At 36.9% G+C, this 121,896-nt stretch overlaps 14 protein-coding genes and 1 pseudogene across 31 annotated transcripts; 5 read left to right on the top strand and 10 right to left on the bottom strand.

Annotated features, from left to right (window-relative positions):
• Nucleotides 1-386: 386 nt before the first annotated feature.
• LOC113695875 ((S)-8-oxocitronellyl enol synthase CYC2-like) lies at nt 387-1,626 on the top strand. Its single transcript, XM_027215056.2, has one exon. The coding sequence runs from the start codon at nt 387-389 to the stop codon at nt 1,551-1,553; it is 1,167 nt and encodes a 388-aa protein (XP_027070857.2). The 3' UTR covers nt 1,554-1,626.
• A 2,181-nt stretch (nt 1,627-3,807) lies between these two features.
• On the bottom strand, nt 3,808-17,488 carry LOC113711035 (ABC transporter G family member 31). 4 transcript variants are annotated; one of them, XM_027234172.2, is made up of 24 exons: nt 16,879-17,488; nt 16,368-16,488; nt 16,163-16,251; nt 15,515-15,599; nt 14,401-14,563; nt 13,645-13,721; nt 13,407-13,551; nt 11,920-12,221; nt 11,565-11,846; nt 9,440-9,756; nt 9,191-9,351; nt 9,005-9,108; nt 8,749-8,905; nt 8,567-8,629; nt 8,363-8,493; nt 7,949-8,281; nt 7,562-7,852; nt 7,408-7,491; nt 7,083-7,216; nt 6,757-6,984; nt 6,091-6,262; nt 5,797-5,884; nt 4,717-4,883; nt 3,808-4,613 (listed from the first exon to the last, which is right to left on the bottom strand). In XM_027234172.2, exons 1-24 carry the CDS (start codon nt 17,211-17,213, stop codon nt 4,347-4,349), a joined length of 4,296 nt encoding a protein of 1,431 aa, XP_027089973.2. In that variant the 5' UTR covers nt 17,214-17,488; the 3' UTR covers nt 3,808-4,346. The 4 variants fall into 4 exon arrangements, with proteins under 4 accessions (XP_027089973.2, XP_071916946.1, XP_071916940.1 ...); XM_072060845.1 differs by lacking the exons at nt 16,163-16,251; nt 16,368-16,488; nt 16,879-17,488 and adding an exon at nt 15,854-15,926; XM_072060839.1 differs by lacking the exons at nt 16,163-16,251; nt 16,368-16,488; nt 16,879-17,488 and adding an exon at nt 15,735-15,869.
• A 5,504-nt stretch (nt 17,489-22,992) lies between these two features.
• LOC113711070 (protein DAMAGED DNA-BINDING 2-like) lies at nt 22,993-28,424 on the bottom strand. 2 transcript variants are annotated; one of them, XM_072060825.1, is made up of 11 exons: nt 28,046-28,424; nt 27,815-27,905; nt 27,565-27,692; nt 27,012-27,134; nt 26,824-26,912; nt 26,574-26,694; nt 25,964-26,055; nt 24,955-25,084; nt 24,471-24,719; nt 24,172-24,368; nt 22,993-23,595 (listed from the first exon to the last, which is right to left on the bottom strand). In XM_072060825.1, the coding sequence occupies exons 1-11, from the start codon at nt 28,274-28,276 to the stop codon at nt 23,349-23,351; spliced, it is 1,698 nt and encodes a 565-aa protein (XP_071916926.1). In that variant the 5' UTR covers nt 28,277-28,424; the 3' UTR covers nt 22,993-23,348. The 2 variants fall into 2 exon arrangements, with proteins under 2 accessions (XP_071916926.1, XP_071916932.1); XM_072060831.1 differs by lacking the exon at nt 27,012-27,134.
• Nucleotides 28,425-31,094: 2,670 nt separating this feature from the next.
• LOC113711061 (E3 ubiquitin-protein ligase AIRP2-like) lies at nt 31,095-34,137 on the top strand. Its single transcript, XM_027234203.2, has 5 exons — nt 31,095-31,409; nt 32,344-32,494; nt 32,675-32,741; nt 32,841-33,075; nt 33,668-34,137. The coding sequence occupies exons 1-5, from the start codon at nt 31,345-31,347 to the stop codon at nt 33,876-33,878; spliced, it is 729 nt and encodes a 242-aa protein (XP_027090004.1). The 5' UTR covers nt 31,095-31,344; the 3' UTR covers nt 33,879-34,137.
• A 1,347-nt stretch (nt 34,138-35,484) lies between these two features.
• Nucleotides 35,485-37,110, bottom strand: LOC113711053 (ammonium transporter 1 member 3). The gene has a single exon (XM_027234196.2). The coding sequence runs from the start codon at nt 36,983-36,985 to the stop codon at nt 35,612-35,614; it is 1,374 nt and encodes a 457-aa protein (XP_027089997.1). The 5' UTR covers nt 36,986-37,110; the 3' UTR covers nt 35,485-35,611.
• A 918-nt stretch (nt 37,111-38,028) lies between these two features.
• LOC113711045 (non-specific phospholipase C1-like) lies at nt 38,029-41,731 on the bottom strand. Its single transcript, XM_027234184.2, has 3 exons — nt 40,336-41,731; nt 39,082-39,258; nt 38,029-38,454 (listed from the first exon to the last, which is right to left on the bottom strand). Exons 1-3 carry the CDS (start codon nt 41,447-41,449, stop codon nt 38,135-38,137), a joined length of 1,611 nt encoding a protein of 536 aa, XP_027089985.1. The 5' UTR covers nt 41,450-41,731; the 3' UTR covers nt 38,029-38,134.
• A 3,915-nt stretch (nt 41,732-45,646) lies between these two features.
• Nucleotides 45,647-63,539, bottom strand: LOC113711001 (villin-1-like). 12 transcript variants are annotated; one of them, XM_072060753.1, is made up of 24 exons: nt 63,351-63,539; nt 62,995-63,119; nt 62,739-62,866; nt 62,158-62,257; nt 61,839-61,907; nt 61,247-61,483; nt 60,837-61,014; nt 60,626-60,758; nt 60,046-60,211; nt 58,603-58,753; nt 58,420-58,511; nt 58,184-58,339; nt 57,218-57,286; nt 55,596-55,664; nt 55,341-55,478; nt 54,998-55,126; nt 54,751-54,895; nt 54,589-54,599; nt 53,418-53,558; nt 52,934-53,059; nt 48,823-48,885; nt 48,415-48,628; nt 47,261-47,415; nt 45,647-46,548 (listed from the first exon to the last, which is right to left on the bottom strand). In XM_072060753.1, exons 3-24 carry the CDS (start codon nt 62,792-62,794, stop codon nt 46,435-46,437), a joined length of 2,712 nt encoding a protein of 903 aa, XP_071916854.1. In that variant the 5' UTR covers nt 62,795-62,866; nt 62,995-63,119; nt 63,351-63,539; the 3' UTR covers nt 45,647-46,434. The 12 variants fall into 12 exon arrangements, 11 of the variants coding, with proteins under 11 accessions (XP_071916854.1, XP_071916861.1, XP_071916869.1 ...); XM_072060760.1 differs by lacking the exon at nt 63,351-63,539 and adding an exon at nt 63,306-63,322; XM_072060768.1 differs by lacking the exon at nt 62,995-63,119.
• Nucleotides 63,540-69,620: 6,081 nt separating this feature from the next.
• LOC113710990 (putative receptor-like protein kinase At3g47110) lies at nt 69,621-75,838 on the top strand. Of its 2 annotated transcripts, XM_072060725.1 has the most exons (4): nt 69,621-70,777; nt 70,948-71,044; nt 71,135-74,964; nt 75,089-75,838. In XM_072060725.1, exons 3-4 carry the CDS (start codon nt 72,267-72,269, stop codon nt 75,553-75,555), a joined length of 3,165 nt encoding a protein of 1,054 aa, XP_071916826.1. In that variant the 5' UTR covers nt 69,621-70,777; nt 70,948-71,044; nt 71,135-72,266; the 3' UTR covers nt 75,556-75,838. The 2 variants fall into 2 exon arrangements, with proteins under 2 accessions (XP_071916826.1, XP_027089902.2); XM_027234101.2 differs by having other exon boundaries at nt 69,621-71,044.
• A 246-nt stretch (nt 75,839-76,084) lies between these two features.
• On the bottom strand, nt 76,085-80,476 carry LOC113710979 (pentatricopeptide repeat-containing protein At2g29760, chloroplastic-like). The gene has a single exon (XM_027234090.2). The coding sequence runs from the start codon at nt 79,008-79,010 to the stop codon at nt 76,785-76,787; it is 2,226 nt and encodes a 741-aa protein (XP_027089891.2). The 5' UTR covers nt 79,011-80,476; the 3' UTR covers nt 76,085-76,784.
• Nucleotides 80,477-81,117: 641 nt separating this feature from the next.
• LOC113710969 (pleckstrin homology domain-containing protein 1-like) lies at nt 81,118-81,936 on the bottom strand. Its single transcript, XM_027234080.2, has one exon. The coding sequence runs from the start codon at nt 81,802-81,804 to the stop codon at nt 81,364-81,366; it is 441 nt and encodes a 146-aa protein (XP_027089881.1). The 5' UTR covers nt 81,805-81,936; the 3' UTR covers nt 81,118-81,363.
• Nucleotides 81,118-85,229, bottom strand: LOC113710959 (probable NAD(P)H dehydrogenase (quinone) FQR1-like 3). 2 transcript variants are annotated; one of them, XM_027234062.2, is made up of 4 exons: nt 84,767-85,229; nt 84,584-84,677; nt 84,228-84,493; nt 81,118-83,455 (listed from the first exon to the last, which is right to left on the bottom strand). In XM_027234062.2, exons 1-4 carry the CDS (start codon nt 84,790-84,792, stop codon nt 83,215-83,217), a joined length of 627 nt encoding a protein of 208 aa, XP_027089863.1. In that variant the 5' UTR covers nt 84,793-85,229; the 3' UTR covers nt 81,118-83,214. The 2 variants fall into 2 exon arrangements, with proteins under 2 accessions (XP_027089863.1, XP_027089869.1); XM_027234068.2 differs by lacking the exon at nt 84,767-85,229 and having other exon boundaries at nt 84,228-84,499; nt 84,584-84,682.
• A 958-nt stretch (nt 85,230-86,187) lies between these two features.
• On the bottom strand, nt 86,188-91,656 carry LOC113710945 (anthranilate synthase alpha subunit 2, chloroplastic-like). The gene is made up of 11 exons (XM_027234036.2): nt 91,367-91,656; nt 91,063-91,247; nt 90,475-90,664; nt 89,650-89,801; nt 89,137-89,252; nt 88,801-89,047; nt 88,668-88,724; nt 88,325-88,477; nt 87,653-87,733; nt 87,073-87,159; nt 86,188-86,846 (listed from the first exon to the last, which is right to left on the bottom strand). The coding sequence occupies exons 1-11, from the start codon at nt 91,527-91,529 to the stop codon at nt 86,523-86,525; spliced, it is 1,755 nt and encodes a 584-aa protein (XP_027089837.2). The 5' UTR covers nt 91,530-91,656; the 3' UTR covers nt 86,188-86,522.
• A 3,842-nt stretch (nt 91,657-95,498) lies between these two features.
• LOC113695866 (large ribosomal subunit protein uL10z-like) lies at nt 95,499-96,795 on the top strand (annotated as a pseudogene).
• LOC113710954 (cell division control protein 6 homolog B) lies at nt 96,789-103,320 on the bottom strand. The gene is made up of 16 exons (XM_072060717.1): nt 102,923-103,320; nt 102,730-102,835; nt 102,275-102,495; nt 101,619-101,693; nt 101,429-101,538; nt 101,182-101,288; nt 101,021-101,080; nt 100,671-100,744; nt 100,268-100,322; nt 100,074-100,119; nt 99,429-99,540; nt 98,958-99,047; nt 97,849-97,911; nt 97,667-97,762; nt 97,467-97,556; nt 96,789-97,371 (listed from the first exon to the last, which is right to left on the bottom strand). Exons 1-16 carry the CDS (start codon nt 103,136-103,138, stop codon nt 97,333-97,335), a joined length of 1,560 nt encoding a protein of 519 aa, XP_071916818.1. The 5' UTR covers nt 103,139-103,320; the 3' UTR covers nt 96,789-97,332.
• Nucleotides 103,321-116,633: 13,313 nt separating this feature from the next.
• On the top strand, nt 116,634-119,684 carry LOC113710937 (uncharacterized). Its single transcript, XM_027234025.2, has 3 exons — nt 116,634-116,830; nt 117,068-118,631; nt 119,243-119,684. The coding sequence occupies exons 2-3, from the start codon at nt 117,199-117,201 to the stop codon at nt 119,490-119,492; spliced, it is 1,683 nt and encodes a 560-aa protein (XP_027089826.1). The 5' UTR covers nt 116,634-116,830; nt 117,068-117,198; the 3' UTR covers nt 119,493-119,684.
• Nucleotides 119,685-121,896: the final 2,212 nt, after the last annotated feature.

The following is a 121,896-nucleotide window of genomic DNA, read 5'->3' as shown; positions in this document are numbered from 1 at the left end:
CATCTGCCTCCCCGAGAGCCATTCAACAAGGCTTTCTCGCCGCAATGACAACTTTTGTCCTTTACTTAATTCATTTCTGAAGCGACTAGTATTCAAGAACATTAACCCCCAGCCCAGCCAGCTGATAGGCAAATGAGTGACTAAATTATTATGCATGTACACGTAAGGGGTGAGGTTGAAACTTGAAATCTTTCTAGAATGAAACCCTTCCTGCAAGTAAGGAGCGATTAACGAGGGATTTGAATTAGGTGCAGAACCCTCTTAAGTGGTGGTTAAGGGTAAGGAACCAGCATTAATGCCAAATACCCTATATATAATGTGGATCAGATCATTATAGAGTGTACTAGTGTGTAGTGAAGCCAAAGGCCCTCCCGGTTACATGAAGCATGGCTATCAATGACTCCAACAACAAAATAGTAGGCGTCCCTGTTAAATGTGTAGCGGTTATCTTCGGAGTCACGGGGCTTGTGGGGAAAGAGCTTGCGAGGAGGCTTCTTTCTTCATCCAGCAAGCGCCAATGGAAGGTATACGGCATAGCTCGAGCACCCCAGATTAAAGAAACCCTCCACAATCCAAATTACCATTTCGTTTCATGTGACCTCCTGAACCCTTCAGAAACTCGGCAAAAGCTTTCTCCATTAGATGATGTAACACACATCTTTTGGGTCACCTGGGCAAGCCAATTCCCCATAGATAGCCCCGAGTGTTGCGAGGAAAACGAGGCTATGATGTCCAATGCCTTGAACGCTATCCTCCCAAGAGCGAAGGCATTGAAGCACGTTTCTCTCCAGACGGGGACTAAGCATTACATTTCATTGCAAGAACAGCCTAATGCTAAAGAAGTTAGTTACTTTGACGAGCAATGTCCTAGGGTGGGCACCGGACATAACTTTTACTATGTCCTAGAGGACTTGCTCCAGGAGAGACTTGGAGGAAAGATTCCATGGTCGATTCATCGGCCGGGTTTCATCATGGGGTGTTCTCATAGATCCTTGTACAATTTAGTTGGTAGTTTGTGCGTTTATGGTACCATTTGTAAGAAATTAAACCTCCCATTTTTGTTTGGGGGGACAAGGGAGTGTTGGGAAGAAATGTCCATTGATGCCTCGGATGCTAGGCTCGTGGCTGAACAGCACGTCTGGGCAGCCACCAATGAAGCAGTACAATCCCCTCGTGGCCAAGCATTCAATGCGATCAATGGATCAGGTTTCACGTGGAAGGAGATATGGCCAGCTATAGGTACGAAATTTGGGTTGTCCATGGAATCATTAGCAGGCTCTGATGCCATGTTCGATCAAGATTTCATGTTTTCTTCGGCTATGGCTCAAAAGGGAGGACTTTGGAAAGAAATAGTAGTGCAAGAAGGTCTAGTCCAAACGGAGATGGAGGAGTTGGCAAATTGGGGATTCCTGGACGTTTTGTTTCGATTCCCAAGAAAAATGTTAGGAACCCGATACAAAGTTGATGGACTTGGCTTCACGGTGAGGTTCCAAGCTTTGGATTCAATACTCTACTGGATTGACGTCATGAGGCAAGAGAAGCTAATTCCATGACCAGAAGAAGAGGGCCTTTTTACTTCTTAATAAAGATTGCCAAAATGAATTTTAAGTGAGAGGTGCTTGACCACTAAGTGGCTGTTGTAGAGTACAAGTATATGGGAAAATGTTCCCCCCCCCCCCCCCCCCCCATTTTTTTTCTTTTTTTTTTTTTGCGGTGGGTAGAATATTCTGTTGATTTGCTCTATGCTGTTCCTGTCTTTTTTTGTAGTGTAAAAAGAATAGACAGGATTAAATCGAACTTGTTAAAAATTATTGTTGATGTCTGCAGGCTCTCTTAATTAATAATGCCTCCTTGATTTACTGATCTGGTCTCTCACAACAAAAAAAAAAAAGAATAGTCAACTATGACCAGTTTTTAGCCCTCTCCTCGGGAAAACCTCCAGTTCCTGTTTCAAGTGGAGGAACACAGCTATTCTTCGAAGTCCAAACAAATGCCAATTGTAGGCTATTTATAGCCGCGGAAGCGCTTCTTTTTAGTCAAATGTGAATTTTGCTTTTGTATAATCGAAAGCAGAATTTCTCCATTACATTTCAAAAAAAAGATGACAAGTAACGCAACTTGAGGTAATGGCATATTTGAACGAGTAAAATCAGAATGTATCCATTGACTTTCTTTACTAGTGAAATGAGAACCAATCGAAGTTCCCTAATTGCTTACGAATTCTTACCGTTGGTCATTTGGTCCAGTGATCATCACCCTCTTTAGTGATGCTGGAGGTCAGGGGTTCAACCCCTGCCTCCCACAAACTTGCCACTTTACGTGGCTGGTTTTCTGTCCCCACGGAGTAGCTCGAGCGGTCCGTTCCCCTTTTTTAGGATATGTCGACTTTCCTGACTTGTCCAAGGGTTCGAGTCCCACTGTTAACGTGCTCGATGTCGAGTGAGGCCTCCTCCCCGGATCGCAGGGGATTAGTCGGGCCTCGTAAGGATTGACCCGAACACCCTGTGTTGACCAAAAAAAAAAAAAAAAAAAAAGAAGTATCTCAACAATTTTTATGGCAGCCTTATTCTGCACAGGTACTCAAGAGTAAAAGTTCCAACTTGCCAGTACACAAATAAAACAAAACGTAAGGCCATATTCTAAATATAATGAAACTAATTAATGTTTAAATTTTCCAAGTGAGACTTTGAAATTTGCATGTTCGGATTGGAGTTTCTGAGAGTTCTTTATATGAAAAGTTACACAGTGACAATGTAATATATGTGAGATGAAACATAATTGAGAAATGTGTCAAAAAGATATTTCAAAAATAACAAATTGTTAGTTTTCCTATGATATTGTGGTTCTAGATTGATTTTATTTGCAATGTGTAGGTATTGATTCAAGGGGTATGATTTTTTATTAGATCTACATATTGTTGAGCATTGTAAACACTTAAATATTAATTCAACGGATATGATTTTTATCAGGTCTTCATATTGAGTATTGTAAATACGTATTTAAATTTCAAAAAATCAATTATACGTTCTCTCTCTCTCTCTCTCTCTCTTATTTGGGTGCCATTAGTTGTCATATGTAACCTCGTTTCTTAAGGGTTGAAATTCAGACAATCTTGCGGGTGAAAATGTGAGCGTATTTGCCTCTGATCTGAATCGTATTGGATGGTGCCTGGTAGCCTTTTTACAGCTTCAAAATTCTCAAGCAGAAGCCAAGAATAAATAGCCTGATACATTCTAACAATCCGAACAGCTTCAACCACTCTTCACGCCGACGGTTGGACAAAAGAATTTTTTTTTTTTAAAAAAAGGTACATAGAGAGTACCTTCATAGTGAATAACTCCGATGCGTTGCGCATTGGTTGATTAACATTTCCACAATTTTGTCATTATTTAGTATTTACAAAAGGTTAAAATATAGTCGCTCTGTGGTAAAAAAAAAAAAAAATTTTCCTGAACATGATACTTTTCTCTAGGTTCAACTAGTACATCAATGATCATACTAATTATAAAGAATAAAGGGTAAAATACTAAAAAACTACCTGTGGTTTGACAAATGTTTAATTTAGCTCCATTTGATTTAGAAACACACACTATAACTCCATGTAATTTTAACTAAATTAAAAATTGGGTAGATAGCATCATATCAATATTGCCCCTATTATATGTAAGATGCTTTCATTCAATTTTCACTTTAGTCAAAACCGTAGGAAGTTATAGTGTAATTTTTCAAATTAGAGGAAATTAAATTGAATATTTGACAAATCATAGGAAATTCATTTATATAGGGGCAATATTGACATTTCGCATATAACCGTTAGATTAAATGCTTTCCATTCAATTTTCAATTTAGTTGAAACCACATGAAGTTATAATGTAGGTTTTCAAATCAGAGAGAGTTAAAATGAATATTTAGCAAACCACAAGGAGTTTTTGGTATTTTACCCAAGAATAAAAGAAAATTGTTTATCTAGCTGCCTTTCCAAATTAATGTCTTGCTCTTTTCTTCATCCCCTTTTTCTTGGGTATGTGTGCGTGTCAAGTGTCTTCCTCCTGTTTATGTCGAAAAAAACAATCACCAGCACAACAAAGCTGAGGAGGACCTTGCACAATCTGTCAGCGGACGCAAAATACATGGCCAAAGGGAAAGGTTGCTGCTGTACTTTCCTTGTATCCATCAAGCATGTAGCGTAGTAAATTTGTTTTATCAAGAAATCTGTAGGCTTTGTCATGATGCTGCTTTCCAGCTCCACACAGTTCAGCAACTCAGCAACGCCATTGACGCAAATGTCTTCCTGACTTCCAATGAATGCATTACTGTCACAACAATTCTAATATCAGCAACTTCCTTCATCTTTTCTGGAAATTGAGGACTTTGACAGAGATTGCAAAGATGCCAAAAAATAGAACACTGAAGCCAAGAAGTACAGCAACTGAAACTCCAGTCATCCCTGGGCCATAGCCAAAAGTAACCTCAATATACTCTTTTACAGAGCCCTCAAATCCAGGCCCTACAATTTTGGTTTCCACGTCTCCAAGTTGGGAGGTGATGATGCCCCGCAATGTCCACGCAATTGGGCAGATATAATAGAACCATATCCACCATCCAGGGATGCTCTATACATATTTATTGGACAAAAAATATCAGTACGGTACGATCGAGTTAGTATAATGTTTTAATGGTGTGCTTGCGGCTTGGTCACATTAATGCTACACTTACCGGTTTAGGTACTAAAAAGCCGGAGAGGAGATTCCACAATGAGTAGAATGCTGAAGAGATAACAGCAGCCAAGTGCTGATTGGGTGTTAGACCCACAGCCATCATGCCATAGAAGGTAAAGTACATGAACGTGAGAAAATTGAACACCAGATAGAGGAAAAATTTGCCTGCAAGAAGAAACAAGGTACATAAATCAGCCTCATTGCATCTCCAATTTCCTTTTCTAATAAGCAATCAGATGATCTAATGTGACCCCAACGTTTACTTTGGAGGCGTCAATACTTGCAAAGGAGGACAAATGATCAATATGTTACAACAGCTTGAAAAGAAGTGCGGGGAAATTAAAATGAACGAACTTATGACAACCTTCTGACACTTGATCAACAAAAGACAGCCACATTGAGGCAAGACTACTTCAAGTTCAAAAGCGCATGCTTTTTTTTTTTTGGTTGGTACAGAAATGTGGTTAACGAGAGAGAGAGAGCTACAGCATAGGGAATGTAATTAGTCCCCTTATCTCTATAAATATGAAGGAATTATTCCTCAATAATGGAGTAATAATTAATAGTATTGTAAAATGAGTGGCGCAAAGTCAAAAAAAGGATTCTGACCAAACACTATTGATAATCCCTCTACCCTTAGAATAGTTCCTTACAATTTTTTTAAAAAAAAAAAACAACTTCCGTCACTAACGGTGAAAGGTATCATTGAGCATTATGTTGAACTAAATGGTTATTTCGGATGTTGAATTCTGCTCTTTCACCATTATGCCAAAGCCCAAAGAGACAACAAAAAATAGGATATGTAAGGCAATAATTTTCTGAAATAAAAAGTCACACGTAAGTGGTCAATCCTTATGTCCGTGATCGTCTTATGTTCATAGGTCAATTTCTTTAAGCATGTGAAACTGGAAAGACCCGAGTATCCTAACAAAAAAAAGTTTAATTAGGTTCAGTTTCGGGTCATAGAAGGTAACGATGTATTTAAACCACTCAAAAACAAGCTTTTGTGCCCTATTTCAAGCACGACTCGTGATGGGATCAACCCATATAAGTAGAAGAAAAAGAGGACTGTGTATACCTAATGTCCTTTCAAAGTTGATCATGAAGTACGTAATAACACAGTATATCAATGCCTGCACTGCAACATATGGGATCTCCACAAGACCCTGAATAAGCAAAGAAAAAGTTGAAACTGAGTACTGAATTCCGCAAATGCAATAGGAGTAAAAAAGTCGAGCTTCCCTAGCAATGAGGTGACATCAGAATACTGACAACCTTTTATTCATAGCCCCTTGATAAGCATCTCATTCTTACACCTTTTATTCATCTTTTTTCATACAACCTTAACTGAACTTTGTTTAGAACACAGTACCTGTGCTGCGGCATAAGGATATGGGCCATACATTCCTGCAGCTCGCTCTCTATAGAATACTGTCCTCTCAATTGAAACAATTGGTTGTACAGAAGATGAGTTATTAACCCCAAGGAACATGGCAGAAGCATATAGAGCTCCCATTACAACAAATAAGTTTTGTATGGAGTCCCTGCAAAATCATTCGAATCTCAACATCTAAACTTAGGTTATAACTCTGCAAACGGTTAGACAAATTAGTTTTGACCAATATCCCAGGCTGACATACTTAAAGTGAAAAAGTATCACCATCGACCAAAGAGACATGCATTATACTTTCAATCAGCAGAGGACTAGCGTTTGTCTTAGTTACAGCCCCAAATTTACAAAAAGTTCCAGAAACGAGTCAAAGACAGTTCACCCCAGAAATTGCATAATGAGCAACATATGTATAGCCATAGCATATAATATACTTGACAAGATTGATAGATCAACCCACTTGATTTTCTCAAATTAGTAGCTTATATTGATATATGACTTGAGCATCATACTGAATTACTAGAAATAAAAAAAAGGTCATTGAAAAATGAGAAATTCTTTAAATCCAGAAAAGAAGACCATATCAAAGAACATAAAAAGAAAATGGTACTGAGGTTTTTGCATGAATAGTACAAGAAGTATCATCACCTTTTTGTGCCGATGTCCCAAAATATAGTGCCAATTATAATAGCACTCATTGTAGTAAAAAACAGCCTCACAGCATTGTATGATGGGGTCCTCCAGTAGACTAGATTTTGCTTCCAGAAGCATGTTCTAAACTGAGAGAATGCATCTTGAGCAAATGTGGATGCAAACTTCAACGGTTGTGAGCCAACAGGTGGAACACTTGCCCGCTGAATGGAAGCTTCCACTTCCCTGCAGGAGAATAAGATACAGATGTTAGAAGGGACAAAAAGTCATAGCGTGATAGCCAGCAATGTTTCTGGCAATCAAGCAAAACCAGTTTGGATCACCTATATTGATTGGAATTTCTATATATGACTGCAAAGTCTTCACCGATCCTTTCTTCAGCAGCAGGTGTACTTATTTCAAGCATCCAAGTCGCAGGGTTATAACTACTAGGAATTGGGGGAATACTAGGGATGCTCTGTATAAACAGTAAAGGGCCAAAAAGATCAATTAGAGCTTGAAAGAGAATTTCATGCAACGGATAGGAGTTTATGCATAGTACAGAGTATGCACGTAAACAATCTAGAGACAAGTTTCTTCCCTCCACACTCGCGAATGAAAAATGCCAAGTTGGATTGCAAAATAGGTACAAGCATTATTGTAATTCACCTGAAAGTAATCAATCATAATTTGAGACTTCTCTCCTAGCTTTCCCCCATATATTACTCGTCCCCCTCGTTTCATCAGAAGTAACTGCAAATTTCAAGAGAATGACATAACGCAGAACAATTTTGTGGCCATAACAAAGTTCAATTAGACAAACCTCGTCAAATGCTTCAAAAATTTCAATACTCGGCTGATGGATGGTACAGACTACTGTTCTTCCTGTGTCAACAGTGTTACGCACAGTTTGCATCACAATGGCAGCTGCTCGTGCATCAAGCCCCGAGGTAGGTTCATCCATAAATATAATTGAAGGATTTGCAACAAGCTCCACTGCAATTGTTAAACGTTTTCTTTGTTCTGTCGACAAGCCAGTACTGCCTGGCAACCCTACCAGAGCATGCCTTAGAGAGTCTAGCTCGACTAGTTCCATCACTTCTTCAACAAATTCCTAAAGAGTACAGCAGTGAAACCTTTGTGAGTTAGAAGGAAACAGAGGAATCAGAACGAAAATATTAAAACTCCTGAGTTTTGTCAGAGAAAAGACCTTTCTTTGTTTTTTGTCTACTTCCTTTGGCAGTCGTAGAAATGAAGAAAACCAGAGCGACTCAAAAACTGTCACTTGTGGAGAATGTATGTCATTTTGTTCGACATATCCTGCAATCCTTGCAAAAGTCTTCTGTTCTTTTGGATGACCAGATATCCTGATGTCACCTTCAATGTACCCACCAGTCTTCCTTCCAGCAAGGACATCCATCAATGTGGTCTTACCCGCACCACTTGACCCAACTAATGCTGTAAGCACTCCTGGTGAAAATAGTCCGCTAACATTTGACAGCAATTGCAACCTCTTTTCTGTGATACCTTGTGAACTCATTTCCTTGAAGACAAAGTAGAACTTCTTCAGCTGTGTACTATAATATAAAAGCCAGAGGGAAGCAAAATCACTTCATGCTGTTACCTTTGGCATGTCAACAAAATAGTTGACATTGTGGAAACTCATTATTAAAGGTTGAAATGGGAGAATCATTCCCTTCTTTCTACGCCCAAGCCTAGAAGGAATGGTATCTGATTCAGAATTTGCTACGCTTCCTGCCAGATGATGATAGGTGTGAAAAGACATACAAAAATTAGTGGCAAAAAGAATAAAGGATAAATCCTATACCATTCTCAACTCTGTTTTCCTGCGTGACCTCTGGTGGAATGGTTGCTTGAGATTTCCTGATAGCTGTACGATAAAAGAAGCTGTGAAAAACTGAACAATCTGATTATATAGTTCATAATTTATTCTCATACTTTTCAAAATTATAATGTAGAGTAATGTTGATCATCTGTCTAATAACTTACGATTAAGAAAAGTCAAGGCCATTGTCCCTGCAATATTGAGAAGCAGAGTGTAAACTAATAAGACCCCAAAACCTAGCCAATACCAGTAACCAGCACTGGGTAGACTGTGTGATTGGAGAATGCTGTACCCTAGGGAAATATTTCCAGAAGTTGTTTTCTGCCAAATGAAAATTTTGGCAAAGAGGTCATAATATGCATGCAAAAAAGGTTTGTGAATTATTTTCTATCACATATATAATGAAGAGAAAAACCAAACCTCCATCCATCTTGTTGCAGTAAATTCATTAACAGAAATTGCACGCTGCCCATAGGACAATGGAGACACCCAAAAGGCCCAGACCCACCATGGCTTAATCATTTCTGAAAGAATATGAAGTATATAAGGTAAGAGAAAAATAAATAAGAGAGGCATCTACTTCACAGAATCATCTGAAAAGTGTACCCTTCGGCATAATAAATCCTCCCAGCAAGAATATAACTAGTAGTGCTGCTGATCCAAATGTACTGGAGATAGTTATATCTCGTGAAACAGATGCAATCATTCGGAAGAGAGCCAGAGCCATTTGATGCATAGAAAATAGTAGAAGCATATACCGGAAAAATCTGAGAGATTTCCCAATTGGACAGATTAGAAGCTTGTTAAGTAAATGCAACTGCACATATAAAAGGCTGGAAAAGTGATGGGGGATACCTCCCAGGACTGGGTGCAAATCCAACACTGTAGTATACAACACAAGACCACACTGCAGCTTCAATAACAGAGTAGGGTACACGTGTAATCCAACTAGAGACGGACCAGGCCCATGCAGGATGGAAGAAATTATCTCTCTGCTTGTAAAATACTGGAAGTCGAAAAATCATAATAGGAAGCTCTGAGAGCCCGTTGAACATCATATGCACTAGGCCAAAAAATAAACAAGCCAGATAGAGATTTCCATTTGTCAAATCTGTTGGATGCAGTCGTGTTCGCAGGAACATTGTACACGTGACAAATCCTACAAATGCAACCTGTGGCATGAAGACATCATTTACAATTCCAGAATGACAGAAACAGACTTGTAGGCAGATTAAAGAATCGTAATGCCGCTTAAATACCAGAAAGATGTATTACGTCTAGGCAATCGTCATTCTAAAAGGTATTCAACAGCCACAAAGATGGACAAAGAAAAATAATCAATGGCCTCAAAGATGGACAAAGAAAAGTATTCAATGGCCTCAATGATGGACAAAGGGCCTAAACAGTCATGGTATCTTTTACCATTTTGGATCTGGACCATGATCCCATGGCATCTTTCCCAATTATGATTACACAAATTACGAATAGAGCAAGAAACTTTTTCAGAAAGAAATTGTTGGGGTGAGTATCCAACAAATGTTTCCTAATTAGCTTAAAGATTGTTAAAAATTGATCAATGTATAGGGGCCAAATGCTTAGTGGTGTTCTAAGATTACTCTCATCCAAAATCATTTTCATTTTTTAACTCTTTTTATGACTTAATGATGCAAATACCTTCCTTATTTTTCATCATTTTATACGCCTTTTCATAATTCAAGTGTAGGAAGGATGAGTTGAATTTATCAAAGAATCAGGAACAATAACAAAAGATTCATTCCTACGATAGATTACATCAGACTGTCAACCTAATTTTACTTGATTAACTAGACTGTTAACCTCTTTTTATACAATAAAAGTTTTTTTACAAACCCCCAGTTTTCATTTTCTTAAAAATACAGAGAATAAAAATATCTGTGCATCTTTACCAATAAAAGAAATGATATGTTAATGTGTACTATCACTCAAAAACATAGACTTTTGAATCAAATGTGAAAGCCAGATAAGAAGAGTTCTTAATATCATAAACTCTCCAACTAACTGTCTCTTAGCAATTAAGCAAGATTCACATGCACATGAAAGTAGTAGCCAGTCAAAAGTGCATAAAATGTGCCATGTTCACTCATTGAGAATTAGTATAAAAGGTCTACATATGCATAATTTAATACCAAAAAAATATCAGAGCAAGTTTTTAAAAAGTAAAACTTACAACACACAAGGGTAAGAGGGAAGAAAATACATGGAAAATTAGCACAATGCACAATATACTTGATGAGACAAAAAACAATCAACCAAAAGCAAGGTTATTTCCTTGACAGTCTTTTCAAGTTTGAGAGTTCAAATTGTTTTGGAAATTGCAAACAACAGGAACCCAAAATGACAAGTAGTCAAGTTTCTGTCAGAGGTAAATAGTTTAATCAAATTCCAATACTGTGAAAGTGCCTGCCTACAATGAAAATATTCATGTTTAAACACTTACCGGCAGATAAATACATATCTCAGTTTACTGATTGATAACTTCCTAATTTTATAGTATTGTATTGGCAACATTACCCAGTTTATGGACAGAAAAACCGTAAGACCAGCAATTTCTCAGAAAAACGATGTTGTTAAAAAGGATTGAATTATCTGGACCGCCTAACAAAAAATGAAGTGAAATTTAACCAATAAGATCAATTCGAAGACAGCAGTCGACACTTCAGTATCATGAACCCACAATGATCGACAAAAATCCTTCATATGATATGTTAACTCATATCAACTTATTTTGATATTCTAAATTCAAGTTTGACACTTGCAAAGACATATTGTATGGGAAAGGATACATCTTATATTCTTAACCCATACTCATTCCTAACCCTAGCAGCCTTGGGTCCAATGCTGTGATATTGCCTTAAGGATTACAAGTTACGCCATACAGGCTAAATATCGGATATCAAAGAAACAGAAGTATGGTATTTGTCTTACAGGACACAAAGCATACCTGGCATGTCCTAAAGATGTAGAGAAAACGATGTCTGCTAATTAGAAGTAATTCCCTAGCAAAACATGCTTTAAAGAGCTCCCATATGGACACAGCATACTTGGATTTAGACAAAGCTGAAGGGTGAGCATTGGATTTATCATATGAAGCTGAAATATTAGCTGCCAAATCCTGACCATATCTGGAATTTTGAAAAGCCTCAACAATTTTTGGAACAGGAATGAATACATAAGGTTTTGACCTATCAGCCCAGTATTGAGCCTGATCCTTTCGCGAGGTCACCTATAAATAGAAAACAGAGTGAGTGCCTAATGAACATCAATAAAGAAGCAAAGAAAATCAAAATATAATGTACCTCTTGAAGAAAGTCCGCTACACCCTTACGAGGTGGGAGTCGAAAGCCTAGAGACTCAAAGAAATCCACAACATCTGCCCGAGGGCCTTGATACACAATATATCCTTCGGATATTACAATCAGATCATCAAATAGATCAAAAGTCTCAGGTGCAGGCTGAAGTAAAGCCATTAAAATTGTTCCTTCCATTAAATGAACAAAATTCCTCAAGCATTTGACAATTTGGTAGGTTGTGGAGCTATCGAGTCCAGTGGATATTTCATCCATGAATAATGTTTTCCTGGGGCCAACCACCATTTCTCCTATACAAAAAAAATGGAAAAAAAAGAAAGGGTAGAGAGAGAGAGAGAGAGAGAGATTAGTATTTAAAGGAAACTACAAAACCCAAAAGGTGCAAGGTTCCTCACATCAAAACCATAGCTAACTCAAACTTGTTTTTCTTTTCCCCTGTTAACTTGCCTTTCTAATTCCTCCACCTTCATCTTTCCCTAAAAAACTTCGTTAAATTTGAGTAAGTTACAAACGAATTTAGTGATCTACAACTTCTTTTAACTTTATTTTGTTGCAGAAATGGGCCATCCAGCTATTCCTTTCCACTGTCACCAAAAGCGTTAGCAATTGAAAAAGGGAACTAATTCTCTTCTTTATTTCCTTACTCTATTGAGCTTTCTGTGGAGAATCTCACCATAGAACTAATGCACAGGGACTCAAACAACAAAATAGATTTGTTTGAAGCAGATTGTAAACAGATCATAAACAAGTACACAAGAAAATTGATCTTGGACTATTAGAGCGCAAGTAAACATCAATCACCATTTGTTCAAAAGAATGCATGTGGATAGAGATACTAGTAGGAACAAAAGTTTACAAAAATGTGGCTTAAGAAAAATAGGATATTCAAGACAGTGTCAGCAAATTTGTTGACAAGAAACAATACTGATACAACAAGAAGTAGAATGCCTTGATATCGTTTGCACAATCAGATGTATTCCCAAAGGTTGCACTATTAAGGTTTCTGATGCTTAACAGATGTGGTTTTGTCTCAAAAGGATACACTAGACACACATCAAGAAACAAAACCATCTTAATAAGCCACTTGCTAATAATCATGCTCTAAACCAGGAATCATGAGAAGTATCATTTAACCACTTCATAAAAATTTGGAGCACAAAGTGCAATTATATTTTTTTTGGGGATTGAAATTAGTTTGAATAAAACCAATCTCTCTGAACTCAAGCAAATTCCAAGAACAAGCATGTGGAGTCATTTGCATCAAGTATGAAGGAGAAATTGATCATGAAAATCTTCAAGAATGCATAAGAATAAAGCATATAACTCATGAAAACTGTGAAAATATAGAGATATAAGGCCCCAATCACTGGGGCACTTGAGGAGCCAAGTTTTTAAGAGACTAAGATAGAAAGAAAACCATGTATTTCAACCATACTGGCAGATTTTAAGGTGATACCACAGAGGCAGCAATAGACCTGTAGTGACTCTCTTTCTTTGACCACCTGAAATGCCCCTAAGCATTTCATTACCAACCAGAGTATCTGAACAAGCATCAAGACCAAGAATTTTCAGGTAGTATTCGGTGGATACACTGTGCTTAGTACCACCAACAGATGATGCCTGAAATAAAACATTGTTGCCCAATCATCATATGGAAATATTGCAAATGGCAAATTACTCTAATAAGATAACTGAACAAGATACAAAAGCCACCTTCATAAATGCGTCAATCTCAGGAATAGGACGTATATTCCTCTCCTTCTCTAGACGAGTAAGATCTTTCATATATTCTGCAGTTCCAGATTAAAAATGCAAATAAATAACAACTTTGCTGTCCTTCAATAGCAATCAAATACTCTGACAAAAAATCCCCAAATTGGACAACTAAAGCTCTTGAAGCCCTTTAAGCCAAGGGATTCAAATGATATGTCCTTGGATACTATATCTGTCCTTCCATGACTGCTGAATCATAAACTATGAAAATGGAAGAAAGGTAAAAAATGTTTACAGCCCAACTAAATCCTCACCAACAGGGCAAGTTAGTCAGTGGGATCTAACCTATGGCAACCTTAGCTTAGAGTGAAAACCCCACAACCTTGACATGATTTGCCTAACCATTTTACTGGTACAATGAGAATGACACAAATATCAGGAAATGGCTTGGACTCAGATTGAATAAGAACAAACAACAAACTGACAACAAAAAACAAGGATGGAGGGCAAACTGCAAAAATGAGAAACAAGTTCTATCTAAGCATGACAACCGAATACCCTGATGTAAAAGTAGGCATAGTTACACTTCAACCAAGTTCCACCTATGATATTTTCATTTTAATGGTGTCCCCAATTTTATGAATATAAATGAGCCAAGAATCTTAATATAGAAATGCACAATCAAATGATATCAACATTAATTCTGGTGTATTGAATAAGCTAGCAACTGAATGTGGTGAAACCATAAGGACAAACCTGCAAAACCTTCACTTGCACCTTGGCATCTAGCTGCAAAATCCAATGTTTCCCTCACAGTCAACTCGGCAATGTGATTATCTGTCTGACTAATGTAAGCCGAAGTCCTTTGAATGCAAAATTCCTCAAGCTTTTGACCATTATATGATATGTTCCCACTTTTCTGGTACCAAATTGTTTTGTTATTGATGAGAAAAACATCAAAGGTGAAATTCAAACATCCTCTAAAGATAAAGATGATATAATCAAGTCTTCAATCATAAATGTGCTAAAATGGAGAAACTGAGTCAAAATATTGACTACTTTATATTTCAAAAGTGCCTACTTGATTTGTAAACACTCCATATGAGAAGATCTTCTAAATAAGACATTTGCAAACTTCAAAGACCACAACAAAAAAAATTCTTAGCACCAAAGCCAAAAACAGATGTATTCTCCACATGATAGAATACAGTCATATGCAAGTGAAAAAGACTTTATTCTTTGTCAAAGACATATTTTTCATGTTGGGTAAAAGCAAGCTACAATGATCTAATAACAAGTCTAAGTGGAGGTCAACAAAATCCAGAAACGAGGGCTAAGTTTTGATGCAAATATCTTCGGAGTAATTGACCTTCTTTTTTCCCATCTCCCACAAATGCATTAGGAAAGAAAACACCAGCTAAATTATCATTTGTTCCTCCCACTTTATGTCTTTGAAGGTCATGTAAATCTGATGGCTTGAGAAACATGAGCAGCCAGATATTTGTATTCTTATTCAATCAACACTACTTTAGAAAGTTTATCTGACTTGAACAATTAATTCTTGCATCTTGATATCAGGACATGTCCTGTTCCATCTCACAATATTAGAGTTATTTTATATCCCCGCTTTCAACAAGTGGCTTTAAGTATGACAAAAGGAAAATTAAATTTGGAATAAAATTCTGTACAACCCTTCTTTTATAGCTCTTAATCAAGGATCCCAGATTTGTACTAGCAGTTGGCAAAAGATAACTACGAATTGATAGGATTTCTCAGTTCTGCCTACAAATAAATCAATCTATTCAACAATCTGGGAACATGTATTACTAGTCCAACAAGAGAGGTTGGAATCAATATACGGTAAACTAACCTTCAATCCCTCATCAATTTTTCCTGCAAGAGCTCGTAGTAGTGTGGACTTTCCAGAACCTGGAGGTCCCAAAAGCAATGTCATCCTAGAAAAAGCCAGATAGAGAAATAATTAAACTTACAGTTGCTTTAATTCCTATCATGAATTTCAGTTGTAGTAGCGGATAGAATCTCACTGAAGGTGATTTTTTTTTAGCGAAGTTCATTGTTTTTAACTTTACTTTTTAATTGCCCTAATGCTTTTAGCCTGAGTCATCAATTTGCTTGAAGAAATCAACTATAGCCCCTTTCCTCCGAGTAGATCTTAGTTTGCTTAAGTTGCAAATAATTGTAAGATTACCGGGTGTCAAACCAATTGCATGCTAGTACATTCTAGTCTACATTGGAGGTCGTATTTCTTGATTCAAGATGGATACGTATGTTCCTGATAAAGACAAACGCGTAACTCCAGTCTAAGACATGCAAGGTTATTTGGTGTAATTCACGCCTTAAACCCTCTATGTACTATACAGTTACTCAAATTTCTAACAGATTTCACATTGCTCTTAGATTTCTGTAACAATAAGTATTAAACATGTAGCAAGGGGTGCCTAACAAAAAAAAATGGAAAAAAAAGTAGCAAGGGAAAGGTGAGAGAGAGTTTTTGTACCTCCCAGGCTTTACAACACCATTGAGATTATTCAAAATGGTAAGACAATATCTCTTCGGCCGAAAAATCTTCAGCTTGGTTAAAACTTGCTGCAATTAATCAATGTAATTCAGGTTAATATACAAAACTAAACCTCAACTCAGTATTTACCATCAGAAGTTACAAGAAATGGTAGATTGAAGAAATTAAATAACCACTGACTAACCTCGACGATATCACGACTGAAATTCACCAAAGTTGGCAACGCTCTAGACCCTACTTGCACGTTTGCTGTGATGTTAAGGTCCTGGAAGCGAACCTCAACTTTTGGTATCTCAATTCCCACTCTATCAATAAGGTAAATAAGTAATAATTAAGTCACAGTATAAAATATCGTGAATTTCAAACACTGATAGACGTAATAAATCTCTTAAGCGATGATTTAGAAAGAAATCCACCGTAGGGAAAGAAGACAAATAAATAACTTTCTATGCCTCTTCTTTTCACCTAATCTGAAATCATCTATGCATGGCTCAAATAGTAAAAAGCTCAACTCCCCAACCAACAGTTTCGCAACTGAGTTAATGCACACTCGGATACATAATGAACTGTAATTTAACCAAAAATATCACACATGACAGAATTGAGAGAAGGTCAATTTTCTATTATGAAGATAGAGGCCACGTGTGCATGCAGATTTTGGTACGTGTGTGTGGGTGTGGGGGAAGATGTAGAACCTATCGAGGCGTTCTTTAACGGCGGCGAGGAGTTTATAGTTATCCTGGTCGGAGGTAGCCAAGGCGCGTTTGACCACGAGTTCGCGATTGAGGCGATCGAGTTTCCTAACGTCGACGGTCTCACTCCTCGGCTCAGCGGAATCAGTAGTTTCGGAGGGCGTACGCCTCAACAGGGCGAAGTTGGAGCGCTTGTGCGTCGGCAACCTCTCAAGCGCCGCCCACACGAGCTCCTCTTCATCCTGCTCCACAAACTCCGCGTTCGACGGCCTCGAGAAACCATCACCTTGTGCTTCTACTATTACGTCGAAGTATTCGCTCCCGTCCGCCGCCGCCATTTCCCAAAGATCTCAAGATATCTCTCTCAAAATTTACTCATACAATCTTTGATCATTAATTTATTTCTTCCAGCATTTTATCCAACCGTCGTTCTTCTTCTTTTCCCTTTTTTTTTGGTCTTTTTTACATGTGAATATGAAAATAAAAACAAAAAGGAAAAAAGAAAGAAAGAAAGAACTAAAGGCGGGGAGAATTAATGATCAGAAGTTATCGAAATGCGAATGATATTTGGTCTCAGGTGGGATAGCAGCTTAGTTTGTTTGGAGAAGAGATCGGGACTAAATGTCACGGGTTTCTGTCTCACGAATACTCGCGTTGTATGAGGTCATGGGCGGGGTGACCGGCTTAAATTGAAGTTTTGAAGAGGTTAAAAAATCTTAAAACTAGGGAAATTGCCGCGGGTGCGTTGCTTGAGCCCTACGCTGTAGCTGCCATCAGTTAGTCATCAGAAGCAGTAATTTTTATTTTACCGGTGGGTTCTTAATTGCAATTTGTCCTTGGGTGGGAGTTTAGATCACGGGCTGATTAACCTTTTTTTTTTTTTTTTTCTTAGACGATGCCGTGTCTCTAAATCGAGTCCTACCGTCCATACATTAGCTACCCAACTCTTACTAGGACTCTTGTCAGACAAAGCTTTGGTTCAGCTAGTTTTGAAGTAATCAAATTATACACCAACAACATTTTGTGTTTGATAAAATTTTAAATTCCGTAAAAACTTCATTAGATTAACATAATATTTGTAATTTATATGTAAAAAATTTCAACAAATTAACATATATGATATTTGTAATTTACATGTATAAAATTCCTGCTATCTCTACCCCAGCTGGTTTTATAAGTATAAGTTGATGAAGTAGAAGCAAATATCTAACACGTGTCCTTTTAGAGTTTTTTTTTTCTGAGTTAAAATGGAGAGTTCAAACCTTACGAGAGGAAAAGAATAAATGGGAGGTTTTGACAATTGAACCACAACTACGGAGCTCACAAGTCCATCGAAGGATTATAACTTTAAAAAAAATCGTTCAAAATGTTCCTTACATTTCATCAAATAAAAAATTCATTTGATGAATATGAGGACATTTTAAATGATTTTTCTTGTGTTTAACCTATTCGGATGCTAAAACTTATCTCCATACATAGCTATGGTAAGTAACTACAGATGAAAGATAAAAAGGGATAAGAGTTCTTCCGGGTTATCATGACGAAGGAGGTCATGCCATGACACCTATAAAACATCCAAGGAGACAATCAAGGACCTTTTACAAATACAAAAATGGCTCATACTTGAGTAGGCTCGATTTTTAAAGATTCAGTGATCCACATTATCTCACTAAGTGGTGTGGTACAATTTGAGTCATTAACTATTTGAAAACCGGGTCTAACCAAGTTTCGCCCTCCTAAAATTACATCCATTATGTTACCCACTGGAATCAACTCCGAGCTTTCCTCCTACTTAGGTTTTGGTGTGAACTTCTTCAATAAATAAATAATTTAAACTTAAACACAATTTCAAGATATATTCACTTCATAATCGAAAAAGTCAAAATTAGGGATGGTAATTGAGCAGGTGCCCACGGCGGGTTAATGAGGTAAGGGGTCATTTACTCCCCCGTTAAGAAATAGGTCAGGGGACGGGAAATATACACCCACTCCCTAATATATATATATATATATATATATATATATATATATATATATATATTAAATACATAACATATTTAATACTATTAGTTGCAATAATTATATTATTAGTTATGAGTATCAAATTATGTATATGTAATATAATTAATATTATTAATTATACTAATAATTATATATTTATACTAATACAAATTATTGATTAGTTATATTAATACATTTATACTAAATTATTAATTATCCTTTTTCCAAAAAAAAATTATATACATTTTTCTCCCGCAAGCACTTGGAGGGGAAGTAGTTTGGGAAGAGGGGAACGGGGTAACAAGGGGCGAGGTCGAGAGCAAAGAGAAATATTTGGGCAATGGGGCGGAGGTTGGGATAAGGATCCCCTGACCGTGGCCATTCCTAGCCAAAAAGTTTTTTTTTATAGAATAATAGCCAAAAGTTATATGCACTAAATGTGGTTTCCTTGTCCTTTGTAGTGTCAAACCATTAAGGCATAATCTGGAAGTATAAGATGAGATTTTGCAAGTTTTTATTCTCAATACTATTTTTCTTTTTATATTTGGACTCTCTCGATTTAAAATAAATTTATTTGCAATATCCTATATATATATATAAAGGAGTTGTAGTTTGTCCGTCGGGTGATTTTTATCTAACATTTTAAGAGGCAATTGTGTCATAGAGAATCAGAAATCTAATTGTGTCCTTTCTCATCCTATATCACCTACTCTTCAATAGAAATGATTGCAAGACGGTTACCTCAATTATTTATCTACTTATATCACAGGACTACTACTTTATCTATCTATCTATGTAAATAATATGAGGTTGAATAGTAGAATTATTCAGCATCAACTCTCAATTTGAACTACAATTATGTCTACTATCCCTTCACTATGGTTGCATAAACTTTTATAATTCTCTTAACTGATTATCTACTATAGTACTATGCAATATTTTATCTACACATGGTATGACATTTTTGGCTACCATTAATAGTATGCCTTGCCTAAGGTAAAAACAAATTGTTCAACATTACCAAATTATTTAAGAACACCGTAGGTATAAACTCCTATGCTTTGCATGGGGCTTCTCCCTAGTAAATTTGATAAAATTTAGAGGTGTCAACCGCAACCCAATTATGTTGATCCTTCCAAACTCGTTTATTAATAAATAGACTTGAGCGTGCAATGAACACTAAATGGGTCTAACTAAGTGCTCAATTAAACACATTTAATTGGTGGATAGTGAGATGGTTCGACTCATTCATTTATATCCATTTAAAAATAATTATACATTTAAACTCAATTTTTAATGAGTATTAAGCAGATAAATTTGAATTTCTTACCATTCTAATAGTGATAAAAATGTCGTTATTTTTTGTCAAAAAATAATCAAAATTTTTTTAAAAATAAATAGAATTTCAAGTGAATCATAAATGAGTAATTGGGTACATCCATATCCATTTCTTAAACGAGTAATTATCCAATTACAAGTTCAAACCCGTCCGAATCATCTATTTTGATACCTTCAATAAAACTGGACCTATTCGGGTTCCCTTCCGAGCAACACACGCCGGAGGGTACAACATATATTCCTTCCAGAAATTGTGAAAATTGGCTGAGTTTCATTGAAAATGAGAGTAGGAAATAGATTTTCGTTTTTGGACTCGTGAAGATATCCCATTTCTTATGGAGCTCTTCAAAAGAGAATGCCAAAAGTTGCTCGAGGTTTTAGCTTGTAGTAGACCAGCATATCATCCATTACGTCCACAAAACTCTTATGTTATATTGTGGTTGTGTTCGTTGAAAGCATATGGAAACAATTGCCTTTCGTTTAGAACATGATTCGGAGCTTTTATTTTTATTTATTTTTTTTTGCCATTGATGTATTTAATTAAGCTCACGCAATTTGCAAGCTATTCATCGTTTGATACATTTTTGTTACTCAATACCAATTACTATTATTGTTAACAGTTCTACGCACTTCACAATCAAAACTCAAAAGCAGTCAAACTATTTTGCAATTTCGCGGATTGTTTTTCCTCCGTGCGACAATTTCTAGGTCATACGATTCGAATAGTTTGGACCATATGTATGCTTTTTCGCCCTTTTTTCTTCATCTCTTTCCATCAACTTTTGGGTGGATGAGTACACTTTTGTCTTTGATTAATGGAGACTGGAAACTACTCGTGTCATCATGCTGGATTAATACACCGTTTGTTGAAGTCAAAAGAACAGCATTAATTAGACGTAACAGTTTCCTGAAGGTAAATTTTTGTGGTGGAAGGATATCGAGAATGACATACTGAAATACCCGCCACCTATACCTTTTTCAACTAAATCATTCACGTAAAAGGTTCTGCCTCTTTCACCATCAGAAAAATGGTCATCAATTGAGTCCTCGTCCGATACAATTGAAAGAGGTTCTGAGCTTGCTCAATAAATACTTCAACTATCAAAAGCATTTGCTGCACGCCGGATGGTGTATTAGGTGTAAATTTCACGATTAGAGTCTGCATTATTTCAAGGGAAACTTTTGTCGAGACCCTTATGGATAACATACATTCTAGAGATCAAGGACGTAGCAAATTATGCCTTTTGTCTAATATTGCCATTTGAGTTATTAAGTTTTGCTCTTACTGGGATTGATTGAACTTTATTCTTCCTATCATCTCAGGTTGTATGATTTTGTCATGACTAAACCAGAATTGGAAAACATTCTGCGCCTGTTACTTAACAGTAGAAGTATTTCTTCTCTGGATTATAGATACATACGGACGCATGCTGGTTTTGACATAGGTTTGTTTAAAAAACATTGTACAACCCTGCAAGTGTCTGATGCTATCCCAGAGTTCATTAGTTCAAGGAAGCGAAGCCAATTAATGGTCCAAGGAAAATGAAAAATGTTTTCAAGGAGTAATTATACTTCCCGAGAGAGAGAGAGAGACAGAGAGAGAGTGTGTGTGTAAAGGCAATCCTGTATTGCCACGATAGGAGATCGTCGATGAGTAGACCTGCAAACGAGTCGAGCCGAGTTGAATTTTAGCCTAATCGAGTCGAGTCTCGACTTAATTTTATTGAATTCGAACTCGAACTCGACGAGCTGGCAATTTAAAGCTTGAGCTCGAGCTCGACTTGGCTCGAGCTCGAAAAAAATAAAAAATAAAAATTTAATTTTTAATAAATAAAAAAATAATATTTTTTTTAATAAATAATAAAATATTAAGGATATATATGTAATTTTATACTTAAAATAAAAAAAATATATATACTTAAAATAAAAAAAATAAAAAAATATATTAAGCTCGATTTCGACTCGAACCAGCTCGAACAATTTGATTTATTTGCAATCCTAGATGAGACAATGGCCACCGCTTCTAGGATTACCATTTTGCGATGATTGCCTATGCAGCTAGCGCCCGTAACTATCTTCTTCCGGAAGGCTGGAAGTCAAGGTTACGAATATCTGGGCAATATTACACGGCTCGACGGCTAATCCTATCGGTTTAATAGCTATGTCCATTGCTTCCCTCAACCAACTTGTTATCCATTTTAATCGTTAAGAAATAAATTTCAACCGTGTGAAAACAGGCAATCATTAACTGATGACGTGTGCAATCATTAACTGCTTCATAAACATTAATATTTTTCTAATCTTTCTCATACTTGCTAATTTCATGATGGACTGCATTTTTCACTTCCTCTCTTCATCTGAATTCAAATTGGTGCTAATTTCTTATACTTGATTACTTCTGCAAGGGGGAAGAGGGGGTGGTGGGGAAAGGGGGGGAAATAGGAGGAGGAGGAGGAGAAAGAAAATAATTAAAAAAATAGAGGGGAGGGTGAGCTGGCAGCCGGTGGTAGGAAGATCCGTGGAGGTGTGGAAGAGGAAGAAGAAGAGGGGAAAGAAAGGACCAAACCGAAAAAAAAAGGAAAGAAGAAAGAAAAAGAAAAGGGAAAAATAATAAATTAGTTTTTCAAACACTCAAATACACAAATTCTACTCCCAAAAAACACGCCAAAGTTTAATAGAAACATCCAAATAAACACACCATCCACGAAGCCTCAGAATAACCGTACACCTCAGGATTACAGTAGAGGGAATTTTAACTATCCATCCAAGACAGCAACGTTCCGTATCAAAAGATCACATTCAAAAAGGATTAATTACACTTTGATATTCACACGACTTACAGAAAAGCTGGAGAGCAAACAAAAGCAACCTACCTACGGTTAGTCAAGAGCAGAGCAGGGGAGAATTACAAAAACAAAAAATTTGAAATATTACATCCTGCTCAGGGCTAATAATAATACTTAAAACACGAGAAGAGCCAGGGGAACCCGAGGAGGGAAAGAAAAACATCAAAGGAGTGCGACGGGAAGAAATGGCAGCCTATACAAGATTAGCAGACAAAAGTCGACACAAGTTGCTTTCTTGTTTTCCTTTCACCCAAATTCAGTGGTTCCCCAGAGGAATTTGCCAAACAGCTAGTGCTTCTTAGATGATTTTGATTTTGATTTTGATTTAGAAGTTGAAGTTGAATCTAGATAAGGTTGCTTAGACTTAACAGTCTTACCTTTGGTGGTGAATCCATCATCATCAGAATCACAATCACTTTCATCTCCAAATTTTCTTTTGGCTTTCTTCTCGGCCTTTCCGCAGAGAACAATCTTCCTTTCATCTATAGGCTTCTCAATTTCATGCTTCTCCTTTGGTCTCCAAATAAAGAGAGACCTGTGTAACGTACAGTTAACACTCAAACCATCACACGAAAATATCCAGTGCTTCAAACAAGGTTAGGACTCCAGAAACCTATAAATGTAAATTACATAATAATCTCTTTTGCACTATACCACTCAAAATATTTGACTGAAAACTAATATATCTGAAACAGAATGAAATGGAAAAAAATGACTAAACAAATTTGTCAAATCCACAAAAGCTACATCTCAAAACAAGATCAAGACATGGTGGAGATACTACTCAAAAACTTTTTGACCATAACAATAAACGAATGATCAGCCAAGAAGGATCGATGACAAAAATCAAGCATCAAGTATTAAGTAGACGAGTAGATGTGAGCGCTCAATACAATAATTGTATTTTCACTTCCAATACGGGACAAACTCATCAAACATCCTAATTATGAGGCATAAAAATCATAGACTGGAATTTTAAATGACAATCAGAAGCAATCTATTATCCACATAAAGACGAGCCTTAACATAGATTGCAGAAGGAAGCACACAGATACAAACAAACCTTGCAAACCATTAACTGACACAAGTGAGGACATAATAGGATCCAAACCTTGAACTACCAGATGCCAAAATATCATCGCGTGGATGCAACTTGTTCACAGGACTGATAGTTGTAATGTTTGGATCCATGATCTCTGCAACTAACTGCCCTGTGCTGATGTCTATAAAATCAATAGGATGCAGAGCAGCTCCATTATAGTTTTCACTTATGTAACGTCCAATAACAACAAGAGACTCCGATTGGTCCTGTGCGAGTGTCTAACGTTAAAAACCTTTGCCATTTACTTCTAAGCAGTCATTTCTACACGTACAAATAAATGCTGTAAAGCTATGACCATTGTAGCTAACCTTTGGATCCCATTCAGCCCGAAAAGCTGTCAGATGTCGATTAAAATCATGACTATGCACAATCTCTCGACTTGGAGAATCAAGGCTTCCAAAGATGGAATCCCACACACGAATCCGGTTATCCTGTGATGTAGTGAGTATTTTACTACCAGTAAGTGGTGAAAAATATGCTGAGTTAACAACTCGTTTGTGTGGTAGATCAACAAGAGAGGATCCAGTCTCCAACTGCCGCATATCCCATATACGAGCCTGAAATGAGAAATATTTAGCAACAATGAACATGACCATTCACACAGAAGCCTGCTGCAATCATAAGCTTCACATATCATAAAAGATATTATCCATCTCCTATTCCAGTTTATTCATGTCAAATATACCTGTTTTTCTTAACAGCAACAGAGTGAAGATAGTGGTTTAAGCCAAAGCAATAAGTAAAATGTCACCAAAAGAAACATAACATGAATAAAATGGTAAAGAACCTTACAAAGTGATCATTCCCACAACTTAAGAGAAGATCTGGTTGAAGGGGATTACAGTGCAGACCAACAACTTTGCTTCCTTTCTTATGAATGAGAATAGGCTTCCCTGTCACATTGTTGGAGCGCATATCAACCCTGAAATTTTCAATTACAGATAAATAATCGCGGGCAAGGCAGTATCTTATAAGCAGACTAACATATAGATGAACAGAGATCTGCACATGAGAATACAATCTTTGTAGAAGAAACAGCTTGAAGAAATTTAGTAAGAAATGAAAGTAAGCATAACTGTCCTCCCTTCTTTGTTCTTGAAACTTTTCCCATTCCCTCATTTTTACTCACAACCAATTAAGTTGGGATTTCATTTATTGTTGACATGTTAGAACAACTATTTTTGGATATCTTGACCAAATAATTTCTGACTCACTTAGAAAATCGGAAGGAGAGAAAATTTGCAGAACCTTAAGATTGAGGGGATCTATGAAGAAGTGGGAGGAAGGAAGAAATCCACAACTAACCAGTAACACATTGATATCTCCAAATTCTGAAAATAACACTTGGAAAGCTAGACAACTAGGGCTAAGAAGCACCAAAAATTAAGGATACATTCATTCGAAACCATGGTGTTGATAGACTCAGTAAGCTTCCTACCCTGCTTAGTAGAACATGATCACATAATTCCTAATACACACTTTTTTCCAAGACTTAAAAGCGCACATAGTAGCGAGGGGCTTTTTTTGGGCTTTTCTCCGTCCATAAAGAGCTTTGAGCTGATGGCTCACAAGAGCTGTCAAAGGGAACAAATGGTGTAGACTATAGATCGAATATTAAAGCAAGACTTTTAGTAACAATTCATTACATTTATTAACCACATGCCTCGAATTTGCACAACTGAGCAAATAAAAAACTTCTTCTCACTCACACCTATGCAAAAATTCATTATCAAATGCTTCAAAAGATATGGTAGCCAGAGATTAATTTGTAACCACAATAGATAACAGAACTTATACATACGTATACAGACAGCCAAAGTTATCTGCAACAAGTACGACTCCTTTGTCCAAATTTATGTCCAGCCCATAAAGCATCCTCCAAGTGCTTGGACCCTAAAACACATCCATCAAAATCATACTCAGGAAACCCAAGAAAGAAAGATTGATATACATAACTAGCCACATTTTAGCAAATGCACCAGCAATGGATGCTCAAACTAGTGTTTTTCCCATCCCTAAAAATGGAGTAACATCATTTCACAGAACAGCAGCTCTCTCAATAAGGAGCACCTTGAGGATGATGCACTGTGTTCAAATCAAGTGAATAAGAATAATAATAACCGGCATATAAGTCATCTTAACTCTTTAAGTGTAACTAGTCAACTCAACATAAATTTTATCTCAAGCTTACAGTTGGCGAAATGCTTAAGCAAATTGAAGTTCTTAGTTATTTATTATACAACTACAGTGAAAAGTTTAAACCTGATACTGAGCAACAACAATAACAAGAACAACAAGGACAAGATAGAAAAGAAGTAAAAACGAAAAGTGGAATTAGGAAACTACTCCAGGTCAAAACTTGCACAAAACAAATAAAATGTGTTATTTCCAGTTATAAACCAATGTAGTACCTGCCAGCCATTAGGATTAAGGTTCATCAATGATAATGATATTCCAGTCTCCAAATCTACGCAACAAGCTGTCCCATCAGAAGAACCAGTATATACTGTTCCATCATTTCTTGGATTTAACCTACATATGTATCGTAATCAATCAATCCTTCCTATCACATTGTGAAATTTCACCATAAACCGTGTGTTTTAACAGGTGACACACGTACAAGGAAAAAAATTTATAAGAACTGGTAAAAGCAATGCTCACTTCATGTTGTTCAGTATACAACCATGTATGTCACTGTAGACAGTCTTCTCATATACCTTGCAAAAATCCCAAACTCCAAGTTGTCCTTTCTAAGCAAGATGAGAGGCACAATTCACTGATCACTAACTCATCCATAGAACAATAACAGTCAACAAACAGCAAAGAAAAGTATCAGAATGAACCCACACCTTATCACCAGATAGGAGAATGTTATCATTTGTAGGATGGAACTCCAAGCATGTTACTCGTCTACTATGGTATCTTATAACCGCACAGTTTACTTGATCTGGAATGACAAATTCTGGTTTCATCTAATGCCAAAACCATGAAAAAAGAAAATGAATAAACTTATATCCTTTTTTTTTTGGGAGAACACATTTAACTAAGGCTCGGCCAACATACCTACCCACACAAAAATATTTTTTATAATTCAAAATCCAAAATCAACATGTTTTAAGCATCGAAGAAAAACACAAATATGAAATCATCCAAAAGTAAATGCTAAATTCTACTATATCACAGCTAGAACAACTTTATTGAACATAGCGCTGAGAAGAAACTATCAAAACAGAAGTTGTTGCATCATAAGCAAAGGTATACTAATATAACAACATTTTATCATGGAGGCAGGCATCCGAAACAAAATTAAGGGCAAATTATGGCAAAATCAAGACACGGACTTGTTGAGCTATAAACCTATGTCCAGTGTACAAGTGATGCTTTCAAGCAAAGAATGCTCACTTTAGGAATATGAGGCCTAAGCTGGCGCTGGAACACATAATCCAATGACCTATGGGTGTTTCTCCGAGGTGCTGGGACAACCCCGTACTCAGTAGCCACTCTGTGAGGGCAAGTCATCGTGGTGTGCCCTTGAATGGCCAAAAATCATCGCAACCAAAAAAAAAAAAAATAGTTATGAGTTATTAGTGAAGTAACACCTTAGAAATTTACACTTCTAAAGCAGTCTGAAGCAGAAAGAAGAAAACTATACCAGGCATTTTACAAAGAAAACACGGCTTCATTGGACAATCGATGTAAGTAGCGCCTTTAAAGCCTGCTTCATGACCTGTTCTCTTGCACACCTAATAAAAGTGCGCATAGAAACTCTTACTCAGCAATTCCCAGCGTACAACGACGAAAGGAAAGTTAAAATTTAGACTTCTAACAAAAATCATGAAATAAAAAGAAAAAGAAAGGTACGAGCATGAAGGAGCTTGCTTACCTTGCAGACTTTTTTGAGACTAATAGTAATAGGCGTTTTTTTCTTGGTCACTGATTTCTCTTGCTCTTCTTCTCCTTCTTCCTCATCAGCCTTCGGTTCAGTTACTTCCTCTTCTCCTACGACGTCGTCTTCTTCATCGATTTCGTCCTCGTCAGACGAACTTTCTTCGGAGTCGGTGTCTCGCTCGATCACGACTTTCGGGAACGACGTTCTCCGGGTTTGTGGGGGCATTGTGGGGAAGTAAGCAAGAGCGAAACAGGGAACAGAGAGAATGTTGGGTTTCGGAAAGCACGGAATTCGAAGCGGTGGTTCGCTTGTGCAGAGTGAACTGTGCAGACGGCAAAAGTTCAATTAATTTACGCCCAGTGAAAGAAGTCTTAACGGACGACCTTTGCACACTACAGGGCGGGGACGCTTGGATATGAATTGACGATTGTATCCTAATGATTCTTCGGTACGGACGTCAGGAGTCCGGGATTTTCTCGACATTGTAATGTCAAGAAGGGCGGGAGATTACGTGGCCCGTTGTTAGCCCCACCTTTGGCCTTGTAGCCACGTGTTTCTCACGTGCCTCTCCGTAAGAATATGCTCTTTTTTTTTATTTTTGGGTTTTTTTTAAAAAAGAATTACCACAATGGTCCATACAATTTTGATAAATCATATTATTGTGTCTATCAGCTATAAATAAGATGTACTAGCTTGAGTTTTTTTATTTTTTTTAGCAGGGGAGGAGGCAAGAGGATCTGAACCTAGTTACTCTAATTTCGGAAGCCTAGCAGCTTGAGTTAATATGCACAATTAATGCAAATTAAAACAAGTAAACAACTAACAAATTGTTGTTTGGAGTGCAATTTTTTGAGAGGTTTTGTAGAAAATTTTACAGTAATTTTCAAAGAAATTATAATCTATATTAGGTAAAAAAAGTGATTAAAGAATATGATAAAGCATATTCTCATGGAAATCCAAAAAAAAATTTCTACAAAGAATGGAATCCAAACAAGGATCTATTTGGAAAGTGTATTTTTTAAGTGTTAATATAAAATTTTACTATTTGAATCGTGTATTTGATTGAGGGTTTAAGAAAAATAAAATAAAAAAAGACTTTTTTTTATTTTCTTTAACTTTTCTTTTTCTTCCTTTCTTTCCTCTCTTCTTCGTTTGCTCACACAATAGCAGTAGTCGAAGTTTCCTGTGGCAACAATGCCACCACTGGCCACTGGTGGTTGGTTGCCGGCCGCTGCCTCTTCTATTGAGCAAAGTTTCACCCTCCACTCCATTTTTCACATGGAGTCCGTTTCCAGTATTAGTTTTCACAAGAAAACAAATAAAAATTGATCAACATCAAAAGCACAGCTAGTGTTAGGTTTTTTTTTTTTTCTCTTTCCTTCTCCTCCTCCCTCTTCTCTCTTCTCCCTCAATTCTTTCCCCTTCTCGTGATCCCCACCTCCCTGTCCCAATTTGAACAAGGAAGAGGAAAAGAGAGAATAGAGGAGAGGAAGGAAAACGATGGAGGTGAAAAAAAAACAAAGAAAAAAAAGGCGGCTACAATGTGGGACGGCAGTGGTGGAAGGTTAAGGTGAAATGATGGTGGTAGGAAAAAAAAAGGTGTGTGTTTTATGATATTTTGATATTTGTATTTTAAAAAATATAGGGTATTTTTAGATGTTGCTATAGACAAAATTATTTAAAAAAACTTTTATTATAAAAACTAGGCAAAAAAACTAGGGTCCCAAATGGCGTCATTTGAAGAAGACGTGCGATAGATTTGTGCGGCAATTGCCAATTTCCATTCCCAAAAGTCTAGAGTACCGTGCTGATTTCTTAATCCATTCGAACTGAATTCAACAATGCATGTTAACCTACTCAAAAAGCGTGTTAAAAACAGTTGTTTTATGACATTAAAGCGTGATTTAATTGCAAATCGAGTCACGGCCGTGCCAGAAGTTCAATTATGGTCTGGACTCTGGACCAACTACAGCTACTTAGCAAACCCAGTGACTTGTCTTTTGATCAATGAAAATGATGTAAATAATGTCGTGGAACCCATTAATTTCAAATCAAATACAATTAATGACGCGCTTGTTTGTCCAATTAGTAATAAGAATCTGATCAGTGACTAAATATTGGACTTGTCAGGTGGTTGGCTTAAATGTAATGAAATTTCTGGTGGGTCATTGGCTTTCATTTGGAATTTCTGATCAGTCCCGCTCCTAGTCCGTGTGAAATCCAGCTTAAGAAGTTCCGTTACAAACTGGCCCACTAGAAACCGGCTATGGACTGATCTGCTGGTATCTTCGTTGAAATGCTCACGTGTTCCTGCACTTGATGAAGACGGGATGACGATGAAGGAAATGTTTGTGTTAGATTGACGAAACGGTATCGCTTGTATAAAAAGATGTTGTGTTGGAACTGTTGAGGAGGCAGCCTACGTGACGTCACCCAATCTAATAAGAAAATCTGCCATGGAACGGAAGCAAACCATCCAGGGACCCATAGCAAGCACTCATTGCTGAAGAAGTGGATAATGCTTCCGTTTCTTTTTTTTTTGGTAAAATAAAGGTTTTGATGGATCCGGCTCCGATTATTATCACGAATTATTGGTGAGACATTCTTCCATATTGTTCGCTAATATATTTTTAATATTAATAGCAAGATTCGAATACATGATTTTTTGTGGTAACAAAATTAGTCCATCTTTGCTAACCGAGCGGACTCGTGTTGGCGAAAAATGCTTCCATGATAATCAGCTGTGGCCGCCATTTTTATGATTATGAAAACCAGGGACTGAGGCTCCGGGCTTCTCTTCTCCTCTTCCACCGTCCGACTTCCCTTCCAGCAGTCAGCCCAACTCTATAACGCCACGTCATAAATTATTAAAACTAAGTTGACAATATTACCCTCTAACATAGGGTTGTCGTCCTCCCATTGGCGAGCGGCAACAATAAAAAACACATCAAAGTCAGGAGATTGCAATCCATTTGGCCACCTACGTCGATGTGACATCAACAGACAGGAGGATAAGAGCACTTACCAAGCAAAACCGAAGGATAAGGTCGTCATTAACTGAGAATTTAGCAGGCACGAAAGTCACAGACACTAGAAACAAAACCCCGCCTTTTTAAATATTTTCCTAATCAGGGGATAGTGTAGTGATACTTTAGCGGTTTACAAAAACGCGGGTGCAGTAGGCTGCGCCAAAACAGCTGGGGAAACGGATGATGATATTTTCCTAAGGTTTATCTTTATATATTCTGGGGTTTTTTGGCTGGGAATTTTTACGGGAGTAGAATTTAACGGAGATGGGGAAGTCATTTAAGGATTCTCTTAAAGCTCTTGAAGCAGATATTCAGCTCGCAAATACTCTGTAATTCAACTTCCTTCTCTGTCTCTCTCTCTCTTTTTCCCGACTGTCTTTTTTCAGCTATTATTTCTTATTTGTCGGTGTTTTTCCCCATTTGCTTTTTGGTAATTATGGGAGAACAGAAGCGGTTACATAAAATCAGAACCTGTTTAAATTCGATGATTGTTGCCCAACTATGGGTGCATGGTTTCTTGCGAGTTTTTTTGAGTGATTTTGGTATTTATGGTTTTATTTTGAGTGAAATTACATGGGATTATTATTGATGACCAAGAATTTTGCTAAGTCAACTGTTTTTTGCATTTATGCTTTGGGAAGCTAGCCAAATTTTTTAAAGGGTAGTTGGAATTTTTAATACACTATGCATGTCAGAGTCTTCCAGGGATTGTAAAATTTCATTTGTCTTTGATGAATAGATTATTTATTTTGGTTTGACACTTAGCAATCAACCATTGATTATGAAATGGAGTATCTAGTCCAAGGATGGTTTGAGTAATGAAGCCCTGCATTTCTTGTAGCTTGGTTGAAGAACTTGTTTTCACTATTTAGATCACTTGTTTGACGCCCAAATGCGTGCTCCATTGCAACTTACATGGAATATCATGTTTAACCTGCAACTATGAAAAAGGGTACAAAATTGTTGATTCGTCCTAAGCAACAATTGGCAAGCTGGCGATTTTATAGACTGAAACAGGGTCGTTATGAGACCAAAACAAGAAGGAATTCAATCTTGTGCTTTGTCAGTTTATGTGCTTTCTGTCATTATTGAATTAATGATACCCCGTGGTACTTAGACATCGAATTGTAAATCTACTACTGATGGAGGTTGTTGTCGTTACAGTGCAATTTTTGTCTATATCTTTTGCTACAAGGATGCAATTTTTTACTCAAATTCATTCTGGCAGAGTTCCGTAAATTTCTATCATGTCTTCCTGTCCAGGGCTTTGAGTTATCCAAGGGAAATTGATGGAGCATGCCTTCAAATGCGGCTCTCTTATGCTCCAGCTGCACATATCTTCCTTTTTCTTGTTCAGTGGTTTGATTGTCAGCTTGCTGGCGCTCTTGGCTTGCTTCGAATTCTCGTATCTATGGTAAGTCCCTGTTTATTGTACCTTCATATTGTAGCCTTGCTGTTCTACCTGTACCTTGTATCTGGTGCATGCTAATCGTCCTCCAGCCATGTTTCCTTGAGTAACAATTGTCTTTGAACACCAAAGTGACTACATTGTTACTTTTCTTGTGGGTTCTGACAAAATGATGGGCTTGTGCAGGCATATGCAGATGGCAGACCTGCTATGTCTAGTTATGAAAGGAAAGCAAGCATCAGAGAATTTTATGGTGAGTGATAGCTCAAAGGATTATTGTTATTTGATATTCCTTAAGTGGGGACTATTCTTTAGATACTATAAGGTGTATGCTTCTTTGCCGTAAAAACAGGTATAATTTTTCCTTCTTTATTGCAACTTCAAAGAGGGATTACAGATTTGGAAGACAACAAACAGAAAAAGATATGTTCACTTAAGTACTCAAGAAGGGATGAAATGGATCGTGGAAAAATATCTGAAATTGATCTAGAAAGAGAAAAGGAATGTGGAATTTGCATGGAAATCAATGGCAAGGTTGTGTTGCCTTATTGCGGCCACTCTTTGTGCCTAAGGTGTTATCGTGATTGGTAAGTCTGATTCTTTTCTTCTGATTCTGTTCTTGGAACTTGGCAAAATTTAGCATTACCTTTCTTGGCTTCCTGGTAAATTGAAGTCCACTAGCCTTTTTCCCTCGGAGCTTTAGAATTCTGTGCTGCAAATGATTTCAATGTCATTCAGCAACTGCTTTATTTTCCCCCCTTTTTGGGCTGCTTTATTTGATACCCTGCTATTGAGTGCCCCATTCCTGCCCCTTCTGCTTGTTTTCCACGGGGTGCCTTGGCATTTCATTGCAGATGTAAGACGCTTGCTGGTGCAGGGTCTACTGAATCAGGGAGGTCCATCTACGAAATGTGCAATTATACATTTTTCCATTTAGAAGCTTAAAATTCTAGACAACTGTGGAAGGTTTTTCTGTCCAATCCAGTTATATTAGGGCCTTATGCATCTTTTTAAATTGCAGGAGATTGATTGCTGATAATCTGCTCTCTGTTTCTTTTTCTTTTTCTTTTTTTTTTTCTTTTTGGTAGGAGTTGATAATCTACTTTGGTTGAGAACTATATAAAAATTTTCATTGGAAAAGTTGCTTGGCTCTTGACTTGATTTTCATATTTTTCTCAGGCGTCGCCGATCTCAGTCCTGTCCCTTTTGCCGGACCACTCTCAAACGAGTGAATTCAAGTGACATCTGGATCTGCACTGATAGCAGTGAAATTGTTGATTTATCTGTGATTCTGGAAGAGAATTTGCAGAGGCTGTTTATGTTCATTGAAAAGTTGCCCCTTCTTCTTCCAGATTCATTGTTAAACCAACACAATTTCGCTATTAGGTGACTCGGTTTCATTTTCTGTACATCAAATCGTTGTTCTATAAAGTTCAATCCATTTACCTTGGAGAGAGTTTCGGACCTTCTGCTTTTGCTTTGACTAGCTTCTGGCCTTTTCTTATTTAACCCGTAAGGGTTAGAAAGAGATATGGTGGTATATCATTTCCGAAAGAAAAATGATTTTCTTTTGAGGAACGGTAAAAAGCACGAAGGATGTAAATTGGTTTTCTTTAGGCTATGATGATGCGATAGTAACTGTTGGGTGAGATGCAAATGCTGATGATTGACGAACTAATTGTGCTGGAAGAAGTTCCAGAACTTTTTGTGCAGATTTCATTCTGGTTTCTTAACTTAAGGACGAATCCATTGAAAAGAGCATCATAGGAGGATCAGATAGTTTAGAGATTAGTATTGTATATGTTCTCGATATTTCTTGAAAATTTGTGTTTTATTGAAAAATCTGCCCCCAATTGTTTTACACCTGATTAAAAGCACAATGACGTGAGTTTAGTTGGATACTTGGATTTACCTAAAAAAGTACCTCAGTCAAGAACACTTCTTTGTGTTTGGAGACAGACTTTTTGTTAAAGCTTACTATTTTAGGAACAAATTTTGGTTTTCGTCAAATTAAAAGTTTGTATTGGCAATTTCAGTTTTTCTATTCTTGTTCACAATTGATTCGTTGCTTTTTTAAGGTATTCCTGGACTATACTTCACAGGGTGCTTGAAAACTTCTAGATTTCTTGTGTCTCATGCCCGTCTCTCGCACTGGAAATTCAGACCAACCAAGTATAGTGGTTCTGACCAACCCCTTCTATATATTTTTTTCCTTGTTTGGGCGTGAAAGTAAGTGTGATCATGTGCATATGGCATGGCGGTCCCCTCTTCAAATTAAAAATAGAAAAAGCCAAGAATAATTTGGGCTAGTCATATCATGCTGCCACGTACAAAATCTTCTCATTCTTTCATTTTCCTTTGCCCGTCATGCGTTGCCAGCTCAGTCCACAAACTTTATATGAATTTAGATCAAGGGATTTGAATATTCACTTTTTTGACTTTCCTGATCTACATTTTTATATCCAGACTTTTCTGAAAATATTTTGTTAGCGGGTGCATAGTCACTTATCTGAAAATATTTTGTTAGCGGGTGCATAGTCACTTATCTAAATCAATCGTGATTCATCGGATTTTTTTTTTGACCTCTTTAGGTCCTCCTCCCCTTAGTGTAGAATAGGAGTAGTTATAGTATAGAACCGTCTGAATCTCTTTAGATCCTCCATCCTCCTAGTGTAGGTAATGTGGTAGTAGTTCTAGTATAGAAGGATTAGTGGTGATTCATCGGATTTTTCTTGACTTCTTTAGGTACTTCTCCCTTTAGTATAGAGTAGAAATAGTTATAGATAAAATCATTTGAATCTCTTTAGGTCCCCCTCTCCCTAACGTAGAGTAGGAATAATTCTAGCATAGAAGGATTTTCCTTGACCTATTTAGGTCCCCTTCCTCTAGTGCAGTGTAGGAATAGTTTAGTTATATTGTATACGTAAACTTGAATCAATAGACAATTAATTGATTTGAAATCAACAAAAGGTATCGCTTAGAAAAGCATTAAAAGGTTTGGAGCAATAAAATCTTGAAACGTTGATATTCATACAATTGATCATCATCCAACTAACCCAAGACTCACAAGACAAGAAGAAGAAGAAGAACAATTTATATTCGTCATTTTGCAGCCGCCCGCATTCAGCGTAAAATCGAGGTCCTGTTTCCTTCTTGTTGGAGAGCATTGTAGGCATATCCTCCATGGCTGGAGATGTCCAGACCAGCAACCTCCTCTTCCACAGATATCCTTAAGATTTTCAGCTTGTGCAGCGTATAGAACATGGGCCCCATTGTGATACTAACCCAGCCAAAAATGACTAGCAGTTCAATGACTTGGGCTCCCACCAGGCCCCAGCCACCGCCCAGCAGCAGTCCATAAGGTCGCGAGACACTGCTGTCGCCTGAGTTGTATGCTTGAATAATGAATTCCTCTTTGGCAAACAAACCTGTAAAAATCAGCCCCCAAGCCCCACAACCTCCATGGAGTTGGGTTGCCTCCAGTGGATCATCAAATCCAAGTTTCAAACACAAAATATTAAGTCCAATCAAGACCCAAGCTGCGACGAATCCGCAAACTATTGCAGCCCATGGCTCGACAACAGAGCAGCCAGATGTAATGGCAACAAAGCCACCAAGCACTCCATTGCAAACATCCAGTGCATCCCAGTGGCCTACCAGTATCCGCCGGCCGAACAGGGTGACAATTCCGGCAGTGGATCCAGCCAGCGTGGTCGTAACGGCAGTCCGACTGACCCCGGTCCAGTTACCCTGATCAGAAGTATTTGGGTAAGCCACGAGTATTTTATCAAAAGAACCTGGATTGAACCCAAACCATCCAAACCACAACAAGAATGTGCCCAGGACCACCAAAGTTGAATTGTGGCCTCTCATTGCCACGGGCTTACCAAAAGCATCAAACCGACCCACTCTCGGGCCCTCTATCAATGAACCCCAAAGCCCAGCAACTCCTCCTACCAAATGCACAACACCGCTCCCGGCAAAATCAATGGCGCCAGAACCAAACAGCAAGGAACCGGAGGAGCTGGGACTGAGCCAGCCGCTGGATGACCAAATCCAACGAGCAACGATTGGGTAAACAAAGCCAGTAAGGAAGAAAGAGAAAATGAGGTAAGCAGAGAACTGAGTTCTCTCGGCAATGGAGCCACTGGTTATCCCAGCCACGGCTATGGCAAAAGCCCATTGGTAAAGAAAGAAGCTATAGCTGTAAGAGCCCGAAGGAATGCCTTTAAGGGCAAAGAATTCAGTGCCTATGAAGGGGTTTGAATTGGATCCATCCCCGAAGGCGAAGGCAAAGCCGAAGAGATAGTAAGAAATGCTGCCCACAACTGCATCGACCACGTTTGTAAGCATGATGTTCATGGCATTCTTGGCTCGGACTGAACCAGCGCATAGCATGGCAAAGCCAAGCTGCATGACGAAGACCAAGTAGGATGAAAAGAGAAGATAAATGGTGTTTATTGAGTATGTAACACTCTCTTCCCAAGACACCTCCATCGCTCTGCGCTCAGTGCGTCTGTTGTGTGTGTGCGCGTGTGCGATAGGGCGAGAGATGGTTGGTGTTCAAAGAAATGAAGAAGGGTAGCTATTTATGCAGTTTGCGAATGTCATATCCATAATACAGTTGAATGGTAGCGGAGGAAAAGACGTGTGCTGTAGGTAGTACCCTTTAATTTCAGGACTGGTGTCAGTTTCGTTCTTTAGCTTCCAAATTCAATACCTTGAGTCCTTCAGGTCATCGACGAGTCCCAAGCTACTATTATCTAGTAGTAGGTATTTCATTCTCGATCCCTATAAATTTCCAATCCCAGATCTTAGAAGTACTAATTGTGTTAAAAATTGAGCTTCATGCCTGTATTGATTGTTCTAACTGCAACTTTGACCCAATTGGTTTATTTATTTATTTTTTTGGTAGGAAAGACTTGCATAAAATAAAAAGGAAAGGTTACAAAAGGAAAGGTTCCCTTCTCCAAATTGGTTTATTTGACAGAAAGCTTTTGTTCTTCATAAAGATTCAGAACGATGAAGCTTCATGCCTTCATCTTTTCTCGTGCTTCCATGTAAATCATTTGATAAAAAAAAACCATGCTGGCGGCCCCACTAGGTTGTATTGATTGTTGACGTCTCACGTATTTTGCTTCAATGATTTTGGTTGGTATGGATAACGAGAAACTCAGCCAAGAAAAGAAAGTACTATTACATAGTGATCGTACTTTTGTGAATGGACTTTTCAAACCTTCCAAGACGGAAGAGATCGGCTAAGTTGACTTGTATGATAGATATCTCATAACTACCTGTTAGCGTATTAGTGTCTCTATATGTTAACTAATCTAAGGAATGAGATTGGATTTTTCTTACCAAAGAATTTGATAGCCACCCAACTCCCTCACCTTCAACAAATTATGACGAATTTTTTGGATAAGAAGAAGGATTATTGAAAGTGGAATGATTTGTTTCAGCAACTATTTGCACTACTCGTTCAATTGCAAGTCCTGAGATTCCTATACGTCTCCTATATATTGCAATATTAAACGGCGCGATTTGCTTAATAGGGTGAATTTGCCGTGCGTGACGAATTCCGAATGTAATACTTAATATATACATATGATACATCAATTTAAATATGCATAGACAGCACAGGGCCAATTAGAAAGTTTCCAGGTAACGAGCGTCTTCAGCGGCAGTTCTGGTGGTGAGGGACGGCTTCATGATGACAATGGCCGATTCATTTGCGCCAGCTCTCAGAGCAGCCCTTCCAGCTTCCAGGAACCTCTCAACTGCATCCTCGGCGTACCTATTTGCTTCACCAACGGTCATGCCTTTTCCAATATCCGGGTATGCGTTCAGTACATGATCTCCATTGAGCTGTGATGCAAGCTGGATCAACTCGAGTTGAAATTCAGAGAGTTCAACATCTTCCCTTGGACCCCGTGGCCTCAAACTCTGCATTACCTCTGGGAGTTTCTCTGAACAGCCATCAAAATTTTCCACAAGAAATTAGATATTTCCAATCCTTTAAAGCCATAACGTCATCATCATCATATTCACTAACAAACCAGTAATTCAGTTGAACAATGAAATTCCTACAAGACTTGTCACCTTTTCAATTGTTATCTAAAATCAAGCAAGAATGCAGACACTCTCTCTATTATTCATTATCTGTTTTGTTCTAGGGGCGGCAGAAAGGATATTGTAGAGGAGGTTAGAACAGACACTACTGAAGCCATAACCTCAAGACTCAAGGTCACTCCTTTCAGGTCTGACAACGATTGCGTTCGTGCCATTTGGAGAGAAGGGTATGGTATCAGGTATAAGGTCCATTTGAGTTTGACTTCAAAGTTCCAATTAATTGGGAGCATGGATCTATCGATCTATGCAACCCATGACATAAACTACGTCATCTGCATGTCAAATCACCTCTCTGCATTTCTCCAGTTTAAACCCAATCATACATCTATTAATGTGCCTGCATTTGCTCCCAGATTTGTCAACGGCAAGTATTGTCTAACTTAAGCCAATAATTGCAATAATCTCAGGCATAGTTCATGATCATCCAAAAGTATAAATTAAAATATAGAACAAAACAAGCAAACCTGGACAATCATCACGTGGAGTCTCACGGAGCTTGAAGGCATTTTCAAAAGTTCCAGCCCATGCATCCCTTTTAGTCAAGAAGTTTGATTTTAGGTTGAAAAGTTTCTTTACAGTAGCAGGAATAGATGAGTGTTCGAACTGTGAATGTGGAGTTGGACCGTTGGGCTCGTGTATTACTGCACCATAACAAATGAGGTCAGGTTAAAAGTGAGCTCCACATGAAAACTGTCAGCATCAACCTTGATGCTCAGCAGAAGACCAATCAGACTCCTAAACTAGATGTAGTATATAATAAAAGGGTTGAGGATGCATATTCTCAATGATTACTCAAGGTTCTCTTCGTTGACATAAAGGGAACTCCAGAGACTATACTTGAGGGCAGATTAACAAATCCAACAGAAGTAACCAAGAATTTGGACAACACATTGTGCTAGGGTCTACAGACAAAAGAAACGAGCCACACAGCCCTCATCCCCCCCCCCCCCCCCAACAACACACACACAGAGACACAAAAACCAAAAGAAGGAAAAGAAAAAAGTGGGTTCAAAGGGAACAGGGGAAGGGCGAGGTATAGTTAACATATGTGTTGCAGGATTTCAAATGAGTCAAGCCACTCACAAACACTTGCCCTTTGTACAGAGGTAAACTCAAAGTTTATTTGGTCATGTATGATATTCAATCAAACTTGCATACGTTTCTTATAACAATAAATAAATGATTATCCATGTCACTAGAAGCTGTTTATTCATGTTTAGGTTCTTGGTAGTTTTATAGAACCCCCGTCACCCTTTAAGAAGATTCTAAATCCAGTATGATGCCAAAAAACTTAAAATTTGGGCTTCTTAGATTTTCAAGCACAGCAACACTCTTTTCGTACCAAGAGCCTCATAACATTCAATTTAAGTAATGACAACTGAAATTCAACTTAAAACAGAACTCCACGCACGCATTAGCTTTAACTACGTTGCAAATGCCAGTGAGTTGGCTTCTGCAGGTAAGTTTATAAAAGGATCACTAATTCCAAAGAGTTTTGGTAATAATTATCGGCTGATATTGAGCATTATTTCCTGCAAGAATTATCAATTACAGCTCACACACCAGACCTGCACACCTCAAATTATAGAATTTCACACCAAACATATGCACGTCAACTGATATCTCACGAAAGCTAACCAAATCCAACAATCATACAAAGAGCAAGAGTGCAAGACAAGCAATGCAATTCAATGCAGAAAGAAGGAAAACAAACTAACCAGCTCCCTTATCAATCCAGGGCGAGATCAACAGTGTAGGCACGCGAACACCCAATCGATCAAACGCAAAATAATAGGGGTCCGGCCCAATAATCCCATCAGGATTAGGCACCCCTTCAACAGGGGTGGGCACATGATCATAAAACCCGCCATGCTCATCATAAGTAATCAACAATGCCATTTCTTTCCACTGAGGACTAGCCCTCAAGGTCTCGTATACCTCCTTAACAAATTTCTGCCCCACTGCCACGTCATGCGACGGATGATCATCGTTAGCCGGCACTAGGTTAACATCAAAGTATCTCTGCTCAATCACCACGTAATTCGGAAGCTTCCCTAATCTGGCGTGCCACTTAAACTTTAATCCGTAATAATGAAACTTAAATATATGTTTGAGCTTTCTCAAGCTCTTGAAGAAGAGTGTAGCTGGGATGTTCTGGTAATAAATCCCAAACGTGAGGTCATTTTCGTCCAACGAATCAAAAATTGTTTTTTGTGGAAACCCATGAATTAAATCCTTCCTTACGTTACTCGATGCTCCGTGGGAGGTGGCTGAGTGAACGTAGAACCGATTCGGCTGAGTTGACGCGGGCACCGACGCAAACCAGCGGTCCAACACCGCGAACTCGTTTGCTAACTCGGCATAAACCGGCACGAGCTCCGGTTTAAACCCGCTCATGACGGTTCGCGACATCCCCTCAACGCCCATGCTCTCAGCTTGCTGAACGAACCCGTTCATGGGTGCCGGGTTGGCCGACGAATCGTTGCACCCGAATATTTGTTCCCGGATGGCTTGAATGGAGTGACCGGGGTCAGAATCGACAAAAACGGCGTTGTCGGTGACGTAATACTTAGCAGAAGTGGGGTCGGAGGCGTTGAGGTGGTTGAACTCGGAGCCAGTGAGGCCATCAATATCGGGGCGGGCCTTCTTCAGCCAACCCAAAACGTGGTCGAAGGAGCGGTTCTCCATGACCAAAATGACGACGGTCTTAATGGGTCCATCAATCTTGTGTTGCTTTTTTTTGAAAGGAAAGGAGAGTGAAGGAGAAGGGATTAAGACCAGATACAGCAAGAAGAAGATGGTTAATTGGGCAAACAATGTTCGCTGAACCATATTTACCCGGCGATCAGCAGATTGCCGGTTGGACCGACGCTCGGACAAAGCAGAAGACAGCCCGGGGGGTGGTTGCAGTAGTTGTTGTGGGGGACGGCGGATGGAGGAAAAGGAAGAAAAGGGGATGAAAGGATACTAGATTGAGGGGTTAGGACTTTATTATAGTAGTTGTGGCAGTAGTAAATACAGTGTCGTGGAAGACATGGCTATCTCTCCTCCATTGAATGTGAATCTTGAGGAGGTATAGGTATATGCTTGATGAAGGTGGTTTTCGACGGCGTCAATGTCTTTGGAAGTCGTCAGTCTTTTTTATTTTAGCATGGGAAGTTTGATAGAGATTGCGGGAAAATAATTGTTTTGTCATCCAATCTAACTGCAAATCGTACATCCTCTTGTCAGATGTCATTTATATCTGTCCTCTTTTTTTTTTTTTTTCCTTTTTCTTCTTTTGAGAAGAAGAGACCTCGTTTAAATCTACTACTAACACTTCATAATTTTGTTTACAAGATGGATTTTATTTGTGGATCTACAAAATACATCTAATTGTACTCTGTGTATGACACGAATGTTTCTTGGGACATTCTGCTATAAAATTATTTCTTATTAATATTCGGATGAAAAAAATTCAGATGAAAAATCGAAGTGATGGACTAAAAGATAATCCACTTTTTTTTTTATTTTGGGATTTCCAGTCTTTGTATTTATAATCGAAGTTACAGACTAAAAGTTAATTCACTTTCTTGATTTTAGGGATTCATATTTGTATTTATAAATGACATAAGTGACGAAAATAAACTAAAGAATAACCAACCTTCTCACAATTCTTATTTTTATATCTATAAGCAACATATGACAAAGAAGTGATGAAAACAATCTAAAAAATACTAACCAATCTCCTTGAAATTCTCATCTTTGCATTTATAAAGTGACATAACAACTGAAATAACAGAAACAAATGCCTCCTTGATTTTAACTGAAATAACAGGAACAAATGCCTCCTTGATTTTAGTGATTTTTATATTTGTATTTGTAGTTTAATTTAGCTTTAGGGATTCCCATGATAGATAAGAATTTTCATATTTGTATAGGCATCTATCGTTTACTAACGTGGTTATTCATCATTGCAGCTTTTCGGTGGACTCCGTTCGGATGGTGCGTTCTCGCCTGCCTAAAAGGGTTTTTTTCGATCTATACCAATAAATGGGGGCTTCCCATACCATTCTTCATTATGTTTTCTTGTCTGTCTATACCACTAAATGGGGGCTTTTCTCTGCTAATTGTGGGTTTAGAAGTCCTAATCAGTAATCACTTAACATCTTCATCCTGTTTTCTTTTCCCTTACTGAGGTGAGGAGGAATACCTGAGCCTCGTTTGCTTTAATCCTCTGTCTCATCTCCTTCACTCTGCTTAAGAATATGCTTTGGTGTACCTCTCACTTACAATTAAAAAGAAAGGAAAACAAAAGGTAACTAATCTTGTTCTCAAGTCATGTCAAATCAATTCATTTGACATTTTCTCGTAATCCACTCGGTTAAACATTAAAAACTCATTCAAGTTCTCATTATAATTTACTTATTATGCGGTAAAACCCGTTACCTAAGAAAATCGCACGACTGTTAAGAAACGGTGCTCTTATACGCAATTGCTGCTTTTGTTAGTACGTTGATTAATTTTCTAAAACATAATTATTATCAAACTATTGAAACTGATGGAAATTTTGGCATTGAATGCGTATCGTGATAACCGCACCTAAGAGTTGACCTTGTCAAGGGGCCCACTAATAGGCGTTTCCTTCAAAGGCTAGAAAATACTCTATATAAGAATGGTCTATGTCGGCAGTGGCGTTCCGCCTCTGCAAACCATCATGAAAATGACACACACAATCAATCAGTGGCATCAACAGGGTATATCTTAGGGATAATTTCAGAAACCTCCCCTGAGGTTTCTGACACTTTCACTGACATCCCCTGAGGTTCTCAAAATTTCACTTACCTCCCTTGCTTTTGATTTTGTGGTAACAATCCAGTCCAAATCAGATTAAAATATTATTTTCATGTGTGAGAAGGTATTTTTATTCCATAGCTACCCTTTGCAGAAGTTGTATTAGTAGAAGATTCAAAGAAGAATAAATGATTTGGACTAATTAGTAAAGTTGAGGGGGGGTAAGTGCAATACAAAAAATTGCATGCACCAGATGTGCCATGCAACAGTTATTTGGCAGATTTTGCAACGGCTAGCTGCAAATTGCAACGGCCAGAAGGTTTGCTGTTTCAGTAGCAATAGCATATAAAGCAAAGCAACTTAACTACCTCTGAGGTTTCAAGCTATTAACATTCTTTGCTACTAATTTGGAATGATAACAAGTGCATTTGCTGTGCTACAATTAGAGCTCTGAGTAAAAAGTTTTAGCTGCAACCATGGCCTCTTCAAGCCATAGGGGAGAATCATGGAATTCACCTACATCTTTCTCCATTAAAAACAGGTTTTGCCGCTGTAATCGCAAAGCAACCGTAATGATATCAGAGAGTGAAAGGAATCCAGACAAGTTGTATTTCTATTGAGAAATTTCCAACTTTGTGATGAATTTTAAAAAAATTCTACAAAAGGGGTGATTTTGGGTTTAATTTCCGTCAGGGGGGTCTTCGCATTTGTGAATTTCACAAATGCGAGCTTACAAGAGCTCGCATTCGTGGAATGCGAGCTCTGGTTATTGAGCTCGCATTCCACGAATGCGAGCTCTTCTCAATTTTTTTTTTTCCTTTTTTAAGAGCTAGGGAATTATTTCTAGGAAGCAAATGCGAGCTCTTATCTTTTTTATTTTGGTATTTTTTGAGAGGTAGGGAATTATTTGCAGAAAGCTTCTAATTTTTGTTTTAAAAAATGTTGCAAATATTTAAAATTTTGCAAATAGCTCGCATTTGTTAAATTTGACCTGCAAAAATTGTATTTAACTTTTTTGTTAGATTTCGCATTTATAAGTATGACTTGTAGAAAATTAGATTCAAATTTAGATGTATTAGGGTTTTAAAAATATTATATAAGTGATAAAAATTTTATAAATTGTAAAAATAAAATCAAACTGCTTGGATAATTAAATGTTATATTTGCATAAGAAATAATACAATAATCATAATAATGATAATACAATAATATTGGTGTAATAAAACTGCCATTAATTTAAATATTTACTTATAATGCCCAAAGAGCCTAATTACCAATTTTTTCTTCTCGCGCTCAAATATAACATTAACCCGCATGCGAGCTAACCTTGAAATAGAAAAAACACAGAATCCCGCTTGCGGGTTTCAGGAGTATTCAGATATTCTCATATGCACCTATGCAAATCGAACCAACCGGATATCTTATCCGTATCCCATTTTTTTAAATAAAAATCTTATAAATTTGAAAAATAAAATCAAATTTAGATGTATTAGGGTTTTAAAAATATTATATAAGTGATAAAAATTTTATAAATTGTAAAAATAAAATCAAATTTAAATAATTAAATGTTATATTTGCATAAGAAATAATACAATAATCATAATAATGATAATACAATAATATTGGTGTAATAAAACTGCCATTAATTTAAATATTTACTTATAATGCCCAAAGAGCCTAATTACCAATTTTTTCTTCTCGCGCTCAAATATAACATTAACCCGCATGCGAGCTAACCTTGAAATAGAAAAAACACATAATCCCGCTTGCGGGTTTCAACGTTATTCTGCGCTTCGTGTGTTTGCTTTTGTTTTACTTTTGTCTTTTTTTTCGAAATGGAGGGTTGGCGGTGGAGCTTAGTACGAGAGCTCACTGAACTCTAATAGGTTTCTAATTAGGTTTCTAATAAAGACTTCGTTCGATATGTGATATTTCAGCCGAACTTCGAATCCATGGCACTTATTACGCGCTTAAGCCACCTGTCCACATTAGCAATCAAATGGCTTGATATCAAGAATTCCACAAAGGTAAATTACCTAATAACCTTGCAAAATAGGCTATCCATCTTCCTTGAGTTCATATAAAAACATTATCCTAAATACCAAAAAGGACAAGCTTGAATTCCCAATCCCACCTGTGTACATAAATTGTTCTTATTTGATTGAACTTCTTGTCTTGTAACAAATGACTCCACAGACATTTTCTTGCAAAGTACGTAATTTGAAGTCAGGCGTGTAATCTTGCATGACAAGAATAGGTACGTAAAGAATAAGAAAATTCATTATGTAACTTAAACATAAACGGTAGTAATTAACCCCAACTACTTGGGATATATCTGTAATTTTGGCCCTGATGACGTCAGAAAAGGGGCCCAATTTTTTATCAAGGGAGGTAAGTGAAATTTTGAGAACCTCAGGGGATGTCAGTGAAAGTGTCAGAAACCTCAGGGGAGGTTTCTGAAATTATCCCTATATCTTATGGAGTACTAAAAATCTGCAAAAAGGAATCTGCTTAAAAAGGGATCAATCCAATTGTAAAATCGACCACTCACAGAACATTCTGATTTAAGGTTCAAAAGGGCAACTATAATGGGAATTGCTGTTTAATATAAACCTTTTTTTACCATACCACAGCACTGTTCCAAATAGATCTTTCTGCTTGGGAAGAGTGGCGCTTCCAATTTCTTGCCAAAATAGCCTCAAAGCACAATAATAAGTCTTGAGAACTGCATATGGTGAAATCCCCAGGAATGAGCTTCATCAAGCTCTCAGCCTCACCCAATGTTGGTAGATTTCCAGGGGAACAATCACACGAGAACCAAAAGCAAGGATATAATATCACATTCGTTCTTCGAACAAGTTTCCTTGTCTAATACCGTAGTCATTACCAAAAATTCTTATCCAGTGAAAGACATTAAAAACTTGCTTCATGAATGAGGAGTAAGATACATTTTGGCCGGCAACTTTAGGCCGGAATACATACCTAAAACTTGTGAAAATTAACTTCATCCAGCGCCACCAGTTTCCCGCATGAATGTGGCACGCCTAGAAAAGATGAAGTGACATCTTGAGCTTGTTTTGTCTCCACTTCGGAAGCTGATAGAAGTTCTGTTTTGACATTCCAAATCTCTCTTGAAACTCTTCATAGGACAAATAAGCCTACAGATGGAAATAGCAACTTCAGTAACTGTTTTTGTTATTAAGATTAATCAGGAACTAATGCTATTATGACAGAGCAACATAAGGTATTGTTTTGCTAGCTCTCGGACTTGGCATTTGACATACAAATTTAGAAAAGCTAAGTGAAATGGAGGCTTAGAGGTGCACAAACGAGTCGTGTTTAATCAAATAGCTCGCAAGTTTGTTCGGTCAAAGCTCGAACTTGTATTGACCGAGTTCGAGTTTGAGCTACTTGACGAGTCGTGCTCGACTTAATATGTGAAACTCGAAATCTCGTCGAGTTTAATCGAGTTCTATTGAGCATCACACACACACATTAATTTTTTAAATTTATTAGTATGAAATATCTATTTTGTCCCTTGTTTAAAATTATATAAAATATAAATTTATATTTCTTAAATTCAATTGGGCTTGATTAAGCTCGATTGGGCTCAATGAGCATGAGCTCAAGCTCAAACTCGAGTAACGCAAAATAAAATCAAGCTAGTGCTCGAGCTCAAGCTCGCATAGTGCACTTGACTCGAATACACCCCTAGTCCGCATGATCGGTTCAACTAAGTAGATATTGCAAGACATAATGGAAAATTTAAAAAAAAATTGCAGACCTAGCAAAGACATTAAGCATCCATCAAAAGAACTATATTACTAAATAGGAAACAGATGAAATTCTTCACAACTTGTCAGACTGTACCTCTCTTCTTGTTATGTCTATGTCTGCTACTGGGTTGTTTGACTGCACTACTAGTCGGTCATATGGATGTGCTACCAAATGGACATCATACTCAGCTTCATTAAGCTGCAGGGATTCAGCACTTCGAGTAAGGTTTGAAACTTTACTCACAAAACCTGCAGAGACCAAACCACCCATCAGCAAAATGAATACCTATCTATATTTTCAGCCCTCATTTTTTCCTTTTATTGAAATACTAAAAAATATGCATATTGCATGAGCCAAATTGATTATTAGGCCACATTTTGCTTTGGACATCTTTTTTTTTTTTAACTTTCCCTTCTCATAAGAGTGCAGGAAAACAAAAAAGATAGCACAAAATAAGGCCGGCATGCAGCCTGCTAAATGGAGCTACTACTTCCTGATTGCTTTAGCATGTTGTCATAATCAGACTTACTATTTGGAGAAGATGCCATAGAAGTGATATGAACCAAGAACATGATAGATGTGGCTGGAGAATTAGCCAGGAAAGGGGGGGAAAAAACAGAAGGAAAGCCCCATCTGGGAAAGGAAAACAGCAAGTCATTGTGTACTTGAGATGCCCAAAAAAGAAAAGAGACAGATGGTAGAGGACCAAAACACTTACATATTCTGTGTATGTGTGTGAGAGAGAGGAAGAGAGAGATTGGAGCTCAATTGGATAATGCAGCCATACTACGTGTAACTGCTGTCTGTGCAAATTAAGGCTTCTCCTCTGAAAGTTAATTAATTTCAATTTGACAAGTAAACCATGGCCATAGAAGAAAAATCAGTAGGCAACTCTGACGTTCAATTTAAATAGCATGACAACTCTAATTACATAAATCAGACACTAAAAGCATGTAACAGTTAAATAATTAGTGGTTTGCATAGCCCCTGTATTGACGATATAGTAGGCAGCTTAAACACTATTAAGCATCTCTGCTTTTGATACACAAATACATAGAGAAAGAGGCACTTTGCATTCTTCTATTTTCTTTTAGAATAGATATGTGCAGCTTTAGAAAAATATACAAGTAAAGCAACAATTGTACATTAAAGTTATTATCAGCAGGTGAAGGGAATTATGATCACCATCAAACTAATAGCTACATGAGAACCTAAACTGTTAATGTAATTTCAGACAAATGCTTCACCATTGTTATTGTCCAGATTAGGAGATCCTGCCGAAAGGTTTTTTTTAACTGGAGGTGGACTTGAAAAGCGGCGAAAATCTGAAGATCTTAAACTGGAGCTGAAATCAGTAGACATAGGAGATAAACTTCTTCTGGAATCATTTACACCATTGGTCTTACTTTTCAAATCTTTAGAGACAGTTTCCATAGAGTACGCTTTCCATGAAGTTCTTATCTGCATGTAAGATATTTCCTCTTTATGTAAATCCCAGAAGGCAAAAGGGATGCATATAATTTATAAAGATGCAATTTAGCTGTCAATAAATGTTGTGTAGACCTTTCATCCAGTGCTTGGAGGAGTCCACTCTAAAAGAAACAAAGTTTTAGGTTGAATATATTACATAAAGATCAAAACAAGCAGTCACTTACTCCAAGTTTTTCTGTTTTTCCCTTCAATAAAGCAAGTTTTCGCTCAAATGAGTTACCGAGCATCTGAAATGAGAAAGGTTATGTCAACTGGTATTTTGGAAGGAAAACATCTAGTCACTGTATTATGAGTGACCAACTAGTATTTATAGGAGTACAAACCTAACAAACTATTTACAAGAATACCCTTACTAATTTATTATCTACAAGAATACTTATATTCTCTTGACACTCCCCCTCAAGTTGGAGCATATATATCATAAGCACCCAACTTGTTACAAATGTATTTCACCCTAGAACCCCCTAAACTCTTGGTAAACACATCAGCCAATTGATCTACAGACGGTACATGAGATGTCTTGATGACCCCGTCAAGCAATTTCTCTCGAATGAAATGACAATCAACTTCAATATGTTTTGTCCTTTCATGAAACACTGGATTAGACGCAATATGAACAGCCGCCTGATTATCACACACTAAATTCATAGGCTGTTTATGCTCAAACCCAAGTTCCAGTAATATGCTCTTCAACCAAACCAACTCACACACAGTGTGAGCCATAGCGCGGTATTCAGATTCTGCACTTGATCTGGATACAACTGTTTGCTTCTTACTCTTCCACGACACTAAATTACCACCAACAAACACACAATATCCTGTAGTCGATCTTCGATCTGAGGCAGAACCAGCCCAATCTGCATCACTATATCCTTCAATATCAGTGTGTCCATGATTTTGATACAGCAACCCTTTTCCAGGAGCACTCTTAAGATATCTGAGAATCCGTATAACAGCATCCCAATGACTAGTACGAGGGGTATCAAGAAATTGACTCACAACACTCACTGCAAACGAAATGTCAGGTCTCGTTACAGTGAGATAATTTAATTTACCCACAAGTCTTCGATATTGCTTAGGATCATCAAGTAATGCACCTTGATCTCCTGCTAATTTCACATTTGGATCCATAGGAGTATCCACAGGTCGGCAACCTAACATCCCAACTTCACTCAACATATCGAGTACATATTTTCTTTGACATAAATAAATCCCATATTTAGACCGAGCTACCTCAATACCCAGAAAATACTGTAGATGACCTAAATCCTTTGTCTGAAAGTTTGCCTGCAGATTGGATTTAAGTTTCTGAATCCCCACAACATCATCACCTGTAATCACAATGTCATCCACATAAACAACTAATAAAATTTTACCAGCATTAGAATGCCGATAAAATACAGAGTGATCTACTCCACATCTTGTCAGACCGAACTCCATGACAACACTACTAAACCGGCCAAACCAAGCCCTCGGAGACTGTTTCAATCCATATAAGGATTTTTTCAAACGACAAACCAACCGCGGATTCTCCCCCTGAACAACAAATCCAGGAGGTTGTTCCATATATACCTCTTCTTTCAAATCTCCATGCAGAAATGCATTTTTCACATCCAACTGATGCAATGGCCAATTATAAGTGGCTGCCAAAGAGATAAGAAGACGAACAGAGGTAATCTTTGCAACAGGAGAAAAAGTTTCTAAGTAATCTACTCCATACACCTGAGTAAATCCTCTAGCTACCAGCCGAGCCTTCAATCTATCAATAGAACCATTAGGCTGCACTTTTATAGTGTACACCCATTTACAACCAACAACAGGCTTACCTGAAGGACGAGGGACAAGATCCCAAGTACCATTTTGTTCCAAAGCAGACATCTCTTCTTGCATAGCTAATCTCCAACCAGGATGATTAAGAGCATAGGTAATAGACTTAGGAATGGAGATAGAATCAAGGGAAGCAACAAAAGAAGAATATGACATAGAGAGACGAGAATAAGAAACAAAATTAGAAATAGGATGGGAAGTACAATGTCTCTTACCTTTGCGTAAAGCAATGGGAAGATCTAACTCAGAGGAGGGCGTCATACCTGGATTGGAAGATTGAGAATTAATTGGTGAAGTGCGTGGCATATCAGGAACTTTTTCAACCATGGAACGACGAGAGTAAACTTGAAGATGAGGACGAGATAATCGAGCTATGGAATCTGGTGGACTAGATAACTCAGGTAATAAAGGGGAAGGGACTGGTAAAACAGGAGAGGAAAAAGAGGGACACTGGTCTAACTCACAAGACATACTTTGTTTGATAAAATACGGAGTGGATTCAAAGAAAGTAACATCAGCACAAGTAAAAAATCGATTTAAAACTGGACTGTAACATCTATACCCTTTTTGCGCTCGTGCATATCCTAAGAAAATACACTTAATAGCACGAGAATCTAATTTATCCACCCCGGGAGCAAGCTGATGAACAAAGCAGACACATCCAAAAATACGAGGAGGCAATTTAAACACAGGTTCATGAGGAAAAAGAATGGAGTGAGGTAATTGACCTTCAAGAATATTAGATGGCATGCGATTAATTAAATAACATGCAGTTAGAACTGCATCACTCCAAAATTGTTTGGGCACATTCATGTGCAACAACAGTGTTCGAGCAATTTCGATTAAATGTCCAATTTTCCTTTCAGCAACTCCATTCTGTTGTGGAGTGTGAGGACAAGAGGACTGATGAATAATACCAGACTTAGTCATAAAGGTATTAAAAGGAGTGGAAAAATATTCTTTCGCATTATCACTGCGAAGTATACGCACAGGCACACCAAATTGATTCTTTATTTCTGTAACAAATGCACAAAAAATGGAATATAATTCTGAACGATCTTTCATTAAATAAAGCCATGTAACTTTGGAAAAATCATCAACAAAGACTACAAAATATTTAAAACCTAACTTTGAAGTGACTCGACTAGGACCCCAAACATCAGAATGAACTAACAAAAAGGGTTCAGAAACCCGTTTATTGACTTTAGGAGCAAAAGAAACACGATGATGCTTTCCTAACTGACAAGACTCACATTCTAACGAAGATAATTGATTCAAAGTAGGAACCAACTTTTTCAAATTTTGTAAAGACGGATGACCTAAACGACAGTGAATTTCAAGAGGAGAAACAGTAGCAGGACATGCTATCGGACCATTAAAGTTGAGAAAGTAAAGACCATTATGCTCATGCCCTCCACCAATCGTCCTCTTTGTCTTCAAATCCTGAATGACAACGGAATCAGGAGAAAAAGTAACTGTACACTGTAGAAATTTAGTGAGCTTACTAACAGACATTAGATTAAATGGTAAATTGGGTACGTAAAGAACAGAAGACAGCGGAAGTGATGGATTAATTTCTACAGTGCCTAGTCCTTTAACTTTAGTGGTAGATCCATCAGCTAAAGTAACATGAGGAAAGGGAGTAGACTCTTGAAAATTAGAAAAAATTTTAGAGGTACCTGACATATGATCAGTAGCCCCGGAGTCAATAATCCATGAGTCATTACCTTTTTGTGCTAAAGAAGCAGAGGGAAGAGATGCGTGACTTGTAGTTTGGTACTGTAAGAATTTAACATAATCTTCCTCGGATATAATAACAGTTTTCTGGGACCTATGTGCTGAAGAACTTGATTTAACTTGATCAGTGGTAACCCCATTAGCAAAACTTTCAACCATAGCGAATAGCACTTCAAACAAAACAGCAATCAAAATTCGCTATAAACAGTGCGCCGTGAACAGTGCGCGTGAATAGTACCGGGGTGAACAGTATCGCGTGAACAGTACCGCGTGAACAGTGCGCGATGAACAGTATCGCGTCAAGACTTTTGCTAGATGTTTAACCCTAACCCTAGGACTTTTGCTCTGATACCATGTCAACTGGTATTTTGGAAGGAAAACATCTAGTCACTGTATTATGAGTGACCAACTAGTATTTATAGGAGTACAAACCTAACAAACTATTTACAAGAATACCCTTACTAATTTATTATCTACAAGAATACTTATATTCTCTTGACAGGTTACAATATGCGGCATTGTTTAACCACCAAAGGAAATGAAACGTATGCAACTGCTGTTTCAGTTTAGTTCATCAAACATTTCAAAAAAGCAGCTGACTTGCAATGTAGCTCACTCCAAATGAAGCACCAAAAAATGCTCCAATGTAAGAAAAAGGAAGAAGCAAAAGGGGAAAATGAATTTTTATTGAAAGTATAAACAATCACCTACATTTGCCTTTGAGGGATCCCATTGAAAGAAGCAAGTGAAGGATGGTGGTTCAGATCCTTCAGTAACAACATAAAGAGGAGGCTCCAATTGATGCTGCCCAAGTGACTTTTTTTTCTCAAGGAACTTCTGGTTTCTCCAAGGTAGAATAACAAATGAATAACATGGATATTATAACCAATGGTAACATAAATCACGATGCTCCACATATGGCCAAAAATCATCAATATGCATATGAAGAATGTTAAGTGCAACTTTAAAGAGCAAATATCCTATAGACTGTAAAGCCGATATCACATGTTATGTTCTGGCTATGACACCAGAGGTTCTTGAACCATACATGTCAAAGAAAGTACTGATGCACCATATAATTTTCATTCCAGAAGCTACTAAACCAACACATGCTAAGGCCATGTGAAAGCAAAAACTTCCAAACTGGTCAGAGAAAAGCTAAATCAATCATTGAAGACAAGCATTCAATCATTACCAGGCCAAGAGTAAGAGCTTGAAGCTTTGAGTTAACAGAGGAATGGCGCCCCACCCAGACATAGATATCAGAATGGCAATCTAGTATTAGCACATCTTCTGTTGTTAAATCATCCTGGGAGTAGTTAAATATCTCTTTCACCTGCAATGTGAAGATAGCATTAGCATCAGATTCAGCGCAAACCATCTTCCTGATGTCACTAACTTAACAGCACTTCTGTCCTTTCGCTTAATCCAGAAACTTAGCTCCATGGACTATATGCCACGTGTTATAAGGTCAACAAATCACTGCAAAAACATGATCCTGAAGAATAAACTTATCTTAATACGTTTCTGTCCTAATCACATCGACTGTAGTCTATCATACAGTATAAACAAAAGAAACAGGAAGAGAAGGAAAAAGAGAAAATCCCTTCCATCTTTGAAAATCTGCACCTTTTCCTGCATCTGTTATAATAGTAACAGATGCAACACCAGCCACCATCTTATTAAGCAAGAGCTGGATCTACTTTGGACCATTAGGCAAAGATATGCTTAGATCTTCTTGCATGTAGTTTTGATGATCGTCCTACTTCTAGTGATAATAGGAAGAACAGTTGCTCCATTCTTAAGTTTTTTACATACTTTAACTTTCAAAGTTTCGCCGCTTTGTATCACAAATCCTTCAAAAGATATGAACCACAAACACTAGATTGAAATTCCTGTTCTGATTACACATCTTCTACTGTTTGACAAAGATAAGTTCCTTTGTTGATGTAAAAAGGTCAATTTTTATTTACTAATCCAACCAGTCTTGAGAATTAATACATGGGCAGTAATTATCATGCAACTAAGAGCTCAAGCGGCTACTTTGGTTAAAATGGGAACATAGATCCTCAGTATCTAGATTATGTGCCTCGAACAAACTATGTGATTATTTAGATAAAATCAGCAAAGTGAAAAGATGTTAAAAATTTGATAATCTATTAGTTTCACAAGTTACGAATTTTGTAAGAAAGGAAGCAGTCACCGTATAGCTTGCTTCCAGTACTTAATCTATTCACTACGCTAACAAATTTGAGGCAGTCAATAAACTCTCAAAAGTTTAATTTCATATGAATTAATTACTGATTAATTAAAATGAACCAGTAATCATTAGTCATGCATGCCTATAAGAATATATTTGTACGTACCTTCAAATCCCCTGAGTAGAAAATTCAGCCATGTTCCAGAAGATCCAAACCCTCCATTAGACATGAATTTAAAGCAGTTGAAATCTGGAAGGGTACTCAGTACAAGGAGAAAAAAACATTTGTTTTTCAAGAGAGAGTTTGGAAACAAAGTTTGCAGCTCACCCTCCAAAGATGTGACATATAAATTTGGGTCTTCAATAAATTCTTTTATTTTCTTTTCCCGAGTATATTCTGCCTTTCCACCCAGTGTTGTCCAGAAAGAATCAGGTTCACTACCTTCTCTGACAAGTACAGCTTGCCATGTTGGCTGCGTACAACATCAAAAGAAGAGCGCAAATGATCAGAAAAGTAACAAGATGTCACATGCAGCGGGCAAGGGAAGCTTTCAAAATCCAGACTATGGGCGTACATTGATCAAATCAAGCATTCTGTCGAGAAGATCATGATCTCTGACAGAGGAGAGATTCCCGATCCAAGTATAAGTAGAAGTCTCAGTCTTTAGAATAAAACAATAGGAAGAATTTAAAGAACTTGCAACCTGCAACAGTATCACCAAATAAATGACTTAAAGATGAAGTGTAGTTCAGGTACAGAAATACCATCAGAGCAAAGAGATTTAAGATAGCAATTGAATGGGAAATTTCAGCATTCTAAATGACCATGTTTGTAGAAAATTAATAATCAGCAAATGTCAGTTAGAGCCTGAAATTTCCCAAGAACTGGTTTAGCATAAAACTTGAAACAGAAGTTACTTCATCAACTTGAATGGCTTGCATATTGTATGAACTTGTTCCTTCAACTCGAAAAAGAGCTGTCTTAGAGTCATGGTATGTTTCATCAGCATTATCATTTTCTGCAGTAAACGTCTTGTACCCTGTACTCTTACCTCCCTTCATGAAGTACAGGGAAGATTTAGAGACAGAGAGGGAGAGGGAGGGGGGAGGGTAACAGTGTTTGACACCAAATCAAATCAGATACAACTGGAAAAGAAAACGCACAAGTGGTACCTTGAAAATAATCAGTATCTTGAGAATGAAGAAAAATTGCAGTGGTTCCCTGCCCTCAACAATCTGAGCCTGAAAGAAAAGTTCAGAAATGGACCACAGGGCTGAGGAAAAAGAAAATCGATACTTACACTATTTTTCTATACATAAAGCATGAGGAGGTGTTTGGTGTTAAAATTTTGAGTCATCTTTTGTTTTTTTTGTTTTTCAATTTTACCCTCTCATAAGTAAAGATTTACTGAAGATAACTACTTAACTTTAGTAACTTCTAAAAACTTCCAATTTTTTTTTAACCTCCCACCCCTCCGCTCACCCTTCTAATAACTTCCACTTCTGGGGGTAGAGTTGGGTTGAGTGGTAAGGTGGGAGGGGTTGTAAGGGTTCAAGACATCTCACTGACCCCCAAAAAAAAATCCACTTCCAATAACTTCTATTCTTTTTTTGTTTGCCAAAAAAAATCATAACTTCTTTTTCTTTTCTTTGCACAAAAAAAAAATTCTAATAACTATTATCGGTTTAACAAAAACAACTTAATTTTTTCTTAATTTGCACACACCCACTAGTTTGTATAATTGATCTGGAAGAGCTCTGGAAATTTTACACCTAGTTTTGTGTTACGCTAAAGTTATAACTGAACATAAAACCTACTGAGAAGATAAACAAGGACATGAGGTAAAACAACAATAACAATACCATCTTCAGAAATGAATCATGCACCAAATTTTACAAAAATAAACTCCATCACGAATTATTTTCATAGAATGTTAAGAGAAATACTAGGGATGAAACACAGTAGTAGTTTAGACAAGCAAAAAGACCTTACGTTGCAAGACCTATTATTGTCTTGGACTCTCATAAGTAGCGTATTTTCTGGACCATCTTAACCAAGTCCACTAAATATCCTTATACTCTGAATACTACAGAAATAATGCAGCATCCTTTACTTGAAAGGTACTAAAGAACATTTCTTTTGCTATTTTTCTTTCTTAAAATGCAAATTAAACCAGATAATTGTTTTTAAGGTCAACAATCAATTATGGTGATATAAGTGATCTCCCGCTAACTTGTTTCTTCTTGCTTAGAAATTAGTTTAAAAAATGAGTAAGTAGAAGGTGAGATACCACCAAGGTGATTGGTGATAAATAACTAACGATTGTGGTTTACATAAGCTTTGACAACCACTAAGAATAAAAAAATCATCCCATGTGAATAAAGATAAACAAACATGAGAATACAAAACCACTTTCCACAAAAATGACTTCAGGGTCAACAACAATCAAGCCAAATGCTGATTTGCTGTAATATGAAGTTTTATCATATAACAGTAACTATTTGATTCTGCTCTAGACTTCCAAATCATAAGACATATTCTTTAGCATTTGTGAAGTCATGATACAAGTCCACGCCATACTTAGCCACTAGTTTCTATGGCTATTTAACTTCCTACAGTCTGTCCAGACTATACTATGACCTACTTGGGAAGGGAAAGCAAACAACACATGAACTGCTTGCAATACAACTAGCTTGCAAGTATGAGCACTCTGCTGGTAGAGGCCGACTTCTTCCACAAGTAGAGAGAGATCAATCACATGTATTGGATTAGATGGGATAAGAGGGGTAGTTACCATTGCTGGGTCTCCCTTGACTGAATTGACAAGGTCATTCATGCAGGAGATTGCCTGGACTCTATCATCCTGTAGAGTAGCAAGCTCATGGTATCAGCATAAGAAAGTCCAGATAATATAAAGAATAACCTGTTTAAAAAAGAAAAGGAAGAATGTTGCAATCCTAACAGTTTAAAGCAATGGATGAGAGGACTCAAAAACACATTGAAATGATAGGGGAGAAGCATTAAAAATTAGTAAGAATCTTGGAAGCAACAAATAACAGGCAGAGAATGTCTTTCAAGAAAGAATCAGGAAAAGACTAGCATGCTTGGCCTGCAAAGCTAAAGAGAGCTTATTTCTGATGGTTTTTCCCCCAAGAAGATAATACAGTTTGCTTCTTAATGAATTTCTCGTCAAGTTTTGTTGCATTTTTTGTTTTCGAGAAAACTCCCAATTCCTGTATTTTCTCTTTAACTTTACAAAGCTACTCTTGCCTGCAGATGCTTAGTGCCTCTAAGTTCCTCACACAACCTGTGATCCATTCGTAATAACGTAAAGAGTCTTTCATTAATTTTCAGCACCAAAACACAACACATTAAATGTCTTTATTAAAATATTAAAAATAGAAAATTGGCCAACATGTGTCTGGCAGAGCAGAACAACCTCCGAACCAATATCAAAATCAAATTTAAAAATCTAAACACCACTTTACATGCCTGTGTACGTGCCAACACAACACATAGCCTATATATTCAGAACTTGTATTCAAAAGTTTTCTCCAAAAAAAGAAGTAAAGAAAATGATTTACCCCTTACAAGAGATAGTTGACATGTAGATAAAGCTAAGTTACAAGCATTCATCTCCAAAAATTATTTTCTTGAAAAACAGAAGTAAAGGAAATGATTTAGCCCATTACAAGGGATAGTTGACAAGTAGATAAAGCAAAGTTACAAGCATTCATCTCCAAAAATTAAGCTGTCCTACCATCAGACTTTTTTGACCAAGCCAAGCATAGAATAAATTCTCCTCCCTTCCCCCGCTGAGATATGTATACTGCACAATGTAGCAATCCCCACTGTAAAACTTCATTGGTTCCACAACAGGGACAACATTTAAATTGCCACTGTCCACCCGCCAAACCTGAGAACTAGAAAGCTTAAGAAAACACTTAATACATGTCTTTGGGCTTCAAGAAATAGACAATTTTTCTAAAGATAAACCTTTCTTTCACCACATATATCCATAAACAGGTTTGATTCTTCATTGTCATCCGGAAGCTCCTTTACATCATATCCCTGTTGCTTAAATATTGCTGAAAGTACAAGCAATTATTGACAAGATATTTAGTAACACCTCATCATGATTTTCCTTTTCCCTTGTAGCATAGTCCATGAGACACAAACCTGCAACTTTTCCTCGACCTTCTTCATACAATTTTGGCTCTGCTTTTTCAGGCCAATCACCAAAGTATGACTTAAATGAAGCAGTTTCTGATCCTTCAGTCAAGAAAGTTAATTTGATTTCAGTTGATTTTCCCTGAGCTCTCACAAAATCCTGTGCAGAGAAAAACAAATCAGACTGGAAATATCTGGGAAGTAAAATGCTCGAGTTAGAACGCGATTTTCTCCATGATATTAAATCTGTTATTCAAATATGATTGGTCGGATCTCTTGCATTGATTTTGATTGGTTTCTTCCACTTGGATAATTTCTTTCAATTGTTTACTTCATAATTTAGAGAGCTCTATTTTCTGTTCTTGTGAAATCAACGGAATTGAGTTCAGTTGGTTTCTTCGGATCTGCCAGTAGAGAACCTTGGCTGTCGCTTGTGCTGGAGAAAGATTGACTATTTCACTTTCATTTTTTTCCCCAAAAAATGACACACATTTACCATATATTTAAAGTGCAATGCATATAATGCAAACAGAAACAAAGAAAGAAACAAAGTAATGCTCAAGAGGAATAAATAAGGGCAAGAAAAATTCTCAAACAAACGAAAAAACCACATTGAAGAGCAACCACAGATGAAAGCATTTTCAATCATAAAAAGTCATGATAATGAGATCTTCATGGCTGCAGATTCCAGTGCGTTCAATCAGGAGAATTGGAGCTTGAGATGAAGAATAGCACTTTAATCTTTTCATACCAAGATAAATACGAAAGAATAGGACATTAAGGCTAGGCTGCAAAATCTGCACTGCAAATTGTGTTCCACACCTTTTAGTGCTCCAGACAAGACATTGCATATACCATCCTAAAAATTCCCTGCATCTTCTCAAGTTTTTGAACTAAATATCATAGAAAAGTAAACACCAATTATTACCTTCATCAGAAGTCAAATCCTAAAAATATATGTGATGTTTAACCGGTGAAACATGTACCAGAATTGTCAAGCATTTAGAAGGAGCATACCACAGACTTGCATAATATACGTGTCTAGCTCTAGTATTAAAAATACAGAAGTCTCCGTGCATCAGAAGTTTCTGCACATCCAAGAATATAAAGGAGTAATGAAGTGAACATACACCTGACCTAGAGGAGGTTACTTTGTAGATAGGTCCCAAAATGTTACTTTGATTCCTAGCTGGATAGTAGTCAATCATTCATGATAGCCAGCATCAAATTGATAAGTATATACCAGTACTTAACAGGTACTTGAGCTGAAGTCAATTTAAATTTGTTTATCTGCCTTCCTAAACTATCATATCCTTCATAACACATCTCTTGCATCTACAACAGTCTATAAAAGAAGAAGGCAAATTACCAGAAACCATTTGCTTTTGGAAACCACCAATCACATAGGTTCTAATAAGGGGGAAAGAAACTAAAGCAAAAAGAGACTCTTACTTCTGTAGCTGAAATTGATGTTTTCCGCTCCGTCATTGAGGTGCTTCTTCCCATCCAAACAAAAATCTCAGCTTCACAATCTAACATATAACATTTGTCTGAACTGAGCATCTCTTTAACCAGTATACCAGGTGCATTCTCACACATTTTTCCCTGAGTAGTTATCCTGCCCATCAGAGAACCTTAAAGCAATCCTAAAGTAGAAGGGACATTCTGCCGAAACAAAAGATGGAAACTTAAAAAGAACAAATAGCTTAAATTGTTTGCATCTGCTAATAGATTCCAAGGCATTTCAGACATGGAGGCTAAAAATCAGAGATAGATATACAGATAACTGAATTGACGTCAAAGCTTATTAATGAATGAGATTTGTCATGTACTATTGATTGAATGATAGCCTGTGAGTCGAAGATAGAAGTTCATGTAATTTCTCACTGCCAACCAGGAACTTGCCAGCATAATCATGCATCAAATTGCAGCATGGGTCATTGGTCCACCCCTTGATGAACTATAAGTGGATAGAATGGGGAAAAGCGCTTCTAATGTCTATAGACACCTTGTTAGTTCAATCAAAACTCACCAGAATAGTTTTGTCGCCGGACATTCAGGCAGTTGTAGGCTATTGCAGGGCAAGTCCTTTGGAATTGGAGCGTAACCACCAAATAAGCTCCAGAATTCTCCAGCATCAGGATCAGCGACAAATTTTCCGTCTTCTGCATCAAGCCAACAGCTAAGGTTAGAAATATCAACTCCATTAACAAATAAGTGACAGAAATTAGAAAGCATCCTACCTATAGTTGCAATATCACACTTTCCACTGTGCTTAGTTTCTTTAATATATTGCACAACCTCCAAAGCTTTAGCTCTTTCTTGACTACTGGAGTTGCAACCACTGAAAAGGAAAATCTTGAATGCTGTATCAAGTATAAATACATCATTGTGGTTCAGAGACGACCGAGTAAAAGGAACCTGGTCAATATATAAAGCATGTATCAGTCAGGTAAAATTCTTATTACTGTGTGGGTGTCACATGTGTTTATGTAACTTGATTAGATGTTAATAACACAAAAAACTTGGGTCAAGAAGTATTATTTGATTACGATAAATCATGGATAATATCTCATCATTCTCTATATAGAGCTTGTGAATATTAGACTTTCATAGAAAACCTTTAACAGGTCCGCCACTATTCATATCTTACTTCTTTAATATGAACAACACGATCTCCCTTGCATGTAAACAAGCTGACTTGGTATGTACTAGTCTCCAAATCTGCTCGTCCAGAAGAAAACACCCCTTCAACTGGGATGATGCAAGGTTTGAAATAGGACAAGAACTTTTGAGTTTCTTCACCTTGAACTTCTCGATATTGCACAGCCTGAGATCCCAGGGCTAAATCCAGTTCAAGCGCTTTGTCTGATGCCAGAATTGAGTCAACCTACCAATTTAATAAGCAACGTCAAACACATTCTTAGACCAAAGATACAAGCAACAACTTATTCTCCCAAGCATCCTTTTAAACCATGATACATTAGAAAATTTTTTAATGCCCTCAAGTTTACAGAGAAAACTAATGCACAACCCTGCCCCATCCACAGCTTGCCACCGTCCAAAACCCTGAGAATTAGGACGAAAAAGGAGCCTAAAACAAAGATGCCATTAACCAAACTCTTCTGGAATCAACTGGTGTTATGGTTACGTACAAAAGCTGTCAAATACTATTTTTTGCAGCTCCAACAAAAAGATATTGCTCAGACATCAAGTATTTAAAAACAATACGAGAACAGGGAAACCTCTTTTGCATCCCTTCCAATCCAGTAATGTATCTCATGCCAAGCAGAGCCGCTTCTAAGAAAGAAAGTCTGCATCAAACAAATTACGAGGAAGTAATCAACAATTCCCTTCCATCTCAATGGAAATACATATAGCACTCTACTCAGCAATGCGAGAACATGAGTCACATTGTTTGAGCAAGCACGCTGTCAAAGAATCATCTTCCTTATGCATAGATATCTCTAGGAAAAATGCTTTTTTCATTGCAAGTCAACTCATCCCTTTAAATGATAATAGCTTGCTATAACAAGAGCTTACAGTTGAAATTTCTAGACTTACATGCAAAACCAGATATGCACTTCCAGAAAAGAATTTTCCATGCGAGGATTTTGGAACCAGAACCAACCGGAGATTCTCTACACACCAAATTTCCAGACCGCTAAACTCAGAAGAAGATCAAGGATAAGCTAATTATTCCAATTGAGCTACCAACTAAATAGCAGATTCACCGCTGGGACATAATCTGTATCCTCAATTGTGTATGAGCTAGATAAAGCCAAAAAGACATTAAGACAAAGCAGAATTATGATAATGATGATTATCTATTCTGATATATCTATCTGCTGCTCAGTTCCTTTTTTCTCCAAATGCCATTAAAATTTTTGTATTTTAGACTATCGTGGCTTGAAGAGTAAATCAGAATGAAATAAGTTAACACAAGTTCGGGAAGCAAACAGTTGACGGATGAACTCTGTTTGGAAACACCATATGGATCTAAACACTACTAGATCGTGGCATGCTGCATCTTTCAAGAATTAATAACAATGCCAAAAAAAAAAACAAAAAAAGAAGATAACTAAGAATGGCAATAAACTTAATAATTGACAGATTAGTGAAAGCAAATGCAAAAATAAGGATACGGGTTTGCCCCTGCGCCTCGAAATGCAGGATCAAGATCGTCCTTGAAGTGTGCCATTACTTTCCCAAATGCTTGATTAAGCTCTAAGCATTCCCTAACAACAATTTAATTTATGCTGCACCATCAACACTGCCAAAGAAAGGAAAAAGAAAAGCCCTTTAATTGACGACAGCCATCTACTTAAGACAAACACCAAATTACACATATAATTCCAATTAAGCAAGTTATTAGAGTACCATAAAGTGAAGATCTTATACCCTGAACAGTTGAACAAACGAGAAAAAAAAAAAGCAGTAAAAGAAAGCAATTCTGGTCAAATCACTGGGGGTCAAAAAGGACTGAATCTCGCCTGGGTTATACTGATGATTCTAAGTCTTGAAATCTGAGAAAGAAACAAATCAAACAAAAGTTTTTGTCTCAAGTCAAGAAAGAAACTTGGGAAGAGAACAAAACCATTAATACACTGAGAAAGTCTGATGAATAAACCAAAAAAATTATAGTATACGAATTATCTTAAATCAATCCAAAAAGTAATGGTGATAGTAACAGACAAAGGCAATGTGGGTACCAAAAGTGAATTGAATAATTAAAGGGAGGAGGGAAAAATTATAACTTTGAAGTGCAGCATTTTCCTTTATCATCCAGCTAAGGAAGGGCCCACAGTGGGAGCGGGGAGCTTTTTGTAGTATTAGGCTGAAGGAATGATGGCTGGGGTAAAAAGAGATACAGATTGATGAAGTGGTCGTCTCCGGTTGAGGCCATGTGAGTGACATGCTTTGCTGCTTCACTACAGCAATACTGCTACTGTGTTAGTGTTTGCTGTAACTTGACGAGGATTTATCTTTTCATTTTTTTTTTTTTTTTGTCTTTTAAGTCTAGGTAAAAGGCCTTCCAGAGGTTCTTGGCAAAAGAAAATTATTTGTCTGTGGATTTAGTGCCTTTGGGGCATTGCTTGAAAAACGTGGGTGACATAAGAAAATGGGAGGGTTCTGTCAGTTGTTTTTGTTTGGGAGACTCAAAAAAAAAAATGGTGCTTGAAAATTTAAAAAAAAGTACAAGCTAATTATTACTGAATGTAGTATATTTTTTTAAAGAACCATAAACTGCATTAAAAAAAAAATTGAGACGATCTAAAACTGCTCCCTCCATTATTAATCCTAGTTTCACGCAAGTTCCAATGATAATAGAGTATAAATCATTATGCGACTCGTGTGTTAATTTGGAATTTGGACTTAGAAGTATGCTCAATTTTCTTGGCTCGTCGAGTTCGAACTCGAGCCCACCTATTATTAAGTCGAGTTCGGCCTGATAAGTTCAAAACTCGACTCGGTTCGACTCGTTTGCAGTCCCCAATCTTGTTATATGTATGTCAGTTTTCATAAGTTCAGATTCAACTCATTTAATTTGTAATATTTTAAGTTTTTAACCATGAGTTTTGGATTAATAAATATGAAGATCATACTCAATTCATAAAATATTCGAATTTTGAGCCTTATTCAGATTTAGTCCAAATTCACTTATTACTCCTCAATTTTCTTTTTTTTTTTGATAATTTTAATTTTCTTAATATAATTATTATAACTATTAAGTTGTAAAATTAATTTAATATTCACAGAACTACAACATTAAAATTAAATATGCATAAGTAATAGTTCTTAAAAAATACATAAATCAAAAAATTTTAACAACATTTATATCTAATCCGTTCAAAATACATGAAAAATAGTAATAAAATATGTTGTAATAAACCAATACATCTTCAAATGTTGGAATTTCTTCATAGCCTTGTAACTTAAATCCAAACATTCTTGATGATTTGTATTTCTAGACCAAAAAGAAATCAACCAATATTATGCAAAACATATAAAAATTTACTCAACTAATAAGAAATGTTAGAGTTTCAATTATACATTACCAATATTAGTTCTCAAGAAAACTAGCAGAGGAGTCTTTAGATGTATATTTTGTATTTTGTAATTTATATACATTTAGTATTTAGTAAAAATATATTTGAATATATAATATCAAAATATAAATATTATATATACATATACCATTATATATATAGGTAATTAAAGGGTCGAGCCTATATCGGATTTGAACTTAATGAGGTCCAAACTTAATTCATATTTAAATTGGGCCTATTTTTAGACCCAAATTTAGACTGACTCACTGAAAGGTCGAGCTCATTGAGTTTTTTTAAGATTGGACGAGTCAAACTTGGATTGGCCTGACCCATTGAAAGTCCTACTTTAACCCCTCTCAACAATTATTGTTGAAATATTTAGCGTAATAAAACAACCTGGTTGAACAAATATATAAGTGCATTCGTATCAAATCGAGTTCGAGTTCAGATAGCGACGTAAGATATCTAAGCTCAAATTTGTCGAGATTTTAGAAGTTGAGTTCGAACTCGAACTCGAATTTGAACTCGATTTCAGTTTACCTTACTCTTAAACTCAAGTTTAATTAAATCTAATCGAGTCTAATCAAGTTCAATCGAGCCTATTTGAGTCTAATCGAGCTCATCTAATTAAAATGTTATATATAATATACAACTTTTGGTTGTGGCTGAAGAAACAATATATAATGGGTATTTTGTTGAGTCATAATTTACTGGTCCTGGAAATGTTGCTGTTCTTCGATAGTTGATTACATATAGGTTTTGCTGCTTACTTTGTTTCTAGGATATCTGATGGCGTCTCTTAAGTTGCTTGTGCTTTTCTGTTCTTGGTTTAGAGAGCTGCAAACACAGGTTAGGGTCACGAGGAGGATAGGCGTTCAAGATGGGGTAATGACAAGTTCGAGGTTTCTACAAGGAATGGAAAACAATCTGGTGTGTCAGACCATGTTCTGGAATCTGCTAATCAGGAAGGGCGTGGGTCGACAGATATGGACTTAAGAGGTTCCAGGATGAAGGGCACCAAAGCGGGCTCAGATAGACACTACTGAGTATAGTAAATTGACTCCCAGAGATAGGGGACTTGAGAAGAGATTGGACACAAAGGAGACGGATATGAGGCATAGGGATGACGGGAATGACTTGCGTGATAGAGAGTCAAGGAGGCATGATATTGAATCAAACTGGGGAGAAGATCGTAATAGGAGAGATGAGAAAAGATCAAGAAAGTATGAAGATGAATCTTACAAAACCGAAGATAGAGATAGTAGAGGGAAAGACAGAAGGTTGACTCATGATAAGGGAGTCTCCCCAAGCTGTCCAAGAAATTATGAAGATGATCATATGTGAGAGCCCGTAAAATTTTTCTTAATTTATACCATTTAATTCTATTCCTTTTCATGCATTTTCCTTATTTTATTTTACTACATTAATTTTCTGGACACTTTATAAGTGAATATAGGTTTTCCAACCATTTTTCTAATATAAGTTAGTTCGGGTTAAATTTGAAGTGCGTTATGGACGTGGGACCCACTAGTGCGATAAAATTTTGGTGATTAAGTGATTTTTGTGCGAAATATTATTATTTTACAAGGTGCTAGGAGACAATTAAAAGTTAACTAGATAAATTACCATTGGTAGACAAAAGGATAAGCTTAAAACCCTAAAATGAGCCAAGTGTCACTATGCTATTAGAAGTTGGACTTTTGACCAAGGTTGGTAACTTTACTAAAATCAGATTTTTGACCAAAATTCATTCATTTTCTAGTCTCCTTTGGCTGAAATTAGTGAGAGAGAAACCAAGAGAGTTCTTCGTCTTCCATTTCAATTTCTTGCCCAAATCTTGAGTTTCAACCGATTAATTTGCAAACTACTCCATAAAACTTACTTTCCAAGTAGTTTCCAAGGTGTTTGTGGAGTTATTTTTGGAGGACAAAGCCTAAGCCACCATCTTTCATAGGGAGATAAGGTATTTTGTCAAGAACCTCTTCTTTTCTTCAATTAATTGCTTAGTAGTGGTTTTTAGTTGTTTTATATGTTGTTTTGTGGAAGATTAGCACTTGAATGCATGAATTCCAGATTAGGGTTTCATTTTTTTTCCTAATTCTGCCTGGTTCTATTTCACCTTGTTAGATGTCGAACTAGCCTTAGCACAAAACATAAAAGTTGTAGAGAATGATGTTTTATAGTTTCCTGCAAAATTTCAGCTCAATCGGAGTAACGTAGCCTGTGAAAAGACCGAAATACCCCTGCTGCCCTGTTTCTGTCCGAAAATAAAAATCAGCCTCTGTAAGTGGTTAGTTTGACCAGGAATATTACCGAATTGGTTGATGATGTCTTCTTAAGAATTATAGCCTTGTATCTTAGCTTTCAAATGGCTTTGGAATTACCTGAATTGGAGTTGTGTGTGCTGAGATATGAGTGAATAAAGCAGGACTGCTAGTTGATTTCCGCAGTGAATTTTGAACTGAAAAATCTGGAGTTGTTTTGCTAAATTTGGCCTAGTTAGGGTGAGAACTGGATTGAGTGGTTTTCATGAAAGTTGTAGGTCTTTGTCTTAGGTTTTCAACGCCTCTAAGAACGCCTTAAACGGACTTTGGTAGCCTGCGATATGACCATTTAAAGGTAGTACGGTTAATTAGCCGATTAGTTGGAACTTGGTTCTGGGAATTGGGAATTTGACTAGGTTACACTGGAATTTGGACTAAGTGGTCTTCATCAAAATTGTAGCCCTATGTCTTAGCTTCGAAACGGTATAAAGTATATCCCAATCCGATAAGCGTAGCTTCGGATGTGTCCCTTACGCAAAACCCGTCAAATCTGTCTTTTGTTAAACTTCATTTCCGCACATGTTGTTAGCTTGATTTTTGTACTTATATGACTTTGAGCCTATGGAATGGCTATTGAAATGAGATGATATTGTGTGTGACTTTGGGATTAATTGAGGAAAACAATTAAGTCATAAATGGCTGGAAAAATAGGTAAATACAAAGGGCGTGCTGCCCAAATTTTCGCTCGAGAGCTAAGTTTCTATTTGAATTTGTATATTTTCGTTTGGCAAATACTATGACCGTTTTTAATCTTAAAACATGATCCTTCTTTAATTGGAAACTCCAAATGTTTACTTACGCTTACCAAATAAAAAAGAGTGGTTTAGGATTTTCTTGGGTATTTTGTCCTCCCTTTTTCATGGATTTCATTAAAATATTTAGTCTATAATATCTAATTAGATATGAGATGATTTTGAACCATATAAACGATCCCGAAAATAATATTTCTTAGCCTACCTAGCTGGATCCTGACTTGCCTTTGGTTTAAGTGTTTCTATTGAAAAATTTTATAACCCTTTTGAGTTAGGTTTTACGTTTGGACTATGAAACCCTAATTATTTTTGTCCACGGGTCCAAATGTTCTCGTTTCACTTTAAAGTCTTTTATACGTTCTACTCATCAATTGTCGAGTTCTTTGATTTCACCAAATTGTTTGTGTTAGATGAGCTGTAATATTCTTTCTTGTTTAATCTTAGGTTTTCCTGGTGACTAAAGATAATATCCGAAAGGATATTTTGCACGTTGTTTTGCGTATATAGGTGAGTGTTCCTTGCTTACTATATTTTTCTTGACTTTATGACTTGTGTTCTTGTTTGATAATGTGTTAAGTGCTTTCAAGAATTTTCAAAACGAGTTTTCTAGGCGAGCGTGTACTTTACCGCGCTCGACCTAAATGAAACGTGAAATTTTTAATGATTTAATAATTGCTACATTAGTTGCGCATGAATGTAAGCCGTTTGGTTGAACTGGGCCCTGCCCTTCGTTACCGATCAACTCGAGCCAAAAGCGGACTCGGTCGGGCAATATGGTGACCATGGGTGTGAACGTTGGTATACTTGAGTATTACCTTGTAGGTTGGTGGAGCCTGGCCAATTTTCAGGAGGGGGTGAACGAAACGAAAGAACGAACGAGGGGTTTATTTACCAAAAATATATTTTATTTAATTGACCGGAGGAATAAGGGGAATGACAGGAGAACGAACGAACGAACGAATATATGGCTTCCTGTGAGTCCGTATCCTTTTAATGAATGTGTTTATCGCTTTATTTTGTATTTATATCTTGAATTATTGGTTATATGTAATGAATGCATTGAACTTCTTGTTGCCTATGTGTTCGGAACCTCACTGAGCTTTTAACTCATTCCTTTAGTTTTATTTTCCTTAACAGAGGACGACGAGCAAGGACGAGAGCTCGGTAGAGTCTAGCCTAGATTGGTTTCTTTGGTTTTGTAATGGTTCTCGCCCTAATGCTCAGCGGGTTGGATGTATGGTGAATTGAGAACCTTTGTATATTCGATGTTTGTACTCCCTTTTGAGATAGCAATGTATACAAGTTTTGTTTTAAGTTTTGAATCGTTGTTATGTTTAGTCTTGTGGGTTTATTCTGATTTCGATTGAGGATTGACGTGAACGACTGAGTCCCGGCGAGAGTTGGGCAGGCGGCCCGCTGAACCCTTTGGTACGCCTTAGGGGGAGGTGGGGCTGTCACATCATGGGCATAGGTCTCACAGGTAGCAGGAATCTTCTATTTCGAGGACAGAAGTTTGGCGTTCCTAATGACTACATGCTCTTATTTTTTGGCTGCATAAGAGTGTACTTGAGGCTGCCAAATCTATCGTGCACGACGAAAATTGCAGCGAGGCCAAAATTGACTTACTGCATGGTATTGCATTTGTTACAAGCTGGCACCATTTGAGACATTAAATCCGATGGAAGGCATTTAATTAGTTAAGTGTCTCTCCTGAAGTGTTGCATTATCAAAGTTGTGATGGCTGTGCGGGACTAGGACTAGGGATAAATCCCTTAGAACCCCTTACTTGCATCAAGTAAATGGTTCTTCGACATTCACTCTACTGGCTGTCATCAAGTGTTACTACCATTCTAATCTGGGAAAAAAGTTTCTCAATTGTTACTACCATTCTAATCTGGGAAAAAAGTTTCAATGGCCCTCCAACTTTTAATCAGGTGAACTTTTGACCCTCCAATAATTAATAGTAAATTTTTGGCCTCCGATCTATCAAAAGAACAAATTATTGGTTCTTCTGTTAAGTTCAGTAGTTATGAGTGACGAAAACCATTATTACGTGTGAAACATGAGAACAAATTAAGGGCATTGTAGTCCACCAGAAAGCTGGAAACCAACACGTCGCTTGCAGATGAGTCAGATTCATGAATATTATCTCCTCTGCCAATATTATTAATCAGCAGGGACAGATGAGAAATTGAGTCAAATTAAAGCTGCTTCAATCTCTCACCAAACCCATTTAAGTTGGCTTTTGCCGAAATAGCAAGTTGTGAGGGTTCAGGAAGCTTTAAGGATTTCAAGATGTTAGAGATTGATGGATGGTAACTCCATGAAAGGAGAATCAATACCCCAGATTGATATACAAAGCAATCATGAGTACCAGCAGCAGTGAAATAGACTTCAATTTTATGAAAAACCAAGGTCTTGCTTTCACCATATCATTGTCAGTTCCATTAGACATACGACAACAACTATTAGGTGAGAAACCATATCAAGGTTTTTGGTTCCTTTTTTTGTTCAATAATCCCCTTGAATGATTTCTCAGTAATGGGTTCACCGATGGTTGGCACTAGGACTTTTTTCCCTAAAAATTATAGTGAAGATGAAAAATAAAAAAAGATGAAGATATTTGAATAAGAAGAAAAGGGGGGTGTTAGTACTAAATTGTATCAGTAACAATTAGTTACAGATCTAAAATTACCTCATCTTTCCATGTGTGGATGATGTCTAAGAAACAGAGGTTTAAAATTTCCCAAAAAAATAAAAAGGAAATAAAGAAAAGTCAACTGGTAATTAAGGAAACATTGTGCTGGAGCGGGGCTAGAGGTGGATCTCCGATGGCAGCGGCAAGAACACATCTGTTGAGATTGGTGACGACAACAACAAAGATCTACTGAGTGGGCAAGCAACTTAACTGGAATCGACTGCTTATCTAGGCAATCTCTGTGGAAGACATGAGTGGACATGGAAAGCTACCTCACCTTGAGCTTCAAATCTATGTGGTCTAGGCAAATGGTGCACATCTTTTGTGGAAGAATATCATCTTCTTAGTTCGACGATGGTGGTGATGATTCTGCTTCTTCTTCTTGTTCTTCTTGTTGAAATTATTGGCAGTATCTCGTGGGCAGACAAGAATGCCCCTGCTAATTCCTCGTGCATCGCATGTGATGTTGCTTTCTGTCATTCTCAACTGCTGGAATTGACGGAAGGACCAATATTTTGCACTTTTGATAGATCGGGGACCAAAAGTTTACTTCTAATTGTTGGAGGGCTAAAAGTTTACCTGGATAAAAGTTTAATGACCATTGGGACTTTTTCCCTTCTAATCCAGGTTTCCTTCTACACTTCGCTGATCATCTTATTTTCTGCTTTGCATCATTATGTATCTGTTAATGATATCCCTCATTGTTGTGAAAGTCAGGGTTACCGGAATGCAGCCTGGCGGCATAGGAATTCAAACTGCAGGTGTACTACATCTTATTAAGTTTCTTCGCTTAATGTATAATGCAACCCTAATTGTAGTTGGATCCAAAAAGTTCAACTCCTTTTATCCACTTGGCCGTTTGAGAATGAGTGGTGGGTTATTTCAGTAGAATTCTGATTGCGAAATTATCGGATTGACAACAACGTAAAAGGATTATCAATCCATAGGGCTGGATCTCTCGTATCTTTTCTCTCTCTCTCGTTTTCACACATTCAAAAGTCAACAAGCTGTTGTCATTTTGGCAGGCAACGAACGATTAGCAGTAGAAAGTAGAAAGCAGGCGATGGTATGGGCAATGGTTTGGAAGTTTCCGTCGAAAGTCATGTCCGCCCATCAAAGCAATGTACAATTTATTTAATGATTCAAGACAAGTCTACTCCCCGTTCCAGAACAAGCAGCTTTTGAATATTGACTTGCTATAATGTCCACGAAGTTTAAAACTTCAGCTTGGCCGTTGATCATAATTTCGTCCATGGAATTACAAATCTCGATGTGCAGCTCGCAATCCAATTCAGATAGCAATCTATGATAAACAAAGAAAACTCTGTTTTGTTAAAGTCAACCGTTCACATAAAAATAAAACAGCGGCGAAGACCGCTGGATTCCCTAAATTTGCAATTTTGTGCCTTAAAGTTCCCCACAGCTAGCGAGGAACTACTACGACTAAGAATTGATGGATGGTATCTAGATCTGCAAACGCAAGTCAATGTCCAGGGTTTGTCGCTTGCCCAGTCGGTATGGTAATCCAAATGAAGTCGAATGCGGTCCATTTTCTAGTTTGGGTTACTAGTCTTCTTTTTCTTTTACCACTTGCGACTAGCTTCTTTCAGCGCTGGGCTTGATTTGCAAAGTTGAAATGAAGCGTCCACTTTTTTCAATTGATTAGTAGTTCCCTTTGCTCGCGTACTCAAGCGAAAGTGCAAGGAAAAGCAAAAATAGTCAAGTGAAAATTGAACAAGAGGAAAAAGAAGTAGTATATAATAGGCTCCATTGCTGTTGCTTACATTGTCATACAGTTGTGCCATTCTTAGCCGCTTCTCTCCGAAAACTTCAAGCAATTAACTCCCAAATGGAATTCCATGTTTCTAGTTTAAGCTTGTCCTTCTGTTTAACCTTCCATGCAATTCTTTTCATGGTCATTAACTTCTCTTTTCCTGGCAATGTTTTAGCAGCCATAGTCAGGAATGAGACTGATGAACTTGCGCTTCTGGCATTCAAATCAGAAATAACTGAGGATCTTGATGGTGTCTTAGACTCTTGGAATGCAACTCTCCATTTTTGCCAGTGGACTGGGGTGGAATGTGGGCTCAAACACCAGAGGGTCAGCAGTTTGGATCTAAGAGGACGGAGATTGGCTGGTTCTGTATCTCCTCATGTTGGAAGTCTTTCATTTCTTCGCGTGCTTGACCTATCAGACAACTCCTTCCATGGTGTGATTCCCTCAGAAGTGGGACATCTATTCAGGCTTCAGACTCTAAACTTAAGTTATAATCTCTTAAAAGGTGAAATTCCAGCCAATCTTTCTCATTGTCAAAGCCTCACTTATCTTATTCTAGACCACAATTTTCTTGAACGACACATTCCTCCTCAACTTGGTTCACTGACAAAGCTGGTCATGCTCTATCTTAAGAACAACAACCTCACAGGAACTATCCCAGCTTCCATTGGGAATCTTACATCCCTTCAAGAGCTTTATATCTCATACAATGATCTGGAGGGAGGATTTCCAGATACAATGGCTCAACTCAGAAGCTTGGTGTCCCTTGGTATGTCATGGAATTCTCTTTCTGGAGAATTTCCTCCTGTTCTTTTTAACTTATCATCTCTTCAGCTCATAGGTTTGTCATTTAACAAATTTAGAGGTAGTCTTAGACCTGACATAGGCCTTTTCTTTCCCAAACTCCAAAGACTGTATTTGGCAAACAATTCTTTTACTGGACTTATTCCAGCTTCACTGTCAAATTGTTCAGAGCTTCTACAGCTAGACTTTCCTGAGAACTATTTCACTGGAAATGTACCACTGAGTTTTGGGAACCTTCGAAACCTATTCTGGCTTAATGTCCTTACCAACCAGCTGGGAAGTGGGGCCTCTGGTGATTTGAATTTTATTAGTTCTCTCAGCAATTGCCAAAATCTTGAGTTTCTTGATATTGCTCAGAACCATTTTGGAGGTAAGTTACCTGATTCTATAACTAATCTATCAACCTCGCTCACACGGTTACTTGTTGGACAAAACATGATCCATGGAACCATACCTAAAGATATTTCTGAACTTTTCAACTTGAATGTTCTCAGCATAAAAGAAACTCTGATAAGTGGTAGCATTCCAGAATCCATAGGAAAGCTTTCGAACTTGAAAACCCTTCATTTTGAATCAAATCGATTGACAGGAGTCGTGCCCTCTTCCTTGGGAAACATCACAGGCCTCTTGTATATTTACCTTCAAGATAACAACTTGGAAGGAAGTATTCCTGCTAGTCTCGGTAACTGTAGGTTCCTCCAGAGACTAGAACTTTCAAAGAACAACCTCACTGGTTCCATACCAAAAGAAATCATGCGCCTTTCATCCCTTTCGCTTGTCCTTGATATGTCTCAAAACTTCTTCAGTGGTCCGTTGCCCGAGGAGGTTGGGAACTTGACAAATCTTGCAGTGCTTGATCTTTCGAACAACAAACTCTCTGGGAGAATTCCAAGCACCCTGGCAAATTGCTTGTCCCTGGAATCACTCTATATGCAAAGCAATGACTTAGAAGGAGAAATTCCATCCCTGACTAGTCTGAAAAACATTCAGTATTTAGATATTTCTAGTAACAACTTGTCAGGGCACATTCCGCAAAGCATGGCCGAGCTCTCAACTTTACGTTATTTGAATCTCTCATTCAACCATCTTGAGGGTAAGATACCGGTTGAAGGCGTCTTTGCAGATGCTAGTTCTGTTCAAGTGCGGGGCAATGCAAAACTTTGTGGAGGCATCGAGGGGCTGCATTTGCAGCCATGTCCAAGGCAATCACCCAGAGGATCAAAGAAGAAAACTGCGATAAAGGTGATACGGATTGTTGTTGTTTCTTCATGTTTAGCCCTGCTGTTGCTTTTACTTTTGCTTTGTTGGATGAGAAAGGTGAAAAAGAAACCTACTTCAGCGTCTTTGAGCGACCAAATATACAAGAAGGTTTCTTACAATGACTTGCTAAATGCAACTGAAGGGTTCTCATCACACAATTTGATAGGATCAGGTAATTTTGGAACTGTGTACAAAGGATGTCTTGGTCCAGATGCAAAAATAGTTGCTATCAAAGTCATCAAGCTTCAAAAGAAGGGAGCTTTCAAGAGCTTTTTGTCCGAGTGTCAAGCCATGCGGAACATAAGGCATAGGAACCTTGTGAAGATTCTTACTGCTTGCTCAAGCGTAGACTTCAATGGCAATGACTTTAAAGCACTAGTATATGAATACATGCCAAATGGAAGTCTGGAGAAATGGCTGCATCAAGATGGTGAACAGATGCAGCAGAAAGGTCTTAGCATCTTCCAACGGATGAACATAGCTATAGACGTAGCTTCTGCATTGCATTATCTACATAACCAGTGCCAAACATCTTTGGTGCACTGTGATCTTAAACCGAGCAATGTTCTGCTTGACAATGATTTGACTGCTCATGTAAGCGATTTTGGTTTGGCAAGGCTTCTAATTTCCAACTCCAGGGAAGATGCTGATCTGAATCAATTTAGTTCACTAGGGATCAAGGGCACCATAGGTTATGCTGCTCCAGGTAAATTTTTCTACTGATCTTAGAATTTGAGATTCTTGTAAATCTTGGATAATATTGTTGAATTTTATATTGGCTTCAAGTTAATGTTAGATAAGAATAAGAAAGGGGTCAATAAATTTTGCAGAGTATGGCATGGGTGGTCGTGTGTCTACTCAAGGAGACGTCTACAGCTTTGGGATTCTACTGCTGGAGATTTTCACAGGTAGGCGGCCCACGGATGCACTCTTTACAGGGTACCTAAATCTCCATAGCTTGGTCAAAAAGGGATTGCCAGATAGTGTAATGGAAATTGTAGACCAATCTGCTCTGCTCGATGAAGATCCTGGAGATTTGGTGGAAGCAGTTGGATATGAAACTCATGGCAGCAGAGTTGAGCTCAGTGATATATTGGTTTCAGTTTTTAAAATTGGCGTTGCATGCTCAGAGGAGGCTCCTCAAGACAGAATGAACATGAGTCAAGTTGTCAATGATCTGGTTTCGGTCAGAGAAAAATTCAGTGGAAAAAGTGCACGTAGGAGGGAAATGCAAAAATCAGATGGACGGGTGAATATTCTAGTAGATTCACTAGCTTCCACCGAGCTGATTCACTAGTAACAGTCCCATAATATGGGAGGAGCTCCTTCTATCTCCTTTTTCCGGCTCTCTTAGCAAGTAGTTTCTTAATTCGCCTTTAGTTTAGAAATAAAAGAACTGACTACAGCGCACTTTCACTGTAATTGGATGTCCGTACTATCCCGTCTTGCATGTATTTTCAGGTCTTCAATTGAACGCATCGTGTACTACTTTACAGTAAAACGAATTGAAATGCACTTGAAAACCCTCCATTAAAAACGCAATCAAAGTGCATTCTGATCAAATAATCTGTCGGCTTATATATAGACTCCGCTACCAGCAGCCTGAATTGTATGCGAGTTTGCCAAGTTGTAGACTTTGTAGCATGTTGGCAACGATTTGACCGAAGAGAGTTGTATAACTATTGCAGCTGCATGCCCGTATCTTTGTGTCCTCCTGTATTGTTTATTAATATTTTGCTTATTTGGTAACTTGGAAGAATGAACTGTTCTGACTGCCAAGTACCAATCCTTACAGAAAAGAATGATTATATGATAGGAGTATTAGCTTTTAGAGTCAACACGCAACACATGAGAGGTATTATGATTCGCCTGAAATTTCAAGATCTGGATACATATATCCACCAATACTGGTAATCTAGATGTAATGCAGGAGTAGTGTTTACTACAATCAAGTATATTCTGGTCATCCACATACCAGTAGTCTATGACCAACCAAATATTTTGTGCGCTACTACGTGCACTAGGACATGCCCGACAATTTTCAAAGTAAACGGGTCTGGCAAATTCCTGATGCAACCATTAGCAGTCGGTCAAGCTCCAATCCATTTGATAGCATGCATTCAATACCATCAGTTCCACTTGTCCACTCATTATCACAGAAACTTGGCTTCTGAAATCAAATAATTTGTCACCAGTTTCTGCAACAACCTGACTACCACGACGAAGCATGCTCAGCAACCTTTTCCTTCCAAATTGAGCTTCCAACGCCAAAATTACATTTAGGCATGTAAACTGGATTAGCCCCATGTTCCATCATTCGCATGTTGATCATCTTTGGATTTTTAACATACATTTCATCTGCTATGCTTGTGTCAAATGGCACAGACAAATTTGCACTAATGGAGTTTTAAGTCCCAGATAAGTGAAGTCGCTCTTGGTGCCATGCCTACTGGAAATTTTCTCTGCATTTTTACCAGTTGATAGGAGTCCCGCATAAGAATCTTTTGCAGGCCAGCATTCCAGAATTTACCAGTAATCCATGCATGAACAAGAGCCTCCTTTAAAGTGATGAAACCGGTAACAGTCTCTCAATACTATTTCTCTATTATAAAGCTTTGATATCAGCTTAGCAGCAGCATGGCAGTCACCACAGATACGGAGATTCTTTACAATTCGAATTGGTTGGGATGGGCTTATACTAATAAGTCCAAACGCCATAGCCAACTTCTCGCTGTGAAGATATAATGCCTGCTCTTGCACATGTTCTTCTTCAACAAGTTGCAGCAGCTGGGATTTCATTGGCACATAACCGACAGATGTCAATCTAGTCGCAATCTCATCCAATTTCAGGTAGATATTCTTTGAAAGAGGGTGAGTATTATCTCCAACAAGAAATTTATGAACATTGCCATCCACCTCAATTAAGCTGCAACCGGGTTCCTTCTTTAGTCCAGAGTTTCTCATAAGCTTCCTTAATTCTGAAACTTTGTCCCATCTACCTGATTTAGCATAAATATTAGATAAAAGCACATAGGCTCCATCATTTTGAGGCTCTAATTCAAGCAAATTGCTACAAGCCCGTTCACCTATGTCAATGTTTCCATGAAGCCTGCACGCACCAAGCAGAGCCCCCCACACTGATGCCCCAGCGGAAACGGGCATATTGTCAATTACATCAAGTGCTTCTTCCAAGTGACCTGCACGACCAAGAATATCAACCAGCCAAGCATAGTGCTGGACCCCAGGCACAACCCCAAAAACTGACTCCATTTGATTGAAAATGCCCCTTCCAGAATCCACCAGCCCTGAGTGACTGCAAGCACTTAATAAGTTGGTAAAAGTAACAGAATTAGGCTTGACCTTAGCTTCTTGCATTTTCAAGAAAAGACCTATTGCTTCCCTTCCACGCCCATGCATTGCGAAGCCAGCAATCATGGCACTCCATACAAAAACATCTCTATTGTCCACAGAATGAAATACTTCAAGTGCCTTCTCCAAATCCCCACACTTAGAATACATGTCAATCAATGCAGTAGTGAGATGACAATTTAAATTAATACCATGTTTATTGATGTATACATGAATCCAGCCCCCTAAATCGATTGCCCCCAACTGAGCACATGCTGACAGCGCACAAACAAGTGTAACTGCATCAGGTTTAGCCTCCTTTCTGAGCTGCAATTCATTGAAAGTAGCCAATGCCTCCTTAGGATTACCATTCTGCTCATAAGCCGAGATAAGAGCATTCCATGCAGCAATATCTTGGCAAGGCATTGTATCAAAAAGACTACTAGCAGCACTAAAATCCCCCACCTTCGTGTACCCGACAAGCATAGTTGTCCATGAAATAATGTCCTTAACCCCCATCTTGTCAAACAATCTTTTTGCATCCTCCATACTCCCACACTTCACATACATGTCAAGAATTGCATTATTTAATACCAAACTCTCCTTAATCCCATTTCTCCTAATATACAAATGCATTGACCTCCCGAGCTCCAAGTCTAAATTCTTTGCGCAAGCTGACAGGACTCCTATCATGGTGACGTCATTGGGCCTCACATTTTCTCCCTCCATCCTGAAGAACAAGTCCAATGACTCTTCAGCATAACCGCCTTGTGCAAGCCCGACGATCATTGAATTCCAAGAAACAACGTCCCTTTTGGGCATGCTCATGAAAACCCGGTACGCCATATCGAAACACCCGCATTCACCATAGAAATGGATCAAAGAATTAAGAACAAACAAGTCAGACCCAAACTCCGATTTGAGCACCATCCCGTGGAGCCCTTTTCCAACCGACAGAGCTGAAAGCAGTGCAGAGGCTTTGATCAGAAAAGGAAACGTAAATTTATTAGGCAATTCATCACTCCCATGAAGCATTTTGATAAAGATCAAAAGGGCATTAACGGGTTCTTGACTGGAAGCATAGGAGCGAATGAGGGCGTTCCAAGAGTAAAGATTTGGGCGGGGAATTTGATCAAACACTTTCTGGGCATACTGGATGCTTGAGACTTCCGAGAAAGCTGCGACCTGGATGAGCTTGCTGGCCGAATAAGGGTCGGAAAAGAGCCCGATTCGTAGCATTCGAGCGTGAATTTGCTTGAGCTGTGTAGAGTCGGAGCATCGGTCCAGCTGTAAGAGTAGAGGGTGGTCTGCTAAGTAACGTTCGTTATTGACAGTTATGGAAACAGGAGTTGGGTGGCGGTTAAGTGGAAGGTTGTTGATAGCAGGGGTGCATGAAATGGCCATGAGTTTTGCTTTGCTTGTGGCACCCTTTTCCTGGCTTTCTATCAAACTACACAGGACATAAGATGATTACTATCCCGTGCGCATCGTTTAGTAATGGCTAATAAAATGTTAATCGTCCTCCACAAGCATTTGGGTTCAAACTGTTCTAATTCAGCTATACATGGATGGAAGTGGAACTCAACGTAAAGAAGAATTTCATCCCCTCCGTTAAACTTTTCACTTGCAGATTCTGGAACTGGAGGGATCGCTGATTAATGTTTTAATGTTTTCGGACAACCAATCTTTTTTTCTTTTTTTTTTTTAACGAACAACCAATCATCAATCAACTCCGGGCGTAATTAGAATGAACCTCCTTGTAATTATGAGCAAGTTGACCTTTGGCCTTCCGAGTTTATTATATCAGCAATTTCCCCCCTTAAATACCGGTCCAGTTTTTTGCGTTTTTTCAGTTTTCGCCTTTCTTCTTTTCTGTTGTTACCACGTACTAACTTTTTCAAGCTTGGAGAACTAGCAGCATTCTGAAGATAAGGGTCAAGGGCAACTGCAAAAGCTGAATCTTTTAGAGGGAATGAGCATTTCAATAAACGTAATTTTGCTTTGAATTTGATTGTGAAAATAATTTGAATGGCAACTTTCCCTGGCAAATTATGTGCCTTTCATCCTTAACTCTTTGTCCTGAGATATCATCCAGTTTGTTCACAGTCAGGCCCCTTCCCCACCGGAGTTGGAAACCTGATTTTTTTTTTTTTTTCGGATACGACAACTGTTGTATAACCTAATCTATCTTACACTAAGGGGGAGGGGGCGGACTTAAGGAGGCCCAGGGATAATCCGGAGAGGACTGAACCACCACCGGATCAGACGGATGCACTGCACACCCGCTGAATTTTTGAAGCAAACCACTTAAATGTGACATTTTTGGTGGCCTTAATGGCTAGGTGGTGGCCACCAGCTCAAAGGTTGGTGGTTAGTTAGAAACCTGAAACATACTGTAAAACTTGCAGTATTGAACAACAGTAAGTTGTTTTGTTTGCTGAGATAGTCAAGCCTATGGTAATCGTTGACTTGAAACCACTTTAACTGCCGGATGATCTCTTTGTAGGGCATTCCGTCCATGCATCACTTAAAAAAGTTTTGAATACACAGATTTTCCAGCAACGGCCTGTCAGGCAGAATTGTTCTATACCATTTCAGCTAGCTTGTAGGCAAGATTCCACCCCCCAACGAGTCTTCAGAAGTTTTCAGTGCAGATGATTATTTTTGGGATTTAAGCTTTTGTGGCCGCATTTCATAACTTCACTCCGAGACTATTATTCCCTGTCGAAGCTCATGTTTAATCCATATAGCATTATTGTTTTCGGGGTTGATAGTAGTTAAGCTCATCCCATCCCCGTCGCTAGCTCTCTTGATTAGTTTCGTTGCAGCGTACTTCGCCAGAAAAGTTAAGAAGGAATAAACTAGTCCCCATCTACCATAGGACAGCTCGCTGATAGATTTTCTTCACAAATTATTATAGGTTCAGCTCATATCGAATGGAAAGCAAAGACCTCGTGAATGATTGCAACAAGGAAACACACACTCCAGAACTCAGTTTCTGTCGTATTTTTGCATGTGACATATGAAAACACGAAGATGTGTATAGCAACAGAGTCGAATTTAGTTTACAAAGAAGAGATGCAAGAACCCCTAAAAAGCTACTGCGCATGCCTATTTTCCTGTGATCAAACCCACTGAATGTTTAAGCTATACTAGAATTGGAGTGTCATGCACAGCGAAATTCCCAAGACTCAGACTGGAAAACAAAGAAGCTGGGCAGAGACTAGTTTCCATCAGAGGCAAACATCAAAAAAGCAAGGAACTGTAACCAGGGGCGGCACGCATCCTTACTAAAAGATGCAATGACAATATGATATTTTCAGAATTTTTTTTATCCTGGACCAATAACTGTCCATTCTAATTTCTAAAAGAAGATAAGAGCAGTACAAAATTTTGGTTGTTATAGGGATTCTTCAATAAAGATCAAACACGTTGAAATTGTTTGTTTCTGTAGTTAACATGGGGATGTAGATTACAATTGCCGCTCCTTGTTGAACTTGACTTGTAGAGATGGAACAACAATCTCAACAATTTAATTCACGATAACAAAGTGCTAACCAAAGGCATTAAGGTTAATTACAAATAGATTAAACAAAGACATCACAAATTTAACATCACCATTCAACTAATTCACGAACAACCTTCACGATCACATACATAAATGATGCAGCCGAGTGCCCCCCAAATGGTAAATAAAATCCTAGGACCAGTCTACCAGTAGAAGGGCAAAGCCAAAATTACATTGGAAAGGCGGAAATTAAGCCCTGCTGCTATCGTAATCAATGACCTCAGAATCAGTAACGGACCTGGAATGCTGCACAATTGAGCGTCCGATGGAGTTGATCCAATCTTCTTTCTCCTTGTCCGAATCAGCCACGAAGTACATGGTATCCCTGCTAGTGGAGAGCTCGAAAGAGAAGGGCTTGTTGAGGACGTCCTCGGCGCCTTTGACGGTGAGGCAATCGGCAGTGGAGATGACGCCACGTGGAATGGCGGAGCTGGTGGAGGAATCAAAAGGGTCTTTGAACCAGAGCAGCTTGCCTTGTTTGAGAACGAACCAGCGACGACGCCAGGTTTTGATGTACTCGCCTTGCTTGGTCAGCCAACCGGAGCGCTCCGGGTTGGACCAGAACTCCACTCCGGAATAGTCAGATGGGTCCGGGTTGGCGCCGGTCACCGATCGCCACAGGCTCTCCATTTTTCTCTTAATTAATATATGGAACGGCAGAGGGAGAAGTAGATGATGACTGATTGAGTATTATAGCTGAGTTTTGTGAATTGTGATAAAGACAGAATACAAATACACGCACAAAGTCTACCCGACTGCCAACGCTTTGTAGAATGTAAGAGTTGACAGTTAGCACTGGACTTTGCGAGGATTAGCGGTTACGCTTCGGGTTAATCATTAATGGCCTTCGGATTAAATGTCCAATTATGTTTGAAGTTTCTAAGTTCAAATTCTCGAGCGCTCTCGCTGTAAAACTTGAAATCTCCCCCTAAACTATAAATGCCCAATTACGTTTCAGATTAAATACCCAATTATGTTTCAAGTTAATCAACATTGGCTTAACAAGAACAGCCAAATTTTTCTCCAACATTTTGGAAATCATTTGTTTGGACAGCAATTTTTCTACGTTTTCCGTGAACACATTTCTCAATCACCTTTTTACCTCATATACTCCCTCCCTTTTTTTATAACTGACGTTTAAGGTTTTGCACACCAATTAAATCTGTACACTACTTTCCTTTTGTACCCTCATTAATTGTCTAATTCACCCATGTTTTCTCTCACTAGAATACTAAATGGTGCTATTTTACTAGGCTAAAAGTAGTAATTAAGAACCCTGTATTGGAAAAGAGAGATAAAAGGGTAAAATTGTGAAAAAATAATTAATACTGTATGGGGATAATAAAATGATAGATAAAAGTACACTAGAGCAAATTTCTTAAACGTCAGTTATAAAAAAGGAAAGGAGTATATCAAATCGCTACAGTAATTTTTCTACAAATAATCTAGAAAAATGCAATCCAGACAAAGCCAACTTTTTGTCCAAAATTTGCCCATGTGGTTAATTTGTCCAAAATTATCTGATGGACCAGAAAGATTTTGGCCCATAACTTTTTTCTATTATTTTTGTATTTTTTTTTCCAGAGAGAGAAATTTCGATTTAACTAATAGATAATAAGGATGAAAATAAATCGAACTCAATTGAGTTATTCAGTGAAAAGTCAAACTTCAGTTTTGAACTGCTCAATGAAAGTTTAAACTTGAGTTCGAATAGTTCAAATGGTTTGATGAGTTCGAGTTTCAATTTACTATATGAGATTTGAAAGTTCATCGATCTTAATCGAACATTAAATAAATATTATAATACTTTTTTGAAAATTTTACATTTGTTGGTGTGAAATATCGTAAAATATCTCATCGAAAGTTGATAACAATAAAATTGAAAAAAAAATTTACACCAAAATATCATTACCTTTTTGTTAGAATTTTATTGTTCTTTGCGGAAACGGGCGTGATAAGGTGACTTGTACAGTTCAAAGTCATTGATGTAATTTTTAACACTTGCAAATTTTGGTATAAACTAGTACAACTTGATATTCGCTACACTTGAGGGGAAGATTTTTTCAGCTTTTTGGTAATTTCAGCAACGTACTTTCCCTGATGAAAGGCTTGCTGAAGTTCCAGCTTCGTAGGCTGACGAGATCCGTCTGCTGCATAAGTTCCAGCGCCGTAGGAAGATCCACCCTTTACCTCATTCATCTCAAACATTCCACTCCCAAAGGTATACCCAAGAGGAACAAATATCATCCCGTGGTGTGCCAACTGTGTTATGAATGTTAATCTGCAACAAACAAATGGTGTCAGGATTAGTAAGTAGCAATTGAACACAAGGAAAAGGGGGCCTAGCACTTGGAACTGGAAGTGTTTCAGTCAAATTCAGATTCTTGAAGTTATCCAGCACTAAGAAAGGTAAGTGCGGGCAGGAGCTGGAAAGGGAAATAAAAGCAAATATAACACTTTGTGGAACCATTCATCTGATAAAGGAGGCTAACTGTTCAAATATCAGCACTTCCTATTCCCTTGTTAGTTGTCTAGGAACTCCAAATAGAAGCTTAGGCAGATAACTTAAACTACAATCATAAACCATTAGAGAGGGGAGTACTACTTGGTTGATGTACCAATACACCGCATCCACACATGAAAAATGGGTTAACCATGTAGAATTGACAACATTTACAGGCAGAAAACGAAAGTTGGGCTTCTGGATCGTCAGAGGAAATAATTTCAATATGTATGACTCCAGCAGAGACTTTGTAACCGTGTCAATTTTTTTATAGAGAGGAGGAAATTCCAAAGCTATCAAGCAAAGCTCCCACAGGACCCGAAATCATAGACAATTCTTCAAATTCATGATCATCCTCATAGACCATCAGAGTAGTAATTAAGGTGTTCTATCCCAGCTACCTCCTGAAATTAATCAAGGTAAACTAAAGCAAGATCCCACGAATCCGATCACATTAATCATGCATATAATCCCCTAATATTTTCAGTTAAACGCAAACGCAGATTCTGAATAATCGAACCATAAAGATAATGAAGCAGAAAAAACTCACGCGGTAAGCTCCTGGCCACCACCATGGAAACCAGTACTCCAGAAGACCCCGGCAGGCCTGCCAGCAAGCGCCTGAGTAGCCCAAAGTTCATGAGTAGCATCAAAGAAAGCCTTGACTTGGGCAGCCATCATCCCAAACCGAGAAGGAGAACCAAACAGAAAACCATCAGCCTCCACAAGCTGCTCCGGCCTAATCTCGGGCACATCATCTGCTTTTGCGGGAGCCTTCATCTTCTCCAATATTTTCTCCGGCAAAGTCTCAGGCACCTACATCTTTCCATCAAAACTATTCAGTTAAAAAAATTAGATCTTTACATCCAAGCTAACATCTTCGCAAAAGGGTCATCAGAGAAGTACCTGCCAAAGGGTTGCCTCAACTCCTTCCACAGAATTGGCTCCTTTCTGTATTTCTCTTGCCATACTGTCTACATGCCCGTACAGTGAATAATATCTATATAGCAAAATCAAAGCTTTTATTCAACAATCCAAAAACATATATAGATCAAGGGGACGAAAATCACTGGTCCGAATAATACTTACACTACATAAACTTTAGTGGTGGACATAGTTGATCTCTGAAGAAGGTAAGCCACACCAAATTTTGAAGGGAATTAATTTGCTTGTGTAAAGAAGAAAACAATTGAGTTCTCAACATAAAAAAGTCACCTTGGACTGGAAAGCGGCGACGGTGTCTTTAATTAGGTTAGATCATCATCAAATTCAACGTTTGCATAAATACTTAATACTAACATTTACATTTTTACATACGAATACATTAGGGAATCTGATACGAACACCGATCGGAGCACAGTACGGAGACGGGATTTTGCTACCAAAATTTGACATTTTCATGGATCATCAACATCACGACTCCTCTTTTGCTAACGTACATGATGAACCACAAAACCTATTCCACACCCAACAGAAGGAAAACAAAAAGGAATTAATCTCGCAGCAGAAAAGATGGATAGCTTCGCCACGTTGGAGATAACCTTATCATTATTTAAACCGTGGAATTTAGTGTTGTTCTTCTAGATTACAGTGTTTGGATACAAAATTTATCCCAAATAATATTTCGCTTGCATCATAAACACATTTTCCAACCCACCTTTTTATATTCCCAATCACCTTTTTATCTCACATACATCAAATCACAAAAAGTGCTACAGTAATTATTTCAAATAATACCCTATCTCTATATTGCGGATCCATATAAAAAGCTTTAATTCTGGACATAAAAGGAAAAGAAAAAGAACTTTTTTGTTGCGGGGAAGTCTACCAAAATCAGTTTTACGTTTTATTCGTCTTCTTGTGATCTTTACATGTTCACGTTAGTTCACGTCTCTTTTATGGTTGGTTACTCCTCTTCTTCTTCTTATTTTTTTTTTTTTTTTTTTTTTTGGTTGACTGGGGGTATCCCGGTCAATTTGACCAGACTAATCCCCCAGACTGGAAGAGCCTGCCCCACGGATCCCAGCACGTTAACGGGGAGAGAGTCGAACACGAGACCTGCCCCTAAAGAGGGGACTACGGAACCGGTCGAGCTAACCCCCGGGGACTTTTATGGTTGGTTACTCGCTTTCGTCTTTTGCCGTCTGTTTCAAAATTTAATTGTATATTTTAGTTTCCGTCTACTACCCGTTTGCAGCAGCCAATTTTTTAGACTCCTTTTTAAAAACTAAATAATAAACAAACTCCTATTTCATACTATTGGCATCCACTCTGACAATCAATCTTTGTCAGAGAAAGTGAAGAAAAGCAAAGTCGAGGGAAGGTTGGCTACTATAAATATATGACCAATCTGGCTTAAAAATCATCATCACTTCGGCTGACCGCATCGTTTGGCAGAAGCTGGGGAAGTCAGGCCATACAATGCGGGAACTAAAGGAGAGAGCATAGAATCAATCAAAGCCGATCTACGTTCAGGGGCTTCCCAGTATATGATATAAATTTATTAGAGATCCTGTAAATCTGCAGTAGCACATGATATATTTCCAATATACAATTGTATGTCCAGTATGTGAGAAGCAAAATTTTCTACAAGAGTCAAAAGTACAATGATAGAGAGAGAACAAAGAAAAACCACAGTTTCCCTAAACACTAAAAAGCAACAGACTACCAAATTCAACCAAAGAAAACTGGATTATGCAGCAAATACAACACTTTTGACGTTTTGCATTATATGGTTTCACATCTACTCTTGCTTTTTGACAGCATACGATTGTCTTCGACTACCTGATGACAGATATGCAAACTTAAATTGGAGGGGGAACAACTTCCATGGGAGTTTACTGTATTATTTCTCGACAAATGATGACTCTGCTAGATCAATTGCACGAGCAAGAGCAGCAGCTTTGTTTTCACACTCTCTCTGCTCATCGGCAGGATCACTATCAGCCACTATACCTGCCCCAGACTGAAGATGGGCAATCCATTCTCTCCGTCTGCATTCATCCTTGTACGAATACATTGTGTCACAACGGATTCCTGTAGGGAATACAATCGTTCTCAAAGCTAGCGCAACATCCATGTCACCAGAAAAAGAAATTCCTCCCAATCCACCACTATAAGGTCCACGCCTTGTGACTTCTAGCTGATCGATCAATTCCATGGCCTTTACCTATTTCAGTGCAAAATAAAACCAAATTAATCATCTAAAAACACATCATAGGGTGGAATCATATGCAGAATGCCACATTTCAATGATAAAGCACATTGTAATGATACAGTCAAGAATCTTTATTTAGATAGTGTGTTTAGACTACGTGAAAACTCTGGTACCTTCAACTGAATGAAAACCCAACAAAAAGACGGACTGCATACAAAATAGAAAGGAGATGAAGAACCTTTGGGGCTCCACTAACAGTTCCGACAGGCAGTGCTGCACGAAGAGCGTCCCAGCTAGTCAAATGATCAGGTAACTCTCCAGTAACCTGCAAAGTAGGATGCCATCATGCCATCATTTTCAGAATCCTATAGAGCAAAACCAAATAGCACCAGCAAAGGAGATTTAGTAGGTTCAACATTCACAAACATGTATGAAGCAAATCTCAAATCTCAGCTCCTCCACTGGCTACAAATGACGAAGCAAAACATATGCGCTGCCTTTACAGTGTGTATGCACTCATGTCAATTATTTTTCCACCAAAAACAAAACCCTTTTAGGAGAAAACCTTAACAGATGCATCTAAACAAAAAAAACTAGCGATTAAAAAAGGTAATCATAATTCTGCCAATGAGAAACGGAAATGTTTGGGATTACAGACCTTTTGATCAAATATACTACCCAAATAGAAAAGGTCATTAAACATCTCAAGTAAAGAGCTCTGGTCTAAACAATTTGTCCAATTGCAAACATACTCTTTTTTCTGTGCAAATCACTCTTTCGTTGAGAACAATTAACATATGGCCATAAGAATAACTTACTGTGGAGCTGATGTGCATGACATGGGAATAGCGTTCAATGTTCATGAGCTTCTCAACATTCACAGAACCAGGTTTTGAGACCTGCATCACAGAAACTTCCTGATGAGACAATCGTTGCCATAACAATATCAAGAGGTAAAAATAATCTCCGCAAAAAGATCAAATGCATTGCACCATTACAAGATTAACAAAATACTTTATACATTGTAAGTTGACGGCCAACAGTACATCTTTTATCAAGTCTCACGTTGTTCCACCATCATAAAAGATGATTGACAAGGCAAGATGCTGAGCGACATTTTACTATGAAAAAGACACCTACACAGACATTGCACAAGATAGCAGATGTGTATTGGAGCTGCAGTTTCAGTCATTTAATTCAAAGTATTTAAAGACTCCTAACATGAGATTACATGTAGATAGACAAGAAATGTTATTCTTAACAGTATAAATCTAAAGAATCCTGTTGAGAAGCATAAGGATTTAATAATCCAATAAAATCAAAAATATTAATCTGCAGGATAAGATACGGTTAAATCCTACACATCCCTTTCAAATACCAGGAAAGCACTTTTACTCACAGAAGGGGCTGGGGAAGGTGGTGATGCGATGAGATGTATGTTCCTTTATCTGCTAAATGAAGAAAGTAACATCAAAGGACCAAGAGAAAACCTTTCCAACATCATTTCTCCCCAGATCAACCAACATAATGTGTTCCGCACACTGTTTTTCATCATGAAGGAGTTGAGTTTCTAACATGTAGTCTTCTTTGGGCGTCTTTCCCCTCCTGATAGTCCCTGCTAGTGGCCTATTTGTAATAGTTCTCTGCAACATAGAACAGATAATACACCTGGTTAGTGTACTAAGCTGCTTCTGTAAAAAAGTAGATCAAAAGTGCAATTCTCAAGAAAGATGGATAAAAGGTCTTAATTAAAAAAATCATGCTTACTTTGAGCCACTAATTTAACGGAACAGAGAAAACTGAATTGCATGATGACAGACTGCAGTAGTTTACCTTCTTAACTCTAGTGAGAATTTCAGGGCTTGAAGCAACCAGAATAGATCCTCTTGCCTGATCATAAGACACGTCCAAGAAACGGTCAAAAAATAAACACAATGTATCAAGTTTGAGTGGAAAGCAGGCAAACCTGTAAATAAGTCATGTAGGGACTTGGATTGACAATTCTTAATGCTCTGTAAACTTCAAATGGATCTGCAAACGTCCGTCGCTCAAAACGCTGACTTAGAACGATCTGAAAAATATCCCCAGCCAATATATGCTCCTTAGCCTGCAACACTGCTTTCTCATAGTCTTCACTTGGCATTGATGAATTCTTTAATGATGGACCAAAAAGGCTAGTATACAAGTTAATTGAACCAGCAGCCAGCCTGGGACTGCATTTAACAATTATATCATACATAACATAATTTAACAGTAACAAACACATAAATATTATACAAAAGTTTTGAGTTTGGTAGCTCACGGGATAATATTATGAACTCTAGACACCAAAGCCTCCAACCGGTTCATGCCATCATTGTAGGCCTCCTCAACCGAATAAAATTCATCCAACCGCACCCAGTGAATCAAATAAGCTTTCTGAGATTTTAGAGATGAGAAGGTAAAAAACAAATTAACAGATAAACTAGAAACTGAATCAGTCCCATTTTGAATGATACTACCGGAAACCACAAGCTATATACCGCAAAAATTTAATTCAGAATTTTATAGGCATCAAGACTAATGTGTAGGGAAAATTTTGAATCTATACAAAAGGATAAGGCAATACTGATCTGCAATCTACTTTAAGAAAGATAATCATTTTTGTGAAAGATACTTCTTTCTTTATTGGGCCGTGTTTAAAAAGAATTTCAACTATGCTCACCATGGTCATGAGGTAGATGTATAGAGCATGTTAAGCAACAATTAGAAACCCCAAGACACCAAGCTAGTTCTTCAGCAAAAGCCAAACATATTGGAGAGGATGGTAGCTAACCTTCTCCACATGATCAAACACGATTACATCATCATAGAGGCCTAGATGGACATCAGGAAGGTTTCTGTCATCCACAGGGGCATTTGAAAAAGGAAGTTTCTTCTTCTCCACGTATCGGACCGTATCATATGAAAAATAACCAACCCAACCACCTAGTTAAAAAAGAAGTAGTCAATTATAGAAATGGGGTTATTTGATAGGATAAAGCCCACATTCAGTGACAGCAAACACTAAATGGTCAAATCAAACCTCAAGAAAAAATCACTTTTGAAATCATCAATAGAAGTTTACAAGAGAATGTGAATGTAGTTTTCCTACAAAAATACATATAAAATTGCACCTTGTAATTGCTTCATCAAGATGCAAACCACAAGAAAAACCCATGGTCAAAGAAGTTCAACAGCATGTTGACAAATCTTTCATTGACATTTCAGATGTCAGAACAGAAAAAAAAAATTACAAAGAGCAATGAAGACCATCTGAACGAAAAAACACATTGACCCCAGTGATGTCTAATCATAAATTAGTTGCAGTGAGTCAATCTTTTCATATAATAAGGCATTTCAGTCTACTGTGACATACATTGACTGGACAGTGCCCTTAGAACATGTTGAGTCAAGCTTAAAATTAGATAACCAAGAAAACAAGATATGGCTAGGAATTGCTGATACAGTGGAAAGATTTAACAGCAAAGAGGTCATATTCTATATCCTAAAAGCCATGCTTCCAATGTGGTTCAAAAACTAGCTTCTTTCAATGACCTGAAGACTTCAATTATTTATCAGTAACAAAACCATGGAAAAACAAAAAATCCATATCACTTACCACAAAACGCTTCAGGGAGCTCCTCAATGCGCTGAGGCTTCCATTTCTCCATAATTCTCCGAGGAACTATCATTGGATCCTCTTCAAACTGTTCCACTCTCTGTCCTCGACGATGATCCATCACAGTCACCATGTTTTCTTTTGCAACAATTTCCATTGTTGGCTGAGCCCCAATTACACTAAATCGCCCCTAAAACAATTGATTACACATCAAACAGTTTCTCACCAATAAAACTTTTTAACCAATTTCCCCAACATTAAGAGACACAGAGCAATACAAGCCATATCAGATTGCAGCAACCTCTTTCTTCTCATTCCTTTCATCAACTTGTGATAATAATTGCAAAACAGAGACATTAAAACATTATTGCATGATAAATGCTTCTGAGTCCAGAATGATATCCTTGTTTACTAAAATTGATGACTGTAGTACGACTTAACAACAATGCTACACTTGCATACCACGTAACATCCTCTTAATGTCTGTCTCTCTTTTTTTTTAAATTTATTCTTAAAAGTTGCTGGATTATTATACATAGCCAGGGGATGCTTAAGGGTACTTAATTGGGTTGGTAAAAAGAAGCTTACGACGCTGGAAACTTTCAAGCCAGGCTCAACGGACTCAAATAGAAAGCTGGGAGCTTCTCTATCATCTTCTCTGACCAAACAACGATATGCCAGGACAGGGGTGAGGTGATCGGAGAATATAGGCCTGTACAAGGGGATCAAATTCCCGTGTTTCGCCGCCTCCTTGAACCTGGCCGACTGGTCCACTGCACCCCGCCGCAGCGTGCCATTTCCACATACACAAAAAGAAAACGAGCACTAATAAAAACTAAAGTTGCAGTGAATGAATAAATGGAATGATGGGTCACAGGAGATTTCAATTTACCTAACGGAGAAGGAGTAATGGTGGAGCATTTGAGTGCAGGCAGGAGACGTGAGGTGTTGGAGGTTGCGATTGAGATGGTTTTATAACCTGAGGGGATGGAGCGAAGGAAACCGGAGCCGGAGGTGGAAGGAAATGGGCGGTGCTGAAGAGGTAGGGTTTCCATAGTTAGGTCAGAGAATCAGTAAGTCTGAATAATTTTAGAAATTGCAGGAGAATGTCAGAGACATGGGACAGCTGCGGCGGTCTTAGCCTTGGAGACGGTTTTTACCTTGCTTATTAGTAGCAGTAGTAGCAGCAGCAGCTAGTCATGGCAGCAATAGACAGTCAATGGAGCCGGGCCAGCCCGAGCTCGGCTCATTCAGCATGACAACCCCGATTTTTTCACGAAAAAAATCTGAGTTTGGGCCTAAAAATTAGACTCGAATTAAATAAGAGTTTGAGTTTCATTAGATTCAAACCCGATATAAGTCCGATTTTTTAATTATCTATATATATTATTTATATTTTGATATTATATTACTAAATATTAAATATATACAAATTACAAAATATAAAAATACATATGAAGACTCTTCTATTATCTTTTTTGAGAGCCAATATTGATAATGCATAATTGAAACTAATTTTTCTTATTGATTGAGTAAATTTTTGTATTAGCATAATATTGGTTGTTTTTTTTTTTTTGTCTAGAAACGCAAATCATCAAAGATGTTTGAATTCAAATCACAAAGCTATGAAGAAGTTCCAATATTTGAAGATGTAGGGGTTTATGATCGCATATTTTATTACTATTTTTCATGTATTTTGAACGAATTAAATATAAATATTATTGAAAAATTCTTGATTTATGTACTTTTCAAGGACTATTACTTGTTCATGTTTAGCTTTAATACTGTAATCATGTGAATGTTAAATTAGTTTTATAACTTAAAAGTTATAGTAATTATATTAAGAAAATTGAGAAGTAATAAGTGAGTTTGGGTTAAGTGCGAATAAGGTTCAAAATCCGAATATTTTATGAGTTGAATATGATCTTCGCATTTATTAACCCGAAACTCATGATTTGAATCCTAAAAGTGTTACAGATAAAATGAATTGAACCTGATTTTTTAAAGTCCGACCCATATGATGTAATTGACAATACGAGTGTATGACTACTAATGGGGTCGAGGAATTTTTAACTTTAATGCTACTGCTGCCTATTGAAGGCAAAAAGAATTAAATTAAAGACACGGAACAGGAACTGAATGAATGAGGTATGTAGATTTCTTTCTTTTTTAATTAAAAAAAAAAAGTCTGTACCGATTACCTTTTTTTTCTCTTTTTTTTTTTCAAAAAAAAACGTTAGAGATTTTCTTAATTATCTTTAACTACAGACAGTAGTTGGCAACCGCCCCAACCTTTCTATACAAAAGTGCATATTCATACCAAGGAGTAAACACATGTGAATTCAGTACAATCATTTTTCATGTTTTCATACATTTCTCTATCTTATATTATTGTTTTCTTTTCTTTTACAGTTTCTTTTGTACATTAATTCATGCAAGTGTACTTGGTATAAAGACACAGTCAAGTACCCTTTTAATGTAAAACAGGGACAACAAATTTGGGGAAACCAATTACAATTTCAGAATTGAAACCAGTTTCTCACTAGCAGAACATGTTCCATTTCCTTGCACAAAATGGGATTCTCGTAGTACATTTCGATTCCTACTCGATTCCATCTACATCAAGTTCTAGACTTGATTCGCACATTTTTACCCCAAAAAAAAAAGGTCAATTACAACTGCAGTACACATCAATTTTTACAAAATACAGCTTCAATTTCTCAATAAACCAATGTCACTTTCTGATCTTCTTCTGCAAAAACAACAAAATATCACTCCAAACTTAGCAGCAACTTGCTCCCCTTTGGATTTCCTTCGCATTTCCTCCTCCAACTCAGAACCAGCAGGACAACCAACATCACAATTATGATAAATTATCCCAAATAATATTTGGATAGCAAATATTTCGCTTGGATCCCAAATAATTGGATAGCAAATTATCCCAAATAATATTTCGCTTGCATCATAAATATATTTTCCAATCCACCTTTTTATACTATCCTTATCCACTGCTATTTGAAGGATTATACTATTGTCCACCTCTAACTGTGTTCATCTGATAGATAGACAAAACATGGTTCAAGAGCACAGGTGAAATTTTCTGAAACAGTGATGATTGATACTACATTATTATTGTTTTAAAAATAGTTCCCCAAAGACATTTATATTTTGTAGACATTTCTACGTTCAACAAATTATAGGGTCAATTTTAGTGGTTTTTTTTTTTTTTAAGAAAACCGTACTTTTTGTTCAGCTTACATCCGCAATAGCAGCGTTGTCGGGAAGTTTACAAAACAAACTCTACTTCCTTCGAGAGATGACGATATTTTAGACAACAAATGTGCAGGCACATTGTTTGATCTCTTCGCATGTGAGATTCTAACAAAGCCAAAGTCTGCTAGCATGGACATGATACAGTGAGTAATATTACCGATCAAGGACTTGTGACTAAAGTAGTATAGGTTGGGGTAGAGATGGATTGGATTGGGTGGATCATGGGAGGAAATATCATAAAAATGAGAGATTTTAGATTTGAAACTTTTTACTTGTATTTAAAAAAAAAAGCTTTAAAGAAAAATAAACTTTTAAGGAAAAAGTAGTCAAATTTTTTTATTATTAATCAGAGTAGCACTTTGGCACCCCAAATTAGTTTTCATATCAAATGTAAACTAAGTGCAAATGCTCTATAAAAACTCGAATTTTGCTCATTTCTAGTGGATCCTCCCTCCATTTTATATGTGCCACATCTAAATGCATGACACAAGTTTTTCATTTATTAAGAAGGAAAAATGATCATTTTAAATTTGTCTAATAATAATCCTTGTTAATAAATCAAGACTAGTATCATGCATCTTGATGTGCACTGTGAAAAATGAAAAAAGAATCCATTAGAAAGGAGTCAAGTCCTATCTGAGATCTTTGGTGTTACTTATACAATTATGTCAAATATCTTGTTTATTTAAGTTGTTGCTCGATCTTTAATTTCTTTTAATAAATCAAATTGATTTGGTTTAATTCAAATTTCTTTTATCCTCATATGATAAATGGGACTCGTACTAAAATTGGCACAGAGTAGTGACGGGGATAATCCCAACTGGCCAAGTCACTATAAAATCTGCACTATACCGAAAATCAGGCTCCAAATTGCGGGTCGCCCAAAATTACCTTCAACATGCACTTTTTACCGAGAAAAGAAAAAGCGAAAAATTATCTTGTGAATATGTGTACAGAACTCCCCTCGATTCGAATTTGGAGCTACTAGATAAAATCATTTTGTTACCTCAAGAGTCAAAAAAACTACAAAAGGACAGAAAGAAATCCACCCCCAGAGGAAGACAACAACCTTTAACCGTATTTTACTACTCCTGACCAAGACCAAAGCCACGACCATCCCGGACGACCAGACCGCACTTGAACCCACTAGTAAAGTACCGTTTGGTCCCCATCAATCCTCTCAGTGAAATTCATTTAATAATAGTTAATTCCTTCTCGGACAAGAAAGCACGCAAAGTACAGGCCACCCCTAACCTACAACTGCACCGTCTGGCTCGCTCGCATCAACGCAACAAGGGGCTTGCGACTGGGACCGAAATCGAGTATATTTGGATTATATTCTACTTTTTTTTGCATTATTTGATATATAATTAAATTATATATTTAAAATAAAAGTAATGTATATAAATAAAATATTTAACATATATTTTAATATATTATTATCATGTATTTATATATTAAAAATTTATACATCATCGAATGAAACAACACAAAATATAATTATAATGATTCATTCTAAAATCTCATTTCCGTTTCTGTTTGTCTCAACACTTTTTTCTTTTTTTTTTTTTGGATTAATATATACATACCCTGACGTGTTTAATGGTAAAGAATAAAAATACTCGCCATCTCATTAATATATATTTTTGGCGTGGAGTAGAAACTTATCTAAAGATAGTTCTAATTAAGCTCAAAACAAATGAATTATAGTTTAGTAGCAAATTTTATTTACTTGAATCATTAACACATTTTTCAACTATTTTTTTTATTGCAAGGGGACTGTGGAGATCATTACTCCTTTGGAGTTTGTTAAGAAGGGTGAAAAGGGTGGCTCATCTGAAGCTGATCTTCTGTCAAGGCATAAAATAAAGCCGTTCTCTTATGGCTTGATTGTCAAGCCTGTCTACGAGAATGGATGTGTGTTTCAACCTGAAGTCCTTGACCTTACGGAGGATGAGATTGTCTCCAAATTTGCTGCTGGGTTATCCAACATAGTATCCCTTTCAGTGGCTCTTTCATATCCAACTCTTGCTGCAGTGCCTCACATGTTCACCAATGCCCACAAGAATGTTCTGTCAGCTGCAGTAGCTGCTGAGTACTACTTCCCACAGGCTGAACAAAGTGAAGGAATCCTTGAAGGTCCGGACAAAAGCACAGAGACATAATTTCTCTCTTCAATTATATTTTTCATCTTCTAACCAACTAAACATGAACTCGCAGGATCCAAGCAAGTTTGCTGCTGCTGCTGCTGCTGAGGATGCTACCATCGCTGTTGATTCAGCTACCGAGGAGGAGAACAATGAAGGAGTTGCTGAGGAGTCGGATGATGATCTGGTGTTTGGGTTGTTTGACTGAATGGTTTTATTTGAGTATTTTCAGAGAGGACATTGTCAAATATATTGATACCGATTATGGAGATTTATATAGGATAGATACCGGTAACTGGAAACTTCTTATGCAAGTATGCAGCCAAACTTTTTGTTATGCTGATAGTTTTATTTGGTGATGTTACTAGAATTTCTTCTGGTTCTGTGCGACTGCTATTAATTATAGTAGTACTTCAAAGATATGGTTCTAGTACTCCCATAGCATCATTTCTTGCTATGGTCTATGAATCCCTTCTGTTGGTTGCAACTTGCAAACAAACAATTGATTAAAGCGCTGTAATCTACAGTCGTGCACATGAATGAGCTCTATTTATTCATGGTGATCACCAAAATACAGATTTCCTCTTCTGCTATCTATTTCCTAGAGTTCCATTTTACTACACTTTAAACTTTTGAGGCAAGGGATTCTTGGCAAGATGGAATTAGGAGAAATATCCAGGGCTCTAAAGTAAGCCTGCCTTTTGTTTGGCAAACAAAATGAGTGCCAGACAAATGATCCACTTTTATGATTGTTATATCCGGTTGCGAGCACATTGCCGTATTAACAGGAATGGAGAAGTAGAGTAGGCAGATGAACTTGGCGAAGAAACAAACCGTATACCAGTTGAGAATTAGTAATTCTCCAACCTAAGGAGCATCATAATGAGACATAAGTCGGGAGACAATTTTAAATATATAATAGCAACAGGTGAACTTCTGTTCACCATTTTTGTAAAGAATATAAAAAATAATTTATATGGTAATATTTGTCACAACCTTTCTTTTAGTGCAAAGTGATTTTCAGTAACTTACAAGAAATTGGTCCTTTATGATCCTGTATTTGTTATGTGAAATTGTTAATGCAGGACAAGGCGAAACAAGAAACATGGAGATCCCCAATAGCAACTCTTTGAAGTATTGGTTGAAATCAAATCCTGTGCTGGTTCTTTTCTTCTAATCATAGCATCCAAGAGGTGCGACAGAATAGCCAGTACTTACAATGCTGAAGCTCTGGACTGCATCTGAAGTCCACACGGGAAAGAGCTGGAGTCATTCATTCACCAAATATCGTCTGCAACCTGTAGTGCCTTTTTAGATGGTTTTGCCTTGAATGAGTATTATAAACTCATTCCAAGTTTCAAGTTCTAGGAAGGTCCAAGGAATGAACTTGCAGGGAAAGTTGGCAAAACGAATCAGGTGTTTTCCTTGCTGCTGCCTGTTACTGGTATTGAAGACAATTTCGGAAGAAACGAACTCCCTGTGCAAAAAACATAGTGTAAGTAAATGGCATCTGTTCCTTCAACAGAGAATTGAAGGCTGTAAAGGAATTACTTCCAAGAATTTTACCCATACCTGCAATGCAAAGTTAATGTCTGCCTCATCTATATTTAAGGTCACTCTTCTTAATTTATCTTCTCGTGATTGTCCCAGTTTAAGAAGACCCTGCATGTCCGACAATGTTACTCTATTTGTTTACCCAATCACATCATTCCCGTGTTCTTTAACTGATTGCCCAGCAACAATTGAAAACCACTTGGTTTAGAATTTATTACCTGGTCTACAAGCACTCTGCACATGCTCGAAAGTTCCACAATTCCGGCCGGCGGGATTAAAGTTGATTTACAAACATCGTTATAACTTCTATTTAACTGTATAACGATACAGACGTTTTAGAATCAGACATCATACCAAGGATCTTACTGCTGATTTATTTCCCAATATCAAACACATTTACCTCGCCTATTGTAGTATGCTTCTTCCCTCCGCGGTAAAGTTTAACAGCAGAGCAAAGAATAATCTAGAAAAGAAAATACGAAAATATCTATTTAAAGATGCCAATAATATGATATCTTGGTGCAAAAGTGACCATCAGATGTAGAAACTACTTCAGCACGGGAAATTGAATTGTCAGAAAGCCATAATTTTAGATAACTTATGTCAGAATGACTAAAGAAACCTTTGCTTTTAGATAACATATTAAGGAAAATGTCATCCCCATTCCTGATTCAGAAAGAGAGTTTGGAAGGCTGATCAATCAGTACACGTCGTTGTAAGAACACCCTATTAAGTTCTCAACAGCAAAGACTACGTACAGCTAGCAGATGGTGACATAACAGAGTCATCCTAACACTAGTCACCAACATTAAGAATTAGATCTAATGAATTCTATGCAACCAATGAAGAAGGCCAATCGTTAGTAAATACTGCCCAGCTGAAAGTCCATAATAGCACAGCAGATGGTATGAAAAAGAAGAAAAATAAGACAAAAAGAGGGGGAAACATAAAGCTTTGCAGAAAGTCCGCATTAGCAAAAGGAGCTGATATGAAAAAGAAGAAAAATAAGACAAATGGAGGGGGAAGATTAAGCTTTCTTGTCTAGCGTCCTGAGAATCTAAAACCAACAAATACTATCTATGCCATGAATTGCGGACCCAAAAGGGAACCAGTACTTAACATTTATACAATTTGATGAGGCCATATGCTTTTCCCTTTGTTGCACTGTAAATTTCTTATTTTAGGGAACCTTAACTTGAGGCACCCTAACTGGCAATTCTCAGGAGCTACCGCTTAAATCCCCATGGTCAAAAGTCTCTCGTACAAGCAAATATGCAGACTAGCTGGCATGGCTTTGCTTAGCCATCTATAGGAAGTAACAGTCAGCAACAACAATTGGCTAGCAAACTTTCTCAACTTAAACAAGGGCTACCTAAAACTGAGTTTAGCAACTTAGGAGTAGATTGAGTAACAGGGAATTGTAGGTTAAGGAGATTCTTTGCATCAAACGTCCAAATTTCATGGTATGAATTAGCAAAATTGTTCTAGAGAGACAAAGCCTGAAACTACCTGTTGATGTTGGGGAAGAGATTGTATAGTATCTACAACCGGGGATCTATATGCCTTTGATAAAGCAAGAGCCATATGATCAACTCTCACCTGTAATGACAAAATTTTGAAAATTAACACAAAATGCCTTCTACAACGAAAACAAAATGTGAAGTTTTCATGCTTTTAGAAGTTCAAAATAGCACATATAAAGGTCAAAATAGGATAATCTGAGAAGGGAAAGGGATTGTGTCTGAACAGTACGTAGGAACTCAACAAATTCTGAAACTGCCACATAATGAAAGATAAAGATTTGTAGGATCACAAACTTCAGAACTCTTTGCTATGACTTGTTAGCTACGAGATCCAAAACTGTGGGGGTGATGTTCTGATAATGGTGTTACGTATTTTTTTCCATTTAGTTATTTGAGTATCCCATATCAGTTTATCTAAATCTTAGCTTGAAATAGTAATGATGGTATCTTGACTTACAATTGTAGAATCTTGCTTTGCCAAAGTAGTGCCAAACCGTTCATCTACTCCTGACATATTCAGGTAATCGACGGAGTCTCTTATCTCAGCTTCTAATATCTCAATTGCACTCCTATAACAAAAGATAATAAAATAAGCTTTTTTGCTTTCACATTTGAAAGAAATCTGAAAGGGTTACTTTTCCTTTTAAAGGAACACAAAAGTCTAGGATTTGAGTTAGGTATTCTTGCTTAGATACCAATCAGAATCATGCATACATGAAAATGCATAACGTAGTTCAGATCCAAAGATTTTTATCGTATCACCAAATTCAGGAGACTAATCATTTGAGGCAACATGCTTGTTAACAAGGGAAGAAAAACAGACTAGGCACTTGCTAAAGTGTTGCTAGCCCATGCATTTGCTAAAAAGTGATTATGTCTGATCTTCATTTTAATATCAATTAATGTGAAAATAAAGAACCGAGTTCATGTCATGACAACATGAACAAACAATGAGAAGGCTACGAGCATGACAATTAATTATCAACTGATACATGTATTGCCTTTCAACTGACTCCCTGTTCCCAACTAGGGGGGTGTAATTCTGGATCAGGAAACAAAATTCCTATAAGCTTAAATAAATCTGAAGAATCCAATCACCAACCTGGAAACCCAAAGAGCCTTCCGAAGATCTCCAGATGCAGCAGCAACTCTCTGCACAATAAAATCCGTCAGATGATTTACAATTGAAAACTATGTTAAGTTGGAATGTTGCAGCACTGACATAGATCTTTAACAAAGTTGTGGCAAGAGAAGAAGAGCAAAATACAACATTACAAGAACAGGGTGGTAAACTACTCGCCCTAGCACAAAGTTCCAGTGCTTGTGGCTGAAAGACGACATAGGGAAGTGCCTGTTAACAAATCAAAGAAAGTGGTAGATGTACTCAGACAACTTTGGAGTAATGATTTTGTCAAAAATAGATCAATGACATACAAAAGAATAACCCTGAGAACTAATTACAGGCTTTTCCTAGTCTTATTTACATTTAGACGTAAAGAGATGATCCAATAGAAGGTAATATTATCAAAATACATTTCATTGCTAGAGGGCTTAGATTAATGCAGATGAAATTTGAATTACAGGAAAGCAAGCCTAATGCTTAAGTGCAACTCTCATCGTCAGAAAGAAAAAGGGAAAGAAAAAAGAATTTAAAAAACTATTATTTGTTTTCAGAATATCACGACATTAGAGAAATTACCACTAATCTCTGTCGCAGAATTACAATGATCTCATCCTTGGAATAGGGTCGAAAAGTAATCACCATAGGCTTGCCTATTGGGAAAAAAAAAAGAGAAAATTACATGATAAACTTCAAAGTGCTCAAATAGACAGAGAGTAAAAGGACCAACACACCAAACATTGGTCACACACAATGCAGCTAGCAGAAATTAGTTCGCATGATCTCTAAAACAATCAAAGTATTTCAGTTCTCATATCATATCTGATAGTGGAAGTATCATAATTGATGTGTGGATGAATGTTGCTCAATATACAGCGGTACAGAAAACACATCAAATCTATAAAGCGCTATCTTACAAGGGTACTCACAGTTCAGTGATTGCAATTTAGGAAGAAATTTATCAGCTAGATCAATAGCATTAGCAATTCCTGTCAAAGAAAGAGAAAAAAAATCAAGTTCTCTTACGCACAAGTGTAATTGGATCAATCACAAATTAGACTTGACGTAAATAGATAAAGGAATACTCAACCTATTAAGATACATCTGGAAAATGGTAGTGTTGTGAGCAAAAAAAGATCATGAAGCACGGCCCTATCTTTTGTTATCAGATAATCCAACTCATCGGCAATTATCAACCTGTGGATGAATTAACTTAGTTAAAATACATTCACGATGAACTTAAATGGCAGAAATAATATTATGTGAATTAAAGAGTTGATTTCAAAACTAAGCAATCAAGTTGGTTGAACATTTATATGTCTGGAAAATTTTCTTACGTCATTTTCATCTCATTTGAATGCTGCTTCTGAGAATAATTGTTCTGAAGAGTCTTCAAAGGGGAAATAGAACCGCCTGATTTATTTTGCAGTGAACTTTTCCCAAGAATCTGCAAAGATTACCAATGTTTGAGCATAAGCAATTTAGGAAGCTACGTTTTTTATCAGGACAAGAACAGTATCAGTCTACCTTACTAAAAATTTCTGAAGTGTTTGCAAGAGAAGTACAATTGATGGATACTATATCTGGTGGCTGAAGTCCTGCCTGATTAAGCCACAAAAAAGCTCTCATAAGTTTCATCTTCATACAGTAAAAAAGCTATAATTAAGATGTTCACAAAATGGACTGGTACATGATTACTTCCAATAAACAACTTGAGCTCTTTCTGAATCATACATCAACTGCCTTCCAGATTTTGACAAATTTTGTCAAGAATTATCTAATTATGTGTGAAGATAAAGTAAATTTACAGTATCACCGCTAACATAGTCATTGGAAATCCCATTCAACTAGGATTCTTGTGGGCAATCCAGGGAACACAACAATAAAGCCTGTCATTAGTTTAGATCATGTCATTCCTTAACACTTCCATAAATTTTTAATCATGTATCTCAGCAATATGATGCCTTTTGCTGCTAGTTCTAGGCAAATTAGAATCTAAACTTCGAACGGCCATTAATGCAAGAGAATACATCAGCAAAAATCTATGTAAACAAGTGATTGGGATGATTATCACGAGCCAAGTGTAGAGAACATCTATGTTTAGCTGCAATTTTTATCTTGTACGATCTTATCTGTGAAGAAGAAATGCAATTTGGACAGACACAACATACCGTAACCCATACCTCTTTTGCCCATTCAACCAATGCCTCTTTAACTTTCTCCATCATTAGCGACTTTCCAGTCCCTGGACAACCACATACGTACATACTGCCTGAGGTTTCTAGCTCAATGCATCTTTGGCAGAACTCCAACATCCTAGTTCGCTCGTTTTCGCGGCACACTACAGTAGAAGGAGAAGTTGAAACATGCAATGCCTCCTTCACAGAACTCAATTGATCCACATCTATGTAAAAGAGTAATTGACACTTAATTTCATCAAAAAGAATTCCTCCACATTAAATGAAGAAAATACGAATCCGATGCCTCCACTTAATATACAATTAGGTTGTTTAATCACAATCCACTAGCACTATAACAGACATATGGCGTGACGAGATCCAAGGAAGATAATCAACTAAATTGAAACAGAAACAAAAGTTAATAATAGCAAAATCAAATCCGGGAGATATAAACTTGCCTGTAGGATTCCAGATCGGTTTATCCAGAAAACTATCGGATAACTTTTTCTTAACGGGTGATTTGCTCGACGTCACTACCTTTCCACGGGGAAATTTTTCATTGTCCTACGAGTCCATGTGAGAACAAATTTCAGCATCCGAAAGAGAAATAAGCAAATTAAATAAAGAATGAGAAAAATTTTTAGAGGTTACTTTGGAAGGACTATTAATCTTCGGACTGTCATTTGGACATCGGCGAGGTGATTTCCACTTCACCCGAGAACTCTGCGTCGGCGAAGGAACTGAAGAATCCGAACCATCTCGAGTAGCCGAATCAGATCTCAATTTACGCTTGTGAGGACTCGAATCTCCTAACTCAGCCTTGATGACGTCTACCGGAGATAACCTACGGCCAGCGAGGTTCGGCATTTTTTAGCTGTCAGTTTTCAACAAATTGGTTAATCAATTTACTATTATTCAATGAAGCCGGGGAGGATGTTGTCGTCCTACCGGAGCTTGGGGGCGGGCAAAATATGAGTTAGAGTGAACTGCGAAGGGTATGAGTTGAGCTCCAATATGCAGAAAAAAACAAGGCGCATATATGCGTCGTGTGTGCTTTCGCGGGAACGTGTAATTTAGCGGGAAAGAATTAACCGGAGCTACTACATTTCCCGCCATGTTTTGGGCACAGGCCCGATACTTAAAAATTGCCTGTAGGTATCTTGCTATTTGAATAATAGTAGTACTTGTGTAGGCTTCTCTACTAGTTTTAACGGGGCCAAAAATTTTAGAAAAAATTGCTCAAAACGTTCCTCGCATTTGGTAAAATAACTTTTTTCGTTTATTATTTTTAAAAATTAATTTTATGTTCCTTATAAATTCACATTGGTCAATTTTGGTCCCTATTTAGATTTTCGATTAGTTTTTTGTTAAAATCTACCACTTGTCTTGCATATGATCATTTTTCAAGGGTAAAATTGTTTAACACATTTCATATAATTTGATCCATAATCCCTCACATTTCACAAAATGAATTTTTTCGTCTCTTACGTTTCATAAAATAATTTTTTTCATTTCTCACATTTTGCAAAACAAAATTTTTCATCCTTCATTGATCATGTGTGCGACAGTCTTTTCTTATATTTAAAAACTCATATATATGTTTATTTGATTTCACCTGAACAGTACAGATAACATATAATATATATGCATTTGATTTCATCTACATCTGATTGTAGATATAGATGAATTCAAATACACATATATTATATGCTATTCGTATTATTCAGGTGAAATCAAATACACATATACGTGAGTTTTTTTTTTTTTTTAAAAAAAAGAAACTATTCATACACATGATTAATTAGAGATGAAAATTTTAATTTTATAAAATGTGAGGGATGAAAAAATTCATTTTTTGAAATGTGAGGGACGCAAAAATTCATTTTGTAAAATTTAAGGAACAAAAAAAATCAAATTATGTGAAATTTGATTTGACAAATTTGCCCCTAAAAAATGATCACGTGCAAGGCATTTGGTGAATTATGGCAAAAAACTAGTCGAAAACCTAGGTAAGGACCAAATTTGATCAATATAAATTTGTAAGAAACTTAAAATTATATTTTTAAAAATGAGGAATAAAAAAAATATTTTATAAAATATGAGGGACGGTTTGAACGATTTTTCCAAATTATTAATTAACAAACACTTGTATGGGCTTGGTTTGCATATCCATCAGTTGTATAAAAAGTCTCATTGGAACAGACCGCTTGGAGATAAGCCCGCATGAGCCAACAAATTTGGACCGCTCCTCATATTTAACCGGGTCGTGTAAAACCTAATCCCACATCATTTTAATTGTAAGTCGAGTTTAAACTTCATTGGTTCGTTGCCTCGAATAATTTTATATGTAAGTGTATATATTATAACTATAATAATGTATAGAATTTATAACTATATGCATTTTGATATAAGAAATTTGTGTAATAATAATACATATTTAATATACATTATATTTAATTATTGTGAATTTGGCCAGAGGGCCCAATAGCTGAATATGAATATCATATTTTAAGCCTGCAACCCAAGCTTTAAAAGCCCAAAAATCTTTTCTTTTTTTTGAATAAGAGGGAGCGAGCCTACGCAGCTTTTTATTTTCCCGCAAGAGTTGAAAGTGAAAGACTGAAAGGTAATCATGAATTACAACAAAAACAGTTTTCTTGCAAATTTTTCCAATATCTTTAGGCAGTGTTAAACCTAAACTTTCTGGAGATCAAACCACAAGTCGAGTACGAACCAAACTATGCCACAAGCCTATAAGCGTCGAGAACCAAGCTCGAGAGGGTAACGAAAAATGAGATTATCCACAGCTGGTCTGGTTCTATTCTTACATAAGTTCTACTCCAGTGCCACAAAATATATACCATCTCTGTCTCATAAAATTTGTCGTCGTTGAAAGAGCAGGCAATTTATGTATAATACTACTATTAGTAGGAAATTTTTTTCTTATATCCTTAGTAGATGGCAAGCTTTTAATTTGATGTATTGATAATTGTAAAAAAATAAGCATTGAATCACATGAAGTGTAAAGATAAAATTTTATTAAAAAAAAAAAAGAAGAGTTGATATTTTTAATAATGACAATTAATTTAGAACAAGAAAAGATGACAAATATGATAAATTTTATAGGACTTTTTTGTTTTCTTTTTGGGAGGGGGGAGGGGGGAGGGGGGGCAGGAACTAAAATTGGACATTATTATGGTTGAGTTGTGGCCAATAGCCTCTCGGGCTCTTGGTATCACTATCTACATTTACCAAGACATGGCATAAATGTCTTGGTGGGATGAATCCTTGACCTCCCATCTTGCTATTTAATTGTGATTTTTTTCAATCGAAATATTCGGTGGACTCTCGCTTTCCTTAGACTCTATTAGAGTAGATTATACAAATATTATCATCGCGATAAAAAATAAATAAAATTGAGTTGTTACCTTCCATGTCCTCCAGTCGTTCCATTCGAAAGATTGATACACAGTTATCAAATGCCGTGCGTCGCCCACAAAAGCCGAATAGCAACAGCTCAATCATAATAACGTCCAATTTTCATCCCGTCGAAATACAGTTGGATTTATATGGACATGAATGGATCTGGTCCGCTAACTAAAAATTCATTGTTGTGGGAACAATGGAATTTTCAACATGGCCCGGTTGAAAATGACCCGCAATTGAATGTTGAAAACGATATGGATGCTCGAGAGCCTCAGATATTTTACATGTCAAATTACCATAGTGTCCTTGTCTTGGCAGAATATTAATTTCCAACCAGAAAAATAATTTGGAATATTTAAATGTTATTTGCATTGTGCACGTTTTTTTTGTTTCCAACCAAATAAACAATTTCCAAATGTTTATATCAAATACGAAATCTCAAAATCAGATGGACATAAGGGAACACTAAAGGGGCGTTTGGTAAAAGGGTATCGGAATGAAGGAATGGAATAAACTCCATAATTGGTGTTTGGTTCACTGGTATGAGAATTGAAATTTTGGAATGATTTCTAAAAATTTGGCATCCCTCCATTCCTTAGTAAAAGGGTGGGTTTTGTCCAAAACCCAAGTGTGATTCCAAAATCTTATAATTACATAATATTTAGTATAATTAATATTAATATTTATATTATAATATATACATATATATAATATATTATAATTATAAAATTTTATAATAATTATATATTTTATTATAATATTAGTATATTATATAAATATATATATATTATAATTATTTAGTTAAATATAATTATATTTATATAATGTATATTATAAATTTCTTAATATTATATAATAATATATATGTATATTTATAAATGTATATTATATGTGCATATAATTATAATAAATACATGTATATGATATTAATAAATTATATAATTATAATTATATTTATATTTATTATTTTAAATATAATAATATATAATAATAACTATATCTAATTAATATGCATTATATTTATATAAAATATTAGTACAATTAATATTAATATATTATATAATTATAATTATATATTTATATTATAACATTCGTATAATTATAATTAATTATATAAATAATATTTAATTTAATTAGTTACAAAATTATAATAATGATATTATTATATTATATAATTATTTAGTTAAATATAATTATACTTATATAATATATAATATATATTATAAATTTATTAATATTATATAATAATATATTTATAATATATATGTATATTTATAAATGTATATTATAGTGCATATAATTATAATATATACATGTATGTAATATTAATAAGTTATATAATAATTATTATTATTATTATTTTAAATATAATAATATATAATAACTATATTTAATATGTAATATATATTATATTTATATAAAATATTTATATAATTAATATTTGTATATATTATATAATAATAATTATATATTTATATTATAACATTTGTATATTTATATTTAATTATATATATAATATTTAATTTAATTAGTTACAAACTTATAATAACAATATTATTAGTTATATGTATTATATAATGTATATTAATTTATGTAATATAATTAATATTATCAATTATACTAATAATTATACATGTTTACTAATAGAAATTTTTATCCAGTTAGACTAAATTTACTAATACATTTATACTAATATATTTAATTAGTGAAAATTTCTTATATCCCATTTACAAAGAGCCAATAACTATCATTTACGATGTGATTTATAATATATTTATTATATTCTATTTCGAAAGAGTCGACAAACCAAACATCAATTATAATAATGATACACATTCCAAGTACTTGAACCAAACAAATGTATTGGAATGAATGACTTCATTCCAAACCCAAGATATCCGATTCCGAATCTGAATCCGATTCCAATGTGCGAACCAAACGCCACCTAATAATGCAAGAGAGAAACAGTTGCTTGATCATTTATTTGGTTCGGGAGTGAGTTAAATTGAATAAAACAAAAATCGATCATTATTTGTATGAGAACTACAGTTTAATATTCAGATAACTACGGCTCCATTTGGATTAGCTGTTTTGGGGTGTTTTTGCAAAAATGTTACTGTAGTAATGTATATGAAAGTTTTTTACTATAAAATTTTTTAAAAATATTTGACATATTGTATGAATGAGATTTTTTTGAGTTATTGTATATTATTGTAACATTGTATTTGAATTTTTTTTTTTTGGAAAAATGACTAATCCAAACGGAAGTTCAAATATCACTAGTGTACGATTGTACATACACGGCACGCGGTGTGGGTGTTAGCAGCTTGTTCCCCCCGTTATACAGAGAATTTCATGTTATTGTTGTTAAGAGATGAAGAGAACCATGTTAAAGCGTACGTCTCCAACTATTGTATATGATCGTTTTATTGTATTTTCCTCTAAGAATAGGTCAACTTAAAGCAATAAGGTAATTTAAAAAAAAATGTATGGTAATTTGCATATAGTAGGAAACAAAAGAGTTAGATGTGAAATGGTTGTGTTCAGAAAAAATTTATATGGCGGATGGGAAAGGAAAATTTTTGTGATTTTTAAAATGGATAAAATTGACATTTCACCCTAATTAACTAATAAAAATATAGAGGAATATATGTAATTTTATTATTACAAATATATAAATTCAAACTAGTTTAATGAGTTAACTATCAGACTATCTATAAACTCGACTCGATTAATCCCGCTCACCAAGTCAATTCACGCTTTATATTGATCGAATTTGAATTGAGATTTAACCAAACCTGCTCACAAGTTACCTGTCGACATTTTCTCATATGCTGCCTATCATCCAAGTCTAGACGATTCTTCAATCTCTCGATTACCGATTATCAATCTAGCTTTTCATGGAGAATAGTTCTTGTAATGCATTTTCATAAATTGCCCACCAATTCTTTCTGATGCATGCACACACTCATAATGCGAGGAAAGGGAAAATATCAAATACCAAAGACAGGTGGAGGCTGAAAGGTGATGTCTCCGTCTGACATTTCTAAAAATAAATTTTCTACATGCTCTCGAACAAAACATCTTTTAATTCAACTTAAGTGATTTTCAATGAATAATGGTGCAGGGCTGATTTTAAAAAAGTATATATTATTGAGGGCTATAAAAGTACACATACCTTGGTTTACCACTAATTACCTTAACAAATGATTTGTAATGACATAAAATCCTTTTCACCGTTCAAGCCTACGAATTTCTAACAATAATTAATGTGTTGTAGACAAATTTTATCTGGTGAACATTACACACGCAAAAAATGAAAAATCTGGGGGGGCTTTTTTGTCATTGCCACCTCTAGACTCTGGAGTCTAGACCTGCACCGCCAAACTGTACAAGTCCAGCTATTCTTTATGTTCCTCGTTGCTGAGTAGGTATTTCCGAGCAATTAATCATCAACAGTCTGCATGTAAAGATTGGTCCATTTGCATCAGGATAATTCACTGTTACAGTGAATCGAACACTCTGCAACCATGCACGGCAACTTGTGAAACGTTCTACTTGTTTCTCCTATCTTTTTTGGTGACCGAGGCAGGAAACGATACGTGTAAGTTGATAATAATTGAAATGTGCATCCATGTTATAAAACTAATCAGAACCTTCAGCTTCAAGTACAAAATATGAACATCTCACGTGAAAAATATCATGCAACATCAACCCAGAATGTTCTACATGTCACCCAACTGCAGCATTTTCGGAGTACAGTCAATCAATCATCATCATCTGCCTTTGTGACTGAACTGTTTTTTTTTGTCCAGCGTGACTACTATTCACAATACTTATCTCCTTGATTATATGAACGTGATCCCGCATCTTATGTCAAATTTTATCCTTCTGAAACTTTCATCCAGACAATTCAGGCTTTGATCTAAAACCACTCTTATATGAACAGCGGGGTAATTCTTGGGTAGGGCAGCTGTTATGCAGTTAGGCATCATCTTGCCATTGATCGCAATTTCCATGTACGAGCAAGCAAAGTGATCATCATGAAGAAACCATACTACAATTTTTATTTTTTTTTTAACATGCGACGTGACAGATTATTTATTAAGAAATTGAAGGTCTGACCTTGATTAATAACGTGCGAACGTGCTCATGCATTTTCCGGTAGCTATATATGTTGTTGGGCAGATGAACTGTGCGTGTTTAGGTACCCCCTAGCAAAAAATGTGTGTAGGGGAGGTCTTAAACTCGTAACTCGATGCATCACGCAGGGGGTGCGAAACCAAGTTAATTGACCCTCTAATTTATGCCCCCCATGTCATGGACAAAGGGGAAAATTAAGTTGATAGACAACATAGTTATCTCAGTTAAGTGGGGATGCTATACTTTTATCTTCTTTTCTGAATCATTACTCAATTGTCCGGACAATTATCACCTCGTTTTAAATGTTCTAGTTGCTGTGCATTCTGATCTTGGACCGTGAGAATTTTATATATATATATATATATAGAAAAGGTCATTTCATTCAAACAAATCTGCATTAATGGCTAAAAATATATCAAACAAACATGACACAGATACATATAGATATGAAATTAATAGATATAACAGATCTAAAAAAATAATACAAATAAAGATAATATTGATGCTCTTATGTATCTTCCATCCGGATGAATCCCCGTAACATATATGCTGACAATCAGATCTGAGTAAAACTGGTTCGAGCCCAAAAAGATTTTGATTTGATAATAATGAAAAAATTACAAATTTGAGAAACTAGATTCTAAATCCACAAAATCTCAAATTTCACAAACATAAAAACCTAAAAAACTCTCACAAGGAAAAATCTAGAAAAAAATAAAACTCTCACTAGAATAATTTAGAAGAGAAAAAGCTCTCACTAGGAGATCCTAGGAGAGACGAATCACTCGTTAAGAAATCTTATGAGAGAATTTATTCAAATAAAAAAAAAACTAAAAATTATAAAAGAGTACTTCCTCCTATAGGGAAAGACCAGATTTGGTCTCTCCCCCACGAGAGGGATGAAAGGGAGAGAAGGGAGAAAAGAGTTCTATGGAAGGACCATTGCTTTCTTTGGACCGTGAGAGTTAATTATTGTTTAGAGTCAACATCAGATTAGAATAGATAAGGATAAGAGCATTAAGCTAAACGATAGCCCGTCACCGTCAGGCATCTTGGTATAGACAGGAGTATGCTCTCGAGTTGTCCTTTTTTCTTTCCATGACTGAGATCAATTCATTAAACTTGTTTTAGGTGCCATGGCCCCTCCCAATTTTAAGCTTGGGTAAATTCAATCAACTCATGATCATACAAAACAGAGAAAATCCCGTGATGGCCAAAACAAAATCTGGAATTTCCCTTGATGACTGTAATCTCCATTGGTTATCATCAATAAGAAACCACATTTGCTCCAAAAAAAAATAAAAATTAAGACATACCGTAAATTTTCTCTAAACATTCTATTACGACTCTTTTTTTTTTTTTTCCTCCCTCATTGAAATGGAACTCATTGTTCGTGCCTAATGTCAAATTTTGATGGAAACCATGCTCCTGAATCTTCATACAATACAAAATGAGTCATTATTCAAGAAGCCAAAAATCGACAGGACAGGATATCAGGAGTAAACCAATTAGAGAATGGAGTTGCTCTTAAAAAAAATTATCACGGCCCAAGAACATCCGATTGCCGCTGCAGTCACCATCACTGTTCACTTCCTGCTTACCTCCCATGATAGCAACAAAACCAAGTTGGGTTGGCCCCTTCTTACAGCTTAGCATTTTCTGAGCCCCGAATTTGGACCGTCGGTTTCTCACCCCCAGCACCAACTAGGTATTCTTTTTAATTGTTGTTTCATAAAATTCATGATTTGATCACCCAATAGTTGCCTTTATTTTGGTATGAACGGCTCCAAATTTCTTTTAGTGTGAGAAAGGAAAAGTTCTCCCATTAAAAATTGATTGTTGATGTCTTTTCGGCGGAAAAAGGCTCCAAATTTCGATTATAAGAGAAGTATTTCCGTTCAAAAATTCAGTGTTGATGTCTTTTCTTCATGAGTTGTTACCAGTGGTGAAGATATTGAAAAATAATAGAACACCAGAACGGACGGATGCACATTATTATTTAACAGAAGATAAGCAATATCAATCAAGCACCCGAGTTGCGAAGATATTGTAAAATATTCAAACTCCAGATTGGACGAAAGCGCATTATTTTACAGAAGAGAAGATAAGCAATCGAGCACCCTTTTGAAAGCACAAGAAACACCACAATAATTTATTTATTGTATTAAACCATCAACAACATAGTGATCACGTGGTATTTCCAGAGCTCAAAAATTTGCATCTTGATTAGTGATTTGTCTGGAACTTTAAGGCCGGCCTTCTTTGGATTACTACTTTTTTACACCAAAAAAAAATCTCAAAACTCAAAAAAAAAAAAAAAAATGTAATTGACCCAAACGGGTTCATTAGAATTTTTATGCCATATGCAAGTACCCTCTTTTTTTTTTTTTTTTTTTTTTTTGTCGACACAGGGGTGTCCGGGTCAATCCTTACCCATATATATAAAATTTTCCTTAATATCAGACTAGGGCCTTGTTTTTAGCCTCACGTATAACAAGCAGATCCAGAAATTTCATAAATAACGACGATCGTAAAATATGGAAGCAAATAAATGTTTAATCGCCCGGCCGCTGTATAACAGCTTTGAGTTATGTAAACGAAATTAATTGCTAATTACCATATAATAGAAGCAGAGAAGATCTCGTTCAGTTGCTTTCCAAGTGGATGACGTTGGATGGTTCATTCTTGTCGAATACTCTTAGCTATAGAACGCCCTCCATTCTCGTTGATTTCTTCTGTGCTGAAAAGATGCATGAACAAAACTGTTGAAAAAAAATATTTTCAAAAACTGCCTTGTTTGGATTGCCATTTTTTTCAAAAAAAAAAAAAAAAATTTTACATTTTTCAATCACTCTTTTACTTTATATGCATTACATCGTTACGATTCATTTTTCTGCAGAAATTTTAGAAAATAGCAATCTTTGGTTTGTTTGTTTGGACAAGCCAAATTTGGTTTGTTTAATTTGTTTTCACAAATCCCAATCACCTTTTTATCTTCCCAATCACCTTTTTATCTCACATACATCACATCACAAAAAGTGCTACAGTAAATATCTCAAATAAATCATCCAAATAAACTCTTATCCAAACAAACGTGTTTGGCTGAACTCGATGTTCAAAAACTTCACGTACAAGTTTGGCCGCATGGGCTACAGTGAAAAGTTTGTTGATTTGTGGTGATTTTTTCCCCACCAAATAAAAAGTGATGAAGTTGTAAAATAGTTGAAAATCGTTTGGGAAAATATCGCCGTGATGTTCACATTGATCTCTCCTTCGTTCTATAAAACTCTAAAAGCAGTTCCAGTGGCATTGTTGCTTGAGTTCGCTTTAACAGACCAATCAAGAGAATGAATCTCACCTTGAATTAATGACCTGATACATCGTTCAGCCGCCGTGAATCTACACCCAAAAACCTTCCTGATACATTAATATTATTATTGTTGTCATCTGTTATCCACGGCCGAATTTACTCATTTTACGGTTGAGGATACGAATTGGGATTTCCTGAAAACATAGCAACAATTCCCCGATGTAGTAGTAGGGCAACATATCTAGACAAGAAATATGAAATGCTATTCTGAACAAATTAATGCTTGCGTATTACTCTTCGGCATCTCTAATTTCAGGTTAAATGAACAAGGGATGAAATTTTTATTTTTTTTTTCAGTAGTTTATGCTTCACGTAAGATGTAATGTTTCTACCTACCAGTGCCATGAATGGAAATCCTCTGCTGTTGAACGAGTAGAGCTATCAACAAATATTCTTCGGAATCAAAATGGAAAAAGCGGTTATTATCATCCTGAATGGGAAGCACCCCAAATAAGCACACAGCTGTTATGTGCCTCGCAATGACTATTTCAGCCAGAGGTTGGAGATTCTTTACAAGTTGTCGATAACTATATGTGAATATCTCCAAATCCGATCAGCTTCCAATTAAGATATGCGAATAACGTCAAGTCCCATAGTAATATTGACATATTGTTCAAAATTCTGCTTCGTTTGGATTATCTGTTTTTTATGGTGTTTTTAAAATATTTTACTGTAACAGTACAGGTGAAAAACTTTTACTGTAAATGAGGTTATTTTTTAAACTTTTTTTTTTTGGTATTTTTTAGATTATTTTTTATGTTTTTTTTTGTGTATTGCGATAACAGTAAATATGAAAATCTTGTTTTTCAAAAAATATCAATTCAAACGCAGATCAAAGGTACTATGGCTAATTGCCTATTGCCAATTCAGTCTCGCAAGCACCATGAGTAAGTACTAGTACAACATATATATCTTTCTTCTTTAACCCAAAAAAAAAAAAAAAACTTAAAAGACTTATTTGGAATAACACTTAAAGTCATTTAACCGCACAAAACCAGGAAATAGAGAAATGAAAGGAGATTGGAAATATTACCTAATAAAAATGTCAAATCCTGAACAATAGATGCAAGTTTTCTTGTATGATTTACGAAAATAGACATTTTTTGGTAAACCATTTTCTTTTGGAACATGGAGGGGTAATTGTGTGGTTGGGGTGCGGGGGATGTTGAAGTGGAACTCGATATAGATCGGTTTTGCATATGAGTGGTTTGTACACTTTAAGAAAAGGAACGCTAGCTGATGAATTAATTGGACACTCTTGTCAAATTGCATTTCAACAGTGCAGTAAAAATCTAAGTCCACTTGCAATCGTGCAAATACTAGACTGTTTTTGGATTATTTGTATAAATTTATTTATTTTATCATAAATATATTTTTTAAAATCATCTCGAATAATTTACAATTCAAACACAATCGCGTAGCATTGACTCTCTCTCAAGTCTCATCAAACAAATCCAACCAAAATTGTTCACACCATATTTTATTCTTGTTTTGCGGTAAAAAATTAACCTAGTGTTCCAGTTAAAATTAATCACTAATTGGCATGTGGAGTGGAACCATTGGCAAACGATGCCACCTTAGAGTCACATGATTGATTTCTTGTTTTAGTGAAAAAGTGTCAAAAGGCACTTCTTTAAGTCTTAACCACCAAATTGGCCTTCCTCATCTATATGCGCATCCATGTGCGGAGCAGCACAAATGGTAATGACAATTAATCTCGAGTTATACATGTAATCATTCTAATTTTCCTTAAATTACCAAATGCGTAATCAAACTTTTCACTTGTAACCTTTTTTTTTTTTTCAAAGAAAATAAAGAGTTTTAATGTATCTCCTCAAAAAAATTTATTCTTCAATGTCCCAATTCTGAAGTACCCCAATAAATGTGGGAACTATTTGAACAAAAAAATATATTGTACTTAGAAATTAAGGCAATTTAATTAATTGTAGAAACGTGGGAGAACAGTAACAAGACGGTGTTGTTAGACTGTTTAGTGAAGGTAAATATGTATAAGTAAAAGAGTTCCCATTAAATGAGGTCGGTGTGAACACGTGGCACATGCTCAATGCCCAGATAAGATCTAAAACCCCGTGAACTTTGCCGCGTCAGACTCAGTAGTCTTTGCATCCTCTCACAACTTGGCATCTGACTCGGACTACCAAAAACCAAACTCGTACTCCCATAAATTCACGATTAATAATTCTCTGTTATTTTTTTTAAGCCAAAAACTTAAAGTACTTAACTTCTATAAACACATCGTCAAAACAATAAAAAAAAAAAAACTTCTATAAATACAAAAACTATGAATGTGACCCAAAGTTAAATTTGTTTCTGTTAGGCCCTCGATTTCAATTTCCTTCACATTTCTAAACTTGGATCATAGCTTGTGTGATTCACTAAATTTCGAGAAAGTACTCAGGCAAATTCATAATAATATGCTAGGGAGGCAGTTTTTCATGAATCCATGACATGACTTAAATAAAAAAAAAAAAAAGAAAGAAACAAAATTCCCTAAGTTGAAATTTTTAGCCTTTTAAATCCATTTGGTTGGTTGTAAAATATTTCCAAACAAATAAAATTTTATTTGCAATTATTTTGTTGGTTGGATGGCAACTTGACGATTTATCCAAAAATGGTTTTGTGATTTTTTATTTTTTTCAAATTATCAGTACATGTTTGAAAAATGTAGTGGAAAAATTTGAACAAGCAATAATGTTTGTGAACAAGATAGATTGAGAATCACTTATGTTAAGAGTGACTTATAGTCAATTTAACCATTATAGAGAGACACTAAATACAAGCTGGAGCTAAAATTAAGCCCATTTAATAAATATTACAAAAATTTGTACAAGTCACCTAGCACCCTTTCTCACTGGTTTCAAAAATAATTTACACTCAGTGTAGTTGTAAGTAGTTATTTTCACCATCCAACCGTTTGAATTGCTATTTTCTAAAATTTTTACAGAAAAATATATTGTAACAATTAAATGTATTAAAAATATATATTCACAAAAAAAGTAAAAAATTTTGGGAAAAAATGGCATTCCAAACAAGAATATTTAAAAAAAAAATTTATTTTTAGGGGTTAAAGTGAGATGCTGAGATGTCTGTTCTACTTATAGAGTATGCACACATAGAATGAATCCAAAAGCCATTCCTCTTCATACGTATTGGTACACTACTGTACAGAATCGCACACAGTATAGAATCTATAGATTCAGATCCGAATACATTCTCATTCACGCACTCTTGGATTCATCGTAAGTGCCACTACTAGTATTTCGAAATATTTATTATTCACCGCCTGGAGTTGGAGGACAAGTTGAGATTTTTTTATCGAACCCCAAAAAGCCATTTCCCTTTTCTTCCATTTTTAAGCAATTGTAATAATATATATATATATACATAGATATACACACACACACAAATAGTGGTAGTGGTAGTAGTATATAAATAAGACCTCAAATCGCCTAGTCCTGATGATAAGTGAAGGTACGGCGCTCGTACTTCGCTTTTTCTGACACTTCTCCCCCCAACTCCACTTGATCGGCGGGTATTCATCCTCACCGACCGCCTCCTGAACCCCGGCCTCCCCTGCGTTTATGCCTTGCACTTGCAACGTAAGTATTTGCTTCTGTACTTCTAATAATTACTTAAGGTCTTCATTTCTTCATAAGTTTTCGTGCCAACGACTTGTTTCTTGGATCGCTGTACTGTGATCCGATTTTAATGCGAGATTCCAAGTGGGTCTAATGATTTAGAAGCAAGTTTTTTTTTTTTTCCGTTTTTAGGTTTCAAATTAATTTAATCTCCTTGCTCTCCGGTTTTTAATTTTTATCTCTCTCTTGTTTTTGCAGGTTTTACTAATTTAAGAAGAATACTCAATTGAATCTGGAATCGGAATCAGAATATATACAACTCCTTTAGGTTTAGTCGTCTCCAGGTTTAGTTTCTGGGGTCTGAAGATCTTTAGGAGGAGAAAAGTATAATGGGAGTTAAAGTAGCACCAACGTGTTTTCATTGGTCACAGCCTTCGTTTCCTCACTCCCCATCTTCTTCACAGACGTTGGCTTCTGCAATTTCTTCTCCTTCATCAAAAAGGCGAAGTTTCAGCATGTGCCGATACGTAGGACGATCAAATTTTCTTGGAAACTCCTGCTCTAACCTCTATAGGACGGGATCTTGGGAGCAAGAACAAAAATCTAAACCACGTTTTATTAGAAGGGTTTGCAGTGCCACTCTCGATTCCTTTTCAGACGAGGAATTTTCCAAAAAAATTCAGGACTTAGCGTTGAGATTCCAATTATCTGATGATGATGATGATGAACAAGCTGAAGAGGCTGAAAATCGGCCTGAAAGCAGCACCCGAGAAAGTTATGATAGTAGAAATGGTGACGCTGTACTTTTAGAAGATCAATCCTTTCATCCTCTGGAGCCCCCCTATTGGCCTGAAAGAGAGGAGATAATTCCTGCTAGTATAGAGCGGAAGGCCAATAGTGTAGAGCTCCCTCTTTCGCTTAGGATTATAAAGAGGAAAAAACAATGGGAAGAGGGGTTTAGAGAAGTTGGTGAATCCGCCTATTGTTCTGTGAAGAAGGCCTTTTCATCGATGGTGTTTATAATTCGAGAACTTCAGAGTTATACTTTACAGATGAGGGAATTGCTCTTTTACGAGGATTTACAAGGGATTTTGGTGAGAGTTCAGAAGGAAATGCATGCCTCTTTTGTGTGGTTGTTTCAGCAAGTGTTTTCGCATACACCAACTTTAATGGTGTATGTCATGATTTTGCTTGCGAATTATAGTGTTCATTCAATGGCTAACAATACTGCCTTAGCTGCCACCCCCCATCCCCAGGTTTGTGCTGCTTCCGCCGAATCTGTTTCTGAGGTTGGAGATCAAAGCCATGGAAACAGTAAGTTTGATTCTTCGTTTATTAAGTCATTTTCGGTGTCTTCTTCGAGTGGAAAGACTACTTCAATTGGTGGAAGTAATGGTGGTGGTGGAAAACATAGGCCTGCTGCTAGTGGTACAGATGGGGATGGAAGGTTTGATAGGATGTCGTCCGATTATCATAAGACAATTGTTCCTGATGGGGTGTCATCTGTTGGCAACCCTTCAAGGACTAGTGAAGAAGTTTCAGTTTCTGGACAGGTGACTGGAGAAGAAGAGATGAGATTGTGGAATTCTATGGTGGAAGAAGCTTCCAAAATGCAGTCTGCATCTAGAGATGAAGCTTTGGATCATGAGACAATGCAGAGATTTGTTTCCCCGGTCAATGCAAAGATTGAATCAGACGACTATGCAGATTACTTCAGAACAGAGTTGCTATATCAGACGGGACTGGCACAAGAGCCCAACAATTCTCTTTTGCTAGCCAACTATGCTCAATTTCTTTACTTGGTCATTCGAGATTATGACAGGTAGAGATTTTCTTCCTTCAATATCCTATTCATTACCAGCTTTCTTAGCTGTTGATTTCAGTTTCTCTATTTAGACCATACTTAACGAATCCTTTGGAATTGGCAAATGTTTTCAATCACGTAATTCTTTGAACAAGTGAAACCAAAATCAAAGAGTAAGAGAGATATTATTTTTGTCTATTACTTGTGGGTTCTAATGTCAGACTGCTGTGCAGTGCACAAGATGCTTGACTTTTAGAGAGGGTGTCGTTTTGCCTATATTTTTGTCTGGGTAGTTTCTTGATAGAGAAGTGTGTGGTGACCTTGGAGTCCATCCTTCTCTTAGCGAGAACAATATCTTGGAATAAAGTCATTGAGCATCGTGTTACACGCTCTGCTAAAGGGAAACAATCAATGTAGAAGGTCTTCTAGTTGTTGCTTTGTTCTTCTGCTTTTATATTGCTGAGGTGGCTAAGGAAAAGTCTTCTTCTTTATGTAGGCCCTGAATTAACATAGACTTCAAATTTTACATCATTTCTGGTGTTCTATCTTATTGCAAATTATATCATGCAAACAAGCGCAAATTTAGTGAACTGATGCATTCGTTCATCACTCCTTTCTTGGGACAACAGGGCAGAGGAATTTTTTAAGAGGGCAGCAAAAGTAGAGCCCAAGGATGCAGAGGCACTGAATAAATATGCAAGCTTCCTTTGGCAAGTGAGGAAAGACCTCTGGGCTGCCGAAGAGACCTATCTAGAAGCCATATCTGCAGACCCCAGCAACTCATATTATGCAGCTAACTATGCCCATTTCCTCTGGAGTACTGGTGGGGAGGATACTTGTTTTCCTCTTAATTCTCCTGATACTGAGAATGATGCATAATTCACTTGTGGGATAAAAGAAAAGGAAAAATGAGAAAACACGAGACGTAGAGGAGATGATGCTTCCTACGTCATATTTTTTTGTCGATTAGCATACCTGAAATTTTTTTTTTTTTTTTTTTAATAATAAAACTAGCCAAGGGGAAAAGAGAGGGAAACTTTCCTTCTGGATATTTCTTCTTTTCTTTGAGCATATCTTGACTTTTCTGTTGCTTCTTTCTTTAGATATTTTTCAGTTCAATTTGGGGTGGAGGAATTGTTGGGATGGATGATAAACTGGACTAGATTGTTTGCCTCATGTCCTGTTAGGCTACTTGCTTCTTGCTCGTCAGCTTTCGTCTTTAAAGATACCCCCGCACCGAAGACTTGGAAATTCGGTGATTTATTTGGGTTCTGCACTGTTGCACAGAGTAGTTATGTTTTTCTTCTTCTTCTTCTTCTTCTTTTTGGGGTAGAATGTCAATCAACGCTTGCATTTTGTGACACAACCACATGGCCAATTGTAATTAAACTTTTGTCACTATATAATTGCCATTTTTTGAAATGATCCTATGTGATCATGGACGCTTAATTGTAATGTTGTGAAAAGGAGAGAAAGGTGTCTATGCTTCTCATCCAGTGTTAGGTTTATCAGCATTATCCTTGTGTTTTTTTCTTCTTGTTTCGTGTGTGCCTGGAGTCAGATTGCTTTATCTGTCCAATCTTTGATCATCTGTTTGTATCATTGGAGCGTATACCTAATTACACTTTACTATTGTCCACGCAACGGCGGGTATCACCAAGGGAAGTGCATGTTGCAGAGTATTCTATTGCAGTTGACGGGATGGTTATAACCAAATAAACAAAGGATTTGCTCTTAATAGAGAGCTGTAATAATCAGCCATAACAACAGATTAACCTTGTTTAGGTGGAAAAAGGCTGTGGTAAACACATAGTAATGCCTGATGTGTTTGATAACTAATTAGTATTTCGTCGACTGTATCTTAGGCATCATCCCTCCTCACTGCTACCATCTTTTGGAAACAGTAGTACGATTGAAGCATCTCAGGCTTTGATTCTTAGGCCATGTGCACAAATTCAGCTCTCCTCTTTGATAACTCGCTTGAATGTTGGTCTTTCTCATCAGCTTCTCCACGGCCTCCTGCCGAAAGCTCCTGCGCGGCGCACGCGTTTGAGTTTTAAGAAATTGTAGTAACTAAGAGTCCCAGTGAGATGGCACTGTAACATGCCATTCTTTTGCTTAAACGAGTATATGGTTATGGGCGTCGGGTATGCTTTTTAAGTGGAAATTTGGTTAATGTCACCATCCTTGAAGATGACCAACAAAAACAAGCAGCCATTTCAACCCTGGCCAGCACCGAAAGGTGGCGGATGTTGCCTTGGCAGCGCTGGACCATTCTTGGGCCATCATCATGATTTTTGTTACAATCCTGGAATGACATAGAACTATGATGGTACAGAAAGAGAAGAGCAGTAAGAAGAAACGGCTGATGTGCTGACTCCAATCAAAATCAATGTTTCATGGTTCCGAGGGACAAACGTGACTTATGGCAACTGGGGGTACTAAATTCATGGGCCATCTCAATTGAAAGTCGTTAAAGGTGAATCAACTTGATGAATTAGCAGGAATATGCATGTTTAATTATGCCAGAATGCATGTTTAATTATGCCATCCAACAGATTACTTCAATCTCTATACATTCTCTTTCATACCAGGCTGATGCAACTCAATGTAACTTCCCCAGCACCGGATAGGAGAGGAGAGAAGGGAAAGTAGTCCTATTCCTATAATAAAGGATCACGATAAATGAAGTAATGTGGTGTTGTCGGTCATGAGGTCGTGAGTCCTAGTGTTTTGGAGTTTGGCCAAGGGGAAGAAGACAGGCGAACCACGTGAAAGATGGCAATACTAATCTACCCCTCTGTTAGTCCCATCCCATTCCCATGCATATGATATGACTGCCTTGTGTCTCCGTCAATCTTTCCAACTGCTCGCTTCTATTTATGTCCATGTCCATCCCATTTATTGTCAACTTCTGCAAACATGATGGGCTTGTTGCCGTGAATTTAAAGGTTTTGGGATTTCTAGGCAGGCACGCTTCGATTTTCCGGCCAGCTCCCCTGTTCCCGTCGACTACCTTATAGTCTTGGAAAGCTGTGGTATTAGTTAGCTGTTCAATTCTAATTCCTTGTGATTCAAGCGGAAGAAACCTGCAAGAAAAAGAAAAGACACAGTAATAATAATATTACTAGTAATAGCTTTAATCATATGCATTCGGTTAATCGTTCGGTCGACACCATCACTTGTCCTTGAATCATAAGAGAAATTTCTTGAGAGCGTTAGACTTGCTTCGTTCACAGCGGATGAGTTGCTACGGGACAAACATATCTTACTATTAATAAGC

Source organism: Coffea arabica, chromosome 1e (genome assembly GCF_036785885.1).
Source record: "Coffea arabica cultivar ET-39 chromosome 1e, Coffea Arabica ET-39 HiFi, whole genome shotgun sequence".
Lineage (NCBI taxonomy): Eukaryota > Viridiplantae > Streptophyta > Magnoliopsida > Gentianales > Rubiaceae > Coffea > Coffea arabica.
The sequence above is the reverse complement of the archived record's forward strand: the minus strand, read 5'-3'. Positions and strand labels throughout refer to the sequence as shown.

Bases quoted from the DNA above. Each gene is read 5' to 3' on its own strand.
- LOC113695875 (XM_027215056.2), top strand. From the start codon at position 387: ATGGCTATCAATGACTCCAACAACAAAATAGTAGGCGTCCCTGTTAAA.
- LOC113711035 (XM_027234172.2), bottom strand. From the start codon at position 17,213: ATGGCGGCGGCGGACGGGAGCGAATACTTCGACGTAATAGTAGAAGCA. The intron at 9,109-9,190 runs GTACACTTTTCA...ATATTCTTTCAG, and splicing joins AGGATTTATTATGCCGAAGG to AAATGATTAAGCCATGGTGG. The intron at 6,263-6,756 runs GTGATGATACTT...ATGATTTTGCAG, and splicing joins TGGGACATCGGCACAAAAAG to GGACTCCATACAAAACTTAT.
- LOC113711070 (XM_072060825.1), bottom strand. From the start codon at position 28,276: ATGCCCCCACAAACCCGGAGAACGTCGTTCCCGAAAGTCGTGATCGAG. The intron at 26,913-27,011 runs GTGTGGGTTCAT...CATCTTGCTTAG, and splicing joins TTCTCCTATCTGGTGATAAG to AAAGGACAACTTGGAGTTTG. The intron at 25,085-25,963 runs GTATGTATAAGT...TGAAAATTTCAG, and splicing joins AACTTTGGCTGTCTGTATAC to GGTTGATATGCGCTCCAACA.
- LOC113711061 (XM_027234203.2), top strand. From the start codon at position 31,345: ATGGGGAAGTCATTTAAGGATTCTCTTAAAGCTCTTGAAGCAGATATT. The intron at 31,410-32,343 runs GTAATTCAACTT...CTTCCTGTCCAG, and splicing joins ATTCAGCTCGCAAATACTCT to GGCTTTGAGTTATCCAAGGG. The intron at 33,076-33,667 runs GTAAGTCTGATT...TATTTTTCTCAG, and splicing joins CTAAGGTGTTATCGTGATTG to GCGTCGCCGATCTCAGTCCT.
- LOC113711053 (XM_027234196.2), bottom strand. From the start codon at position 36,985: ATGGAGGTGTCTTGGGAAGAGAGTGTTACATACTCAATAAACACCATT.
- LOC113711045 (XM_027234184.2), bottom strand. From the start codon at position 41,449: ATGGTTCAGCGAACATTGTTTGCCCAATTAACCATCTTCTTCTTGCTG. The intron at 39,259-40,335 runs GTTAGTTTGTTT...GTTATGGTGCAG, and splicing joins CTGGATTGATAAGGGAGCTG to TAATACACGAGCCCAACGGT. The intron at 38,455-39,081 runs GTTTGCTTGTTT...ATGGCTGTTCAG, and splicing joins TCCACGTGATGATTGTCCAG to AGAAACTCCCAGAGGTAATG.
- LOC113711001 (XM_072060753.1), bottom strand. From the start codon at position 62,794: ATGGCACACTTCAAGGACGATCTTGATCCTGCATTTCGAGGCGCAGGG. The intron at 62,258-62,738 runs GTATCCTTATTT...TTCTGAGTTTAG, and splicing joins CGAGGCGCAGGGGCAAACCC to CGGTCTGGAAATTTGGTGTG. The intron at 61,484-61,838 runs GTTTCCCTGTTC...TTAAATTGGTAG, and splicing joins TTGGAAGGGATGCAAAAGAG to GTTGACTCAATTCTGGCATC.
- LOC113710990 (XM_072060725.1), top strand. From the start codon at position 72,267: ATGGAATTCCATGTTTCTAGTTTAAGCTTGTCCTTCTGTTTAACCTTC. The intron at 74,965-75,088 runs GTAAATTTTTCT...TAAATTTTGCAG, and splicing joins CATAGGTTATGCTGCTCCAG to AGTATGGCATGGGTGGTCGT.
- LOC113710979 (XM_027234090.2), bottom strand. From the start codon at position 79,010: ATGGCCATTTCATGCACCCCTGCTATCAACAACCTTCCACTTAACCGC.
- LOC113710969 (XM_027234080.2), bottom strand. From the start codon at position 81,804: ATGGAGAGCCTGTGGCGATCGGTGACCGGCGCCAACCCGGACCCATCT.
- LOC113710959 (XM_027234062.2), bottom strand. From the start codon at position 84,792: ATGTCCACCACTAAAGTTTATGTAGT. The intron at 84,494-84,583 runs GTACTTCTCTGA...GGAAAGATGTAG, and splicing joins TTGAGGCAACCCTTTGGCAG to GTGCCTGAGACTTTGCCGGA. The intron at 83,456-84,227 runs GTGAGTTTTTTC...TGTTTGTTGCAG, and splicing joins GGTGGCCAGGAGCTTACCGC to ATTAACATTCATAACACAGT.
- LOC113710945 (XM_027234036.2), bottom strand. From the start codon at position 91,529: ATGGAAACCCTACCTCTTCAGCACCGCCCATTTCCTTCCACCTCCGGC. The intron at 89,253-89,649 runs GTTAGCTACCAT...CTAAAATCTCAG, and splicing joins TGTTTGATCATGTGGAGAAG to AAAGCTTATTTGATTCACTG. The intron at 88,478-88,667 runs GTAAACTACTGC...TCTATGTTGCAG, and splicing joins TTCTCACTAGAGTTAAGAAG to AGAACTATTACAAATAGGCC.
- LOC113710954 (XM_072060717.1), bottom strand. From the start codon at position 103,138: ATGCCGAACCTCGCTGGCCGTAGGTTATCTCCGGTAGACGTCATCAAG. The intron at 99,048-99,428 runs GTAAGTCAAGAT...TTGTCATTACAG, and splicing joins CAAAGCAAGATTCTACAATT to GTGAGAGTTGATCATATGGC. The intron at 97,912-98,957 runs GTAGTTTCAGGC...TTTCTTTTCTAG, and splicing joins CTCTTCCCCAACATCAACAG to ATTATTCTTTGCTCTGCTGT.
- LOC113710937 (XM_027234025.2), top strand. From the start codon at position 117,199: ATGGGAGTTAAAGTAGCACCAACGTGTTTTCATTGGTCACAGCCTTCG. The intron at 118,632-119,242 runs GTAGAGATTTTC...TTGGGACAACAG, and splicing joins GTCATTCGAGATTATGACAG to GGCAGAGGAATTTTTTAAGA.